Source organism: Natrix helvetica, assembly GCF_964273705.1.
Source record: "Natrix helvetica genome assembly, chromosome: W".
In the NCBI taxonomy this organism is placed as follows: Eukaryota; Metazoa; Chordata; class Lepidosauria; order Squamata; family Natricidae; genus Natrix; species Natrix helvetica.
The window spans coordinates 82251270-82352507 of NC_138555.1; the positions used below are offsets into that span (position 1 = coordinate 82251270).

Here is a 101238-nt window from a genome sequence, read left to right on the forward strand (position 1 = left end):
GTTTTTCCTTTCTTCCTTCTTTTTTTTTCTCTTTCTGACGGTTTATTTCATTTTCCTTTCTTTTTTCCTTTTTTTTTCCCTTCTGGGAAAAAGGTTTTCATTTTTGCTCTTTTCTTCTTTGGTTTTTCTTTTCTTCCTTCTTCCTTTTTCCCCATTCTTTGTTTTTTCTTCCTTCTTCAACTTTCCTTTTCCTTTCCTCCTTCTCCTTCCTTGCTTCCTCTCCTTCCTTCTTTCCTCTCCTTCCTTCCTTCTTCTCCTTCCCTCCTCTCCTTCCGTTTTCTTCCTTCTTCTTTCCCTTTTCTTTAATCCTTCCCCTTTCCTTTCTTTCTTCTTCTCCTCCCTCTCCTCCACTTCCTTCCTTCCTCTCCTTCCATTTTCTTCCTTCTTTCCTTTTCCTCCCTTCTTCCAATTTACTTTCTTCTTCCTTCCTTCCCTCCCTGTTTCCTCTCCTTCCATTTTCTTCGATCCTCTCCTTCCGTTTTCTTCTTCAATTGCTTCCTTTTTCCTTTCTTCTTTTTATTTGTTTCCTTTCTTCCTTTTCACTTCTGTCATTTTCCTTTCTTTCTTTTCCTTTTCTTCCTTTCTTCCTTCTTTCCTTTTCCTTTCTATTTTGTCCTTCTTTGGTTTTCCTTTCTTCCTTCTCCTTCAATATTCCTTCCTTCCTCCCCTTCACTTTTTCTTTCTTTCTGTTCCTCCTCCCTCCCTATCCTCTCCTCTCCTTTCCTTCTTTTCTTTCCTTCCATTTTCTTCTTCCCTTTTCCTTTCTTTCTTTTTCTCCTTCCTTCCTTCCTCCCCTCATCCCTGTCCTTCCTTCCTTCCTCTCCTTCCAATTTCCTTCTTTCCTTTTCCTTTCTTCCTTCTCCTTCAATTTTACTTTCTTTCTTCTTATCCTTCCTTCCCTCCTTCTTTACTCTCTTTCCATTTTCTTCCTTCCTCTCCTTTCTTCTTCACTTCCTTCCTTTTCTCCTTTCTCCTTTCCATTCATTTTCTTCCTTCCTTTTTCATTTCATTCATTTTCATTTCTCTCTTTTTCTTTCTTCCTTTTTTCCCTTTCTACCTTTCTTCCTTCTCCTTTCATTTCCCCTTCTTCCTTCTTTCATTTTCCTTCCTCTCCACCATTCTTACCTCTCTGCAATAGCTGATTCTGTTTTTTTTTTAAATTAATCCATCCTTATTGCCACTCCACCTTCCTTTTGTACTCCCACAATTTGACGGTTTTCTAACTCCGCTTCCCATCGTTCCCTCCCATGAGGGCCAAGTGGAGGAGCTCCCAGATAGCTGGGAAATGGGTAGAACTCTTTTCTTCCAAAATTATAGCCCAAATTGGGTATGGCGAGGCACAGAAAAATGATTATGTTGGAAGGGACTATTGGGGGAAAAAAAACCATCCAGAGATCAGTGAAGGGTTTTCCATAGCACCGTACTACAATTCCCATCATGCAAAGTATTGATATCATGCTGGGGGCAGTTTGCAGCAGAAAGCAGCAATTTGGGGGCTTGGGAGGGCGAGGTAGAAAAATCTCTTGATTCAGGTGAAATCTTTGCAAGTTATAAACCAACATTTCTTAATGCTGGTTGCTTGAAGATATCTGGATTTCAATTCCCAGAATCCCCCAGCCAGAACAAAACCAGCTACGTTCAGCTGGGGGAAGCTGCTCCTGTTGAACATCTGGCTGTCCTGGAGCTCTGAAGCATGAGTGACCAACTTCGGCGACTTTAAAAATGTGTGGACTTCAACTCCCAGAATTCCTCAGCCAGCCACGAGACTTCCTCAGTCAGGCAGCCGGGGGAATTCCTGGGGAATTCTGGGAGTTGAAGTCCACCAGTCTTAAGTGATTATGATGCGGCAAAGGTCATAACTGTGAAGAAGGTCACCTTTTTCTGTGCTGTTGCAACGGTCACTAAATGAAGTTACAGACAAATTCTGGGCTGGGGAATTCTGGGAGTTGAAGTCCACATACCTTCAAGCATGGTTAATAAATCTCCTCCTCCTCCTCCTCTTCCTCCTCTCCCCTCCTCCTCCTTTTCTTCTTCTCTTTCTCCTCCTTTTCTTCTTCTCCTTCTTTTCCTCCCCTCCTTCTCCTCTTTTTCTTCTTCCCCTTCTCCTCCTCCTCCTCCTCCTCCTCCTCCTCCTCCTCCTCCTCCTCCTCCTCCTCCTCCTCCTCCTCCTCCTCCTCCTCCTCCTCCTCCTCCTCCTCCTCCAGATAGATAGGTAGATAGATAGATAGATAGATAGATAGATAGATAGATAGTTACATGGATGGATGGATAGATAGATAGATAGATAGATAGATAGATAGATAGATGATAGATAGATAGATAGATAGATAGATAGATAGATAGATAGATAGATAGATAGATGATGTGGGTATATGTATGTCCCAGTATAACTCTGGAGCGCCTCGAGCAATTTCAACCAAACTTAGTACGCTGATGACTTACTCTCTGGAAACAAATACCGTGGGGGTAAGACTTCCCTAGAACCCCTCAGGGTGTGTGTTCTGTTAAGATACAGCCTGTTGTGCCTCAAAATGGCTTCTACTGTACTGCTGTAAAATGCCTTCTACTGTACAGCGGTGGAGTTACCACGGTAATGGCTTCACAGCACTCCACAAGCGTGCTCCCTCTGGTAAGGCGGGAAAATTCAACATTAGAAATTACGTTCGGTCCGGGCATTTCCCCCCCTATAAATAAATCCCCGGGCAACGCCGAGTTATTGGCTAATACTGCTTTAAGTCTTGTGGTGTTTATGGTGGGTTTCCATTGAATCAAAAAATCTGCAAATCCAGACTTGGGGGAGAAATGTCGCCCCATTCACACTTGACGTTCTACCTCCTCCTTTCAGGGTCTTTGTTTCCTCGTTTTCTTACTGCTCACGGCTTCTGTTTCGGCCTACATGGGCGCTGCCCTGCTGGAGATGTTGGTTACCCTGACTTTCCTGGGTTTGCGAGCCACATACTACCACGAACGCCTGACCCGGGTCAACTGGCCCTGCCTGGTGGGTAAACCTGCGGGTTAGGGCCAGCGAAGTCCCCTCTGTGCCTCTTTCCCTGGCAAGTTGCATTAGGGTTAATTGAACCGCATTGAAGGGCATTGAAGAGTGTGATCAGGGGGAAGGATTCAGCCGGTTTAGCCCGGTTTGGGCGAACGGGATGTTAATTTTAATCTGGTTCGCTGAACTGGTAGTTACAAGGAGCGGCTGATCCCTGCCCACCCTGCTTCTCCCTTCCCAGGAGTCTCCACGCCAGGGACGTGCAGTCAGGGGAGGCAGGGGAGGCAGAGCCTCACCTCTCTTCATGAACTAATAGTATATAACAGCGATTTTTTGGCTCACGTGCCACAAGTGGGGGGAGCGCAGGGGGGTCGTGTGCAGGCGTGCCGCACCCATAATGCAACGCGTGACCCCCCAGTGCGCATGCGCGCACAATGTGCCACCCCCCCATTTTTACATGCTTTTTTCACCCTCCCCAGGCTCCAGAGGCTTTATAGGAGCCTGGGGAGGGTGAAAAGAGCCTCCCCCGCCCCCCTGGAGGCCCTCCGGAGGCTTCAGGGACCGTCCGGAGGCTTCCCTGAAGCCTTCGGAACGCTTAAAACCACCCTCCGAGCTCTCGGAGGGTGGTTTTAAGCGCTCCGAAGGCGTCAGGGAAGCCTCCGGACGGTCCCTGAAGCCTTCGGAACGCTTAAAACCACCCTCCGAGCAACCCGGAAGTCACTTCCGGTTTGCTCGGACGGTCGTTTTAAGCATTCCGAAGGCTTCAGGGAAGCCTCCGGACAGTCCCTGAAGCCTCCGGAGGGCCTCTGGGGGGGCAAGGGAGGCTCTTTTCGCCCTCCCCAGGCTCCTATAAAGCCTCTGGAGCTTGGGGAGGGCGAAAAATGGCTTTTAAAAAGGTGAACTCAGCTGGCCAGCGCGGGCATGCGTGCTGGCCAGCTGACAGGGCAGCGCCTCGCGTGCCCTGACAAATGTCTCCGCGTGCCACTTGTGGTACACGTGCCATAGGTTCGCCATCACGGGTATATAATATTATATACTATACATATATATATAATATGCTACGAAAACAAATATTTTCTACGAAAACAAATATTATAATATTATATACATCCGTCCGGCCGCACCCGGGAGCTGTGGAGGCAGAAATGTTGTCGGCGCTGCCGGATGACGAAGGCACGAAAGTGACTGGGGAACAACGAGAACCTTCCTGCCTCTGCTGGATTTCGCGCGCTCCTCACGACTGCAATATGCAGTCGCGAGGAGCGCGCAAAGTCCAGCAGAGGCAGGAAGGTTCTTATCGTTCCCCAGTCACTTTTGAGGACTGTGGAGCGCGTGCCGGCGGAGCACGCTCAGGAAGGCGGGGAATGGGATCACATGTGCTGGAGGCTGAGGCAGCCTGAGCCTCCAGCACACGTGGTCCCATTCCCCGCCTTCCTGATGACGTCACCAGCCTCACCAGCCATAAACCTCACCGCACGTCACTGCTCCACGCGGCCCGTTCATCATGCCAGGTAAGTTCAAGGCCCGCGCGGAGGCTCCGGGAGGGCAAAAACGCCCCTTCCGACTTGGTGCAGGAAGCCGACTAGGCGATGCCCCATGGCCACGCCCACCCAGCAACTGGGCAGAGAACCGTTGGCTAAATTTTTTCAATTCCGCCCCCGAGTGTGATCCCTAATTTCCTGCCTTTTTTTTTTAGCATTTTAAGGGGTTTGGGGGGTCTTGGGAATGGACTTTCGGACCGATTTGTTGGCTTTTTCCATCTGCAGGATTTGCTTCGGTGCGTCAGTGCGGCCATCATCTTCATCGTGGTGGGATTCGCCGTCATTGCCACCAAGCACGAGGGATCGGCCGTGTCGGCCTTTGTGAGTGACAGCCGTTCCTCCCAATTGGCTCCTTGCATCGGGGGTCAGACTCCTAGCCAACCTCTGGGGAATTATGGGAGACTATATTGCAGATCTCTGATTGGCTCGCAGGGAGGGTGGAAAATGTCCATTTGGGCGCTATCCCTGTTGAACCAAAGTTTTACTTTTTAACAACCAAACCTTTTTTACACACATCTTTTATTATTTGATTTTTAATTTAATTTTATTATAGTTTAGTTTTTTCGTTTAGTTTATTGGAGTTCATTTTATTTTTTTTAAATGTACTTTAATTATATTTCTCATTATACTTTTCATTATTTTATTTCAATGTGGTTTGTTGGTTTGTTTTATTTCATTTAGAGTATGTTTTTATTAGGTTGTTTCATTTTATTATGGTTTAGTTACATTTAGTTTATTAGCTTATTTGATGTGCGTTGTTTTCATTCATTAGTTTATCTTATTTTATTATTAGTTTAGTTTAGTTTATTAAATTTATAAACCGCCCCCTCTCCCCGAAGGGACTCGGGGCGGTGTACAGACAATAAATATAATAGACAACAAAGCAAAACACAAAACGCAGACAAACCAACTTAAACACACAGTCTGTATAATAACCAAACTAACTGATAGTTAAAATAGTTCCAATTAAAACCTATTTAAAAACCCCAGAATTTAAAAATTTTAAAATGCCATCCAGGAAGGTCAGGATTAGATTATAGTTACAATTGGGCCAGGCCGGCTAATTTGAACAAGTGGGTCTTGAGTTTCTTACGGAAGGAGCGGAGATCAACAGTAGTTCTAATATCGGGGGGGAGTTCGTTCCAGAGGGTTGGGCCCATCACAGAGAAGGCCCTACTCCTGGGCACCGCCCGCCCGCATTGCTTAGCGGATGGTACCCGGAGGAGTCCCTCTCTGTGAGAGCGGATTGGTCGCAGGGATGTGTGGGGTAGGATGCGATCCCGCAGATAACTAGGTCCTGAGCCATGGAGTGCTTTAAAGATGACAATCAACACCTTGAAACGCACCCGAAAAGCCACAGGCAGCCAGTGCAGCTTGCACAGGAGCGGTGTTACATGGGAGTACCTAGTACTCCCCATTATTGTCCGCGCGGCTGCATTCTGGACCAACTGCAGCCTTCGGATGCATCTCAAGGGGAGCCCCATGTAGAGAGCATTGCAGTAATCAAGGCGGGAAGTCACCAGGGCATGAGTGACTGTGCGAAGGGCATCCCGCTCTAGTAGGGGGCGCAATTGGCGCAATTGGCGCACCAGGCGAACCTGGTGGAACGCCCCCCTAGCCACGGCCGTCACATGGTCATCCAGCGACAGCCGGGAGTCTAGGAGGACGCCCAAATTGCGCGCCCTTATATTTTATTTCAATGTATTTTATTAGTTTATGCTACATTTTTATTTTATTATTTTATTATATTTTATTTTAATTTGGTTTCATTATGTGGTGTTTATTTTATATTTTTATTTTATTTCAATGTATTTTATTAGTTTAATTTATGATGTAATTTTCACTTTATATTATTATTTTATTTCAATTTATTTTATTAGTTTATATTATGTTTTTATTTTATTATTTTATTATATTTTATTTAGTTTCATTATGTGGTGTTTACTTTATATTATTACTTTATTTCAATGTATTTTATTAGTTTAATTTATGATGTAGTTTTCACTTTATATTATTATTTTATTTCAATTTATTTTATTAGTTTATATTACATTTTTATTTTATTATTTTATTATATTTTATTACAATTTAGTTTAATTATGTGGTGTTTACTTTATTTTATATTATTATTTTATTTCAATGTATTTTATTCGTTTATGTTACGTCTTTATTTTGTTATTTTATTATATTTTATTTTAATTTAGTTTTATTATGTGGTATTTACTTTATTTTACATTATTATTTTATTTCAATGTATTTTATTAGTTTATGTTGCATTTTTATTTTATTATATTTTATTTCTATTTAGTTTAATTACATGGTTTTTACTTTATTTTATATTATTACTTTATTTCAATGTATTTTATTAGTTTATATTACGTTTTTATTTTATTATTTTAAATGTATTTTATTAGTTTAATTTATGTTATGTAGTTTTCACTTTATATTATTATTTTATTTCAATTTATTTTATTAGTTTATGTTGCGTTTTTATTTTATTATATTTTATTTCAATTTAGCTTAATTATGTGGTCTTTATTTTATATGTTATATTGTTATTTTATTTCAATTTATTTTGTTAGTTTAATTTATGGTATGTGGTTTTTACTTTAGTTTATATTTCATTATTTTATTTTATATTATTATTTTATTTCAATTTAATGTCATTTTATCATTTTATTTATTATTTTATTTTATTCTTCATTATTTTTTACAAATAACTCAAGGCAAGTCAATATTCAACACTCCTCATATTTTTCTCACAACAACGGCCCTGTGAGGTAGGCTGGCCTGAGAAAGAGTATTTATATGTCACCCATCTCATTCTCAAGCAAATCTGGGCAGCCTAAACATTGAATAAGCAAATTTATGAATATTTATCTCTCTGTATAAAAGTGAAATGCCATTCATGCGACATCACAAAATCTCCAGAACCGTAAAGCCTACAAACTTGAAATTTGGCACGTATATTCCTCTTTGCTTTTAGGTGCTCGCTAAGAAAGGATTTTTCGAAATGACCATCAGATCATTAGTATTTCTTATATTATTATGAACATGCTCTGATGCTAAGGAGTTAAGACATTCTACTTGCCCTCCCCACCTGAAAAAAACTCTGTTCCAACTGCCACTTGGGCGTGACTCAGCTGGCCTGTGGGCTGGGAATTTGGAGAGGACCAATGGGGGCACCCTGAGGGAGAGAAGGGGATAGGAGAGGAGAGGTTTCTGTGGGGCAAGCCTGAGGAGAGAAGGGGAGAGGAGAGGCCGATGCAACATTAATTTTCAAGCTGTAAGTGTCGGTTTATCAAGCCCGATCACATAGTTTCTTAGTAGAGCAGGAGTATTCAGCTAGTTTATTATATGCAGGACCTAAAGGAGCAGAGCTTGGGTCAAACGGCCACCATCTTGGTTTTTTAACTCCTTCCATTCCAGGATGCAAATCCCTTGTAATTTTTTTTTTCTGAGCCAAATCTGAGAAAATTCTCACGCAATGCAAATTAAGTGCCTGTGAAATGCAAATTTGGACCATAACTCAGAGGGAAAAAATGTGGTCCCCCTCCCCCCGCAAATCTCGCTTTACTTCTTTGTTTCATGGCAGGTTTTCAGTCTTATTCTCATTGGAATTTTCTGCTTGGACGCCTACAAAACCTACCAAGCGGAGATGGGATCAGAAGAAGGTGAGCAGATCAAATGAATTTGTCTCCTTTGTGCTTGTTTTGCTGCGGCCGTGCTTAGCAGGTGGGACAGAGCTGGCATGGAAAAAAAACCCAAAACTCGATTGAACGCCTGGAGGGGAGACCACCAAGCGATGCCCGGAGTGCGTTAGGGGTGAGGAAAGCCACGAGGGACAGGAGAATATATATCCTTGTAATCCCTAAATTTGGAATGAAATCTGATTTTCTTGAAAGCCGGAATAACGGTTTATGAAATCTGATGAAAGCTGGAACAATGGTTTAATCCTGGCTTCAAACGGGGGAAAGAATGAGAGGGAAGTCCTTGGAGACTATGCAGATGTCTTGATCAATATTTAGTAGGCTTAATTATCAATTAAAATGGATGCTCTGTCATCTCCACTGCCGTTACTCGATCTCTGCAACTAAGTTGTGTGGACTTCAATTCCCAAAATTCCCTAGCTGTGAATTCACCCAGGGGAATTCTGGGAATTGAAGTCCATCATTATCTTTTAATGCTCCCATAATCCCCTTGAGGGGTGGAGTCTAGGCCACTGAATGGAGATAGCAGAGTGTTGAATGGCCGGATGCCTTTCCTGTCGCCAGTGCGGAGTTTTGTTCGGCAGATATATTCTCATTGTGCCCAAAAGAGAGAAATATCTGCCTCTACCCAGGATCGAACTCACAGCTTTCTGATTGTGAGGCGAGAGCTCAGCCCCTAGTGTCACCGCACCACTGGGAGTGGAAGTCCATACGTCTTAAAATGGTTGAGGACGAGAAATACTGCTCTAAAGAACTATTGAGGGACATATGCTAGAACGGGGTGCAAAATAATCAAAGTGCTGGCCCCGCCCCTACATCAGAAGCCACGCCCCTTGTTCACCTGCAGAGTTTGGATTTTGACTTTTTTGACCCTCCTGGGGTAGCTCTGAAGGCAAAACCCACCAGCTTCCTTTCCCACCGAGTTGCTTTTCCTCTTCACTTACAGACCCAGAGCGTCGGTGAATTTGGACGCTCACGTGTCCCTCCCTCCAGTGGTGAAAAGCCCACCTCAGGACTCCAGCTTCTCTATCTATGTGTGTTTTCGGAGCTGACTCCCATCTTTCCTGGAGAATCCAGATCCGTGATTTTAGATTATTTCCAGATGTAACTTGCCGGGAAGACGAGATGAAAATGGTTTCGGATGCGATACAATAGGCCTCGCGTTTCCAGCGACTGGAATACACGTGCCAGAAGGAGTGAAAAATAGATGTCTTTTACTACTAAACATATCTATACTACTAAAACTCTCGCGTCTGTTGGTTTGTAACCTTCAATTGGGCAAAACGGTGCATGGTAGGGCAACAATTTTTGAATTGGGTGTGCTTCAAAGGGGCTGCCTTAAAAAGATTGTCTCCAAAATCTGGGTTCAGGACTCTCCGGGGGTTGAATTTTGCAAAGCTGTGGCTGCTTCGGGGCCGCTATGCTGCCATGCTTGTTGCAGTCAGCTATGGTCACATGATTTCCAACAGGCCTCCCAATTTCCCACAAAAACAGTCATTGGGGAAGCCTGCAGGAAAACGAGTCCCTATCACTCCCAATGTTTTGTTTCAGTTTAGGGAAGGAAATCTCTCTGAAACAATGACTCTGGCTGTCTGGTAGAACTAGCAATTTCCTGGTGGCTTCCCACAACCAAAATCACTGGGGAAGCCAGAAGGAACTACCGTATTTTTCGGAGTATAAGACGCACCTTTTTCCCTCAAAAAAGAGGCTGAAAATCTGGGTGTATCTTATACACTGAATACAGCATTTTTTGCCTCCCGAAACTCCGCCCCCTCCACTAATATGGCCATCCATAGCCTTTAGGAGGCTTCCAGAGTGCTCCTGGGGGCTGGGGAGGGCAGAAATGAACAAATAACAGGGTGTTTTTTGCTCACTTTTGCCCCCCCCAGCCCCCAGAAGCACTCTCTAAGTTTCCTAAAGGCTATTCATGCTCTTTTTTTAAAAAAACAAACAAACAACGGGTCCGTTTTTGCAAAAAATGGGCTGTTTTGGGGAGGTCTCCAGAGTGCAAAAACTTTTTTTAAAAAAATTTGACTCTTCAAAATCTTGGTGCATCTTATACTTCGGTGCGTATTATACTCCGAAGTATAGTTTCTGTTTGAACAACTTCAGTGAAGGAAAGCTCACCACTCCACGCGGCTACTTGTTCCCCTAACTCCGGGGTTTCCAATTAAGACTTGTGGACTTCAACTCCCAGAATTCTCCAGCCAGCTATGCTGGCTAAGGAATTCTGGGAGTTGCAATTCACGAGTCTTAAGTTAGCCAAGGCCTTGCCCAAGATGATGGCTCACACCCTTAGGAAAGTCTTCCCGATTATGTTCTGATCTAGGCTTCCTCAAAAAGCACAAAGCAGATTCCTGGTCCCGACAAAACCCCTTTTATTAAAGGAATGTGAATTCCTCTCCTTCACATTCAGCCAAGGCTTGGTAAACTGTCTTTCAAAGGTGAATTTATGACCACAGAACTTATCTAGCTTGGAAAGCTGCCAGGTCAATATTTTCCAAACGCCGTGCAGGGCGAGGAAAGACTTGGCCCAGAGTCTCGGAGATTCACGGACAGATCTTCACACTCCTGAAACGAACGAACGAACGGACGAATTGTTCCCTGCAAAAGCCCACTCCCCCTTCCGCTCCTCTTTTATTTCCTCTGGGAGAGGCCATTCAACATTCAATACAATAGCAGAGTTGGAAGGGACCTTGGAGGTCCTCTAGTCCAACCCCCTGCCTAGGCAGGAAACCCTATACCGTTTAAGACAAATAGCTATCCAACATCTTCTTAAAGACTTCCAGTGTTGGGGCATTCACAACTTCTGGAGGCAACTTCTGTTCCACTGATGAATTGTTCTCACTGTCAGGAAATTTCTCCTCAGTTCTAAGTTGCTTCTCTCCTTGATTAGTTTCTACCCATTGCTTCTTGTTCTACCCTCAGGTGCCTTGGAGAATAGCTGGACTCCCTCTTCTTTGGGGCAACCCCTGAGATATTGGAAGACTGCTATCATGTCTCCCCTAGTCCTTCTTTCTCTTAAGCTAGACCTACCCAGTTCCTGCAACCGTTCTTCATATGTTTTAGTCTCCAGTCCCCTAATCCTCTTTGTTGCTCTTCTCTGCACTCTTTCTAGAGTCTCCGCATCTTTTTTACGTTGTGGTGACCAAAACTGAATGCCGTATTCCAAGTGTGGCCATACCAAGGGATTGTAAAATGGTATTAACCCTTCACGTGATCTTGATTCTATCCCTCTGTTGATGCAGCCTAGAACTGTGTTGGCTTTTTTGGCAGCTGCTGCACACGGCTGGCTCCTATTTAAATAGTTGTCCACTAGGACTCCAAGATCCCTCTCACAGTTACTACTATTGAGCAAGGTACCACCTATACTGTCCCTGTGCATTTCGTTTTTCTTGCCTAAATGTAGAACTTTCCTCTTTTCACCAAGTTATGAAAAGCTAGTCCAGAGAACTAGATTTGATGAGCTGCCCAGCATGGGACCGGGCAGAAAAAGTACAGACTTGGTCCTTGACTTACAATCTCTCGTTTAGTGACCGTTTGAAGTTACGACAACAGTGAAACAAGTGACTTATTTCTCACACTTACACGTGCATGGTCGTTTAATGACCCCATAATCCCTTGCGGGGCGGAGTAGGGGCAACTGAATGGAGCTGAGTATTTACTGGCCGGATGCCCTTCCCTGTTGCCGATACGGAGTTCATAGCAGATATATTTTTATTGTGCTAAGAGAGAGAAATATCTGCCTTTTTTGATTGTGAGGTGAGAGCTCTACCTCTAGGCCACTGCACCGCTCACTCCATATGCATGATCATGTGATCGAAATTCAGATGCTTGGCAACCGGCTCAGATTTATGACGGTTGCAGTGTCCCGGGGTGTGTGTGTGTGTGTCACACGATCCCCTTTTGCGACCTTCTGACAAGCGAAGTCAATGGAGAAGCCAGATTCACTTAGTAAATGACTAACTAAACAGGTGCACTGATTCACTTAACAACGGTGGCCAGACAGGTCGTAAAAGGGGGCAAAGCTCCTTTAACAACTGTCTTGCTTAGCGATGGCTGATCTCGGGCTCAATTGTGGTCGTTAAGTTGAGGACCGGCTGTAAAAAGGGAAACTATACATCTAGTCCTCGAGGTACGGCCTTAATTGAACCCGGCCATTACGGTCTCATAAATTGGGGAAGTCGTAAAATGGGTTACTCTTGCTAAGTGAGTTCGCCCCGTTTTACGACTATTCTCACCCCATTGGTGAAGGGAATCAGCGCAGTTGTTAAATGAGTAACATGGCCATTAAGCGAATCTGGTTTCCCCGTTGACTTGGCTTGTCAGAAGATTGCAAAAGGGGAGGACGTGACCCTGGAAAACGTCATAAGTATGAGTCAGTTGCCGAACGTTTGAATTCGGGTCACCTGACCATGGGGTTAGTCGTAAGTGTGAGAAATGGCCATAAGTCAGGGTTTTTTCAGTGACGTCACTTTGAACGGTCACTAAGTGAAGCGTTGTAAGTCGAGGACTCGCTGTAGTTTATTTATTTATTTTTTCGCATTTTTTGGAACTGCCCGTCTAGCTCAGAAAGAAACTCCACTTTGAATGTCTCATCTAAATTGATAATTATCACCAAATTCGATGGAAGCTTGTTTTCACTGTTAAATTATGTGTGTCCTCTTCTGCTTGATTGGCAGGGAATAATTCCACCTTTGATGCTAATTTTATTCCGGTTCAATTCCTTCCCATTTATAACAACTGACCGCAATACTTCACATCGCCACCAGAGGGAGCCATCCCATAAGGAATAACGCCTAAGTGTGGGATCTAATTTCGCCTGCAGATGCACGTTTGCAACACCAGGTGGCACCATTGACCCGTACAACTTTAGAATTAAGCGCTGGAAAACCAATTTTTAAGTAACTAATAATAGGAAAAATATTCTCTTCTCTCACTAATATTGTACCAGATAACGTAACTCAAAGGTACGCTTGTTTACAAAAGCCGCAATACACCCGTGACCTAAATAGGGGTAGTCCTCAACTTATGAACACAATGGTGCCCAAAATTTCTGTATTGGTAAAGTGAGTTTGGCCCCATTTTATGACTTTTCTTGCCACATTTGTTCAGGGAGTCACTGCTGTTGTTAAATTAGTGACCAATTAGCAACAACACTGCAGTTATTAAATTAGTAACTCATTAGTAAATTGGTTGTTAAGTGAATCCGGCCTCCCCGTTGATTTTGATCGTCGGGAGGTCGTAAAAAGGGGATCAGGTTTATGACGGGGACACTGCGACCGTCATAAATGTGAGTCAGCCGTCAAGCATCCGAATGTAAATCATGGGAATGCTGCAACGGTCGTAAGTGTGAAAAATGGTCGTAAGTCACTTTTTTTCAGGGCCGTTGTAACTTTGAACGGTCACTAAGCGAACTGTCGTATGTCAAGGACCAGCTGCAGGAGTTTTGGAAATTGTTTTTCCCATGAAATGATCCTGATATGGTTTCATTTTAACAGGGTGTGGGAAAATGATTCAATGCCACTTGTTGTGGTCTCCGGAGGTGGGAGCAGATTCGGACAGTGAGAAGGTTGAGGAGGAACCTGGGCCAGTCCTGGAGTCTGGGGAAGGCTCTGATGAGAGCTCTGCGTCGGAGGCAGATAGGGGGCCAGGGCCATCTGACAGTTATCAGCTGCCTTCGGAGTCAGACATCAGTGAGGCAGAGGAACAGCTGGAGCCTGTTCCCAGGGTGCGCACGCTCAAAACTGCCAGAAGGCAAGAACAGTTAGGACAAAAAGGGCAACTTGGGAGTAAGGCTTGGAGATGATTGGCCCCTCCCATAAGACATAAAAGAGGAGCAAACGGACGTGAGCCTTTGCAGGAAGCAATTAGTTCATTGTGGTCGGTTCAAACTCTGAGATCCTCGGTTTGACTCTGTGTTACGTTTGGCCTTGCAAAACTAATTGGCCGTTGGGTCTCTGGCCGCGTTTCAAGGGAGATAAAGGCGGGCGCTTATCAACATTACCCTGAAAGATTGTGGCAACTCGAGCAAGCATCTGTCGGAGTCTTCACAGACTGTTTGTGAATCATTACGGGCTGTGAATGACCATAATTCACAGCCGTTTCTATAAAAGAGGGTTTGGGGGACTAAGATTGTGATTTATGCTTTCTTGGGAAGCCTAGGTCAGAAAATTGCTTGTTGGTTGACTCTTAATACACCAATACAATACAATAGCAGAGTTGGAAGGGACCTTGGAGGTCTTCTAGTCCAACCCCCTGCCTAGGCAGGAAACCCTATACCGTTCCAGACAAATGGCTATCCAACATCTTCTTAAAGACTTCTAGTGTTGGGGCATCAACAACTTCTGAAGGCAACTTCTGTTCCACTGATTGATTGTTCTCACTGTCAGGAAGTTTCTCCTCAGTTCTAAGTGGCTTCTCTCCTTGATTAGTTTCCACCCATTGCTTCTACCCCCAGGTGCCTTGGAGAATAGTTTGACTCCCTCTTCTTTGTGGCAACCCCTGAGATATTGGAAGCCTGCTATCATGTCTCCCCTAGTCCTTCTTTCTCTTAAGCTTAACATACCCAGTTCCTGCAACCATTCTTCATATGTTTTAGTCTCCAATCCCAAGGATTACTCTTGGTTGCTCTTCTCTGCACTCTTTCTATAGTCTAGATTGTGAATGCCCCAACACTGGAAGTTTTTAAGAAGACGTTGGATAGCCATTTGTCTGAAACGGTATAGGGTTTCCTGCCTACACAGGGGGTTGGACTAGAAGACCTCCAAGGTCCCTTCCAACTCTGCTATTGTATTGTATTGAAGAAGTGGGTAGGATAGATTAGTGAAGTTAAGGAAATAAGAAATGATACTAAATTATATTTGGGTTGACGGAAATACCATCCCAAGGAAACATAAACTGAGTTTTGAAATATACACCAACCAGAATAGAAAAAGAAAGGGAGAGAGGAGGAGGGATAGAAAGGAAGACTGGGGGGGGGGGGAAGAAGAAAGAGGTCAGGAGAGGAGGATGGAGGGGGGAGAAAGAGAAGGAGAGAGAGCAGGGAAGAGGAAGACTAGGAGTAGGAGAAAGGTGAGGGAAGAAGGGAGGAGATGGAGAGGGGGAAGGAAGAAAGGAGAGAAGGGAGGGAGGGAGAAAAGAAAGGGAAAAGAAGGAGGTGTTACAAAAGGAGGAAGGGATGGTAAATAAAGCGACCCAAATCGTACATTATAACATGAAATGAAATAAGAAATGTATGATAAATGTAAAGAAGAATAACCATTGTGTGAATGTATACTTAAAATGGTATGTAAGAGAATACAAAACATAAAAACGATTTGGAGAAAAAAACAGAAATGAGCGGGAAACGTGGTTTGCATTGCTTATTCAGATTTTATTTCACTGCACTATATTCACGCTAGGGCCTCTGGAGGCAAAGATTGTCACTAAGTGGCTACTGTCGCTAAGAGGAGTTTTTCCTGGCTTCCTCACTCTTCATCCAGAAGTTTCTGGAAGGGAGAACAGAAAGGAAAAGCAGGAACAAGTAAAGCGAGAAAGCAGAAACCGGTCCCAATTCTTTGCGACTATGAAATGCGCATACATTTTTCTCTATTGTGGGATCCTCCCCCCGGAGTGATGAAGAAACTTGGTTATTATGATTATTATTACTTTTTTTTGCAAGTAGACTAAAAGCTTCTGCACCGGAGACCAATTCCTTGTGTGTCTAATCACACTTGGGCAATAAAGAATATTCTCTTCTGTTCCATTCCATTCCATGTTTTATTCTATTCTATTCCTTGTTCCATTATATTCCATTCTCTTTTCTAGTCTGTCGTCTCTTCTTTTTTTCTTCCCTTCCCTTTGATCCAGTTCCAGTACGTTAAAGAAAAAATAATTTTGGTGAGAAGGGTATATTGCTCATTCCATAGTCAATATCGCCCTTGGTAGCTTCTGTCCCACGATGTGGACCAAGCAGGAAACTAATTTCACCAAAAAGCTAAAAGCTCTCTCTCTCTGTCTCTTTCTTTCCTCTCTATACCTCTCTCTCTCTCTCTTTCTCTCCTCTCTCTGCCTCTCTCTCTCTCTCTCTCTCTCTCTTTCTCTCCTCTCTCTGCCTCTCTCTGCCTCTCTCTCTCTGTCTATCAGTCTCTCTCTCTCTCTCTGCCTCTCTTTCTCTCTCTGCCTCTCTCTCTGTCCCTCTCTCTGTCTCTCTCTCTCTTTCTCTCCTCTCTCTGCCTCTCTCTCTCTCTCTGTCTATCGGTCTCTCTCTCTCTGCCTCTCTTTCTCTCTCTGCCCCTCTCTCTCTCTTTCTCTGTCCCTCTCTCTGTCTCTCTGTCTCTGTCTCTCTCTCTTTGTCTCTCTCTCTCTGTCTGTCAGTCTCTCTCTCTATCTCTCTGTCTGTCGGTCTCTCTCTGTGTCTCTCTCTCTTTCTCTCTCTCTCTTTCTCTGTGTCTCTGTTTCTCTCTTTGTCTCTCTGTCTCTCTCTCTCTCTCTCTCTGCCTCTCTCTGTCCCTCTCTCTCTCTTTCTCTGTGTCTCTGTCTCTCTCTCTGTCTCTCTCTCTATCTCTCTGTCTGTCGGTCTCTCTCTGTGTCTCTCTCTCTTTCTCTCTCTCTTTCTCTGTGTCTCTGTGTCTCTGTTTCTCTCTTTGTCTCTCTGTCTCTCTGTCTCTCTCTCTCTCTCTCTCTCTCTCTCTCTTTCTATGTGTCTCTGTTTCTCTCTTTGTCTCTCTGTCTCTCTCTCTGCGTCACTATCTCTCTCTCTCTGTCTCTCTCTCTGCGTCACTATCTCTCTCTCTCTGTCTCTATATCTGTCTCTCTTTGCCTCTGTCTCTCTGTCTCTCTGTCACTATCTCTGTCTGTCTATCTGTCTCTATCTATCTATCTATCTATCTATCTATCTATCTATCTATCTATCTATCTATCTATCATCTATCTATCTATCTATCTATCTATCTATCTATCTATCTATCTATCTATCTATCATCTATCTCATCCATCCATTCCCCCATCTCTCTGTCTCTCTATTTCTGTCTTTGTCTGTCTGTCTGTCTCTCTATCTATCATCTCTGTCTTTCTGTCATATTTATCATCCATTTGTCCATTCCATATCTCTCTCTCTCTCTCTGTCTCTGTCTCTGTCTCTCTCTGTCTCTCTTTCTCTGTCTCTCTCCCCACCTCCAATCTCTGTCTACCTGATAGGAGAAAGCAGTGAGTGAGTCAAAACACAAAAAGAAGGCTAAGAAGAAGGCCGTTTCCAAGCATTGGCCACTTCTGCCTTTCCCCTTCTGAAGCCCCCACATCAGAGCTCACCTTTCCTCCCACGTCACGAGTTTTGGCCTTCAGCTTGTTGATCTGGGACTCGGCGATGTCCGCCCGTTCCTCGGCTTCGTCCAACTCGTGCTGGGCCTTCCGGAATTTAGCCAGGTTGGTGTTGGCCTGCTCCTCCTGGGAAGGGCATAGAAAAAGGAGCGAAGGGCGTTTGTGGAGCGCAAAACCCTCCCTCGTTCTTCTCGTGTTACTGCTACTCTCCCTCTCTTCGTTTTGGAGTCCATTGTCCAGTTGTGGACACGACACTCCAGAAGGGACCTGTCCGCAGACTCGGACGATGAGGAAGTTGAGGAGGAAGTTGGGCCAGTTCTGGAGTCTGGGGAAAGCTCTGCATCGGACGCAGAGATAGAGCCAAGGCCGTCCGACATTTCCCAGCCACTGGAGAGGCAGCTGCCTTTGGAGGCTGATCTGAGGCGGAAGAACAGTGGGGCCTGTTCCAGATGCATGTATGCGCAGAGCAGTTAGGAGAAGAGAACAGCGGAGGACAAGGAGTTGACTCAGGAAGCAAAGCGCATGTGGACGCTGAATGGGGAATAAATAGAAGGAAAGGGGAGTGGTGGTCGTAGGAGACAACAGTTCGTGTTTCTGAAGATTTTGCTCATTGTGTTTCGTGCCACAAAGACTGCTTTGCCCGAACTTAATTTGCAGCTCTGCGGCTGGGAGCTCACGGCTTGAGATCTGCTACTGCCGTTAACCTTTTGAAGAATTATCGGCCATACTTTTCGGTGCGTGAAGGCCATTAATTCACAGGAGATAAATAAATTGGGGAGGGGGAGTCGGACAAGGAGTCTGTTTCTTGTTTCTGCTAAGGCTGGGCCAAAACAACAGGAGGTCACATTCCAAGAAAGTGAAGGATGTGGAAATCGAAGTCCTGTGAAGGATCGGTTGAAGGATCTCGATATGACGAGAAGAGACAAAAGAGCAGTTGTCAAATAACAGTCAGAAAGTTGGAAGGCACCTTCGAGGTCATCTAGTCCAACCCCTTGCTCTCGCAATGAGACCTATACTATTTCTGATAAACGATTCTCCAATCCCCAACCTCATTTGATGGCCTTTCTTTTCTTAATGTCCCCCCCCCCAATTTTAGAGAATACCTCCTACAAATGAGGTGGAATCATAATTCAGGTCATGCTCAAATTAGAACCACAATTGAGCAAGATTTTTTTTTACCGCAAAGCAGGGCAGTTGTTAAGTGAATCCCCGCCCCCCATTTTTACGACCTTCCTTGCCACAATTGTTAAGTGAGTCGCTGAAGTTGTTAAGTTAGTAACTCTTCTGACCGAGGCTTCCGGAAAGCCTGAAGCAAAGTCCTCGTCCCGACAAAAAAATCCGTTTGATTAATTTCCTGTGAATTCTGCTCATTCCCATCCAGCAAAGTCTTTCCAAGGGAGGATTTACGGTCACAGACCTTCTCTGGCTTGGAGAGCTGCCAGGCCGAGATCTGCAAAACTTGGCAAGGAGCCTCGTAGAGTCACGAACCAATGAAGGGAACTTCATTGGCCTCCTGCAAACTCCCCTCCCCTGGCGCTCCCTCTTTTATTTCCTCTGGGAGCGGCCATTCATGGTCCACCTGTGGCCTTACTCCCAAGTCGAACCTTGTTCTTTAACTGTTCCCTTTCTCTGGCTACTCTGCGCATGCGCACACTGGGAACAGGCTCCAGCTGTTCTTCTGCCTCAATGATGTCGGACTCCGAAGGCAGCTGATAACTGTCGGACGGCCCTGGCCCCCTCTCTGCCTCCGACGCAGAGCCCTCGTCCGAGCTTTCCCCAAACTCCAGGACTGGCCCAGGTTCCTCCCCAACCCTCCTCACTGTCCAAATCGGGTGCCAGCTCTGCTTCACTTGTTGTTAAGTGAATCTGGCTTGCCCGTGGGCTTTGCTCGTCAGAACGTCGTAAAAGCGGAATCGCACGACCCTGGGACACTGCAACCGTCGTAAAGACGAGTCCGTGGCCAAGCGTCTGAATTTAGATCCCGGGACCCTGGGTATAATGCAACAGTCGTTAAGTGTGAAAAACGGATGTAAGTCCCTGTTTTTCAGCGCCGCTGCGACTTCGAACGGACCTTAAAGAAACGGTCGTAAGTCGAGGACTGCCTGTTAAAAAGAACACTACTTTTCTCATTGATTTTGCCCAGTCCTCCATGCTTTCAATCCAAGGTTATCCGGGGGGCTTAAAGAGATCAGGCCAAGCCGTTTAAAGTCTTTGTGAAAGCTTTAAGATTGACAAAACCTCTCGGCTACCCGCTGACTCCGAAAATCGCCGGTTTGGTGGATCGGGAAAAAAAATCAAATCAAAGCGTCAGGTGAGCTTAAGTGAAGCAGTTTTACTAAGTGGAGAAACTCTTTTGCAAATAGCAAAATCTATCATCTATCATCTGTGTCTGTCTGTCTGTCTGACTCAGTCCTATCCATCATCCATTTGTCCATTCCATTTCTCTTTCTCTCTCCCTTGCTCTACTCTACCTCTCTCTCTCTCTTTCTCTCTCTCTCCCTTTCTCTCCCTCTCTCCTTTTCTTTATCTCTCTCTCTCCCCATCTATCATCCATTTGTCCATTCCATTTCCCTCTCTCTCTCTCTCCTTTCTCTCTCTCCCTTTCTCTACCTCTCTTCCTTTCTTTATCAGTCCCTTTCTCTCTCCCTTTCTCTCTCTCCTTTCTCTCTCTCTCCCTCCCTTTCTTTCTCTCTCTCTCCCCATCTATCATCCATTTGTCCATTCCATTTTTCTCTCTCCCTCTCTCTTTCTCTACCTCTTTTCCTTTCTCTATATTTCTCTCCCTTTCTCTCTCTCTCTCCTTTTTCTATCTCTCTCTATTTCTCTCCCTTTCTTTATATTTCTCTCTCTCTCTCTCTCTCTCCCTTTCTCTCCCTCTCTCTCTCCCTCTCTCCGTTTTTCTATCTCTCTCCCTTTCTCTCTCTCTATATATATTTCTCTCCCTTTCTTTATATTTCTCTCCCTTTCTCTCCCTCTCTCTCTCCCTCTCTCCGTTTTTCTATCTCTCTCCCTTTCTCTCTCTCTCTATATATATTTCTCTCCTTTTCTCTGTATTTCTTTCCCTTTCTCTATATTTCTCTCTCTCTCTCTCTCTCTCCCTTTCTCTCTCTCTATATTTCTCTCCCTTTCTTTATACAGTATTTTTCTCCCTTTCTCTATATTTCTCTCTCTTTCTCTCTCTTTTTTTCTCTCTCTCTCTCCTTTTCTCTACCTCTCCCCGCCACCATCCACACCCCCATCTCTATCTACTTGATAGGAGCAAGCAGGGAATGTCAAGATAAAATAAGTCCAGGAATGAGGCTGTTACCAATCATTTGCTAATTCTGTCTTTCCTCCTCTTACCCTTGACTTACGACCCCAAGAGACCCCGAAACTTATGTTGCTAAGCAAGGCAGTTGCTAAGTGAGGCAGTTGTTAAGCAAGCCTTGTCTCGTTTCACCACCTTTCTTGCCAACCTGGCTAAGTGAGTCTCTGCCGTGGTTAAGTGAGTAACACGATTGTTAAGCACACAGCCGGCTTCCCCGTGGATTTTGCTTGTCGGAAGGGCGCAGCCCAGGGACCCTATGACCGTCGTAAATACAAGTCAGTTACCAAACATCTGAAGTCTGACCCCAGGACCGTGGGGACATGGCAACGGTTGCCAGTGTGGGAAAAAGGGCCCTAAGTCCCTTTTTCTCCCAGCGCCGTTGTAACTTCCAACAGTCGCTAAACGGATCGTCATAAATTGAGGACTGGCTGCCGGGGCCCAGGCCTGGGAAACTCACCGCTTCTTCGGCTTGTCTTTTGTAGGCTTTCACCTTCGTTTGCAATTTGTCCACCAGATCCTGAAGCCTCAGCAAATTTTTCTTGTCCTCTTCAGTCTGCGGATCGAAGAAAAAAAGAAGGAAGGAAGGAAGGGTGAGTGGGTGGAGCTTAGAGCCGTGATGGGAGAACCTATGGCTCCCGTGTCAGAGGCGGCATGCAGAGCCCTTTCTGCGGGAACGCAAGCCTTTGCCCAGGCTCAGGGATCTTGGAGTCCTAGTGGACAACCATTGAAATAGGAGCCAGCCGTGGGCAGCAGCTGCCAAAAAAGCCAACACAGTTCTAGGCTGCATCAACAGAGGGATAGAATCAAGATTACGTGAAGGGTTAATACCACTTTACAATCCCTTGGTAAGGCCACACTTGGAATACGGCATTCAGTTCTGGTCACCACGATGTAAAAAAGATGTGGAGACTCTAGAAAGAGTGCAGAGAAGAGCAACAAAGATGATTAGGGGACTGGAGGCTAAAACATTGGAAGAACGGTTGCAGGAACTGGGTATGTCTAGCTTAAGAGAAAGAAGGACTAGGGGAGACATGATAGCAGTCTTCCAATATCTCAGGGGTTGCCACAAAGAAGAGGGAGTCCAGCTATTCTCCAAGGCACCTGAGGGTAGAACAAGAAGCAATGGGTGGAAACTAATCAAGGAGAGAAGCAACTTAGAACTGAGGAGAAACTTCCTGACAGTGAGAACAATTCACCAGTGGAACAGAAGTTGCCTCCAGAAGTTGTGAATGCCCCAACACTGGAAGTCTTTAAGAAGATGTTGGATAGCCATTTGTCTGAAATGGTATAAGGTTTCCTGCCTAGGCAAGGGGTTGGACTAGAAGACCTCCAAGGTCCCTTCCAACTCTGCTATTGTATTGTATAGCTCCCCCGTGCATACGGGTCTGATTTTTGCATCTCTACCATGCGTGAGGGGAGGGGAGATTGTGGGGGTGGCAGGCACATGCCCGGGGGTGATTGTGGGAAGCCTGGAAGGCAGCGCAGAGGTGGGTTCCTTCCGGTTCAGCCTGGTTCGGCCGAAGAGGTAGTTACTCCGCCTGCCAACCCCTCCCCTCTTCCCCCAATCGGTTCTATTATCATTGGCGCCATCTTGATTTTCGGTTCAGAACAATCATCATTGCCAAAATTTAATTCCTCCACCTTCCTTTTCTCACGTTGTGCGCATGTGCAGACCAGTTGGTGGGTTCCAGATCTCGTAGCAACCGGTACGGTGCGACGGGGCCGGGCGGCCACCTCGGCCACAGCCCGTTTCCCTCAAAAAGCGACAAGGAACGTGGGCGGGCGGGCCCAACGAGCCACTGTTCCGGTATGGTGGCCGTTGCTCCCAGTTGCCAACGGTACGCTCGTACCGGTGGCCGTACTGCCTGGAACACCCAAAGGGTGAAGACCTTTTAAAGTGCAGTACGGCCACCGGTATGAGCGTACCGGTGGCAGCTGGGAGCAACGGCTACCATACCGGAATGGTGGCTCTATGGGCCTGCTTGCCCACGTTCCTTGTCGCTTTTTGAGGGAAAACGGGCCAATTGCGCACACATCTCCGCCGAGCAGCTGGGGCATCGCAGGGCAGTGCACAGCGCAATGTGCCGAACCGGCAGTAATTCCGGCAGCAACCCACCCCTGAGGGAGCGCCCCCTCCCCGCGACTCAATTTTGCTCCCAAGAGGCTGAAGAGAGGCCTACTAGGCCCAAAACGCTGCACGGCGGGTTTGCGTGTGGGGGGGAGCGCTGGCTGGCGGTTGTGGCAGTCGCACGCACATTGCCTAATGGGCACGTGGGTGCTGTTGCGCCCCGTCGCAGGAGCGTTGGGCGCGCGACAACAAAAAATGTTGGTTATTGCTGGGTTAGAACCATCCTTATCCGCGCGCTTCTCTTTGAGGGAATGGTTTTGTGGGAGGTCTGAATCGTATCATCCGCAGGGTGGTTTCCAAAGGGCCATCAAAAGGCCATCTAGCTGGAGCTGGTTTGCAAATAAATAAATAAATAAATAAATAAATAAATAAATAAATAAATAAATAAATAAATAAATAAATAAATACATAAATACATAAATAAATATAATAAATAATAAATAATAAATAATAAATAATAAATAATAAATAAATAATAAATAAATAAATAAATAAATAAATAATAATAATTATAATAATAATAATCAAACAATAAATAAATAAATAAATAATAATACATAATACATAATACATAATACATAATACATAATACATAATACATAATACATAATTAATGAATAATGAATAATGAATAATGAATAATGAATAATGAATAATGAATAATGAATAATGAATAATGAATAATAAATAATAAATAATAAATAATAAATAATAAATAATAAATAATAAATAATAAATAATAAATAATAAATAATAAATAATAAGAAAGAAAGAAAGAAAGAAAGAAAGAAAGAAAGAAAGAAAGAAAGAAAGAAAGAAAGAAAGAAAGAAAGAAAGATGGGCTTGTGGGTTTTCTTTCTTGCAGACATCTCGTGACCCAGCTAGATATCAACATCAGTTCTAGAAGGGAGTCGGGCTTATGGAATGAAGGAGGAGGAGAGGGGAGGGAGAGGACAAATGTGTGCTCCTTGGTGCTCCCTGAGCTTGGTTGTTTCATGGGCAGACGTTTCATGACCCAACTAAGTAATATCACCAGTGCGTGGGGTTGGTGGAGTGGGGAAAAGGAAGTGGGGGAAGGAAGTGGGAAGGAGGAGGAGGAGGAGAACTGTGGGGTCCTTGATGCTTTCTGAGCTGGGTGGTTTCCTTGCAGACATTTCATGACCTAACTAGGTAATATCATCACTGCTAGAAGGGAGTAGGGTTTGTGGAGTAGAGAAGGGGAAGAGGAGGAAGAGCAAAAGGTGGTGGTGGTGGTGGAGGAGGTGGGAAGGAGGAGGAGGAAGAGAGGAGGGGGAGGAGAGAGGACTGTGGGATCCTTGGTGGTCTCTGGGCTTGCTTGTTTTCTTGCAAACGTTTCATGACCCATCTAGGTAACATCATCAGCGCTAGAAGGAAGTGGGCTTTGTGAAGTAGAGGAGGAGGAGGAAGGGAGGGGCAGGAAGTGGAAGAGGTGGACTATCGGGTGCTTGATGAGCTCCTCCTCACCTGGTAGGTGAGCTCCTTGATGCGTCTCTCACACTTGCGCAACCCTTTGACGTTCTCCACGTTGCGTTTCTGCTCCCCCTCCACCTCGTTCTCCAGCTCTCGCACGCGGGCCTCCAGTTTCTGAAGCTGCTTCTTGCCGCCCTTGAGGGCCAGCTGCTCTGCCTCGTCCAGGCGCATCTGGAGGTCCTTGATGGTCTGCTCCATGTTCTTCTTCATCCTCTCCAGGTGGGCGCTGGTGTCCTGCTCCTTCTTCAGCTCCTCCGCCATCATGGCCGCCTGTCCCGTTGAAGAGGACGAGAGAGAAAGATGTCCACCAGCCTTCACTCTTTGCATGAATTGGGAAATTAGTCCTCAACTCAAAGGCTAATGATTCATGTCAACATTACGGGTCCACTTTGGACCAAAGCAAAAGAAGACCAGGAGATGTGTCTCCTTTTAGATCAAGGCTCTCCAAATTTGTGGACTTCAACTCCCAGAATTCCCCAGCCAAGTTCTGGAAGCTGAAGTCCACAAGCCTTAAAAGTTGTCAAGTTTGGACCCCCTCCGCCCCCTGATTTAGGGAGAAAGAATCAAATGATCTTTATGGACCATTCATGGTCAACGTCCGTCAGTGATCTCACTCTCACACACATCCGTGATGGCTTTCTTGGCCTTCTCCTCTGCGTTTCTGCATTCCTGCACAGCTTCTTCCACTTCTGATTGAAGCTGTGTGAGGTCAACCTCCATCTTCTTCTTCTGATTGATGAGGCTGGTGTTCTGGAGAGACGGGACAATCAAGTCAGTGAGTCAAGCCACAACAGGAGAAATGAGAGAAGATCAACCGATAGGTCAAAATGACCGGTTTAGTTCAATGTAATAGCTGTCTTGCACCTGTCTTTCGCAGTACTCTTTTCAAATTTGGATACGGTCGCCTTTGTAAACAAATTACTAGTCTACATAGACAGATGACCGATCTAGAATCTCTAATCTGTGTTCTCCAAGCAGAAATTAGGTGTCCAATTTGGCCATTCCACTCTATGGAAAGGCCATGCTATCAGCCCCCTCTACCGCAAAGATCCTGCAGGAGAAGAGCAGTCTGGACAACCGTGGGATCTGGCAGGGTGAGAGCTGTGAACCATAAACACAAAGCTTTTGCTGTGACCCAACATAACAGATATAGCGCCCTTGCTGACCTTAATGGGGACACTAAAGAGACAGGTCAAGGTAGCTGTGATAATGATGACTCAAAGAAGCAGGGGATCGTGGTCCAAAATGAAGAACTTTCTTCGGAAAGGCGAAATGGGGAACCAGGTATCACACATCAGTCGCACAAGGAGAGCAAGGTATACAAAAAGAGAAGCCACCTTCTGGTTGGTGATTCAATCGTAAGGGATGTAAATTGAGGAAAGGATATGGAGTTTTGAAAGAGGTCAGGTGTCTGCCAGGTGCTACTCCCAGCAGAGACAAGAGGCGTATTCTTAAGTTAGTCAAGAATGCAAGTAAGGACTGTGACATTGATGCTATTGTACATCTTGGCACAAATGATCTGTCCCAAAAGATGTACTTTCTGTGAAGAACAATTTCCAGAGCTCGGGGTATGAACTTAGTATAGGTTGTAGGCTTATCTTTTCAGAGGTTTTACCATCAGAACCTACTTTATTCTCTCAATCTTCATCCAGACCCTTTTATCCTCTCAGAAACTATATTCAGAACCTACTTTATTCCCTCAGAACCTACTTTATTCTCTCAATCTTCATCCAGAACCTATTTTACCTCCTCAGAACCTACATCCAGAACCTACTTTATTCCCTCAGAACCTACTTTATTCTCTCAACCTACATCCAGAACCTATTTTAGTCCCCCAGAACCTACATCCAAAACCTACTTTATCTCTCAATCTTCATCCAGACCCTTTTATCCCCTCAGAACCTACATCCAGAACCTACTTTATTCCCTCAGAATCTACTTTATTCTCTCAATTTCATCCAGAACCTATTTTACCTCCTCAGAACCTATATCCAGAACCTACTTTATTCTCTCAACCTACATCCATTCCAGAACCTATTTTATTCCCTAACCTACACCCAGAATCTACTTTATTCCCTCAGAACCTATGTCCAGAATGTACTTTATTCTCTCAATCTTCATCCAGAACCTATTTTGGAAATTCTGGAAGTTGAAGTCCGTTCATCTTAAAATTGGGAAGGTTGAGAAACACTGCCAGCCTGAGCCTTTTCCTAAAACCTGCACCCTTCAGCCTCTGTAGTTTTCTGAACAGGCTCTGGATAGCTTCTCCAAGTTCCTCTCTGTGGTTCTTAGTGAACCAGATTCAAAGAAAAACGGAGAAGGATCAGCTGGCTTCTCCTCACCTGAGAATGGAGGAGCTGGACCCTCTCACTGGCCTCCGTCAGCTCCTGTTCGGCCAGTTTCCGCCCACGCTCCGTCTGCTCCAATACGCTCCGTAGCTCTTCCAGCTCAGCCTGAAGCAGCGCATTCCGTCTTTCCACGATAGCGATGTTCTCCTTCAGGTCCTCGTTGGCTCGAAGGGCATCGTCCAGTTGAATCTGATTGTCCTGGGCCATCAAAAACACACAGCTTGGAGCAAACCTATTGGCCCTGAAAACTAGGGACGAGCGAGGAAGATCGGAAGGTCTCCATATCTCCTTACCTTGAGGTGGGCATGAGCGATCTTGAGGTGCTTCTGAACTTCGGCAGCCACCCGATTCGCTTGGCTGAGCTGGATCTCCATGTCGTTGAGGTCGCCCTCCATCTTCTTCTTGATCCTCAAGGCCTCATTGCGGCTGCGGGTCTCGGCATCCAGGGAAGCTTGGAGCGAGTCCACTGTCCTCAGATGATTCCGTTTGGCCTGCTCCATCTCCTCATCCTTCTCGGTCAACTTGCGTTCAATTTCGGCCTTGATCTGGCTGAACTCTAGCTGAGCACGGAGGATCTTGCCTTCCTCATGTTCCAGAGAGGCCTGAGGAGTCAAAGAATTATGAGAAACAATCAATCAATCAATCAATCTTTATTATGATCAACAGACCAGCAAAGAACTATGGGTAAAATGGTGAAGGAGGAAGTAGAAGAAGAATAGTATTGAATCCTGGAAGCTTTCTTAGTTCTAGATTGGTTCTCAAAGACAGAACTAAGGGTCTCCTTAGTTAGAACTAAGGAGAAATTTCCTGACAATGAGAACAATTAATCAGTGGAAGGACTTGCCTCCAGAAGTTGTGAATGCTCCAACACTGGAAGTTTTTAAGAAGAGATTGGACTACCATTTGTCTGAAATGGTGTAGGGTTTCTTGCCTGAGCAGGGGGTTGGACTAGAAGACCTCCAAGACCCCTTCCAACTCGGTTATTCTGTTCTGTTAAAATGATCTCAAATAATTTTATATAATAATAAAGAAAGTCGTTCTAATGGACCAAGACTTTATGAGTTAGCAGCGTCCTTCCTTGTCCTTTTCCCCCCAAAATTCCACTTATTTTTTTTATGGAATCTGAGTTATGGTATCAGTGTGATACCCTTGCAATGTTTTTATTTTATTTTTTAAAGATAATCCTGATTTGCAGTCCTGTTTCTTCTTAGAAGACAATAGAAGTAGAAAACCTCAGAGGGAAAGCACAGTGGAAATCCTTAGCTCTCCTGTGCTTTTAATTAAATACTCCCTGTTCCAGATTCTGTTCTGTATAGCTGTTTTGTACCTATAATTAAGTGCTTCCTGTTCCAGATTCTGTTCTGTCTATCTCTTTTGTGCCTTTAACTAAATGCCTCATGTTCCGGATTCTGATCTGTTTTGTATAGCTCTTTTGTGCCTTTAATTAAGTGCTCCCTGTTCCAGATTTTGTTCTGTTTAGCTCTTTTTTGTGCCTTTAATTAAATACTCCCTGTTGAGATTCTGTTCTGTCTATCTCTTTTGTGCCTTTAACTAAATGCCTCATGTTCCAGATTCTGATCTGTTCTGTATAGCTGTTTTTTGCCTTTAATTAAGTGCTTCCTGTTCCAGATTTTGTTCTGTCTAGCTCTTTTGTGCCTTTAATTAAATACTCCCTGTTCCAGATTCTGTTCTGTCTAGCTGTTTTGTGCCTTTAACTAAATACTCCATGTTCCAGATTTTGTTCTGTTCTACCTAGCTCTTTTGTGCCTTTCATTAAATGCCTCCTGCTCCAGATTCTGTTCCGTTTAGTTCTTTTGTGCCTTTAATTAAACGCTTCTTGTTCCAAAATATGGCCTCTCATTGAGGACAGATGAAATCAGTGAGTAAAGCTGCTTGTCTATTTCTCTTCCCAGCTGGGAAGGGACTCTAACTACTGCTTCAGATGCTTTTAAGGGCTTTTATAGTGAAATGGGGGAGACATAAGATAGGGAAAAACCTTGGGAGTTTTAGGGAAGGTAAGCAGGATACCTTACCTCCGCCTCCTCCAGAGCTGCCTGTAAGTCCACCTTCTCAGACTCCAGCTGCTTTCTCACTTTTTCCAGCTCGTGCATACTTTTGGCCCCTTGGCTCAGCTGTTCGGTGAGATCCGAAATCTCCTCTGTGGATAGAGGAGGAAAAGAAAGAGATTCGGGCCATGCTCTTGGGAGGGGGGGGGGGAGGAGGAGAACATGGAAAGGATGTCCCTCAACATCTGGTTCCACCAAGCAAGGAGGCTTTGAGGAGTCACCTCTGCCCTCCTCCCCCCCCCCCTCAGTTCAACCCACCTTGCAAGTTCTTGTTCTCTCTTCTTAAGGTCTCCAGGAGTTCCAGGGACTCCTCGTAGGCGTTCTTCAGCTTGAAGAGCTCTGTGCTGAGGGAACGGGACTCTTTCTGGGACGCCTCCAGCTCTGCCTGAGATTCTTCGTTCTTCTGCTTCCATTCGGAGAGGATCTGAAGGGGCAGAAGGGGAGGGAGGGCCAAGAGTCAGCTCCTCCCCTTTTTCCCTTTGGTCTCTTCCTCCTTCCCTTTTTTTCTCCATCTCCTCCTCCTCCATCTCCTCTTCTTCCTCATTCTCCTTTTCCCTCTTTCATCCTCCTCTTCCCTCCTCTTCCCTTTCCCTTCTCCCACTTCCCATCCTCTTATCCCTCTTTTCCTTCTCCTCCTTTCCCCTCCTCTCCCCTGCCACTTCCCCTCCACTTTTCCTTCCCCTCCTCTTCCTTCTCCTTTCATCCTCCTCCTCTTCCCCTTCTCTTTCCCTCCCCTCCTCCTTCCCCTTTCTCCTCTTCTCCTTCTCCCTTCTCCTTTCATCTCCCTTTTTCTTTTTCCTTTCTTTCCCCCTTTCTTTCCCTCTTCTCCTTCCCTTCGTCTTATCCCTTTTATCCTTCTCCTCCTTTCCCCTTCTCCTCCCCTTCCACTTCATCTTCTCTTTTCATTCTTCTCTTCCTTCTCCTTTCATCCTCCTCCTCTTCCCCTCCTTCTTTCCCTCCCCTCCTCCTTCCCCTCTCCTTTCACCCTCCTTCTTCTCTTCCCTTTCTTCCCCTCCTCCCCTTCCCCTCCTCTTTCTGTTCCTCCTCCTCTTCCTCCCCTTCTCCTTCCATCCTCCTCCTCTTCCTCTTCTCTTTCCCTCTCCTCCTCCTCCTCTCCTCCTCCTTTCCCTTACCCCTCTTCTCCTTCTCCTCCCCTCTCCTTTCATCTTCCTTCTCCTTTTCCCTTTCTTTCCCCTTTTCTTTCCCTCCTCCCCTTCCACTTCCCCTCCTCTTTCTCCTCTTTTCCTTCTTCTCCCCTTTCTCTTTCCTCTTCTCTTTCCCTTCTCCCCTTCCACTTCCCCTCCTCTTATCCCTCTTTTCCTTCTCCTTTTTTCCCTTTCTCCTCCCCTCCCTTCTCCTCCCCTTCCATTATCCTCCCCTTCCACTTCCCCATCTCTTTTCCTTCTTCTCTTCCTTCTCCTTCCATCCTCCTCCTTTTCCCCTCCTCTTTCCCTCCCCCTTCTTCCCCCTTTCTCCTCTTCTCCTCCTTCTCCTCCTCTCCTTCTCCTTCCCCTCTCTTTTCATCCTCCTTCTCCTCTTCCCTTTCTTTCCCTCCTCCCCTTCCACTTCCCCTCCTTTCTCCTATTCTCCTTCCCCTCTCCTTTGATCCTCCTTCTCCCTTTTCTTTCCCTCCTCCCCTTCCCCCCCTATTTCTCTTTCCCTCCTCCTTCTCCTCTTCCCCCTTCTCCTTCCATCCTCCTCCACTTCCACTTCTTTCTCCTATTCTCCTTCTCCTTCTCTTCCTTGTTCTCTTCCTCCTCCCCTTTCCATTCCCTTTCTCTTTTCCCTCCCCTCCCCAATACAGGTAGTCCTCAACATACGACAATAATTTATGTTGATAAACTATATAGTCTAAAGTGTGACCGCATTGCTTAGCCACAGCAATCCCTGGTTGTCATCGTTAACTAAATCCCACCGACACTAGACACGGCAATTTCCTGGTGGCTTCCCAGAACCAAAATCACTGGGGAAGCCAGAAGGAACTACCATATTTTTCAGAGTATAAGACACACCTTTACCCCCCCCAAAAGAGGATGAAAATCTGGGTGCGTCTTATACACTGAATACAGCATTTTTGGCCTCCTGAAACCCCATCCCCTTCGCAAAAATGGCCATGCATAGCCTTTAGGAGGCTTCCTGGGGGCTGGGGAGGGCAAAAAAATGAGTGAAAAACGGGCCATCTTTTGCTCATTTTTGCCCCTCCCCCAGCCCGCACTGGGGGGGAGGGCACTTTATAAGCCTCCTAAATGCTATGCATGCCCTTTTTTTGACAAAAAAAGATGCCCGTTTTTGGGAGGTCTGCAGAATGCAAAAACTTTTTTTTTTTTTACAAAAATTGCCTCTTCAATATCTTGGTGCGTCTTATACTCCAGTGCGTCTTATAGTCTGAAAAATACGGTAACCAGTCCCAGGCCCGGGAGGCAGGGGAATGACTCCAGCTGAACCGGAGCAACATGTCCTCTGGGACCCGAGCGGGATGGTCTCCGCGAACCTCACCTTGTCGAAGTTCCTTTGCTTCTTGTCCAGGGCAGCCGCGGCGGCGTTCGAACGCTCCACATCCACCATCAGATCTTCAATCTCGTTCTGCAGGCGGTGCTTGGTCTTCTCCAGCGAGGAACACTTGGCGTTCACCGCCTCCACCGCTTCCTCGGCCTCCTGCAGCCGCTGGGCCAGCTTCTTCCTGGAGCAAGAGGACAACCGAGAGAAGGTCACCCCTGGAAGAGGCCTTCTCCTTCCCATAGTTGATGGGGAAAGCGGACCAGTCTTCTCTATGTGAAGAACACCATGAGTGGCCAGCCAGTTTCCAACTGATCATCTCGTGCTCTGTGATAGATTTGTAAATAAGGATGGGGTCAAAATTTGGCGTCTGGAGGATACATAGTCAACCCTTGCGTGTATTGACTCTGTAGGTCACAGATCAGCTTCTGGCCCTCAAAACTAGGACATCCCCCAGCAAAACCATCAGTACCCACCTACCTTGGCATTTTTAAGTGGGGAAATATCCTCCAACCAACAAGCTTTTTGCTCGTCTTATACACTGTCAAGTTCAAATATAACCCGAGCCAAAAGCTTCTTCATTAGAGGAAGCAACGGTGAAAAGAGATGCCCAGGGTCTTGAGGGAAAGGTTGGAGAAGACATAGGAAGGGAGGAGGGAGGAGAAACGTAAATATGGAGTCCATGTTTATGAGGGACAAAAGTTATGGAGGTCAGAAGCTCCGAAGAGGTCCCAAACGAAGGTTTCAGGGCTCAAATGTCCTTCCTCAGAAGCTCGATCTCATCCTTGAGATGTCATCAAAATACAGCGTAGTCCAGGTAGAAAATATTGCCATCTATAAGCCCTTCCAAAATCAGTTTTGGCTATAGGTAGGGACATGGTGGCTCAGTGGCTAAGACGCTAAGCGTGTTGATCCGAAAGGTCGGCAGTTCAGCGGTTCGAATCCCTAGCGCCGCGTAACGGAGCGAGCTCCCGCTATTTGTCCCAGCTTCTGCCAACCTAGCCTTTCGAAAGCACGTAGAAAATGCAAGTAGAAAAACAGGAGCCACCTTTGGTGGGAAAGTAACAGCGTTCCGTGCGCCTTCGGCATTGAGTCATGCCGGCCACATGACCACGGAGACGTCTTCGGACAGCGCTGGCTCTTCGGCTTTGAAACGGAGATGAGCACTGCCCTCTAGAGTCGGGAGCGACTAGCACGGATGTGCGAGGGGAACTTTTCCTTTACCTTAATCCTTGACTTACAAACATTTGTTTAATGACCATTCAAAATGATGACTTGGTTGAAAAAAAAAGACGGACAACTGGTCCTCACACTTATAACAATCAGATTCCCCGAGGTCCAGGGATCAAAATTTGGGCGCTCGGCAACTGTATTGTCCTACTGTCCTGAGGTTACATGATCACCCTTTGTGACTTCGGGACAGAAGCAAAGTCAATACAATACAATACAATAGCAGAGTTGGAAGGGACCTTGGAGGTCTTCTAGTCCAACCCCCTGCCTAGGCAGGAAACCTAATTACCATTCCAGACAAATGGCTATCCAACATCTTCTTAAAGACTTCCAGTGTTGGGGCATTCACAACTTCCGGAGGCAACTTCTGTTCCACTGATTAATTGTTCTAACTGTCAGGAAGTTTCTCCTCAGTTCTAAGTTGCTTCTGTCCTTGATTAGTTTCCACCCATTGCATCTTGTTCTACCCTCAGGTGCCTTGGAGAATAGTTGGACTCCCTCTTCTTTGTGGCAACCCCTGAGATATTGGAACACTGCTATCATGTCTCCCCTAGTCCTTCTTTCTCTTAAGCTAGACATACCCAATGTGGGAAGCTGGTTTTGCTTAACATAATTGACCCACAAACGACAGGAAAAAAGGGGCCATAACATTGAGCACCTCACTTAACAACCATCTCAATTAGCAAGAGAGATGGTATCTTCACGCATGAACACCAGGGGTGAAATCCTCCCGGTTCGGTCCTGTTCGGCCAAACCAATAGGGACAATTGTCGTTGGTTCTGCGAACCGGGAATAATAATAAAAAAAAAGCTCCCGAGGATCGCTGTGGGTCAGTGGTGAGCCGCGCAGGGCCGGATTTTCCTATAGGCTAACTAGGCTTCAGCCTAGGGCCTCAAGATCAAGAGGGGCCTACATTCAAATTGTTAGCAAAATTAAAATTAAAATTTCTTATCCGTGCCACATTGTTTATAAAGGTTAGTACCAATTACAACATGTTTCATTTAATATATTGATATATATCACAGTAATGATGTATTTTATTATCTCTCATGTAATTTACAAACTTAAAAATGGGAGGTGAAAGGGCCCCGTAAGTGGAATAGCCTAGGGCAGTGATGGCGAACCTTTTTTGGCTCGCGTGCCACAAGTGGGGGGAGCGCAGGGGGGTCAAGTGCGGGCGTGCCGCACCCTTAATGCAACGCGTGACCCCCCCAGTGCGCATGTACGCACAACGCATGACCCCCCATTTTTACATGTTTTTTTTGCCCTCCACAGGCTCCAGGGGCTTTATAGGAACCTGGGGAGGGCGAAAAGAGCCTCCCCCGACCCCCCAGAGGCTTCAGGGACCGTCCGAGGCTTCCCTGATGCCTTCGGAGCGCTTAAAACCACCCTCCGAGCAACCCGGAAGTCACTTCCGGTTTGCTTGGAGGGTGGTTTTAAGCGTTCTGAAGGCTTCAGGGGGGGTCCCTGAAGCCTCCGGGAGGGGCGGGGGAGGCTCTTTTCGCCCTCCCCAGGCTCCTATAAAGCCTCTGGAGCCTGGGGAAGGCGAAAAATAGTTTTCAAAAAAGGTGAACTCAGCTGGCCAGCGTGCTCATGCGCGCTGGCCAGCTGACAGGGCAGCGCCTCGCGTGCCCTGACAAATGGCTCCGCGTGCCACTTGTGCCATGCGTGCCATAGGTTCGCCATCACGGGCCGAGGGCCTCTTTTCATCTAAATCCAGCCCTGGAGCCGCGAAATCGTCGGAAGCTTTTTCCCTGCTTTTTAAAGCATTTTTTTTCCCTGCCGGTTCGGGCGAATCGGCAGGAAAAAAAATGCGTTCAAAGGTGAAACAAAGTTGGCCACGCCCACCCAGTCACATGACCCCCCCTCCTACCAAGCCAAGCCCACAGAACAGGCGTCCAAAAAAATTACCGTATTTTTCAGAGCATAAGACGCGCCAAGATTTGGAAGAGGCAAATTTTTTAAAAAAAGGGGGTTTGCACTCTGCAGACCTTCTAAAAATGGTCCATTTTTCATGAAAACAGGCCTGTTTCCCCCCCCCCCCAAAAGGGCATGAATAGCCTTTATAAGGCTTGTAGAGTGCTCCGGGGAGCGGGGGGGGGGGAATGAGCAAAAAGCAGCCTGTTTTTCGCAAAAATGGGCCCGTTTTTTGTCAAAAAAAGGGCATGCATAGCCTTTAGGAGGCTTATGGAGTGCTGCTGGGTGAAATTGATTAAAAAGGCCCATTTTTTTGCTCATTTCTGCCCTCCCCAGCCTCCAGGAGCACTCCGGAAGCCCCCTAAAGGCTGTGCACGGCCATTTTGGTGAAGGGCGCGGGGTTTCGGGAGGCCAAAAATGCTGCATTCAGTGTATAAGATGCACCCAGATTTTCACCCTCTTTTTTTGAGGGAAATAGGTGCGTCTTATACTCCGAAAAATACGGTAGATTTCACCATTGTTGAACACCCCCGTCCCAAGTCATGCCTGCTGATGATCCACAGTCGCCATCTACCTGGTCCATCCTGAAGTCCAGGATGTGACCTCTGGAAGTCATCTCCCTCACTTACTTGGCCTCCTCCAGCTCCTCCGTCCTCTGGATGGCGTCCGTTTCATACTTGGTTCTCCACTGGGCCACCTCCGAGTTGGCCTTGGAGAGGACACGCTGGAGCTCAGCTTTGGCTTCCATCTCCTCCTCGTACTGTTCCCTCAGAAGGTCGCAATCATGGCGGGAGGACTGAAGGGCGTGCGCGAGAGCGTTTTTGGCCTACGTTGATGAGGAACACGTGTTAATTTGGAGGGCATCCATCGCACCTCCTACCTTTCATCTCAAAAACCCAGACCCACCAAGTGATCTTTCTTTGTCAGAGATTGTTGCATAAATTGAAATCCAGAATAACTGAGGCAGCAGGATCCCTTAACTTCTTTATCTACATAAGAATAGATGAATAAATATACAATACCAACAGATGGTCCTTCCAAGTAAACACAAGGCAGTAGAGTTACAAACAAACACTAGCCGTTAGCTACATTTCAGCAGACAAGCCCAGACAGACAGCTTAAGTTTACTTCACAGAGCAGCAGACTGCTTCAGTTTCTGTTTTAATTCTCTGCACAGAGTCAGATCTGTTTACGCTCCCATTGGCTGACTTAGCTGCTATGCCTATTTGTTGCCTGACCTTCTTCCCATGTCTCTCCCAGTCATGAATATTTTAACATTCTTCACCTTGGTCTCCTCTTCCAGTTGTCTTTTGAGGTCCTCCATCTGTTGTGTGTAGGATTGTTTCCCGCGAGTCAGCTGGGAAACGAGGGCCTCTTTCTCTTCAAGCTGTCGGGCGAGTTCTCCTGAGGGAGGGAAAGGAGGAAAGGAGAGTTCCAGAAGCTGCATGGGATAGAAGCTTCTTCTGGGTGAATCTCATAAAGAGGTGTAGAAAAACAAGCTTCCTTTGTTTTTCCGTGAAGGCCTTTTGCTTCTCATCCAGGAAGCTTCTTCAGTGCTGACTGAATAGTGGAGAAGGGAAGCATTTATATTCCTTGCAGTCCTCTGGTCGTTAGTACTCTCTCTGAGAGTCATTGAGGCCACTTGGAGCTTTATCTGTGGCCTCAGGGTCCCTTGAGTAGTGCAAATGGATTGCATATTTTGACAACACAGTCCTTTCAGCAGTTCCAAGAAGGCTCCACACCCATTTGCACTACTCAGGGGACCATGAGGGCACAGATAAACCTGTCAACTCACAAAGTATCCCTAGCCTGCTCTCGAGTTGCCATAGGCAAGAGGGATGGGAAAACGGCAAAGCAGCACGGCAGCCAAAAACAAAAGCACATTCCAGACATATCTCTCTCAAGGCTGTCTCCCAGGGTTACCTACAGCGGCCGTAGTGGAGTGATCTCTACAACCTGTGAAATTGTTGGCAAATGTGACTGATGACACACCTGGGGGGCAGGGGGGAAACAGGGTCCAGTCTGGGCTGTAAATTACGTGGGGTCAGAGTTGGCTTCCCTTGGAACCTGCTGCCATGAAGTGCTTAATAAATAACTGGATTTCTTTTGAAGCTTGGCTCGAGGCTCATGATTTAATTAGGGCATCTGTCAGAACCCTGACAAAACATCCAAGTGGCCCCAACGACTCTCAGAGAGTGAAATAATGACCTGATGACTGCAAAGGAATATAAATCCGTCCATCCTCTATCTTTCAGTCAGAACTGAAGGAGCTTTCTGGAGGAGAAGCGACAAGAGAAAACAAAGAAAGTTGTTCCTTCTGGATGAAGGAGAATCGCCGTAGAAAACAAGAGGGAGAGAAATGGTAGCCGGTACCATTTTCGGTGAGCAGTTTTGCTCGCTGGGTGTTTGTGTCGTTGAGGGTCCTCTGTGTCTCCTCAAACTTGGCGCGGTGATCCGTAGATTGGTCCTCGATGGTACGGCACATTTTCTCCAAATTTGCCTGCCAAGAAAGAGAAGAATTAAACCTGAAGTAAGCCTGGCCGAAGCTGGAACATGTTCTCCGACGAAACCACATTGTGGTGAACGTCACTTGAAGGGACCTAAGCATGGAAAGTGCCTTCAACCGCTGGGACAATATGGTTTTTGGGATGCCAGAGGTGAGCTGTAGAGTTTCCATGTGCAGGTTACCAAATCTATGGATTGCGAGGTGGTCCTACTTGAAGGACATCTTACTAATCCTCTAACAGTTGATGGTAGGAGCATCTACATATGTTATTTAAGGTCCTGAAGCCAGTCCAGACGATGTCCAGCTTGTCTTCTAGTAGTTATTTTCTTAACCAATAGAAGAAAATAGTTGTAGCTCACGGATCAACGGTCAGGTCCTTTGCGGTGTAGATGTTTCATGACTAAACTAAGGAACATCATCAGTGCTAGAAGGGAATGGGGTAACTCCGCATTGGCAACAAGAAAGGCATCCGGCCAGGAAACACTCGCACTGATGATGTTCCTGTCAGGCCTGTAGTTATGTTCCTTTTAGGATCTTTGGCCTGCCACACTTTCTTATAATTTCCTATGCTGTTTCATTAGTATAGTAGTTGGTAGGGGGGAGTAGAAAGGAGTAGGATTGTGGAATGTATTGTTGTCATTTTTTATAGAAGCTCAAGGTCATCTTTTGTCTCCGCACCTCGACACCTGACCGGAAGCAGAGGGGTGTAGATGCCAGCGTGAAAGATGATGATTGGAACACGTGATGGATTTGTAGGTGTGGGGATAGATCATGAACTTTCAACTGGGTGGAATTCCAGGAAGAACATTAGAGTTGGAATTCCATAGACGTGCTAACTTGCCTGTATGATTAAAAGGGAACTTTAAGGATGATTCTGCCTTGGTCTCTGATTGATTTCATGCATGGTATTTAGAACGCTGACAGTTCCCTAGTTGGGTCATGAAATATCTGCAGGAAAACAACCCACCTCAGAGAGCACCAGAGACCCCAAATTTTTCTCCCAGCATCTACCTCCGTGATGGTGGCAGACGGAACCATTTATTAGGGCACGCAAGCTGACTTTGGCCTTCATTTTTGGCCATTTTCGGGAACAGACATCCGGTGTACACATTGGGCCATTTTTCTCCCTCCATAGGGTGAAAAAAATGACCCTATGGGCAACCTAGAGGTCCGTTCCCAAAATTCGGGGTTGCCCGTAGGATTGTTTTTTGCCCTCTGGAGGGGGGCGAGGATGCCATTTTCACCCTCCCCAGGCTCCTAGAAAGCCTCTGGAGCCTGGGAAGGACGAAAAGCGGGTCCACTCCACGCCAAAAGTGGGGGGAGGGTGGGAGTCGCCTGCGCATGCGAAGGGGGGTGGTCGCATGCATAGAAATATGGGTGTGGGCACGTCCATGCACGATCTTGTGCTCCCGCCGCTTTCGGCACACGATGGGAAAAAGATTAGCCATCGCTGGTCTATCGGTAGACCCCGTAGCACCGATCTACGTAAGAAGGAGTTTATTTTATCCACGGTCTGCTCGACTGGTTTTGGGACCCTCCCCTCCGCTGACACAATACCTTGGCCTTCAGAATCTGCTCCATGTTGGAGGCCACATCGTCCAGCTCCAGCTTCAGCTCGCTCTTCTCCTTCTCCAGCTTCTGCTTCACCCGCTGCAGGTTGTCGATCTGCTCGCCCAGCTCGGCCACGGAATCGGCGTGCTTCTTACGCAGGGTGGCCGCCGTGGCCTCGTGCTGCAGCGTGGCCTCCTCCAGGTCACGCCGCATCTTCTGGAACTCGGCCTCCCGCTTCTTGTTCAGCTCGATCTGCACTGAGTTGGCCCCTCCGGCCTCCTCCAGGCGCTCGCTGATCTCCTCCAGTTCTCGCGAAAGGTCCGAGCGCTGTTTCTCCACCTTGGCGCGGGCCGCGCGCTCCGCCTCCATCTCCTCTTCCAGCTCCTCAATTCGTGCCTGATCGGTGGGAAAAAGACAAATCGCTAAATCTTTCAACCTTCTGGAGCAGGGATCTCCAACCCCCCCCCCCCCTGAGCTGTGGACAAATGCCGGTCCGCAGCCTGTTAGGCACATACGTTACATGCAGTGATGGGTTCCGGATCCCGTTCCAACCGGTACGGTTGAAACGGGGCCCGGTGGTGTTTACATGGACGGGCGCAGTGCGCTCATGCATTTTAGCACCTCCGCGACGCTCCAGCTGTTCAGTGGAGCATCACACAGATGCTTAACGCACCGTGCTCGTGCGTGGAAGCGCCGAAGACTTGAAGGACTGGTAAGGAGCTCGGGCGGGTGGGTGAGCCCTCCACAAAACCAGAACGGAATGGTATCCAGTGCCCCGGGCAGGCTCCGGTATGCCTGTACCGGGGAGTACTGCCTGCAACCCACCACTGGTTGCATGTGAAACAGCGGTGGGTTCCTGCCAGTTCTCACCTCTTCTATAGAAGAGGTACCAGAAATCTACAGTGCGGTTTAGAACCGGTTCCAGCTCCCTCCCCCGCCCGTACATCATCAAGATGAAGAGCGAGAGGAGGAATTCTGGGAGTTGAAGTCCACAAGTTTTAAAGCTGTCAAGTTTGAACACCCCTGAAGGTTTTTTTTTTCTACAGGGTTAGTGGTGCAAGGGTATTGTAACTTGACAGCTTCAAGACTTGCACACTTCAATGCCAGAGTTTCCGAGCCAACATGACTGGAGGAGGAATTCTGGGAGTTGAAGTCCACAAGTCTGAAGCTGTCAAGTTTGAACACCCCTGGGGTTTTTTTTCTAAAGGGTTAGGGGTGCGAGGGTCTTGTAACTTGACAGCTTTAAGACTTGCACACTTCAATGCCAGAGTTCCTGAGCCAACATGACTGGAGGAGGAATTCTGGGAGTTGAAGTCACAAGTCTTAAAGCTGTCAAGTTTGAACACCCCTGAAGGTTTTTTTTTCTACAGGGTTAGTGGTGCAAGAGTATTGTAACTTGACAGCTTTAAGACTTGCAGACTTCAATGCCAGAGTTTCCGAGCAAACATGACTGCAGGAGGAATTCTGGGAGTTGAAGTCCACAAGTCTTAAAGCTATCAAGTTTGAACATCCCTGGGTTTTTTTCTAAAGGGTTAGGGGTGCGAGGGTCTTGTAACTTGACAGCTTTAAGACTTGCACACTTCAATGCCAGAGTTTCTGAGCCAACATGACTGCAGGAGGAATTCTGGGAGTTGAAGTCCACAAGTCTTAAAGCTGTCAAGTCTGAACACCCCTGGGGTTTTTTTTCTAAAGGGTTAGGGGTACGAGGGTGTTGTAACTTGACAGCTTTAAGACTTGCGTGCTTCAAATGCCAGAGTTCCTGAGCCAACATTTTGGTTGCTAAGCAAGAGCGTTATGAAGTGAGTTTCATCACATTTTACCATGCGCGAATAGGCAGAAATATAAAATTCTAAATCAATAAATAAGCTTCACTACCTGTGACTTAGAAAGGGCCCAAATCAGGCGGACAGTCCAGAATTTGGGGGATTTCTCCCTTACCCTGGCCTGAGCATCAAAGAAGGTTTTTCTACCTGGAGCTCTTTGAGTTTCTTCTGCAGCTGGGAAGCCAGAGCTTGCTCGTCTTCAATCTTGCTATTCTGCTGGTTGATATCAAACTCTTTCCTGCCAAAGAGAATTTTGGGAAGTTAAAAACCTGGTCCGTAAAATACAGATTGTCCTCGACTTAATAACCATTCAAAGTTACTAAGTTACATTGAAAAAAGTGACTTAGGACCAGAGGTGATATTCAGCCCATTCGGACTGGTTTGGGCAAACAGCTAGCGGGAATTTTGAGTGCCGTATTTTTCGGAGTATAAGACACAAATTTCCCCCCCTAAGAGAGCGTGGAAATGTTGGTACGCCTTATACACCGAATACAGCCATTTTTAGCCTCCTGAAGCCCCGCTCCTGCATCCTATTTTGACAAAAAACGGGTGTTTTTTTGCAAAAACTGAGGCGTTTTTGCCTTCCCCCAGTCTCCAGCAGCACTCTGCAGGCTTCAGCAGGACTGGGGGAAGGCAGAAATGCTGCCGTTTCTGCAAAAAATGGACCATAAACGGTCCGTTTTTCGCAAAAAACGAGGCGTTTTTGCTTCCCCCCACCCCTGCTGAAGCCTGTAGAGTAGTGGGGGTTTCGGATCCCGTTGCAACCGGTACAATACAATACAATACAATACAATAGTAGAGTTGGAAGGGACCTTGGAGGTCTTCTAGTCCAACCCCCTGCCTAGGCAGGAAACCCTATACCGTTTCAGACAGATGGCTATCCAACATCTTCTTAAAGACTTCCAGTGTTGGGGCATTCACAACTTCTGGAGGCAACTTCTGTTCCACTGATGAATTGTTCTCACTGTCAGGAAATTTCTCCTCAGTTCTAAGTTGCTTCTCTCCTTGATTAGTTTCCACCCATTGCTTCTTGTTCTACCCTCAGGTGCCTTGGAAAATAGTTTGACTCCCTCTTCTTTGTGGCAACCCCTGAGATATTGGAAGACTGCTATCATGTCTCCCCTGGTCCTTCTTTCTATTAAACTAGACATACCCAGTTCCGGTGCAACGGAGCTGGGCGTCCACCACATATTCGCACGCAGCGTGCGGACATGCATATTTACCGCCCGCGATGCCTCTGCAATGCTTGGCAGAGTGTCGCACAGGCACTGTACGCTCCGTGCATGTGGTTGGAACCCCCGAAAACCTCAAATACCACTAAGGAGTGCAGGCGGGCAGGTGGGCCCTCTGGAGCACCATACTGGTATCGTACCTGGTGCTCCCGGCAGGCACCGGCACGCCCGTATCGGGGCGTACTGCTTGTAACCCACCACTGCTGCAGAGTGCTCCTGGGGGCCACTTTTCTTTCTTACTTACCTCTTCAAAATCTTGATGCATCTTATTTAATTTAATTAGCACTTCTAGACCGCCCCCTCTCCCAAAAGGGACTTATACACCAGTGTGTCTTATAGTCCGAAAAATACGGTAGTTCAGAGAACCGGCAAAAACCACTTCAGGTTGGGGCCTCCCTCCCACTCCTGTCGTTCTATGTTTTTTAGCTCAGCTGATTCGCGCAGCAGAGTTCTGCCACGCCTCAACTGAGCTAAGCAACAGTTCAGCGCACCAGCGTTGACACCAAGGACTGTCTTTGAGTGCTGCGCAGGCGCACAAACACACGTTAGGTGCAAGCGTGCGCGTGAAGCGCTGTCTCATAGAACCGGTAGGAAAAGATTTGGAAGCCCACCACAGCTGAAGAACATTTCTCAAACGTACAACCTTTGCAACATCTCTGCGGCCTCACCTGTGAGCAAAATTCAGTCGCTTGGCCACGGACACATACTTGCGACGGTTGTAGCATGCTGGGGAGGTGTCAGGTGGTCCCCTTTTTGCGACCTTCTGACGCGCAAAGTCCACAGGGAAGCCAAATTCACTTAACAACCGGGTGACTTACTTAAAGCGGCAGGGATTCCCGTAACCAATGTGGCAAGAAAGGTCGTAAAACGGGACAAATAATCCGCTTAAGAAATGTCCCGCATAGCAAGAGGAATTTTGGGCTCAATTGTGATCATAAATTGAGGACTGTCTGTATCAATCTGATCCCCCTGCAACTTCTTAAACCCTGGTCTGTAGCTCAAGCATCACATCCAGCTTCTCAGCCCACCCGACAATCTCTGCTATGCCGGTAATCCTCGACTTACGGCCATTCATTTAGTGACAGTTTCGAGTTATGACAGCACTGAAAATGTGACTTATGACAGGTCTCTCTCTCTTTCCTTCCTTTCTTCCTTCCTTCCTCTCTCTCTCTTTCTTCCTCCCTCTTTCTTTTTTCTTCCTTTCTTCCTTCTTTTCCCCCAGTTTTGTATTATTTTTAAATATTTCTTTCTAGTTTATATTTCGATAAACTAATAAAATGTGTGTGTGTGTGTGTGTGTACTAACCACAACCAAAAGGTTGTAAAATCAGGTACCATCATGGGATGCCTCACTTAAAGATCACATCACTTAATAATGGTCATAAGTCAAGGACTACCTGTATTCTGTATGCCGCCCCCCCCTAAAATGGGTTACAGTGCCCTATAAACTGGGATTTCTGGATTCCAGGAACAATGAGTCACTCTCCAGGTTGGAGAAGGAAGCTAATTCCTTCCCAACCAGTTGTGAATGACACAACACAAAAATGCTGGTGGAGGGATGAGACCAGTTTTATTTTCGTTCAGTGGTGGGATTCAGACGGTTTGAGCCGGTGCAAACGAACCGGTTCTTAAATTGCTGGCTGGCCCTGCCCCTTCCTGCCCCTTCCAGGAGTCTCCACGTTCTCTGTTTTGGCTCCCAGGTAGCAGGGAGGGCTACTCGGCCCAAAATAGGCACAGGGGGGCAGCGGGGCAACCCCCCAGGGCCCATTTTGGCTCTCAGGAGGCTGCAGGAAGGTGTACTAGGCCCAAAATGGGGAACAGGGTGGTAGTGGTCCGTTTTTGCTCCCAGGGGAGTGCAGCAGGCCAAGTGCTGCCTGTCACCACCTGGCCACGCCCATCAAGGCCACACCCACCCAGCAGGTCATTAGGACAGAGAACCAGTTGTTAAATTATTTGAATCCCATCACTGCTTTCGTCCTTATTTTGGAGACAAATATGAAAACTCTTGCGCTTAGCCATTTTTGTGACCCATGGAGACCCCTGACTGGAGAAGCCAAAGGCCCAGGGCTGGCGCTTCCCGTACTTTTTAATTTTCTCTTCCAGCTGCTGTTTGTCGTTCTCCAAGTCCATGATGTTCTCTTGTGCCAACTTTAGGTCTCCTTCAAGTTTCCTTTTCGACCGTTCAAGATCCATTCGGATCTTCCTCTCTTGTTCCAGAGAACCTTCCAGCTGTTGTAGGGAAGAGGGGAGAAGAGAGGAGGGGGAGAGAGGAAGGAAGAAGCAAAGAAGGGAAGGAAGAAAGGAAGAAAGGAGGGAAGGAAAGAAAGAGAAGGAAGGAGGGAGGGAAGAAGCAAAGAAAGGAAGGAAGAAAGGAGGGAGGGAGGTAAGGAAGGAAGTTAAGCAAAGAAGAAAAGAAGGAAAGAAAGAAAGAAAGAAAGAAAAAGGGAGGGAGGGGGAAAGTAGCAAAGAAGGGAAGAAAGAAAGGAAGAAGGGAGGGAGGGAAAGAAAGAAGGAGGGAGCAGGAAAGGAGGAAAGAAGCAAAGAAGGGAAGGAAGAAATAAAGGAGGGAGGTAAGGAAGGAAGGAAGGAAGGAAGAAGGAAAGAAATAGGGAAGGAGGAAGGGAAAGAGGGAGGGAGAAAGAAGCAAAGCAGGGAAGGAAGAAAGGAGGGAGATAAAGAAGGACGGAAGGAAGGAGGGGGAAGAAGGCAGGAGATAAAGAAGGAAGGAGGGAAGGAATAAAGGAAAGAAGGAAAGAAGCGAGACAGCAAGGAAGGAAAGGAAGAAAAGTAAAGAAGGGTAAGAGAGGAAGGAAGGAAGGAAGGAAGGAAAGAAGGCAGAGAAGCAAGGAAGAAAAAAGGGAGGGAGGAACGACAGAAGTTGGAAAAAGAATAGAAAAGGGGAAAGGAAAAAAAAGAAAGGAAAGATGAGGGAGGGAAAGAAAGAAAGGAAAGAGGAAGGAAGGAAAGAAGGGAAAGAGAGGAAGGAAGAAAAAAGAGAAGAGAAGATTTTGAATACAAAACTGAATGCCACCAAATGCCCTTTTAAATTATAAGTATGGATGGTGGGCTATACCACAAACCATGCCACCTTCACCCTCTGACTCTCTCTGGATACTCCACGTTTAATACCCCTAGCATCCATCATCAACCAGCACGAACCAATATCAAAACATCCAGTCGATTTTACTTCCTCTCTCTACCTCACTGGCGCCTAAAACGGAGAAGCCACACCTATCCCAAACCTCTAGAAGATGTTCTCTAGATGAGGCCAATTAAGGACGGATGGACATCTCACCCCAGCCGAGGACCACAAGAGTCCTAATCTGTCTACAAGGCTGACTCCCAGGGGTAGGATTCAGCCGGTTCAGATCGGTTTGGGCGAACCGGTTCGCTCCGACGATCACCTGGGGAGCGAACCAGTTCCCTCCAACGATCAGCTGGGCCCGCCCTCTCGCCTTTGTGCTTTGCTTATCTATATCGTCTCAGCTGATTGGCGCAGAGAGCGGATTGCCATGCCCCAGCTGTGTTACTCCCCAAGAAGTAACGTGAAAGGTACGTTTGGGTAAAACTGCAGCGAAACATGCGATCACCAATCCGGTTGTTTAACCGGCTGGATCCCACCACTGCTGCCACTTTTGGTTATCAAAGCTCGGTCTGGGAGGAGCGAGAACCCCCGACAGATGGACGGACACCCCCCTCTCCCCGGCCTCGGTCCACTCACATCGTCCACTTGCTGTTCCAGCTTCATCTTGGCTTTGCTGAGGCTGTTGACTTTGTCTTCTTCAACCTGGAAGTCATCCAAGGCTTGTTGGTGAGCTTCCTGGAGGGATTTCTTCTCCTTGGTCAGCTTGGTGATGATCTCATCCAGACCGGCCATTTCTTCCGTCAGGTTTTTCACCTGAAAAAAAAAAAGAGAAGGGACAATGAATCTTTGGCTTGCAGCCCTGAGTCCTTTTGGAGAAGGCCGGCATATAAATCCAAACAAACAAACAAACAAACAAACAAACAAACAAACAAACAGCCGTTCGTTTTAGGGACGATTTGTAGCGACGACGGGCCTGCCCCAAAGTGTGTTCTGACTTAGGCTTCCTGAGAAAGCATACATCACACTCTTAGTCCCCCAAACCCTCTTTTATTTAAACGGCTGTGAATTATGGTTATTCACAGCCCGTAATGATTCATAAACAGTCTGTGAAGAGCCCGACAGATGTCTGCTCGAATTGCCAAAGTCTTTCAGGGTAATGTTGATAAGCACCAGCCTTTATCTCTCTTGAAACGCCGCCAGAGACCTAATGGCCAATTAGTTTTGCAAGGCCAAACGTAACACAGAGTCAAACAGAGGTTCTCAGAGTTTGAACCGACCAGAATGAACTAATTGCTTCCTGCAAAGGCTCACGTCCGTTTGCTCCTCTTTTATGTCTTATGAGAGGGGCCAATCATCTCCAAGCCCGAGTTGCCCTTTTTTCTTACTGTATTTTTCAGAGTATAAGACGCACCTTTTTCCCTCAAAAAAAGAGGCTGAAAATCTGGGTGCGTCTTATACACCGAATACAGCATTTTTTTTTGCCTCCCTAGCCCCGCCCCTTCACCAAAATGGCCGTGCATACCCTTATGGAGGCTTTCAGAGAGCTCCCGGAGGCCGGGGAGGGCAGAAATGAGGGGAAAATGGGCCCTTTTTTTGCCCCCACCAGTCTCTAGCAGCACTCTATAAGCCTCCAAATGGCTATGCATGCAATTTTTTTGACAAAACACAGGCCTGTTTTCGTGAAAAATGTGCCATTTTTTGCTCACCCCCCCCCCCGGAGCACTCTGCAAGCCCCCACAAGGCTATTCATGCCTTTTTTTGAAAAAAAAGGGCCGTTTTTGTGAAAAGCAGGACGTATTTGGGAGGTTTGCAGAGTGCAAAAACTTTTTCCCCCCTTTTGGAAAGCTCTCCCTCCCTCCCTACCTACACACACTCTCTCTCCCTACCTACCTACTGTATTTCTCTCTCTATATATATTTCTCTCTTTCTATCCATCTCCCTCCCTCCTGACCTACCCCCTCTCTCTTTCTCTCTCTCTATCCCTTTATCTACCTACCTACCTACACACACTCTCTCTCCCTATCTACCTACTGTATTTCTCTCTCTCTCTATTTCTCTCTCTCTATCCCTCTCCCTCCCTTCCTACCTACACACACTCTCTCTCCCTATCTACCTACTGTATTTCTCTATCTATTTCTCTCTCTCTATCCCTTTATCTACCTACCTACCTACACACACTCTCCCTCCCTCCCTCCCTACTGTATTTCTCTCTCTCTCTATTTCTCTCTCTCTATCCATCTCTCTCCCTCCTAACCTACCCCCTCTCTCTTTCTCTCTCTCTATTCCTTTATCTACTATCTACCTACACACACACACTCTCTCTACATACCTACTGTATTTCTCTCTCTATTTTTATCTCTCTATCCATCTCCCTTCCTCCTTACCTACTCTCTCTCTCTCTCTCTCTATCCCTTTACCTACCTACCTACCCTCTCTCTCTCCCTCCCTATCTACAGTATTTCTCTCTCTCTCTCTCCCCCTTTATCTACCTACCTACCTACCTACCTATTCTCTCTCTCTTCCTACCTATCTACTGTATTTCTCTCTCTCTCAATTCTCTTTCTCTCTCTATCCCTCTACCTACCAACCTACCCACTCCCTCTCTCTCCCCCTACCTATCTACTGTATTTCTCTGTTTCTTTCTGTTTCTCTCTCTCTATCCCTCTACCTACCTACCGACACTCTCTCTATATATATATATTTCTCTCTCTCTACCCCTTTATCTACCTACCTACCAAACTACTCACTCACTCTCTCCATACCTACCTACTGTATTTCTCTCTTTCTTTTCCTCCCTCTCCCTCTATCTACCTATCTACTTTTTTTTTAAAAAAATTGCTTCTTCAAAACCTTGGTGCTTCTTATACTCCAAAAAATACAGTAATTGTTCTTGTCTTCCTGCAGCTCTGGGAACAGGCTCCTCCTGTTCTTCTGCCTCGCTTATGTCAGACTCCGGAGACTCCGGAGGCATCGCATAGCTGCTAGATGGCCCTGGCCTCCTCTCTGCCTCCCACGCAGAGCCCTCGTCTGATCCTTCCCCAGAGTCTAGGACAGGACCATGTTCTCCCCCAACCTCCTCACTCACTGACGCTGTGTTTCACGCTTATCACGGTTGCATCATTCTCTCGGGTCGTGTGAGTAAAATTATGACCATTTGGCAACTGGTTCAATTGAGGTTGAGCAGTTTTAGATTCCTAGACTGATTCCTAGAATCACTGAGTTGGAAGGGATCTTAGAGGTCTTCTAGTCCAACCCCCTGCTCAGGCAGGAAACCCTGTATCATTTCAGACCAAGGGTTATCTCATCTCTTCTTTAAAAACTTCCAGGGTTGGAACATTTACAACGTTTGTTGAATGTTTGTTTAAGGACCGATGGCGCTGCTGAAAGCAAAACTGTGGCCGTCTTTCACACTTACGACGGTAGCCGCATCCTCTCGATCAGGCGATTAAACCTATGGCATTTGGCAACTGGTTCGGGTAGGTAGAACTTGACTCCCGACAGCTCGTTTAATGACCGTTCAGAGCCACGACAGCTCCAATAGAAGTGAAATTGTGACCTGTTTCACACTTACGATCGTTGCATCATCCTCTCGGTCACCGGATTAAAACTATGACATGGGGCAACTGGTTCATACCGGTAGACCTTGAATCCCAACGGTTCATTTAACGACCGTCCCAAGTTAAGACGGCACCGATCCAAAGTGAAATTGTGATCGTCTTACGACGGTCAGGTAATCAAAATCCAAACGCTTGGCAACTTGACTCGTATTTACGACGGTTTTGCGGTGTCCCGGGGTCAAGGGATCTCCCTTTTGCGACTAAGGTCAACAAGGAAGCCAGATTCACTTAACAACCGGGTAACTAATTGAACGACGGATTTGTGACCTACTTCCAAAAAAATTGTGACAGGAAACCTTGTAAAACGGGGCCAAACTCAACCGCTCTCTGGCTAAGCGACGGAGAATTTGGGGAGCCCTTGGGGTCGTAAGTCAAGGACCACCCGTGCTTTCGACGTACCTTGTTCTCCGTGGCGTGCTTCTCCTTCTCCACCTTGGCCAAGGTCAACTCCAGGTCATCTATATCTTTCTTGAGTTCCGAACATTCGTCTTCCAGCTTCCGCTTCTTGGCGGTCAGTTCGGCGTTCATCTCCTCTTCGTCTTCGATCCGTTCGGTCATCTCCTTCACCTTGGCCTCCAGCTGGATCTTGTTCTTGATCAGCTGGTCGCAGCGTTCCTCGGCGTCGTTCAGGTTGTCTTGCTCCTGAAGAAGGGAAGGAGAGAAGAAAAAGATGAAGCGATGGAGGAGAATATTTCAGGGTTGAACTGCGGGGTCATTGGTGAGTCTGAGCTTGGTGTAGTTCTCTTGCAAATGGTTCGTGACCCAACTAGGGTACATCGTCAGGGCTTGGAGGAGGAGGAGGAGGAGGAAGAGAAGGAGAAAGAGAAAGAGAAGGAAGACTGAAGGGTCTTTGGTGCTCTCTGAGCTTGGTGGTTTTCTTTCAGATGTTTCATGACCCAACTAGGGAACATCATCCATGGTAGAAGGGAGTTGGAGAAGGAGAAGGAGGAAGAGAAGGAGAAGAAGAGGGAGGAGAGATGTGAGGTCCTGCTCTCTGAGCTTGGTGTAGTTTTCTTGCGGACGTTTCATGACCCAACTAGGGAACATCACCAATGCCAAGAGGTTTGCTCAAACCTCCTTCCCTTCTAGCACTGATGATGTTCCCTAGTTGGGTCATGCAAGGTCTGCGAGCAAGCACCCAACCTCAGAGATCTCCAAGTTCTCCGTGTAAAGGAAGAACTTCAGAACAAGGTGCTAGGCTGCAAACCTCTGTGTTAAAAAAAAAAAGAAGGGAGAATAAAGGAAGCTTAAACATAACTCACAGCTTGGACTTGCAACTGGAGGTCGTTCTTCTCCTGGAGTAAGGAAACCATCTTCTCCTCCAGCTCCTTTCTCCGGGTTTCTGACTTCTCCAGAGCTTCCTTCAGCCTCCCAAATTCCTCCTTCATCGTCTGTGAAGGATACAAAAGAGTCACCTCAATCAATCAATCAATCAATCAATCAATCAATCAATCAATCAATGAGAATAGAGCTGGAAGGGACCTTGGTGGTCTTCTACTCCAACCTCCTGCTCAAGCAGGAGACCTTATACCATTTCAGACGAATGGCTGTTGAGTCTCTTCTTACTCCAGCGATGAAGCCTCCATAACCTCTGATGGCAAGCCGTTCCACTGGCCAATTGTTCTCACTGTTAGGGAGTTACTCCTTAGTTCCAGGTTGATTCTCTCCTTGATGGGTTTCCACCCTTGTCCTTCCTTCAGGTGGGCCCCCTCTTCTTTGGGGCAACCCCTCAAATATTGGAGCGCTGCTATCAAGTCACCCCTAGCCTATCTTTTCCTTAGACTACACCTATCGAGTTCCTGCAATCGTTTTTCATACGGTTTAGTCTGCAGGCCTTTAATTATTCTACAGGCAGTCCTCGGCTTACAACACTTCGTTTAGTGACTGTTCAAAGTTGCAACCTCACTGTAAAAAGAGACCGATGACCGTTTTTCAAAGTTACGACCTTTGCAGCATCCACGTGATCAAACTTCAGAGGCTTGGCAACCGGTTCACATTTATGACGGTTGCAGTGGGCTGGGGTCATGGGATCCCCTTTTGCGACCCGCAAACCAGGTCATAAAAAGGGTCCCACGGTTACCCGCTTAACAACCAGCACGAGTTACGACCGTATTTCCTGTTAGAAATTCTGTTTACATAGAGCAAACAAGGAACACAGTCACCATGTGTTTTACTGCTCATCTATTTTGAACGGTAACAGGAAACAGGACACTCTACTTAGAACGAAAGAGCAGAGTATATACCATAGATCCAAACTTGTAAACCCTGCTATCTACTGGCTGAATACTCCTGTAGTTGTCGCATGGAAATACAATCAATTACGGTTGTAAGTTGAGGACTGCCTGTGTAAATGCAAATATAAGATGTAACACTTTTGTGCTTTTACGGTTTCAATTATGGGAACATTGCTTGCTGCACAGAGTCAATTGTCGACTGAGACAGGCGGTCAATACGTCTGAAGCCATATTGGTGCATCTTCAGGGCTGCCACAGCAAGGTCGGTTGGCTTTTTCACTGGCCGTGCCAATAACAACATGCCTAATAAATTCATCCTTTGAGGAAACTCCAGGTCTCAGAGTTTTGTTGGGTCTAACACAGTAGCTATTAAAGAAATGAATGAATGAATCATCATCTTCTTTTATGGAGCTGAGACCTGGCCAGATGCCTTTCCTGTTGCCAATGAGGAGTTATATTCAAGCAAATATATATTCTCAATATGCCCAGAGATAAATATCTGCCTCTACCTAGGATTGAACTCTAAGCCTCCTCATTGTGAGGCGAGAGCTTCACCTCTAGGCCACCACACCACTCAATGACTGACTGACTGACTGACTGAATGAATCATATTCTTTTAATGACCTCATAATCTCTTGCGGAGTGGAGTCTGGGCAACTGAATGGAGCTGAGTATTTACTGGCCAGATGCCTTTATTATTGCCAATGAGGAGTTATATTCAAGCAGATATATATTCACAATGTGCCCAGAGAGAGAAATCTACCTAGGATCGAACACTACGTCTCCTCATGGTGAGGCGAGAGCTCTACCTCTAGGCCACCGTGCCACTCAATGAATGAATGAATGAACAAATGAACGAATAAAGGCAGCCACCTGCATTTCTTTCTCGGTTTCCGCGCTCTTCAGCAAAGGTTTGATCTTGAAGAAAAGCTTCATCCAAGGCCAGTTTTTCACCCCCATGAAAGCCCGGATGTTGTACTGGATAATGAGCAAGGCGTCCCTGGTGAAAGACATCAAGGAGAACTACACCATAACTTTTCAGAAAACACTTTTCTCCCTTCTCCACCCCCTGTCCCGCAGAATTCATTCCTCAAAATCCCTTGGGATTGCAAAGCATTCGGCTATCATTGCACTTCAAAGCAAGAACGTGCAAAAAAATATGTGCCCTTTTTAAAAGCAGTGGACTCATTTAGTGACCATTCATGATTATGACAGTGATGTTGTGGCCCACCAGACTTAGACGATGAGGAGTTTGGGGAGGAAATTGGGCCAGTTCTGGAGGGTAGCTCTGATGGATGTTCTGCGTCAGACGCAGAGATAAAGCCAGGGCCGTCCGACATTTCTCGTACGTGCAGAGAAGTTAGAAGAGGTGAACAACGGAGGACAAGGAGTCAACTCGAGAAGCAAAGCACACATGGGCACTGTATGGCGCTCCCTGTCTGGGGAATAAATAGGGAAGGGGAGTGGTTGTTGTAGGAGACAACAGTTCATCTTTCTGAAGGTTTTGCTCATTGTGTCTCGTACATCGAAGACCAGTTTGACACAGGGGTGTCAAACTGGATTTCTTCGAGGGCTGGATTGGCATTGTAGTTCTCCTCTGCAGGCTGGCCATGGGGGGGGGGCAGGGAGGGGGGGAGAGATGGGATGGACACCTCCTGCAGTGCTTTGCCGGCAGTGGTGGGTTCCGGATGCAGCGCGCGTACACGCACCTTAGCGCCTCCACGATGCTGCAGCTGCTCAGGGGAGCGTCGTGCAGGCGCTGTATGTAGCTGGGAGCAATTCTACAGAAGACTTAAAAGACCGGTAAGGAGCTCGGGCGGACAGGCGGGCCCTCCGGAGCACCATACCGGAACGGTATCTGGTGCTACGGGCTGGTTCCGGTACGCCCGTACAGAGGCGTACTGCCTTCAACCCACCACTGTTTGCCAGCCAAAAACAGGCTGCAGGTGGGCCGTGCGATACCCCTGGGTAGCCTATTTTCAGACTCCACAGCCTCCTGCAGAACTCTGCTAGCTAAAAACAGGCTGTGGGTGGGCTGCGCGAGCCCCTGTGCAGCCTGTTTTTCACCTCAATGGCCTACTGCAGCACCCTGACGACTGAAAAGAGTCTGTGGGTGGGCTGGCCAAGGGCCCCCCTGTGGCCCGTTTTCAACCTCCACCGCCTCTTGCAGCACTGCTAACCGAAAATGGGTCCCACGTGGCCGTCCGAGGCCCCCGCAATGCCCATTTTTTGGCCTCCATGGCCTCCTGCAGCACTCTGCTGACCGAAAATGGGCCATGCCCCATTTTGGACGGCAGAGGCATCGCAGGTTGGTCCTTTGTTAGTTCCAGGCTGGCCCCATGGGCCGGATCTAAGCACCCTGTGGGCTGGATGCGGCCCGTGGGCCTTGAGTTTGACACCCCCTGCTCTAGACACTAGTTTCGGGATTCTGCGATCTGCAATCCGAATAACGAAAGACGACCGCGTTTAAGAAGAGGGTCTTTTCCCCTCTGCTGACCCTCGTCCTTCTCCTCCGGTTGAGGTCGCCATCCATAACTTCTCCAGGTCTCACCTGCGCTCCATGATCTTCCGGAACTCAATGCGCATAAGTTGGCCTCTTGCCCTGGCTTGAATGCGAGTGATGATGCGGGACAACCGTTCGTCTCGCAACTCTTCGAGTTGACCCAGGAGCCCCGCCTTGAAAAACACCTGCGGGATGGGAAGACGGTTTGGATTTCATTGGATTCGTGAAATTTTTTTTTAAAAAAAAAGCAACGTGAAAGAAACAAGAGGTGGTAACGTCCACTTGTTGAATGGATTTCTGTTTCGGTTGCCGTTTTGTCACGACAGAGACTTTGAAGCAGGCTTTTTCTCCAGCTTTATTTTATTATTGATTTGATTTGATTTGATTTCTAGACCGCCCCCTCTCCCCGAAGGGACTCGGGGCCGTGTACAGGTACCAAATTAAAAACCATACAAATAATAATAAATATAATTAAAATCGGATTAAACTTTAAACCCCTGTACAAGTTTATAAAAATTTAAAACTTAGCCTTAAGACCAACCCGTGAAATTTAAAAATACAGACTGAGGTGGGAGAGCTGGAATTAGGCCAGGCCACTAGATTAAACAGGTGGGTTTTGAACTTCTTGCGGAAGGAGCGGAGGTCCGTGGTTGTTCTAATATCAGGGGGGAGGTCATTCCAGAGGGTCGGGCCCATCACAGAGAAGGCCCTTCCCCTGGGCGTCGCCCGCTGGCACAGCCTAGTGGACGGCACCCTGAGGAGTCCCTCTCTGTGTGAGCGGATCGGCCGAAGGGATGTGTGGGGCAGGATACGATCCCGCAAATAACTAGGTCCTGTGCCATGGAGCGCTTTGAAGATGATAATCAACACCTTGAAACGCACCCGAAAAGCTACAGGTAGCCAGTGCAGCCCGCGCAGGAGAGGTGTTACGTGGGAGTATCTAGCGACTCCCGAAACTGCCCGCGCGGCCGTATTCTGAACCAACTGCAGTCTTCGGGTGCATCTCAAGGGGAGTCCCATGTAGAGAGCGTTACAGTAGTCTAGCCGGGACGTCACGAGGGCATGGGTGACTGTGCGAAGGGCGTTCCGGTCCAATAGGGGACGCAATTGGCACACCAGGCGAACCTGGTGAAACGCCCCCCTTGCCACGGCTGTCACATGGTCGTCCATTGACAGCCGGGCATCTAGGAGGACGCCCAAATTGCGTACCCGATCCACGGGGGCCAGATGTTCGCCCCCAATGGCCAGTGATGGAATCAGCTGGTTGAACCGGGGTGCCGGTAGCCACAGCCACTCCGTCTTGGACGGGTTGAGCTTGAGTCTGTTACTTCCCATCCAGATCCGTACGGCTTCCAGACACCGGGACATCACTTTGACGGCATCGTTGGGGTGGTTTGGGGTGGCCAATTCGAAGAGGGGTGGACTTCGACTCCCAGGATTCTCATGCAGGCTGGGGAATTCTGGGAGTCGAAGTCCACAGAGCTTCAAGCCGTGGTGGGATTCCAATGGTTGAACAACCGGTTCTCCGCCCTAATGATTTCTTTCAACAACCAGTTCACCAAACTGCTCGAAAACGTAACCACCGCTTCTCCTGAAGTGGTGCGAACCGTCTGAATCCCACCACTGGCTTCAAGCTGCCAAGGTGGAGAAACTCTGCTTTAGACCGAAAGGAAACTGTTTTAGGTTAAAGTCCAGGTGGTGATTTTAAAAAGTTAGGTCTCCTTTAAAGTCACTTGCAGATCTCCTCCCTCCCTTCCTTCGTCATCCCATTCTTCCTCTTCTCCTCCCTCCCTTCCCTCCCTCCCTCCCATTCTCTCCCCTCTTCTCCCTGTCTCACCTTCCTTCCTTCATCCCCTTCTTCCCCTTCTCCTCCCTCCCTTCCCTTCCCTTCCCTCTCTCCCTCCCTCCCATTCTCTCCCCTCTTCTCCCTGCCTCTCCTTCCTTATTCATCCCATTCTTCCCCTTCTCCTCCCCCTCCCTTCTCCTCCCTCCCTCCCATTCTCTCCCCTCTTCTCCCTGCTTCGCCTTCCTTCCTTCATCCCCTTCTTCCCCTTCTCCTCCCTCCCATTCTCCCCCCTCTTCTCCCTGCTTCTCGTTTCTTCCTTCTTCATCCCATTCTTCCCCTTCTCCTCCCCCCTCCTCCCTCTCTCCCATTCTCTCCTCTCTTCTCCCTGCCTCACCTTCCTTCCTTCATCCCCTTCTTCCCCTTCTCCTCCTTCCCTTCTCCTCCCTCCCTCCCATTCTCTCCCCTCTTCTTCCTGCCTCGCCTTCCTTTCTTATTCATCCCATTCTTCCCCTTTTCCTCTCCCTCCCTTCTCCTCCCTCCCTCCCATTCTCTCCCCTCTTCTCCCTGCCTCGCCTTCCTTCCTTCATCCCGTTCTTCCCCTTCTCCTCCCTCCCATTCTCTCCCCTCTTCTCCCTGCTTCTCGTTTCTTCCTACTTCATCCCATTCTTCCCCTTCTCCTCCCCCTCCTCCCTCTCTCCCATTCTCTCCTCTCTTCTCCCTGCCTCATCTTCCTTCCTTCATCCCCTTCTTCCCCTTCTCCTCCCTCCCTTCTCCTCCCTCCCTTCTCCTCCCTCCCTCCCTCCCATTCTCTCCCCTCTTCTTCCTGCCTCTCCTTCCTTCCTTATTCATCCCATTCGTCCCCTTTTCCTCTCCCTCCCTTCTCCTCCCTCCCATTCTCTCCCCTCTTCTCCCTGCCTCGCCTTCCTTCCTTCATCCCGTTCTTCCCCTTCTCCTCCCTCCCATTCTCTCCCCTCTTCTCCCTGCTTCTCGTTTCTTCCTTCTTCATCCCATTCTTCCCCTTCTCCTCCCCCCTCCTCCCTCTCTCCCATTCTCTCCTCTCTTCTCCCTGCCTCACCTTCCTTCCTTCATCCCCTTCTTCCCCTTCTCCTCCCTCCCTTCTCCTCCCTCCCTCCCATTCTCTCCCCTCTTCTCCCTGCCTCTTCTTCCTCCCTCCCTCCCTCCCTCCCTTCCTGCTTCATCCCATTCTCCGTCCTCCTTCTCCTCCCTCCCTCCCTGTTGTAACTCGAGGACTATCTGTATTCTAAAATCCCCTTCCCGGCCTCCTTGCCAGAAAAGGGATTTGTTCGCCTCACCTTGGTGTGTCCAAATTTGTACTGGTTGTGATCGATGTCCAAGGTGCCTAAGAGTTTCTCGGCCCCCTTCCGGCTGTCGATGAACTGACCCTCTGGAATGGCCGCCGGGTTTAGGATCCGGTACCTGGCAAGAAAGCAAAAAAAAAATTGGCTGTATTCTTTTGCTAAAGGGTAACTGAGATTTGATCAGGAAAGAGAAGCAGCTAGATCAGATGTGAGATTCAGCCGGTTCGGGCCGGTTCAGGCGAACCAGTAGTAGAGATCTGCGGGTGGGCCTGCCTATCCGCCCCGGTTTTATGCTGTGCCATTTAGCCACGTTTTTGTATCGTGGCGACCACAACTGGATGCAATATTCCAAGTGTGGCCTTACCAAGGCCTTAGAAAGTGGTACTAACGCTTCGCGCGATCTTGATTCTATTTTCTCTATTAGACAGTTTGAACGGATCCCGGATTGCCGGAACAGTGGGTTCACCTTTGCCTGAAATCCCCGTAAAGGATCCGGTTGGGGAATCCTTTCCGACAGATCCGGATCCCCTCCAGAACGCCGTTGCAACGTAACTGGTGCATGACCAAGGGATTGTCCATCACACCTGAGAAAGAAAACGAGAGACAGGGAGTAAATGAAAAGAAAAAAAAGACGTCCTCCCCTTAGAAAGATCAAAAGGGAACATCAGAATTCAACAAAACATATGCATTATTATTATTATTATTATTATTATTATTATTATTATTATTATTCGATTGTATCACAGCGGCCAGTTGTTTCGCCGGATTTGGCATTGATTACTAGTCGGGCCCCACCCAGGGGCCTAGGACGTCGTAACGTATTTTCGTAATATACGTGCAGATCCAAGCAGTGCAGCTTTTTGCATTTGACTGATGGTGATTTTGTCAAGTTTTAAATGGAATTCCAGTGCTTTTGGAATAGCACCCAGTGTGCCGATTACCACTGGAATTACCACTGCTGGTTTGTGCCATAATTGTTGAATTTCGATTTTTAAGTCCTGGTATTTCGCGATTTTTTCATGTTCCTTCTCGGCTACCCTGCTATCACCTGATATTGCAATGTCTATGATTGTAACCTTATTTTTCTCAATCAGTGCGATGTCTGGTGTGTTATGCGCCAGTATTTTATCCGTTTGTATGCGAAAATCCCACAGGATCTTTTACCATCTGATTTTCGGTGACTTTTTCAGGCTTATGTTCCCAACAGTTTTTTGCTGTTTTAATATTATAATTTTGGCACAAATTCCAGTGGATCATTTGTGCTACTGAATTGTGCCGCAATTTATAATCAGTCTGCGCAATTTTTTTTACAGCAGCTGAGTATGTGGTCAACAGTTTCATCAACTTCTTTGCAGAGTCTGCATTTGGCATCATCAGAGGATTTTTCGATTTTGGCCTTAATGGCATTTGTTCGGATAGCTTGTTCTTGCGCAGCCAGGATTAGTGACTCTGTTTCTTTTATTCTATTATTATTATTATTATTATTATTATTATTATTATTATTATTATTATTATTATTATTATTATTATTATTATTATTATGTTAATCTTTGGTGAGATTCACAGCCTTTCGGGCTGGTTGGTAGCTGAACAGCTCAAGTCCTAACCAAGGACCTAGGAACTGTTAAGGTAACGTCGGAGGATATAAGTTGTTCCAAGTAGGGTGGTTATTATTATTATTACTAGAGAAAGAGAGAGAGAGAGAAAGGGAGAGAAAGAGAGAGAGAGAGAGAAAGGGAGAGAAAGAGAGAGAGAGAAAGGGAGAGAAAGAGAGCAACAGAGAGAGAGAGAGAGAGAGAAAGGGAGAGAAAGAGAGCAACAGAGAGAGAGAGAGAAAGGGAGAGAAAGAGAGAGAGAGAAAGGGAGAGAAAGAGAGAGAAAGAGAGAGAGAGAGAGAGAGAGAGAGAGACAGAGAGAGAGAGAGAGACAGAGAGAAATTTGGGCCCATTCCCTGACCTTTGGCCCTCAAACTTCCTGGAAAAAAAGGAGGAAGGACTTCCTTTTTCCGTTTCCTTCCTGGTTTTTCAGCCTGCCGTTAAGCAGGAAACGCAGGAGAGGAGGAGCAGCGTCATTCGCAGCTGACTCCAGCAAGCCGGCTGAAGAAATCTTGTGTGTGAGAGTTCCCCAGACTGAATATCTGGCTGCCCCTCCCCCTCAGCGGATCCCTCTGGTTCCCCCACTGGATTACCGGGGGCCTTTCGCTCGTTGGGGATGAGGCACCGCACGAAATGAGGGTGGGTGGTCTTGAGGTTGGCCATCAACTTGTTGAGGTTCTCCTGCGAAAAGAAAAGGGGAAGGAGAAGAAGAGGAGGAGGAGGAGGAGGAGGGGAGGGGAAGAAGGAAGGGAGGGAGGAAGAGAGGGAGGGAAGGGAGGAAGGAGAGGAGAGACAGAGGGAGGAAGGCAAGGAAGGAAGGAGAAGGGAAGGAGGAGAATGGGATGAAGAAGGAAAGGAGGGAGGGAGGAAGGAAGGAGAGGCAGGGAGGGGAACAAATGGGATGAAGGAAGGAAGGAGAGAGGAGAAAGAGAAGGAACAAAGGGAGGGAGAGGCGATGAGCGAGGGTCAGAAGGAAGGGAGGGAGGAGAGAGGAAGAGAGGAAAGATGGAGGAAGGAAAGAGGAGAGGAGAGATGAAGGGAGGGAGGAGGGAAGGAGGGAGGAGAAGAGGGGAAAGAGAAGGGAGCGAGGGAGAGGAAATGAGAGGAGGGAGGGAAAGAAGGAAGGAAAGAGGAGAGGAGAGATGGAGAAGGAAGGAAGGAGGGAAGGAGAAAGGAGGAGGGAGACAGAAGAGGGAGGGAGGAGGGAAGGAGGGAGGAGAAGAGGAGAAAGAGAAGGGAGAGGAAATGAGAGGAGGGAAGGAAAGAGGAGAGACAGAGAAGAGAGGAAGAAAGGAGGGAAGGAGAAAGGAGGAGAGAGAGATGGAACAGGAGGGAAAAGAGAGGGAAGGGAGGGAGAGGAGAAATGGAAGTAGAGACAAAGAAGCGAGAGAGAGATAAGAAGGTGGGAGGAAGGAAAGAAGGAAGGAGAGATGAGAGAGAGAAGGAACAAAGGGAGGGGAAGATGAGGGAGGGTCAGAAGGAAGGGAGGGAGGAGGAGAAAGAGAAGTGAGAGAGGTAGAGGAAATGAGAGGAGGGTGGGAAAGAAGGAAAGAAGAAAAGAGGAGAGACAGAGAAGAGAGGAAGGAAGGAAGGAGAAAGGAGCAGAGAGTTAGATACAAGAGGGAGGGAAGAGGGAAGGAGGGAGGAGAAGAGGAGAAAGAGAAAGGAGAGATGGAGAGGAAATGAGAGGAGGGAGGGAAACAAGGAAGGAAGGAAAGAAAGAGAGGATAGACAGAGAAGAGAGGAAGGAGGGAAGGAGAAAGGAGGAGAGAGGGAGATACAAGAGGGAGGGAGGAGGGAAGGAGGAAGGAGAAGAGGAGAAAGAGAAGGGAGAGAGGTAGAGGAAATGAGAGGAGGGAGGGAAAGAAGGAAAGAAGAAAAGAGGAGAGACAGAGAAGAGAGGAAGGAGAGAAGGAGAGAGGGAGATACAAGAGGGAGGGAGGAGGGAAGGAGGGAGGAGGAGAAAGAGAAGGGAGAGATGGAGAGGAAATGAGAGGAGGAAGGGAAAGAAGGAAGGAAGGAAAGAAAGAAAGAGGAGAGACGGAGAAAAGAGGAAGGAAGGAGGAGAGAGAGAGGGGACAAAGGAAGAGGAGAGGAGAAATGGAGGGAGGGACGAAGGAGAGAGAAAGAGGAGAGATGGCAGGAGGGATAGGAAGGTGGGAGGAAGGAAGGAAGGAGAGAGAAGGAGGAGAGGGACAGGTGAGGAGAGAAACCTTCATTAGGTTTCTCCTTGCAAACCCTTTGGGAGGTCAAAACCAACATTTGGTCCTTCACTTGTATGGCCCTCAACTCCCAGAATTCCCCAGGCCAAGTTCGGACAACCCTGTTGGAAACAAGGTTCAGAAATTCCAGCGGTGGGTCCTCGTCCTCTCCGAAGCCCGGACCCTCTGCCCCCCGGGAGGTCCTGTGTCCCTCAGAGAGGAGAGGAGGACCTCTGGGAGAGGTCTCCAAGCTTCTGGATTCTCCCCAACGGCCAGGATCGGCCCCGCCATTTCCCCACAGCTCCCCCGCGTAGGCGAGCCGTAACCCATCTTTCTTGTCCTGGGGGTTCCCGCCTCGTACCCGGTGAAGTGCCGAGACCGTCTGGAAGGAGGAGCCCTTCTTCTTGGATCCTTTGCCCTTCCCGCCTTCTCCGCCTGAGGGAACAAGAGACGGTTGAGGCAGGGAGGCCATGATGGGACTCTCGCCCTCCTGTGCACAAGCACAGGGAGTCCTCGACTTACAACGATGTGTTTAGCCACCAAAGTTAGGGTGGCCTTGAAAAAAAATGATTTACAACTAGTCCCTGCCCTTATGGTCTTTCCTCTCCTTTCCTTTTTTCTATCTTCCTTTTTCTCTTCCTTTCCTTTTTCTACAGAGAAAGACTTCTCTGTAGAATGAAACCAACATGCACTGAGTATATCCCTTTCAAATCTTCTTCATGTCCGATTCTGGCCCTACCCAGTGGGAATTGGACATACAGGTAGTCCTCGACTTACGACCGCAATCAAGTCCAAAATTTATGTTGCTAAGCAAGACATTTGTGTGACGTGAGTTTTGCCCCCTTTTATGACTTTTCTTGCCACGGTTATTAAGCGAATCACTGCCATTGTTAGGCTAGCCACATGGCTGTTAGGTGAATCGGGCTTCCCAGGGACAGTACGACCGTCATAAATACGAGTCAGTTATCAAGCAGCCAAATTTTACTGAAGTGGCCAGGGGGATGCTGCATATTTTTCTCTCCTTTTTCTATCTTTTCCTTTTTCTATTTTCCTTTCCTTTCCTTTTTCTATCTTATCTTCCTTTCCTAGCTTCCTTTCCTTTTCTATCTTCCTTTCATTTCCTTATATCTTCCTTTCCATTTTCTATCTTTCTTTCCTTTTTCTATCTTCCTTTCCTTTTTCTATCTTCCTTTCCTTTCCTTTTTATATTTTCCTTCCCTTTTTCTATCTTCTTTCCCTTTCTGGTTTGTGTCTCTCCCAATTGCCTTCTCCAGGACATTTCCAAGCTGTTGAGGGCCCTCAAGAGCAGAAGATAATACAATACAATACAATACAATACAATACAATACAATACAATACAATACAATACAATACAATACAATAGCAGAGTTGGAAGGGACCTTGGAGGTCTTCTAGTCCAACCCCCTGCCTAGGCAGGAAACCCTATACCATTCCAGACAAATGGCTATCCAACATCTTCTTAAAGACTTCCAGTGTTGGGGCATTCACAACTTCTGGAGGTAAGTAGTTCCACTGATTAATTGTTCTGTCAGGAAATTCCTCCGCAGTTCTAAGTTGCTTCTCTCCTTGATTAGTTTCCACCCATTGCTTCTTGTCCTACCCTCAGGTGCCTTGGAGAATACTTTGACTCCTCCTTCTTTGGGGCAACCCCTGAGATATTGGAAGACTGCTATCATGTCTCCCCTAGTCCTTCTTTCTATTAAACTAGACATGCCCAGTTCCTGCAACCGTTCTTCATATGTTTTAGTCTCCAGTCCCCTAATCCTCTTTGTTGCTCTTCTCTGCACTCTTTCTAGAGTCTCCACATCTTTTTTACATAGTGGCGACCAAAACTGAATGCCGTATTCCAAGCGTGGCCTTACCAAGGGATTGTAAAGTGGTATTAACCCTTCACGTGATCTTGATTCTATCCCTCTGTTGATGCAGCCTAGAACCGTGTTGGCTTTTTTGGCAGCTGTTGCACACGGCTGGCTCATATTTAAATGGTTGTCCACTAGGACTCCAAGATCCCTCTCACAGTTACTACTGTTGAGCAAGGTACCACCTGTATTGTCCCTGTGCATTTCGTTTTTCTTGCCTAAATGTAGAACCTTACTCTTTTCACCATTGAATTTCATTTTGTTAGATAGTGCCCAATGTTCAAGTTTGTCAAGATCCTTCTGTATCTTAAGCCTATCTTCTGGAGTGTTGGCTCTTCCTGCCAGCTTGGTGTCACCTGCAAATTTGATGAGTTCCCCATTTATTCCCTCATCCAAATCATGGATGAAGATGATGAAGAAGATAAGATCCACTGGACCTCAAGATTGGAAGCTGGTGAGCAAAGAGCACCCTCATTAACCCCGACTCTTATTTTCCTGAGAGGCATTAATACCGAATCTCTGAGAGGCTGAAAATCTGGGTGTGTCTTCTACAGTGAATACAGCATTTTTATGCCTCCCGAAACCCCGTCCCCTTCACCAAAATGGCCGTGCAGAGCCTTTATGAGGCTTCCAGAGCGCTCCTGGGGGTTGGGGAGGGCAGGAATGAGCAAAACAAATCCTGTTTTTTGCTCAATTTTGCCCCCTCCCCGCCCTCAGGAGCACTCTATAAGCTTCCCGGTCCACTTTTTTTGACAAAAAACGGGCTCGTTTTCGTGAAAAACAGGCCATTTTTTGCTCATTTTTGCCCCCCCCAGAACACTCTACAAACCTCCTAAAGGCTAAGCATGCCCTTTAAAAAAAAAGAGCCCGTTTTCACAAAACACAGGCCGTTTTTGGGGAGGTTTGCAGAGTGCAAAAACTTTTTTAAAAAAAATTTGCCTCTTCAAAACCTCGGTGCGTCTTATACTCTGAAAAATACCGTAATTCTCTCTTTCCTCTTCCCTCCCCAATCTCACCTGCCTCGTTGCCAGCGTAGCTCGAGAAGAGCGTGGCCAGGAGCTTCAGGGCTGACTTCTGGAAGAGGCCCACCACGGTCTCGTTGAGGGGGTCCTTGTTCTTCTCCAACCACCCGTTGATGTTGTAGTCCACGGTGCCGGCGTAGTGGACCAGTGCAAAATGGGCCTCCGGTTTCCCCTTGGCGTTGCGGGCTTTTCCGAAGTTGGCCGACTTGCCCAGGTGGTTGTCGTAAAGTTTGGCCTTGAAGGTCATGTCGCTGGCTTTGGGGAACATGCATTCTTCTTCCAGGATGGACATGATGCCCAGAGGCTGATCGTCCCAAGAGATGGAGAGGAAAGAGACAACAATGAAGACAGAAAGGACAGAAAAATTTAAACCATCCGGGAAGTCTAAACGACCTTTCTACAGGAGGTCCCGAAAGGTGCTTTTTCAAGAGGCAACTGGTTTTTCTTGGAAGACGTTTTGCTTCTTCAGTTCAAAACGAGGGTCCTTTGTCTTTTAAATGTAGGTGGACTGCTGAATCTAGTCCCGATGGGTATCTTGCAGTCAGGTGAGGCAAGTGAGGCACAGCCTCACCGCTCTCTTCATGAAAAGAGAAAAAAAAAAGTAAAAGGAAAAAGCTGAGCTAGTTGCTGCCTCACCGTGGATGACTCTGCTCAACTGTTTTAAAAAAGCCTCTAAAAAAGCGCCCTCTACTATGAGGCAGGAAAACTGCGTGCCTCCTCTAGTCTGACTGTAGGCGTTTTATGATCACCAGAGCAGAATTAAGCAAGGGTTAAAAGCTTAAAAATTCCTGATGTAGGTGAGGCACTCAGTTTTCCTGCCTCATAGTAGAGGGCGCTTTTTAGAGGCTTTTTTAAACAGTTAAGCAGAGTCATCAACAGAAGCCAGGCAAAGAGCCATGCTGTAGCGCACACACTTTCCCCCAGCCTCTTTCTTTTGGAAGGCTCGGATCGGCTCCCCTCCTGCTTCTCTTTCTCTCCTCTCACCCCAGCCTGCCAGGAGGAAGTGAGTGGGTGGGCTTTATTGCGTTCCGGGCATTTCCCACCCAGATCACAGGCTGCATTTGTAATGGTGGAGGTGTTTGGGGAAGGCAGCAGGGGAATGGGGGGGGGGATGGCAGAGGAGCTGCTTTCAAGCCACTGGAAAAGATATCCAATCCAACTTTTGAGTGTGTGTGTGTTTGTTTGAGAGTGAGTGAGTGAGAGAGGGAAGGGGGTAGGAGAGATAGTCCAATCCAACTTCTCTGTGTGTGTGTGTGCGTGTGTTTGAGAGAGGGGGAGGAAGGAGGGGAAGGGAGAAGAAAAAGAAAATGAAAAAAGGAAATTTATTTCGCAAAGGAGAAAAACAAATGCTGTCACTTTAAATCGGAACTGAGCATGCCTGGCTGTGGAATTCTGGGAGTTGAAGTCCACAAGCCTAAAAATATTTGAAACCCACCACTGGGTCAGTGCCTCACCAGCCATAAACCTCACCGCACGTCGCTGGTTTCTTCTGTGTTGTGCCATGCGATTGTGAAGTGTCTGTTTTGTTTCCCCGATGTGTAAATTTGCACGGGGCTCACTGCATCGTACTCAGAGGTGGTATTCAGCAGGTTCTGACCAGTTCTGGAGAACCGGTAGCAGAAATGTCGAGTCGTTCAGAGAACTGGTAAATACCACCTCTGACTGCCCCCGCCCCTATCTATTCTCTGCCTCCCGAGTCCCAGCTGATTGGGAGGAAATGGGGATTTTCCAGTAAGCTTCCCCTGGAGTGGGGAGGGAATGGAGATTTTACAGTATCCTTCCCCTGGTGTGCTGCCCCAGCTGTATATGCTGTAGATATTGTAGGAATTAAGAGCTGTCTCCTTTAAGAAACTACCTCCTTTGGAAATGTAGGCAGAAACTGCCTGATGGGAAATGTAGTTCCGTGACATGTGATCATATCTGTGTTTCTGATTGGCCACTGGAGCGTGGCAGAACACCTGGAGAGGGGTGGGTATGCAGATCTTACAGTATCCTTCAACAAGCCACACCCAGCAAGCCATGCCACGCCCACCAAGCCACGCCCACAGAACCGGTAGCGACATTTTTTTTTGAATCCCACCAATTTTTTGATTGTACTGCATATACCCGGTGGCCTCAATGACTCAAAGGCTGCAAATGACCAGCTGTCTGCAAGGAGTGTAAATCCTTCCATTCCCCACCATCCGGGCAGAGCTGAAGAAGCTTCTTGGGGGAGAAGCGAAACGTCTTCGAAAGGAAAAAATAGAAAGCCCAGTTGCCTCTTGGAAAAAAAGCTCCTTTGGGACTCCAAGTGGCCTCAATGACTCTCTAGAAGGCTGCAAATGACCAGCTGTCTGCAAGGAGTGTAAATCCTTCCATTCCCCACCATCCAGGCAGAGCTGAAGAAGCTTCTTGGGGGAGAAGCGAAACGTCTTCGAAAGGAAAAAATAGAAAGCCCAGTTGCCTCTTGGAAAAAAAGCTCCTTTGGGACTCCAAGTGGCCTCAATGACTCTCTAGAAGGATGCAAATGACCAGCTGTCTGCAAGGAGTGTAAATCCTTCCATTCCCCACCATCCGGGCAGAGCTGAAGAAGCTTCTTGGGGGAGAAGCGAAACGTCTTCGAAAGGAAAAAATAGAAAGCCCAGTTGCCTCTTGGAAAAAAAGCTCCTTTGGGACTCCAAGTGGCCTCAATGACTCTCTAGAAGGATGCAAATGACCAGCTGTCTGCAAGGAGTGTAAATCCTTCCATTCCCCACCATCCGGGCAGAGCTGAAGAAGCTTCTTGGGGGAGAAGCGAAACGTCTTCAAAAGAAAAAAACAGAAAGTCCAGTTGCCTCTTGGAAAAAAGCACCTTTGGGACAAGCAGGACCTGGATGACAGAGAATCTCCCTAGACATCTGGATGGAATTATTCAACATTCCCAGGAGAAATTGTGGAATTAGCCAAGGAGGACCAGCTGGTTGTGTCCCCCTCCAAACGACCCAATTCTTGTTCAGAGAAGCTCATCTGAGATACTTTAATAATAATAATAATAATACTTTAATTTATAGACCGCACCCTTTCCTAAACAGGACTCGGGGTGGTGTACAGTCATATTAAAAACAATGTGGATACAAAAATATAGATATACATAGATAGACGGAGGAGGTAGGATATGCACTGTACAATAATAAATTAAAATTCAAATAAAAATTAAAAATTTAAAAATTACCCTTAAAACTACCCAAAATAAGATGTTTGCCAGGAGGTTGAAAGTGGGACTATAAATCAGTTAAGCCAGCTAATTGGAACAGGTGGGTCTTAAGTTTCTGTCGGAAGGAGCGGAGGTCGGTAGTAGTTCTAATATCGGGGGGGAGGTCATTCCAGAGGGTTGGGCCCATCACAGAGAAGGCTCTACTCCTAGGCGCCGCCCGTTGGCACTGCTTGGCGGACGGCACCCGGAGGAGTCCCTCCCTGTGGGAGTGGATTGGTCGCAGGGATGTATGAGGTGAGATGTGATCCCGCAGATAACTAGGTCCCGTGCCATGGAGCGCTTTGAAGATAGTAACCAACACCTTGAAACGCACCCGAAAAACCACAGGCAGCCAGTGCAGCTCGCGCAGGAGTGGTGTTATATGGGAGTATCTGGTCCTCCCCATGATAGCCCGCGCAGCCGCATTCTGAACTAGCTGTAGTCTTCGGGTGCATCTCAAGGGGAGCCCCATGTAGATACGCTCTGGAGAACCAACGATGGAAGGCTTACCCGATTCCCCCAGCAGCTTACCTTCTCAATCAGGTCAATGCAGGCCTGGAGGTCCATGCCAAAGTCAATGAAGACCCATTCAATGCCCTCCTTCTTGTACTCCTCTTGTTCCAGCACAAACATATGATGGTTGAAGAACTGCTGCAGCTTCTCGTTGGTGAAGTTGATGCAGAGCTGCTCAAAGCTGTTGAACTGGGAGGGAAGGGGAAAAAGAAAGTTATGGACCAGCCAAAGTCAACCCAACAACGTGGGTTGCGCAGGTCTCACCCTGCTCCGTGTAGACCCTATTGTGATGGACTTACGTCGAAGATCTCAAACCCTGCTATGTCCAGCACACCGATGAAATACTGGCGAGGTTGTTTGGTCTCCAGGGAGTTGTTGATTCTGACCACCATCCAGCTGAACATTTTCTCATACACGGACTTGGCCAAGGCCCCGATGGAATAATACACCTGGGTGCACGGGAGAGAACAAGGCATAGTGAAACGTTAGAGTAATACAGTTGGAAGGGGACCTTGGAGGTCTTCTAGTCCAACTGCCTGCTCAAGCAGGCAAACCCTATATCACAGGGCCAATCACTAGAAATCTGTGACTTCTAGTTACTTCTAGTTCTAGTTACTTCTAGTTCCAGCTACGTAACACCACCAGTGTTAATTAGATTTCAATGAGTAATAAAACATCTGCGAACGACAGCCAAGAGAGCACCAACTTCTAATTTCCCACAATGCCCCAGGATTCTGCCCTATGAAAAAAGTCGACCTCCCTCTCGCTTAAAATCCCTTCCCAGTCCTTAAACAGCCCAGGCATTTCAATCCCATTTTTTTTAATCTTCTGAAAGAACGCGAGAGCCCAAATTGGGCTCAAACCAATGTTGGTTTAGTTCCAACCCCGTCGGACAGTCGCCTGCCTAAAGCCAATAATCAGGGCTTAAGACTAGCAAGCTTCCCTTCATCCTGCGAGCATTTCTCCATTGATTGATCTGTCAGGCTAAACCTCTGGAGCGCGAATCCGGCAGAAGAGCAAGCAAATCTATCAGATTTTTTAAAAAGACGGGATATAAATAAACAACATAAATCTCGTCCGGGATCGCCTGCGATCAAAAGGAATTGTGAAATCGAGGCTCCCTTTTTAAAAAAAATAACCCTGCGTCGCTTTGCAAAATTGCTTAACAATAGAGGGGAGTCTTCAAATTACGACCGCAATGGACCTTCGGCCAATCGTCAGAAGTCAGGGACTTGTAGCACCATATTGGGCGTGAGAGCCAGCTGGGTGACATTGGGCAAACCTGGGAGTTCTAGTTCTGTCTTAGACATGAAATCTGGTTGAGTGATCTTTGGGCAACTGCAGACGTCAGGGACTTCTAGCGCCATGTTGGGCGTGAAAGCCCGCTAGGTGACCTTGGGCCAATCTGGGAGTTCTAGTTCCACCTTACACATGAAATCTGGTTGGGTGACCTTCGGCCCATCACCAGAAGTCAGTGACTTCTAGCGCCATGTTGGGTGTGAAAGCCCGCTGGGTGACCTTGGGCCAGTCTGGGAGTTCTAGTTCCACCTTACACATGAAATCTGGCTGGGTGACCTTCGGCCCATCACCAGGTGTCAGTGACTTCTAGCACCATGTTGGGCGTGAAAGCCAGCTAGGTGACCTTGGGCCAATCTGGGAGTTCTAGTTCCACCTTACACATGAAATCTGGCTGGGTGACCTTCGGCCCATCACCAGAAGTCAGTGACTTCTAGCACCATGTTGGGCGTGAAAGCCAGCTAGGTGACCTTGGGCCAATCTGGGAGTTCTAGTTCCCCCTTACACATGAAATCTGGTTGGGTGACCTTCGGCCCATCACCAGAAGTCAGTGACTTCTAGCACCATGTTGGGCATGAAAGCCAGCTAGGTGACCTTGGGCCAATCTGGGAGTTCTAGTTCCACCTTACACATGAAATCTGGTTGGGTGACCTTCGGCCCATCACCAGAAGTCAGTGACTTCTAGCGCCATGTTGGGTGTGAAAGCCCGCTAGGTGACCTTGGGACAATCTGGGAATTCTAGTTCTGCCTTACACATGAAATCTGGTTGACATTTCATGACCCTACCAGGCAACATCATCAGTGCTAGAAGGGAGAGGAGGAGGAGGAGGAGGAGGACTGCGGGGTCCTTAGTATTCTCTCGGGGTAATCTTCGAATTACAACCACAATGGACCCCAACATTTCCGTTGCTAAGCGAGACAGCTGTTAAGTGAGGTTTCGCCCCATCTTAGAATTTTTCTTGCCAGAGCTAGGAAGCGAATCGCTGCCGCTGTTCCGTGACGAACGCACGGCCGTTAAGTGAATCGGTCTTCCCCATTGTCAGAAGGTCGCAAAAGGAGGTCGCGTGACACAACACACACACACCGGATCACTGCAACTGTCATAAATACGAGTCAGCGGCCAAACGGCTGAATTTTGATCGCATGACGGTGGGGAATGCTGCGGCGGTGAAAAACGGTGATAAATCGGCTTTTTTTAGTGCAGTTATAACTTTGAACCGTCACTAAATGAATGGTTGTAAGTTGAGGACTACTTATAAATAGCCCGGGTATCCTTTTTCACCATTTCCCCTCCCCTCAGTTTCCAGTGTTTGAAAGAAGAAATATCTGAGTAAGATGCCCATTTTTCCGTTTCTGGCCAATGCTACCTAGGCTTTAGATCAGGGTTCCCCAATATTTTGGACCTCAGGGATCACTAAATTCATAATTTTAAATCCCACGGACCACTAATATGATCTGCTTAATGACCGGCTGGGTAGGCGGGGCTAGGTGGTCATGTGACTGGGTAGGCGTGGCCAACTCAATGTCACTCACATCGAGGGGCGCATCCCAGTCTCTTCTCGCCCCTCCCCTCCCCGCCACTTCTCCCCTGCCCGCTAAGCTAAGCAGCCACCGCGAGAAAGAGTCGGCAAACAGTTCAAATTGGCTCAGCAGAAGCACCTCACTGAGGACTAGGAGCATGGGCTTTCCAAGCAGAGGGAAGACCTGCAGGAGTGCAAGGCCAGGTGCCGGCGCCTGAAGCCTCAGCGGGCTGAGATGGTCGGCCAGTTCCAAGCCAGGATGCTGTCCCACTGGAACGAGGCCCTCCAGCTCTTTGCCACCGGCGGCTCTTCCTTCCAGCCTTCGCCCAAGACGCCGAAGCAGACCCCAAGTCGGAATTTCTGCCCCCCTCCGACTCGCACAAAAAGACCCCGAAGGGGGACACTCTCTTCAACAACACGAGCATTCATTGCACATATCCATCCCAAGCGCCGTCGTTTGAGGACCCCGGATGTAGTGCAATATATAAAATGCAAATAATTTTTCTGCGGATCCCCCAAATTTTCTCGCAGACCAGCAGTTGGGGACGGCTGCCTTAGAAGGAGACAAAGCTATCAGCCAGGGTTGCGAGCCCTTGTATACTTGTGGCTTGCTTTGTGTTTGGGGTTCCAGCTGTCGCGGACATAACTGAAAGCCATTTCTGGGACAGGTGTTTGCGGAGCCTGGCTCCCCTCCCCCCGAATCCGCAGCCTCAGACCTTCCGCTGAGCCCGTGATGCCAAAGCGAAAGGAAGAAGGATAAGGCCTTGGCAAAGCCACGCTCGGAATGTTGCATCCAGTTTTGGTCACCACGATATAAAAGAAAAAAGAGACTCTGGAAAAAGTGCGGAGAAGAGCGGAGAAGAGGATCAGGGGACTGGAGGCTAAAAGATATGAAGAACGGTTGCAGGAACTGGGTATGTCTAGTCTAGTGAAAAGAAGGATAGATGGATGGATAGATAGATAGATAGATAGATAGATGGATGGATGGATGGATGGATGGATGGATGGACGGATGGATGGAGGTAGGTAGAGAGAGAGAGAGATAGATAGAGAGAGAGAGATAGATAGATGGATGGATGGATAGGTAGATAGGTAGATAGGTAGATAAATAAAGATATAGGTAGGTAGGTAGGTAGGTAGATATAATGAGAGAAACGGTAGATAGATAGACAGATCGATAGATAGATCGATAGATAGATAGATAGATAGATAGATAGATAGATAGGTAGGTGTAGGTAGGTAAGTGGGTATATAGGTAGGTAGGTAGGTAGGTAGATGTAGGTAGGTAGGTAGATGTAGGTAGGTAGGTAGATGTAGATAGGTAGGTAGATGGGTAGTAGATAGGTAGGTAGGTAAGTAGATAGGTAGATAGATAGGTAGGTAGGTAGGTAGGTAAGTAGATAGGTAGATAGATAGGTAGGTAGGTAGATAGGTAGGTGGGTAGATAGGTAGGTAGGTGGGTAGATAGGTAGGTGGGTAGATAGGTAGGTAGATAGGTAGGTAGATAGGTAGGTAGGTAGATAGGTAGGTAGATGTAGGCAGGTAGATAAGTAAGTAGATGAAGGTAGGTATGTAGATGGGTAGTAGATAGGTAGGTAGGTAAGTAGATAGGTAGGTAGATAGGTAGGTAGATAGGTAGGTGGGTAGATAGGTAGGTAGATGTAGGTAGGTAGGTAGATAAGTAGGTAGATGGGTAGTAAGGTAGGTAGGTAGGTAGGTAAGTAGATAGGAAGATAGATAGGTAGGTGGGTAGATAGGTAGGTACGTAGATAAGTAGGTAGAGGGGTAGTAAGGTAGGAAGGTAAGTAGATAGGAAGATAGGTAGGTAGGTAGGTAGATAGGTAGGTAGGTAAGTAGATAGGTAGATGTAGATAGGTAGGTGGGTAGATAGGTATGTAGGTAGGTAGATGTAGGTAGATAGGTAGGTAGATAGATGGATGGATGGATGGATAGATAGGTAGGTAGGTAGGTAGAAAATAAAGATAGATAGATAGATAGATAGATAGATAGATAGATAGATAGATAGATAGATAGGTAGGTAGGTAGGTAGGCAGGCAGGCAGGCAGGCAGGCAGGCAGGCAGGCAGGCAGGCAGGCAGGCAGGGAGTGAAACAGGTTGGTTGGTTGATAGGTAGGTAGGTAAGTAGAGTGGAAGGAAGGAAGAATGGTAGGTAGGTAGGTAGGAAGATAGATAGATGGATGTAGCTAGGTAGGAAGGAAGGAAGAAAGAAAGAAGGAAGGAAGGAAGACAGGCAGAGAGAGAGAGAGAGAAAGAAAGAAAGAAAGAAAGAGAGTGAGAATAACTTTATTGTCACTTTGAATGTACACTAATCGGCATACCTTAAAGTGAAATTCCATTGCATCCCTCTCTCCAAGGGTTGCCACCTCCATTATATACATTACATAAACATGACAGAATAAATAAATTATGTATATACCCACATATCTTAGATGACCCAGAGAAACAACCTAGTCTAGTTCGGATGTATACATGCGTGTACATGGCAAAATGAGAGCAGTCTTCCAATGCAGGTAGTCCTCAACTTACAGCAGTTTGTTTAGTCACCGTTCAAGGTTACAACAGCACTGATAAAGAGGACTTATGACCATGTTTCACACTTACAACCATTGCAGCATCCCTCTGGCCCCATGATCAGAATTCAGTCACGTGGGCAACTGGTTGGTATTTATGATGGTTGCCCCGTCCCCGGGGTCACGTTTTTGCACCCTTCAGACAAGCAAAGTCCACGGGGATGCCAGAACTGTACGACTAACTTAATGACTGCAGTGAATCGCTTAACAACTGGGGCAAGGAAATTTCATTCATACATTCACTTAACCCACGTCTCGCTTAGCAACCTAAATTCTGGGCTCCATTGTGGTCGTATGTCAAGGACCACCTGTCCTGAGGAAATGAGCCCTTCAAGAATTGCAAGTTCAACAGGTGCTGTTTTGTCAATTTGGGCTGCTCTGGGAAAAGCGGGACTTCCAAGGACTTCCCTCTTGGACATCTCTGACCGAGTCTAGGAGAAGGAAGCATCTTTACCTGTTGGACATTTTGCCCTTTGGTGACATATTCGTTGCCAACCTTCACTCGGGGGTGACACAGCCCCTTGACCAAGTCGGCCGAGTTGAGACCCATCAAGTAGGCGGATTTATCCGTGTCTGGAGAATGAAAGAAACGATTCCAGCAAATTTCACGGGAGCATAAATATTCCTCTTCCGATGTTTCTCTTCCTTCCATAGAAGTCTTCTTCTTCTATGACACTCAGGGAGACCTTCTCTATCTGTCTTCCTCCAAAAATGTTTCCCTCTACCCCTGAAATTCCCAACCACCAATGGAATTCTGCAGATATACTGTTTATATATATAATATACATACACAGCAAATAAAGAGAACAGTCACCATGTGCTTTACTGCTTAACTGTAACAGGAAATGGGAAACTCTAGTTAGAACAAAAGGGCATAGAGGATATAGCACAGATCCAAACTTGTAAACACTGCCATCTACTGATTGAATACTGCTGTAATTGCTGCCTAGAAATGTATTCCGACAATGAATTCCAACACTCACCCTCAGTCCCGTCAGGCTCAGCCTGTTCTTCGCGCTGCTTCTGCTTGAACTTCATGTTCCCGTAGTGCATGATGGCGCCCGTCAGCTTGTAGACACCCACTTTTTCTTCAGGGGTGAAGCCCAGGACGTCAAAGGCACTCTGAGTGGAAAAGAGGTGGGTGAGTAGAAAGAGACAACGTCCATGAAACGTGAAGAAGACGTAGGTTGATCCGCTTGCTACCCGTTCCTGAAAAGTTGGTGAACCTCAACCTAAATTCACTTACATCGGTAGCCATTAGCTCTTCAGTGTCATCGATGGAGGCCACCGTTACTTCTCCTTGGGAGACGTAGTGGTAGTCGTAAGGGTTGTTGGTGACCAACAAGAGATCTGTTAGATAAGAATGGGAGGAAAAGTTATGAGATGAGCTTATTCACAATCCCGGCAGTCCTTGACTTACGACCACAACGGAGCCCAAAATTTCTATTGTTAAGTGAGACATTTCTTGCTGCCGTTGTTAAGTGAATCTGGTTTCCCCATTGACTTTGCTTGTCAGAAGGTCCACAAAATGTGATCACATGACTTTGGGACACAGCAACGGTCATAAATATGAGCCAGTTGCCAAACAACTGAATTAGGATCACAGGAAAGGTTGTAAATTACAGGCAAATTCTGGGTTGGGGAATTCGGGGAGTTGAAGTCCACAGGTTGTTAAGTTGCCAAGGTTGGACACCCCTGGCATAGACCCAATCCGAATTGCCAACATTTCCTGCTGGCTGCCCATAAGCCAAGTGAATGGGAAAGCCAGCAGGAAGTCGAATATGATCCTTGCTTTATTTTATGAAGCTTCTCTTAACAATAACAAGTGGAAATTACAACTGGTCCTTGGAGTGCCAACCATTGCAGTGTCTCCACAGTTATGCGATTACAATTGCCAACATTTCCTGCTGGCTGCCCATAAGCCAAGTCAATGGGAAAGCCAGCGGGAAGTCGAATATGGTCCTTGCCTTATTTATGAAGCTTCTCTTAACAATAACAAGTGGAAGTTACAACTGGTCCTTGGAGTGCCAACCATTGCAGTGTCTCCGCAGTTATGCGATTACAATTGCCAACATTTCCTGCTGGCTGCCCACAAGCCAAGTCAATGGGAAAGCCAGCGGGAAGTCGAATATGGTCCTTGCCTTATTTATGAAGCTTCTCTTAACAATAGGAAGTGGGACTGCCAGAACTGCTGTCACTAAGCAGCACAGTCACGTAATACCGCATTTTATGACTGTATTTCCCTAGCGACTTACTCCGGTCTTAATTGCCGTCGCAAACCAAGGACTTCTCTGTAGAATGAAACCAACATGCACTGAGTAAATCCCTTTCAAAACTTCTTCATGTCCGATTCTGGCCCTACCCAGGGGGAATTGGACATAGAGGTAGTCCTCGACTTACGAGTGCAATCAAGTCCAAAATTTATGTTGCTAAGTGAGACATTTGTGTGATGTGAGTTTTGCCCCCTTTTGCGACGTTTCTTGCCATGATTGTTAAGCGAATCACTGCCATTGCTAAGCTAGCCACACGGCTGTTAGGTGAATCGGGCTTCCCCATTGACTTTGCTCGTCAGAAGGGGGATCACGTGATCCCAGGGACAGTACGACCGTCAAAAATACGAGTCAGTTATCAAGCAGCCAAATTTTACTGAAGTGGCCAGGGAGGTGCTGCAACCGTCATAAGTGTGTAAAACTTGAGTCCCTTTATTTAGTGCTGTCGTAACTTTGAAGGGTCACTAAATGGATGTTTGTAAATCTGTATACATCTTCCTTCTACCCCCGCCCCAAAGAAAAACCCATATAAAACTTGCCCAGAAGTTCTGGTTTCTTGTTAGACAAAATCTGATAGAAGATGTGATAATTTCTTTCAGATTTCAGCTGAAAAATCACCCGAGACTTCTCTAAGAGATCTAAAAAAAAAAGGAGAGAGAAAAGAGAAATATAATAGAGGGTATGTAATGTTGTAGCCCAACAGATTCGGACAGTGAGGAGGTTGTGGGGGGACCTGGAGCCAGTCCTGGAGTCTGGGGAAGGCTCTGATGTGGGCTCTGTGTCGGAGGCAGAGAGGGGGCCAGAGCTGTATGCCAGTTATCAGCTGCCTTCGGAGTCAGACATCAGTGAGGCAGAAGAACAGCTGGAGCCTGTTCCCAGTGTGCGCATGCGCAGAGCGGCCAGACAAGAAGGGAAGAGCTATAGAACAGGGGTCGACTTGGGAGTAAGGCCACAGAGGGACGATGAACGGCCCCTCCCAGAGGAAATAAAAGAGGGAGCGAAAGGGGAGTGGAGTTTGCAGGAGACCATTAGTTCCCTTCATTGGTTCGAGACTCTCCGAGACTCCTTGCCAAGTTCTGCAGAGATCGGCCTGGCAGCTCTCTAAGCCAGATAAGGTCTGTGACCGTAAATCCTCCCTTGAAGGACTTTGCTGGATGTGAAGGAGCAGAATTCACAGCCAATTAATCAAAGGGATTTTTTTTGTCGGGACAAGGAATTTGCTTCAGGCTCTTTGGAAGCCTCGGTCAGAACAGACACCAAAAGCCCACCCGAGGTTGGGGGAACGAGTGGTCTCCTTTTCAAGATGGAGGTCTGTGGAGATTCTCAAGTCATCCAGGGGTCATGGTTGTCCCAAAGGGGAAAAAAAGATTCTTTTTCTCAAAAGAAAACTGGAATTTCTGTTTGTTTCTTTTGAAGAACGTTTCGCTTCTCGGCCAAGAAGCTTCTTCAGTTCTCCTTCTTCAGAACCGAAGAAGCTTCTTGGATGAGAAGGGAAACGTCTTCAAGAAAAAAACCAGTTGCCTCTTGAAAAAAAAAAAAAACACCTTTGGGATTTCAAGAGGGATCCTGTTCGGTTTTGGGGGATGGATATAAGAATTTAAAACAACGGAATGACAGAGTCGGAGGGGACCTTGGAGGTCTTCTAGTCCAACCCCCTGCTCAGGCAGGAGACCCTAGAGGTGGAGACAGAGAAGAAAAAAAAAAGACTCCGGAAGAGGTGATACCAGTTCAGTTTGGAGGTTAATGTTTCCGAGACTCCTTGGCGAGTTTTGCAGATCTCGACCTGGCCACTTTCCAAGCCAGATAAGGTCTGTGATCGTAAATCCTCCTTTGAAAGACTTCGCTGGAGGTGAAGGAGCAGAATTCACAGTCAATTAATCAAAGGGTATTTTTATTTTGTTGGGAGAAGGAATTTGCTTCATGCTCTCGGGAAGCTTCGGTCAGAACATGTAAACACGAGGAGGAAAAGAAGGAAAAAATCCCAAAAGAGGAACACAATTGGAATCAGATACAAAGAAGTGGTTCGTTTTTGTTTTTGTTTTAAAAGGAAGCATCTATCAACAGAAGTGCCCAAGCGATGGGTGAAAAATCTGGAGAGGGAAGCTAAAGATTGGATGGAAAGACGGACGGAGGAGCCATTAATTAGGGTTTATTGAGTCCTGCTAGCGGCTGATCCTCATTTTAATCGATTCTGGGAATAATTTATAGTCCTTCCGGTCGCCTCGCTGACCTCATCCATCCATCTTCTCTGCTGTCTCTCCGCTTCTTCTGAGCTTTTCCATTTTCTACACCAATCAGTTTTGCACAGCTAGATCGGGTTTGTCCCAAAGAGTTTTTTTTTTCCAAGAGGCAACTGGACTTTCAGGGGTGTTTTTTGGAAGACGTTTCACTTCTCATCCAAGAAGCTTCTTCAACTCTGACTTGGATGGAGGAGAAGGGAAGGATTTAGGTCAGAGGTTAAAAACAGAACAGAACAGAACAAAATTGGAGTAGAGTGGAGAGGAGAGGAGTGCAGTGGAGTAGAATATAGAGTAGAACAGAATATAGAGTAGAGTAGAGTAGAGTAAAGTAGAGTAGAGTAGAGTAGAATAGAATAGGAGTAGAGTAGAGTAAATAGAGTAGGGTAAATAGAATAGAATAGAGTAGAATAAATAAAATGTAATAGAGTGGAGTAGAGTAGAATCCCTCCCCTGGAGTGGGGTGGGAATAGAGAATTTGCAGTATCCTTCCCCTGGAATGCGTTGGGAATGTAGATTTTGTAGTATCCTTCCCCCAGGAATGGAGCGGGAATGGAAATTTTGCAGTATCCTTCCCCTGGAGAAGGATGGGAATGGAGAATTTGCAGTATCCTTCCCTTGGATTGGGATGGGAATGGAAATTTTACTGTATCCTCCCCCTGGAGAAGAATGGGAATGGAGAATTTGCAGTATCCTCCCCCTGGATTGAGATGGTAATAGAAATTTTGCAGTATCCTTTCCCTGGAGTGGGGTTGGAATGGAAACTTTGCAGTATCCTTCCCCTGGATTGGGATGGGAATGGAAATTTTACTGTATCCTTCCCTTGGAGAAGGATGGGAATGGAGAATTTGCAGTATCCTTCCCCTGGATTGGGATGGGAATAGAAATTTTACTGTATCCTTCCCTTGGAGAAGGATGGGAATGGAGAATTTGCAGTATCCTTCCCCTGGAGTGGAGTAGGAATGGAAATTTTGCAATATCCTTCCCCTGGATTGGGATGGTAATAGAAATTTTGCAGTATCCTTCCCCTGGAGTGGAATGGGAATGGAAATTCTGTGGTATCCTTCCCCTGGAGTGGAGTGGGAATGGAAATTTTACAGTATCCTTCCCCTGGAGAAGAATGGGAATGGAGAATTTGCAGTATCCTTCCCCTGTAGTGAGGTAGGAATGGAAATTTCACAATATCCTTCCCCTGGATTGGGATGGGAATAGAAATTTTGCGGTATCTTTCCCCTGGAGTGGGGTGGGAATGGAAATTTTGCGGTATCCTTCCCCTGGAGTTGGATGGGGATGGAAATTCTGCGGTATCCTTTCCCTGGATTGGGATGGGAATGGAAATTTTGCAGTATCCTTCCCCTGGTGTGGGATGAGAATGGAAATTTTGCAGTATCCTTCCCCTGGATTGGGATGGGAATGGAAATTTTGCGGTATCCTTCCTTTGGAGTGGGATGGGAATGGAGATTTTGCAGTATCCTTCCCCTGACACGCCCACCAAGCCATGCCCCCCCAAGCCACGCCCACAGAATCAGTAGTAAAAAAAATTGAATTTCACCACTTCTCCGAACTACTCAAAATTTCTGCTACCGGTTCTCCAGAACTGGTCAGAACTAGCCGAATACCACCTCTGGATAGGGCCCTTGGTTCAAATCTGCCCAGATCCTTTTGGATCCTGGAGCTTATCTTCTGGGGCATTTGGCTGTTCCTGCTTAGTATGGTGAACAAAATTGGCTGCAGGTGTGGTCATACTAAGGTTTTATGAAGCAGTACTATTACTTTACGTGATTCTTGGATGAGAAGCAAAACGTCGTCAAACAAAAACCAGAAAGCTCAGCTGTCTCTTGGGAAGAGAACTTTTGGGACAAAGGGAAGGAAGGAAAGGAAGACGGACAGATGAACAAATAAAATTTTTATTAAACTTACACGTCTCGATATCTGCGGATGCCAATTTGCCTGTTGCCCCGAAATGAATTCTGATGAATTTACCCTAGGTAGAAACACGAGTGTGAATATGTAAACAAGATCTAGATTTGAATCAAATCAAATCTTCCACTCGGCCGGTGGTCCTCAACCTTCAACCACCTGCTGAGTGGCAGTTCGAAGTTACGACGCTGAAAAAAAGTGACTTACGACGAGTCCTCGCACTTATGACCATTGAAGCATCTCTACGGTGCCATGATCAAAATTTGGACGCTTGCAACTGGCTTGTATTCACGACCGTTGCTGAATCCCGGGGTCACACCGTCATCATTTGTGACCTTTTGACATGGGACAGGCCAGAGATTTGCTTAACGACGGTGTGATTCACTTAACAACCTCAGCGATCTGCTTAACAATGGTGGCAAAATCGGGAGGGACGTGCTTTAACAATCGCCTTGCTGAACAATGGGAATCACGGTATGAATTGAGGTCGTAAGTTGAGGATTACCTGACCACAATTGAGTCTGACATTTCTGTCGCTAAGCGAGACGGTTGCTAAGGGAGCTTTCCCCATTTTGCAGCCTTTCTTCCCGCAGCTGGTAAGTGAATCGCTGCAACCGTTAAGTAAGTAACACCGTCGTTAAGTGAATCTGGCTTCCCCATTGACTCTGCTTGTCAGACGGTCGCAAGAGGGGATCACATGATCCGAGGATGCTGCCACCATCATAATTATGAGTCGGTTGCCAAGCGTCTGAATCATGGGCCCCTGGGGAGGCTGTAGAGATTGTAAGTCTGGAAAATGGCCGTAAGTCACTTTTTTCAGTGCCGTTATAACTTCAAATGGCCACTAAATGAACTGTTGCAAGTCAAAGACATCCTGTATGATAGGATTGACTGATGGCCTCTGTAAGATGGCTGATCTTTTAAGGTCTACCAGAACTTGTAGACAGGGGTGGGATTCAAACATTTTAGCAACCCGTTCTCTGCCTGGTTGCTGGATGGGCGTGGCCATGGTGGGCGTGGCCTACTCAACCTCCCGCATCATGGGGGGGAGTGTTTTTGCCCTCCCCAGGCTCCAGAGGCATTTCTCGAGCCTCCGGGAGGGCAAAAATGGCCTCCCCCAGACTCTGGAGGTCATCCGGAAGCCCATTTCCAGACTTCCGGAACTTCTGGGAGGTCCGTTTTTTGCCCTCCCAGAGCCTCCGCCCGGGCTCTGCACTTACCTGGCATCCAAATTGGAGACTCCTGGGAGGGGGTGGGCAGGGCCAGCCAGTCCTCGCCAGTACCGGTTCGGCGAACCAGATGTAAAGTTAGCATCCAGTTCGCCTGAACTGATCCAAACTGGCTGAATCCCACTCCTGCTTGTAGAGCAGGAAGACACATGAGTCGTCTTCCTTCTTAACCTCCTCCGCTGTGATTCTAGACAGACTTCCGGAGTTCTTTCTTACTCAAATCCAACTTTAGATTCGGAGCACTCACAAAACGGGACGAGTTGTCGTTCCTTAAAGTTTTGGCGTTGCCGAAGGCTTCTAAGGCAGGGTTGGCCTGGATAATTTGATCTTCCAAGGTCCCCTGAAGAGGAAGCAAATAGACAAAAGAAAAGAAAGGAAATCCAGATGAGAAGAAAGGAAATGTGTTTTTTCATCCCATCTCCATAGAAACGGTCCCTCCTAACCCATCATCATGAATGAGACCGTAGAAGAGTGTTTCTCGATCTTGGCAACGTTAAGACAAGAATATTTTCTCAGGAGCATGCTATAAAGGAAGCTTCCCCAGGTTGATGTTCTCCACCTTCCCCAGGTTGACGTTCTCCAGAAAACACCAGGAACATCTCCTCAGGAGCATGCTATAAGAGAAGCTTCTCCAAGTTGATGTTCTCCACCTTCCCCAGGTTGATGCTTTCCAGAAAACACCAGGAACATCTCCTCAGAGCATGCTATAAGAGAAGCTTCTCCAGGTTGATGTTCTCCACCTTTCCCAGGTTGATGCTTTCCAGAAAACGCCAGGAACATCTTCTCAGGAGCATGCTATAAGAGAAGCTTCTCCAAGTTGATGTTCTCCACCTTCCCCAGGTTGATGTTCTCCAGAAAACACCAGGAACGTCTCCTCAGGAGCATGCTATAAGAGAAGCTTCTCCAAGTTGATGTTCTCCACCTTCCCCAGGTTGATGTTCTCCAGAAAATACCAGGAACATCTTCTCAGGAGCATGCTATAAGAGAAGCTTCTCCAAGTCGATATTCTCCACCTTCCCCAGGTTAATGTTTTCCAAAAAACACCAGGAACATCTCCTCAGGAGCATGCTATAAGAGAAGCTTCTCCAAGTTGATGTTCTCCACCTTCCCCAGGTTGATGTTCTCCAGAAAACACCAGGAACATCTCCTCAGGAGCATGCTATAAGAGAAGCTTCTCCAGGTTGATGTTCTCCACCTTCCCCAGGTTGATGTTCTCCAGAAAACACCAGGAACATCTTCTCAGGAGCATGCTATAAGAGAAGCTTCTCCAAGTTGATGTTCTCCACCTTCCCCAGGTTGATGTTCTCCAGAAAATACCAGGAACATCTTCTCAGGAGCATGCTATAAGAGAAGCTTCTGCAAGTTGATGCTCTCCACCTTCCCCAGGTTGATGTTCTCCAGAAAACACCAGGAATATCTCCTCAGGAGCATGCTATAAGAGAAGCTTCTCCAAGTTGATGTTCTCCACCTTCCCCAGGTTGATGTTCTCCAGAAAACACCAGGAACGTCTCCTCAGGAGCATGCTATAAGAGAAGCTTCTCCAAGTTGATGCTCTCCACCTTCCCCAGGTTGATGTTCTCCAGAAGACACCAGGAACGTCTCCTCAGGAGCATGCTATAAGAGAAGCTTCTCCAAGTTGATGTTCTCCACCTTCCCCAGGTTGATGTTCTCCAGAAAATACCAGGAACATCTTCTCAGGAGCATGCTATAAGAGAAGCTTCTCCAAGTCGATATTCTCCACCTTCCCCAGGTTAATGTTTTCAAAAAAACACCAGGAGCATCTCCTCAGGAGCATGCTATAAGAGAAGCTTCTCCAAGTTGATGTTCTCCACCTTCCCCAGGTTGATGTTCTCCAGAAAACACCAGGAACATCTCCTCAGGAGCATGCTATAAGAGAAGCTTCTCCAGGTTGATGTTCTCCACCTTCCCCAGGTTGATGTTCTCCAGAAAACACCAGGAACATCTTCTCAGGAGCATGCTATAAGAGAAGCTTCTCCAAGTTGATGTTCTCCACCTTCCCCAGGTTGATGTTCTCCAGAAAATACCAGGAACATCTCCTCAGGAGCATGCTATAAGAGAAGCTTCTCCAGATTGATGTTCTCCACCTTCCCCAGGTTGATGTTCTCCAGAAAACACCAGGAACATCTCCTCAGGAGCATGCTATAAGAGAAACCTCTCCAAGTTGATGTTCTCCAGATGTTAGCCTACTAGCCCCATCACCTGTAGCTAAACATATCTGGAGGGAAGCAGTTTGAGGAAGATGATTGAATCCCCAAACCAGAAGAAGAACTACCTTGGGGGAGTTGGCTGCATCTTTTTTGCGGTCCCCGATGGCAGCGATGCTGGCAAAGTATTGGATGACCCGTTTCGTGTTGACCGTTTTCCCAGCACCGGATTCTCCACTGAAAAGGAGACAGAATAAGATTGTTGAGGCCCACCAGCAGCCAGTGGAGCTGGCAGCCGAGTGGGACAGTGAGGAGGTTGGGGAGGAAGATCGGCCAGTTCTGGGTGTTGAGGAAAGCTCAGACGAGGGCTCTGCGTCGGAGGCAGAGAGGGAGCCTAGTTAGCAGTGAGACAGAAGAACAGCTGGAGCCTGTTCCCAGTGTGTGCATGCACAGAGCTGCCAGAAGACAAGAACAACTAAGAAAGCAGGGTCGACTTGGGGGTAAAGCCACAGGTGAATGGTGATTGGCACCTCCCAGAGGAAATAAAAAAGAGGAGCGGACGGGGAGGGGGCTTTTGCAGGAAGCAATTCATTCCTTCGGTCGTATCAAGAGTGGAAAGTTCTGTTTGTGACTATAAGAGATTCTGTGCCAAGTGTTGCCTTGCCCTGCATTTGGAAACTAGTTATCTGGCAGCTCTCCAAGCGAGATAAGGTTCGTGTGGATAAATATTCCTCTGAAAGACTGTTTGCCAAGCCTTGCGGACTGTGAATGAAAGCAATCCACAGTTGTGCCAAGTGTTGCCTTGCCCTTTGTGTGGGAACTAGTTATCTGGCAGCTCTCCAAGCGAGATAAGGTTCGTGTGGATAAATATTCCTCTGAAAGACTGTTTGCCTAAGCTTTGTGGACTGTGAATGAAAGGAATTAACCGTTGTCTAAATAAAAGGGGTTTTGCTGGGACCAAGACTCCGCTTCTTGATTTTTAAGGAGGCCTAGGTCAGAGCAAAGATGGGGGAGATGTGTGTGTGTGTGTGTGTGTGTGTGTGTGTGTGTGTGTAAAGTGAGTAACTTTCATCTACTTCGCCTTCTAAGCCATTCCATTTTTTTTTTTAAAAAAGGACCTCCTACAGCTTTTAAGGAGAAGATGGCATTTTGATACTCACGTGATGAGGATAGATTGATTTTCTCGATCTGCAAGAAAATAGCAAAATATCAAGTTGGGCTCAGAATGGAGCCGAATTTAACCCACCCCATCATCTTTGACAACAAATGAGTAGCTGACACCATCCAGAGGCAGTGCGCCACTTACGACCACCAAGAGAATTTCCATTGATCAAACAAGGCGGTCGTTAAGTCAGCCGTGTTCGTTTTTAGGACCGTTTTGGCGACAGTTGCTGGATTAGGCTGTTGTTTACTCCTAGTTGGTTTGTCTGTGTTTCTGGGGGTGTTGTTTACTTCTTGACTGCTGATCTTGGGGTTATCCTTTGCTCATCTGGGTGTTAATTGATGGTGAGGAGGTGTCGGGGTCTTTGCGTTTCCTTTTGGATTTTTCCGATTCTCACTTTTGAATGGTAGGTAGCTGTCGCTTATCCCTCTGTGCCCGTTGATGGCTGATTGGCCTGAGTGCCAGGCTTCAGGGAATTCTCTAGTCTATTTGGACTTGGCTTAGTTTTAGGAGGATCGCTGCTACCCTGTTGAAATTGTGGTTAAGTCGGTCAATGTGTTGGGGAAATTCACAAGAGCGTAAACAAGGAGCCACCAAAAACGCTCCCATTGACACTGGCAGGGCGAGCCACTAGTATACAAAAAGAGAGCAAAACTCACTCTCTTCTAGCACTGATGAGGTTACCTACTTGGGTCATGAAATGTCTGAAAGAAAACAGCCAAACTCAGAGAGCACCAAGGACTTTCTCCCTCCTTTCTAGCCTGAGCTACAAATCTTATCTTCTATTTTTAAAGACGTTTTTTTAATATTGATTCTCTTATATATAGTTACAGGCATACGTTCATACAGTTAGGGTTCTTATTGGTCTTTCTCTCTTTTAACATATTTGTTTTTCCATATAAAAAGTTAAAATATACATTCTGCTTGCTTGGCTTACCATCCCATATGCCTATTTTGTCATTATCATCACCCTATTTTTTTTCTTTTCTTTTCACCTTTCCTCCATTCTCTACTTCCTTCCTTCCTTCCTCCTCTCCTTTCCTTTTCCTACTACTCTTACCTCTCCCCTGCTCCTCTCTTCCTCTTCCCCCTCCTCCCCTCTCTCCTTCTCTTTCTATCCCTTCCCTTCTTCCTCTTCTTTCCTCCTTCTCTTTCCTTTCCTCTCTTCTCCTCCCCTTCCCTCCTCTCTTCCTCTTCCCCCTCCTCCCCTCTCTCCTTCTCTTTCTATCCCTTCCCTTCTTCCTCTTCTTTCCTCCTTCTCTTTCCTTTCCTCTCTTCTCCTCCCCTTCCCTCCTCTCTTCCTCTTCCCCCTCCTCCCCTCTCTCCTTCTCTTTCTATCCCTTCCCTCCTTCCTCTTCTTTCCTCTTTCCTCGTTCTCTCCCCTTTCCTCTCTTCTCCTCCCCTCCTCTCTTCCTCTTCCCCTCCTACTCTCTTCCCCTTCTCTTTCTATCCCTTTCCTCCTTCCTCTCATTTCCTCTTTCCTCCTTCTCTCCCCTTTCCTCTCTTCTCCTCCCCTCCTCTCTTCCTCTTCCCCTCCTACTCTCTTCCCCTTCTCTTTCTATCCCTTCCCTCCTTCCTCTCATTTCCTCTTCCCTCCTTCTCTCCCCTTTCCTCTCTTCTCCTCCCCTCCTCTCTTCCTCTTCCCCTCCTACTCTCTTCCCCTTCTCTTTCTATCCCTTCCCTCCTTCCTCTCATTTCCTCTTCCCTCCTTCTCTCCCCTTTCCTCTCTTCTCCTCACCTCCTCTCTCCCTCTTCCCCCTCCTACTCTCTTCCCCTTCTTTTTCTATCCCTTCCCTCCTTCCTCTCCTTTCCTCTTTCCTCCTTCTCTCCCCTTTCCTCTCTTCCTCTTCCCCCTCCTACTCTCTTCCCCTTCTTTTTCTATCCCTTCCCTCCTTCCTCTCCTTTCCTCTTTCCTCCTTCTCTCCCCTTTCCTCTCTTCTCCTCCCCCTCCTACTCTCTTCCCCTTCTCTTTCTATCCCTTCCCTCCTTCCTCTTCTTTCCTCCTTCTCTTTCCTTTCCTCTCTTCTCCTCCCCTCCTCTCTTCCTCTTCCCCTCCTACTCTCTTCCCCTTCTTTTTCTATCCCTTCCCTCCTTCCTCTCCTTTCCTCTTCCCTCCTTCTCTCCCCTTTCCTCTCTTCTCCTCCCCTCCTCTCTTCCTCTTCCCCTCCTACTCTCTTCCCCTTCTCTTTCTATCCCTTCCCTTCTTCCTCTTCTTTCCTCCTTCTCTTTCCTTTCCTCTCTTCTCCTCCCCTTCCCTCCTCTCTTCCTCTTCCCCCTCCTCCCCTCTCTCCTTCTCTTTCTATCCCTTCCCTTCTTCCTCTTCTTTCCTCCTTCTCTTTCCTTTCCTCTCTTCTCCTCCCCTTCCCTCCTCTCTTCCTCTTCCCCCTCCTCCCCTCTCTCCTTCTCTTTCTATCCCTTCCCTCCTTCCTCTTCTTTCCTCTTTTCTCGTTCTCTCCCCTTTCCTCTCTTCTCCTCCCCTCCTCTCTTCCTCTTCCCCTCCTACTCTCTTTCCCCTTCTCTTTCTATCCCTTCCCCTCCTTCCTCTTCTTTCCTCCTTCTCTTTCCTTTCCTCTCTTCTCCTCCCCTCCTCTCTTCCTCTTCCCCTCCTACTCTCTTCCCCTTCTTTTTCTATCCCTTCCCTCCTTCCTCTCCTTTCCTCTTTCCTCCTTCTCTCCCCTTTCCTCTCTTCTCCTCCCCTCCTCTCTTCCTCTTCCCTCCTACTCTCTTCCCCTTCTCTTCTATACCTTCCTCCTTCCTCTTCTTTCCTCCTTCTCTTTCCTTTCCTCTCTTCTCCTCCCCTTCCCTCCTCTCTTCCTCTTCCCCCTCCTCCCCTCTCTCCTTCTCTTTCTATCCCTTCCCTCCTTCCTCTCCTTTCCTCTTTCCTCCTTCTCTCCCCTTTCCTCTCTTCTCCTCCCCTCCTCTCTTCCTCTTCCCCTCCTACTCTCTTCCCCTTCTCTTTCTATCCCTTCCCTCCTTCCTCTTCTTTCCTCCTTCTCTTTCCTTTCCTCTCTTCTCCTCCCCTTCCTCCTCTCTTCCTCTTCCCCTCCTCCCCTCTCTCCTTCTCTTTCTATCCCTTCCCTCCTTCCTCTTCTTTCCTCTTCCTCGTTCTCTCCCCTTTCCTCTCTTCTCCTCCCCCTCCTACTCTCTTCCCCTTCTCTTTCTATCCCTTCCCTCCTTCCTCTCATTTCCTCTTCCCTCCTTCTCTCCCCTTTCCTCTCTTCTCCTCCCCCTCCTACTCTCTTCCCCTTCTCTTTCTATCCCTTCCCTCCTTCCTCTCATTTCCTCTTCCCTCCTTCTCTCCCCTTTCCTCTCTTCTCCTCACCTCCTCTCTCCCTCTTCCCCCTCCTACTCTCTTCCCCTTCTTTTTCTATCCCTTCCCTCCTTCCTCTCCTTTCCTCTTCCTCCTTCTCTCCCCTTTCCTCTCTTCTCCTCCCCCTCCTACTCTCTTCCCCTTCTCTTTCTATCCCTTCCCTCCTTCCTCTCATTTCCTCTTTCTTCCCTCTCTCCCCTTCCTTCTCTCCTCCTCTCTTCCTTTCCTTTCCTGTTGTTGTGGTTATCTCTTTCCAGCTCTGGACTGGTGTATTTTCGGGATGGTATTCCCGCAAACTCTGTTATAATTTTATACTTATCCTTTCCTATTCCCTCATTCCTTCATTATCATATCCTAACTATTTCCACCACCCCCCATATCACATTCTTGAACATATACATAAATATTAATACTTCCCCCCCCCCCTATTTTCTCTCTTCTTCCTCCGCTTTTCCATTCCATAGTGTCTCGACTGGGTTCTATATCTCTCTCTTGCTTTCTTTTCTAGATTCCTTTCTTCAACCAATCATAAAATCTTCCCCATATTTTTTTATATACAGTTTTTTTTAATTGTTTTCATTTTCATAACAAATAACCCCATGTATACTATTACATAACCAATGTAATATTATATTGTTAAATGTTTACATCGACTTATCATCAACTCCCAAAATCAATTATTGGCTCTTTTGCTCTCTATACACTATATTTATACCCTATCCATCACTTTCTTCGCCCTCTCTCCTCCTCCTCCTCCCTACCTCCTTTCTTCCCTCTGTCGTCCTTCTCTTCTACATTTCTCCTTCCTCTCTTCTTCTCCTCTCTCCCCTTTCCACTCCTCCTTTCTCTCCTCCTCTTCCCCCCTGCCCTCTCTCCTATCCCCCTCTTCTTCCCTTGCCTCTCTCCTCTGCTTCACACTCTCCATCTCATTTGCTTGGTGCATTTCATCCTCTGAGCGAGCTCCATTTTATGTTGATGGTATTTATCATTCCCTTTCAATATACACATTTAATTTTAACATATATCTTCCGTCTCCTTTTTTAAAAGAAAAAAGGTACACATATATAGTAATTATATTTGCAATTATATTTTAAAAACACACACACACACAGAGTCTGTTTTTGATGGAGATGTAGACCTGGTTACAATTCCCAGCTATTCTCGTCATTATATTTATATAGTTATACATCCTTGCACACCCCAAATTTGTAGTTCTATCTTTATAATCTCAATAATTTCAATAATTGTAAGTATATTTCCTGTTCCCTCTCCATTTTTCCATATCTTGACTTAGCGGGCCCTTAATTGTCTTTAAATAACAATCCTTACTGTCCAATACAATACAATACAATAGCAGAGTTGGAAGGGGCCTTGGAGGTCTTCTAGTCCAACCCCCTGCCTAGGCAGGAAACCCTATACCGTTTCAGACAAATGGCTATCCAACATCTTCTTAAAGACTTCCAGTGTTGGGGCATTCACAACTTCTGGAGGCAACTTCTGTTCCACTGATTAATTGTTCTCACTGTCAGGAAATTTCTCCTCAGTTCTAAGTTGCTTCTCTCCTTGATTAGTTTCCACCCATTGCTTCTTGTTCTACCCTCAATAGTTTGACTCTCTCTTCTTTGTGGCAACCCCTGAGATATTGGAAGACTGCTATCATGTCTCCCCTAGTCCTTCTTTCTCTTAAGCTAGACATACCCAGTTCCTGCAACCGTTCTTCATATGTTTTAGCCTCCAGTCCCCTAGTCCTCTTTGTTGCTCTTCTCTGCACTCTTTCTAGAGTCTCCACATCTTTTCTACATCGTGGAGACCAAAACTGAATGCCGTATTCCAAGTGTGGCCTTACCAAGGGATTGTAAAGTCGTATTAACCCTTCACGTGATCTTGATTCTATCCCTCTGTTGATGCAGCCTAGAACTGTGTTGGCTTTTTTGGCAGCTGCTGCACACGGCTGGCTCCTATTTAAATGGTTGTCCACTAGGACTCCAAGATCCCTTTCACAGTTACTACTACTGAGCAAGGTACCACCTATACTGTCCCTGTGCATTTCGTTTTTCTTGCCTAAATGTAGAGCCTTACTCTTTTCACCCTTGAATTTCATTTTATTAGGTAGTGCCCAATATTCAAGTTTGTCGAGATCCTTCTGTCTTAAGCCTGTCTTCTGATACAGAAGGATCTTGACAAATTTGTTCATTACAATTCCATTAATCGACTAAAACTTCCCCGTGTTTTGAAGTACACCCATTCCTCTTTATCCTTTATGCTCAAGATTAACCTGTTCGTCTCTGCATAATCGATTTTTTTTTTGTTATTATCTCTTCTTCTGTCAGTATCTTATTGGATTTCAAATCTTGTCTTCTGCAGAGGCTTAAAAAAAAAACCTGGCAACTTTTGCTCGAAGGCTTCCTACCTGTCAACATGTATTGATACGCGTTGTCGGAGATGGAGAAGATATGGGGAGGGGCTTCGCTCCTTTTCTTCCCCCTGTAGGCAGCCACCACCTCAGCATTGTAGACGGGGAGCCATTTGTATGGATTGACCGTCACGCAGAAAAGACCAGAATACGTCTGGGGAGAGAAAAAGAACCTCAAAAAAACCGCTACAGAAACGTCGCTCAAAATTGCACGATTCGAAGCATCTTCTTCTGGATGGAATCGCTGAACTTCCTCCCAACCTGATGTTCTCCACACATCCAACTTCATCTCCCAGAATTCTCAGCCCTGGCCACGGCCGCTGAGGAATTCCGGGAGTTGTGGAGTCCCAACACCTGGAGAAGTTCGAATCCCTAGGGTCACGTAACGGAGTGAGCTCCCGTGACTTGTCCCAGCTTCTGCCAACCTAGCAGTTCAAAGCACGTTAAGTAGAAAAATAGGGACCACCTTTGGTGTGAAGGTAACAGCGTTCCGTGCGCCTTCGGCGTTTAGTCACATGACCATGTGACCATGGAGACATCTTCGGACAGTGCTGGCTCTTCGGCTTTGAAACGGAGATGAGCACCGCCCCCTAGAGCCAGGAACGACTAGCACAGATGTGTGAGGGGAACCTTTACCTTTACCTTAATCCAGTGCTTCTCAAATAGTGGGGCGGACCCCCCAGGGGGGGCATGAGGCTCCGTAAAGGGGGGCTCAGCTCAAATTATTTTATATATTTTTGTTTTGCAGGTTAAAGTTTTGTTTAATATTGTGTTCCTTTAAATCCTGTGCTCCTTTAAATCTTTTCCACTACAGTTAATAAAGCTATTCTTTGTTGTAAATTGATCCACATTTCTTTCTTTTTTTATTCTCTTATACGTTAATAAGGATACAGTGTTATGCAGAGGTGTACTTATAACAATTTTATAGACAAATGATACTATTTACAGTCACGCGGGGGGCGCGAAATGTTTTCTTCTTCCTAGGGGGGGCATGACAGAAAATAATTGAGAAGCACTGCCTTAATCTATTCATTTCTGCACATTCTAATATTTTCCTAATCACATTCTCATCCGCAAGGGATCTCTACACTCTTCCAAACGACCCCAATTGAGCCCCAAGATTTCGCTCATTCAGTAAGACATTTGTTAAGGGAGTTTTGCCCCATTTTACGACCTTGCCGGCCACACGTTGTTAAGCGACTCATTGCGGTTGCGAAGCGAGTAACCCAATTGTTAAGCGAATCTAGTTTCCCCCCCATTGACTTCGTTCCTTAGACGGTCAGAAAAGGAGAGACAGCCACGGTTATATGACCATATACGCCCTCGACGTAGAACCACGAGTGAGCCCAAAATTTCCCTCGCTCCACGGGACCGTCGTTAAGCGAGCTGCGCCCCGTTTCAGGACTTTTCTTGTCCGGGTTGTTAAGCGAATCCCTGCAGTCGTTAAGTGAAACAGGTGGTTGTTAAGCGAATCCGGCTCCCCCCCCCGCCTGCCTGTTTGCTTGTTGGAAGCCAGCTTGGATGGTCGCAAAAAGAGGATACCAGTTTCTAAGCGACCACATTTTGATCATGTGACTATGGGGATTTAACGTACATACCGTGCATTTGCGAACAGTGCAATGCAATTAAAGTGAGAAGGCTTTGAATGCGTGGTTGTGGCCGCCATCTTGGCTTTTTTTGACCCCTTTTCCATCCGACACCCCTGTAAAGGGACCCAAAGGTGCTTTTTCAAAAGGCAACTGTGCTTTGCTTTTCCTCCAAGAGGTTTTGCTTCTCACCCAAGAAGCTTCTTCAGTTCTAACCGAATGGCGGAGGACGGAAGGATTTATATATTCCTTTGCAGTCCTCTGGTCGTTAGTACTCCCTCTGAGAGCTGTTGGGGCCACCTGGAGGTTTATCTGTGGCCTCGAGGTCCCCTGAATTGTGTAAATGGGTGTGGAACCTTCTTGGAACTGCTGAAGGGACCGTGTTGTAGTATTCCTGGCAGGAATAGCCAACACTCCAGAAGATAGGCTTAAGATACAGAAGGATCTTGACAAACTTGAACATTGGGCACTATCTAACAAATGAAATTCAATGGGGAAAAGTGTCAGGTTCTACATTTAGGCAAGAAAAACGGAATGCACAGGTACAGTATAGGTGGTACCTTGCTCGATAGTAGTAACTGTGAGAGGGATCTTGGGGTCCTAGTGGACAACCATTTAAATAGGAGCCAGCCGTGTGCAGCAGCTGCCAAAAAAGCCAACACAGTTCTAGGCTGCATCAACAGAGGGATAGAATCAAGATCACGTGAAGTGTTAATACCACTTTATAATGCCTTGGTAAGGCCACACTTGGAATACGGCATTCAGTTCTGGTCGACACGATGTAAAAAAGATGTGGAGACTCTAGAAAGAGTGCAGAGAAGAGCAACAAAGATGATGAGGGGACTGGAGACTAAAACCTATGAAGAACGGTTGCAGGAACTGGGTATGTTTAGCTTAAGAGAAAGAAGGACTAGGGGAGACATGATAGCAGTTTTCCAATATCTCAGGGGTTGCCACAAAGAAGAGGGAGTCAAGCTATTCTCCAAGGCACCTGAGGGTAGAACAAGAAGCAATGGGTGGAAACTAATCAAGGAGAGTAGCAACTTAGAACTGAGGAGAAATTTCCTGACAGTCAGAACAATTAATCAGTGGAACAGAAGTTGCCTCCAGAAGTTGTGAATGCCCCAACACTGGAAGTCCTTAAGAAGATGTTGGAGAGCCATTTGTCTGAAACGGTATAGGGTTTCCTGCCTAGGCAGGGGGTTGGACTAGAAGGCCTCCAAGGTCCCTTCCAACTCTACTATTGTATTGTATTGTATTGTATTGTATTTACACCCATTTGCATTATTAAGGGGGACCCTGAGGGCACAGAGAAACCTCCAAAGGGCCTCAAGGATTCTAAGAGAGAGTACTAACGACCAGAGGATGGCAAGGAATATAAATCCTTCTGTCCTCCTACATAAGGGTGGCTCAGGGGCTAAGACGCTGAGCTTGTCATTCAGAAAGGTCGGCAGTTCAGCGGTTCGAATCCCTAGCGCTGCGTAACTATTGCATCCAGTTTTAGTCGCCACATATATAAAAAAAAGATGAGACTCTGGAAAGAGTGTAGAGAAGAGCAACAAAGATGCTTCGGGGACTGGAGGCTAAAACATATGAAGAACGGTGGCAGGAATTGGGGATGTCTAGTCGAGTCCTCTTGGGGAGAGGGGGCGGTCTAGAAGTCTAATAAATAATAATAATAATAATAATAATAATAATAATAATAATAATAATAATAATAATAATAATAGTGAGGGACGTGGGGGCTCAGTGGCTAAGACGCTGAGCTTCTCGATCAGAAAGGTAGGCAGTTTGAATCCCTAGCGCCGCGGAACAGAGTGAGCTCCCGTTACTTGTCCCAGCTTCTGCCAACCTAGCAGATCGAAAGCAGGTAAAAATGCAAGTAGAAAAATAGGGACCACCTTTGGTGGGAAGGGAACAGCGTTCCGTGCGCCTTCGGCGTTGAGTCATGCCGACCACATGACCACGGAGACGTCTTCGGACAGCGTTGGCTGTTCGGCTTTGAAATGGAGATGAGCACCGCCCCCTAGAGTCGGGAACGACTAGCACATATGTGCGAGGGGAACGTTTACCTTTCTCCTCCTCCATTCAGTCAGAACTGAAGAAGCTTCTCGGACGAGGAGCAAAACATCTTCAACTCCAGTTGCCTTTTGAAAAACCATGCCCTGGACAACAATCTCCACAGATCCCATAACACGGAATCAACAGAGATCCCTGGAAGTGGGAGGGGTGCTTTGGGAAGAAAATAAACCGCGATTTCCGATGCGTCTCACAAGGATGGACGTATTTTTACTCACGTAGATCATCCAGGAGGCGTAGCGCTCCTTCAGGTTGTAGAGCACGGCCGGTTCGTGCAGGAAAGTCAACATGGCCATGTCCTCGATCTTGTCGAATTTGGGCGGGTTCTGCTGGTGGACGTCGGCCTCCCTCACCGTCACCGTCTGAAAAGGGTCAGGAAGAAGGAACAGAGGTCGGAACGGGTGTAATCAGACTGCGAGAATGACCTTGGCAGCAGTGGTCAAATCTAATTTTTTCCCCCACCGGTTCTGTGGGGGGTGGCTTGTTGGTGGTGGTAGGGTCATGTGATTGGGTGGGTGTGGCCCAAAATGCTTTAAAAAGCAGGGAAAGCTTCTGACGATCGCGCGGCTCACAGCGCGATCCTCGAAAGCAGTGGTGGGTTACGACCGGTACGCCCTTGTACGGGCATACCGGTGCCTGCTGGGAGAACTGGGTACTGTTCGGGTACAGTGCTCCAGATGGCCCACCTGCCCGTCCGTTCTCCTTACCTGTATTTGACCCAACGGGGGCATTTGCGCGCACACACGGAGCGTACAGTGCCTGAGTGACGCTCCGCCCAGCAGCTGGAGCATCGCGGAGGGTGGGTATGCATGCGCGTGCTGCAGGCATGCACCTGGTGGACACCTGGCCCCATTGCAACGTACAGGTTGCAACGGGATACAGGACCCACCACTGCTCGGAAGCTTTTTCTTTTTTTACTACCGGTTCGCAGAACCAAGGACCGTTGTCCATACCGGTTCAGCCGAACCGGGCCGAACCGGGAGGATTTCACCCCTGCTTGGCAGACAGGATGAAGAGCTGCAGATGAGCCAGTGATCAGATAAGAGACATCTCAGCCCACGGAAAGAAAAGGGGAGTGGGAAGCATCCTTAGTTTTCTGGAAAGTAACACAATAACAGAGTTGGAAGGGACTTTAATCCAAACCCCCTGCTCATTTCAATCAGTTTTTCTCCATTGCCCCTTTCCTTCTGGAACTCGTCGTTTCCATGAATTCTCCCCAGCTGTCGGGCGTGCAGCCATATTCCTTTTGGATCGTTGGCCTGCCACATTTTCTATTATTCTACTATGCCTTTTTCTACTGTGGGAAAACGGGAGGGGGGGGGATTGTACGGAGTTAGATGATAGGTAGCCATAACAACATTCTTTCTAGAAAGCCAAGGTCATCCTTTGTCTCTCTACCTCTGCACTTGACCGGAACTGGTTAGGTGGAAGCTGCCAGCATGGCAATGGAGGATTGGACCATGGGATGGACTTGTGGGTGTGGGGGGCAAGATCTTGAACTTTCAACTGGGTGGGGGAAACCGGGAAGCTTTCAGATTCCGGTTTTCCCAGAGGTGTCAACATGGCTTGCTTAATAAATTCAGAACTTTGAGCAATGCTTTGCCTCGGATTTAATTTGGGATGCTATTTGGAACCCTCACACCAGCCTTCCTTGGTTGCCATCTTGACCATCTCCCCTCTGTGGCCACCTTCCATCTGGGACCCACCTTTGTCCGCCTCCACCCACCTTGCCGCTCTCTGCCTGCACGGTCACCATGCCCCCTTCCCGGCTGGTGACTTTGCCCTTGACAAATTCCTCTTTCTCGTCGGGCACGAAACACTCGTTCCGGCTGTCGAAGGGCCGAGTCTGAGCTTCGAGACGTTCCTTGTCCGACTTGCGCAGGTAAGGAGCCGCTGCCCCGAATTCGGCCATGACGGCATCACCCATTCTGCGCGGCAGGAGGGAAGGAAGGGGTGGCAGGAGGAAGGAGACAAGAGAAGGAGATTTAAGACGAGGGGACGCATATACAGACAAGCTGGCTAAAGCGTGAAGCAACTTTAGGCCAGGGATGGATAATATTTTCGTCATCGCGTGCCGAAAGCGTGCACGCCCGCACCCATAATGCAATGCGTGCACGACAGTCCCTCCCCCGTGTCCCCCGGCTGCACATGCACAGGTGACCCCCTCCCTCTGCCCCCCACACATCTGCACAAGACCTCCATGCTGCCACCCTGCGCATGCATGCGCCACCCCCCCGTGCCCCGCTTTGGGCCTAGTAGGCCTCTCTCTGCAACCTCCTGGGACCAAAAATGAGCTGCGGGGAGGGAGGGGGGCTACTTCAACTCCCAGAATTCCCCAGCCAGCCGTCAGGGAGTTCTGGGAATTGAAGTGAACCCCCATCTTAAAGTGGTAAAGCATGAGAAGTACCGATTTCTTTTTGGGACATATCTATAACAGCGTAATCCAACCCGTCAATCCAATCTCAATTAAAGTCACAAAGGTGATCTCCGTGTTACTATTCATAACCATGCATAGAAGGGGATGGTTGCGGAGGGGGGGGATCTCAGTTTTTCCCCCCCCCCGTGCGGTGTTGCTAAAAATTACACTAAGGGAAGCCGCTTTCTTATTTTTGCTGTATTTTTTCCTGTTAAAAAGCTCTCCATATCATTCGGAGAATAAATCACGGAATTTCCCTAAAATCAATGCTTCAATATCCCTGACTTGTCGGTTGGATACCCGTGTTTTGCTACGGAACTAGGTGACCGGGCTTGATAACTTGACAGTTGAAGGTTGAACATTAATGAGTAGTTACGATTGGACTCTCCTCTCCCCTTCTCTCCCTCAGGTTGGCCCCATTGATCCTCTTCACTCCCCTTCTCTCCCTCAGGCTGGCCCCATTGATCCTCTCCTATCCCCCTCTCTCCCTCAGGCTGGCCCCACTGATCTTCTCCTATTCCCCTTCTCTCCCTCAGGCTGGCCCTATTGATCCTCTTCTCTCCCTCAGGCTGGCCCATTGATCCTCTCCTATCCCCTTCTCTCCCTCAGGCTGGCCCCATTGTTCCTCTCCTATCCCCTTCTCTCCCTCAGGCTGGCCCCATTGATCCTCTCCTATTCCCCTTCTCTCCCTCAGGCTGGCCCCATTGATCCTCTCCTATCCCCTTCTCTCCCTCAGGCTGGTCCCATTGATCTTCTCCTATTCCCCTTCTCTCCCTCAGGCTGGCCCTATTGATCCTCTTCTCTCCCTCAGGCTGGCCCATTGATCCTCTCCTATCCCCTTCTCTCCCTCAGGCTGTTCCCATTGTTCCTCTCCTATCCCCTTCTCTCCCTCAGGCTGGCCCCATTGATCCTCTCCTATTCCCCTTCTCTCCCTCAGGCTGGCCCCATTGATCCTCTCCTATCCCCTTCTCTCCCTCAGGCTTGCCCCATTGATCCTCTCCTATTCCCCTTCTCTCCCTCAGGCTGGCCCCATTGATCCTCTCCTATCCCCTTCTCTCCCTCAGGCTGGCCCCATTGATCCTCTCCTATCCCCTTCTCTCCCTCAGACTGGCCCCATTGATCCTCTCCTATTCCCCTTCTCTCCCTCAGGCTGGCCCCATTGAACCTCTCCTATCCCCTTCTCTCCCTCAGCCTTGCCCCACAGAGTCCTCTCCTATCTTATCCCCTTCTGTCCCTTTCAGGTGGGGAGGGGAAGTAGAATGTCTAACTCCTTAGCATCAGAGTGTCTTTCAGGTGGGGAGGGGGAGTAGAATGTCTAAGCTTCCAGCCCGCAGGCCGGATGAGCCACACGATGGCCATGCCCAAGTGGCAGTTGGAACAGAGTTCTTTTCAGGTGGGGAGGGGGAGTAGAACATCTTAGAATCAGAGTGTATTAATAATAATATAAAAAATACTAATGATCTGATGGTCATTTGAAAAAATACTTTCTTAGCAAGCACGTAGAAGCCACATATGTGCCAAATTTCAAGCTCGTAGGCTTTACAGTTCTGGAAAATGGGGATTGTCCCTATCATCTTTCCCCGCTTAATAAATATGCAATTTATCCCTCGGCGAATTTAATGTTTGAATTTTATCAATAGGTTTTTGAAGGAAAGCAATTGACTGCCCCTTATTCTTTCTCAAATTGTATAGAAATCTCCACCGTTCATGAAAGCTGTTATTAATTTAGCTGCCAAACGATAAAAATCAAAATAATTGGTTCCTTGTCAGGTAACTTAACACGCCACAAAAAAATAACATAAAATCATGCCAATTGGAGAGCCGAATTTAGATCTAGCCCTCGCTTCTTTAAATATTCTCTCCCCAAAAGGCATCGCTTTTTTCATTTTACCCACCATTTCTGTGAGGGGAAAAAATATAATCCTTTCTCTTGACGCCCCTCCAACATTTTCAAAAAATAATCGGGAGATGTTTGCGCTCTCTTATGGGAAGGAAATGCCAACTCTGCACGAGCGCCAGAGAAATGCTTGCATAAAAGCTGCTTAAAGTGCCCCCAGATGTTCAAATATTTGCCCTTTGCCCCTTTCATTTCTCTACGTTTGAAAGGAATGAGCTCGCTGCGCATCCGTGAGCTGGCAAATCATTGGAAAACACAGAATAACAGGGTTCGGGAGGAACCTCGGAGGTCATCTAGCCCAACCCCTGCTCAAGCAGGAGATCCCGCGTAATGCATATATTATACAAGGGGGAAAGTTACTAATTCTGTCGCTGATTCTTCTCCCTCTTGCACACCCCATGTTTGTCCCATGGTTAAGTTTGGGAGACAGACTATAAATTGATTGATTGATTGATTGATTGATGACTAAGATGGGACTAGAACTCTCCGTCTCCTGGTGTTTGGCTCAAAGTCACCCTGGTGGCTTTTATGCCTAAAATGGGACTAGAACTCACAGTCACCTGGTAGTTGTCCCAATGTCACCCAGCTGCCATTCATGACTAAGATGGGACTAGAACTCTCCGTCTCCTGGTGTTTGGCTCAATGTCACCCAGCCATCGTTCATTACTAAGGTGGGACTAGAACTCACCATCACCTGGTGGTTGGCCCAATGTCAGCTAACTGCCATTCATGACTAAGATGGGACTAGAACTCACCGTCTCCTGGTGTTTGACCCAAAGTCACCCTGATAGCTTTTATGCCTAAGATGGGACTAGAACTCACAGTCACCTGGTAGTGGGCCCAATGTCACCCAGCTGCCATTCATGACTAAGATGGGACTAGAACTCTCTGTCTCCTGGTGTTTGGCTCAATGTCACCCAGCCATCGTTCATTACTAAGGTGGGACTAGAACTCACCATCACCTGGTGGTTGGCCCAATGTCAGCTAACTGCCATTCATAACTAAGATGGGACTAGAACTCACCGTCTCCTGGTGTTTGACCCAAAGTCACTGATGGTTTTTATGCCTAAAATGGGACTAGAACTCACCATCTCCTGGTATTTGGCCCAAAGTCACCCTGATAGCTTTTATGCCTAAGATGGGACTAGAACTCACAGTCACCTGGTAGTTGGCCCAGTGTCAGCCCACTGCCATTCATGTCTAAGGCAAGACTAGAACTCACCGTCTCCTGGTGATTGGTTCAAAGTCACCATGATGGCTTTGATGAGCAAGGCAGGATTAGAACTCGCAATCCTCAGGTGGTTGGCCCAATGCCACCCAGCCACCATTCACGACTAAGGTGGAACTAGAACTCACCATCTCCTGGTGTTTGGCCCTAATTTGCTTTTATGTCTAAGGCAAGACTAGAATTCACCGTCTCCTAGTGATTGGTTCAAAGTCACCGACCGGCCAATTCACGCCTAAAGCAGAACTTGAACTCACAGGTCCCTGATCGTTGGCCTCAAATCAATTGGCTGGCTGTCCTTCTTTCTCAACCCAGCCTACCTCACAGGACTGTTGTGGTGGGTGAAATAGTAAGCGCGTTGGAAATGTTCACGGGCCTGGAGTTATTTGTAAAAATAATGAAGGCAGGAGACAAAATTGATAAACAAAATAAGCAAATATTACGATTACCGTATTTTTCGGAGTATAAGTCGCACCGGAGTATAAGATGCACCAAGGTTTTGAACAGGCATTTTTTTTTAAAAAAAAGTTTTTGCACTCTGCACATCGCCCCCAAAAGGCCCGTATTTTGCAAAAACGGGCCTGTTTTTTGTTTTTTTTTGTTTAAAAGGCACAAATAGCCTTTAGGACGCTTGCAGAGTGCTCCTGGGGGAGTGGAAGGCCCCAAAAATGAGGCAAAAATGGCCCGTTTTTTGCAAAAACGGGTCTGTTTTTTGTCCAAAAAAGGGCATGCATAGCCTTTAGGAGGCTTATAGAGTGCTCCTCGGGGCGGGGGAGAGAGGGGGGCAAAATTGAGCAAAAAACTGTCTGTTTTTCGCTCATTTCTGCCCTCCCCAGCCCCCAGAGCTTCCTAAAGGCTCTGCATGGCCATTTTGGGGAAGGGGCCGGGGTTTCGGGAGGCAAAAAATGCTGTATTCAGTGTATAAGAGCCACTCCGATTTTCAGCCTCTTTTTTGAGGGAAAAAGGTGCATCTTATACTCCGAAAATTACGGTATCTTAATATATCTTTCTTTTTTTAAAAAAGGAATTTCATCCATGCAGGTTGCTTAACCGGGACACGTTACCGAAAAACTCAAGCCCATTTTGCATCGCTTCCTAGAAACCTGCTTAGATGCACCAGATATCAAGACTTGGCTCGATCCATCCGAATAGAGCTGGAAGGGACCTTGGAGGTCTTCTAGTCCAGCCCCCTGCTCAAGCAAGAGATCCTCTACCATTTCAGACAAGGGACTGGGCAGCCTCTTCTTCAAAACCTCCAGGGACGAAGCACCCACAACCTCTGGGGGCCAGCTGTTCAGAAGTTGTGGGTGCGAGAACCACGCCCCACAACACACAGTTGTAAATGCGAGAACCAGTCATAAGTCACTTTTTCAGCCCGATTATAACTTCAGTCTTTCAACAAATGCTTGTAAACCGAGGAACCAGTGGCTAAGACGCTGAGCGTGTCGATCAGAAAGGTCGGCAGTTTGGCGGTTCGAATCCCTAGCGCCGCGTAAAGGAGTGAGCTCCCGTGGCTTGTCCCAGCTTCTGCTAACCTAGCCGTTCGAAGCACGTCAAAAATGCAAGTAGAAAAGTAAGAACCACCTTTGGTGGGAAAGTAACAGCGTTCCGTGCGCCTTCGAAGGCGTTGAGTCACGCCGGCCACATGACCACGGAGACGTCTTCGGACAGCGCTGGCTCTTTAGTTTTGAAACGGAGATGAGCCCCCTAGAGTCAGGCTTCCCAATCTCTTCTTAAAACCTTCCAGTAATGGCGCCCCCACAACTTCTACCGGCAAGGCGTTCCACTGGTTAAATTGTCCTCACTGTTAGGAAGTTTCTCCTTAGTCCCAGGTTGCTTCTCTCCTTCGTTAGTTTCTGTCCATTGTTGCCTGTCCTGCCTTCTAGTGGTTTGGGAAATAAGTTGACCCCCTCTTCTTTGTGGGAAGCTCCTCAAATACTGGAAGACTGCTATCATGTCTCCCCTAGTCCTTCTTTTCTCTAGACTGGCTGAACCCAAATCCCGCAACCGTTCTTCATGGCCTTGGATCGTCTTAGATGCTCTTCTCTGCCCTTTTGCCAAAGTCTCAGCAACTTTGTCGTCATGTGGGGACCAAACTGGATGCCAGGATTCCAGGGTGTGTGGCCTTAAACAGAGTTGGCATTCAGTGGGTTCTGACTACTTCTGGAGAACTGGTAGCGGAAATTTTAAGTAGCTCGGAGAACCGTAAATGCTACTTTTGACTGGCCGCGCCCCCATCAATTCTCTGCCTCCCGAGTCCCCATTGATTGGGAGGAAATGGGGGATTTTGCAGTATCCTTCCCCTGCCACGCCCACCAAGCCCCGCCCACAGAACCGGTAGTAAAGAAAACTGAATCCCACCACTGGCCTTAAGGTAAAGGTAAAAGGTTCCCCTCACACATATATGCTAGTCGTTCCCGACTCTAGGGGGCGGTGCTCATCTCCGTTTCAAAGCCGAAGAGCCAGCGCTGTCCGAAGACGCCTCTGTGGTCATGTGGCCAGCATGACTGAATGCCTTTGAAGGCGTACGGAACGCTGTTCCCTTCCCACCAAAGGTGGCTCCTATTTTCTACTCGCATTTTTACGTGCTTTCGAACTGCTAGGTTGGCAGAAGCTTCAGGAAGTAACGGGAGCTCACTCGATTACACAGTGTGTGTGTGTGTGCCTGTCATCTCTCTCTCTGTCTCTCTGTATGCCTCTCTCTCTCTCTGTCACCTCTCTCTCTCTGTAGCTCTCTCTGTCTCACTCTCTGTGTCATCTGTATGTGTGTGTGTGTAGCTTTCTCTCTGTCATCTCTCTCTCTCTCTGTAGCTCTCTCTCTCTCTCTCTGTCATCTCTCTCTCTCTCTGTAGCTCTCTCTCTCTCTCTCTCTGTCATCTCTCTCTCTGTGTCTCTCTGTGTCTCTCTCTCTCTCTGTAGCTCTCTCTGTGTGTCTCTGTGTGTCTCTCTCTGTATGTATGTGTGTGTGTGTGTATGTATATATATATATATATATATATATATATATATATATAATATATATATATATATATATATATATATATATATATATATATATATATATATATATATATATATTATATATATATATATATATATATATATATATATATATATATATTTGTTTTCGTAGATTTTCACGGGTGTAGGTATGCTGGTTTTGTTGTATTCGGGTCTTTTCCCGTGTAAGGTTAAACCTTACCCGGGAAAAGACCCGAATACAACAAAACCAGCATACCTACACCCGTGAAAATCTACGAAAATCTACGAAAACACACACACACACACACACACACAGACACACACACACACACAGACA

General features: G+C 47.2%; 1 protein-coding gene across 1 annotated transcript; it reads right to left on the reverse strand.

Annotated features, from left to right (window-relative positions):
• Positions 1–15596: 15596 nt before the first annotated feature.
• LOC309400397 (myosin-6) lies at positions 15597–94309 on the reverse strand. Its single transcript, XM_081968869.1, has 39 exons — positions 94108–94309; positions 92600–92743; positions 88714–88870; positions 82992–83019; positions 81960–82068; positions 79914–80006; positions 78438–78501; positions 74820–74918; positions 73257–73360; positions 72994–73132; positions 72465–72583; positions 66903–67052; positions 66622–66792; positions 62874–63183; positions 60339–60412; positions 58370–58457; positions 56648–56765; positions 56176–56299; positions 53125–53261; positions 51447–51573; positions 49602–49730; positions 48739–48981; positions 45359–45535; positions 43721–43866; positions 40554–40644; positions 38590–38979; positions 36900–37026; positions 35812–35930; positions 35156–35352; positions 31380–31563; positions 29142–29307; positions 28851–28975; positions 27111–27419; positions 26812–27015; positions 25094–25219; positions 24464–24739; positions 21308–21403; positions 17535–17669; positions 15597–15733 (listed from the first exon to the last, which is right to left on the reverse strand). The coding sequence occupies exons 1-39, from the start codon at positions 94306–94308 to the stop codon at positions 15713–15715; spliced, it is 5817 nt and encodes a 1938-aa protein (XP_081824995.1). The 5' UTR covers position 94309; the 3' UTR covers positions 15597–15712.
• Between the last annotated feature and the right edge of the window lie 6929 nt (positions 94310–101238).

What these genes read in the sequence shown, in the direction of transcription:
- LOC309400397 (XM_081968869.1), bottom strand. Translation starts at nt 94,308, where the DNA reads ATGGGTGATGCCGTCATGGCCGAATTCGGGGCAGCGGCTCCTTACCTG. An exon ending in TGAGCCTGACGGGACTGAGG is followed by an intron (nt 72,584 to 72,993) that starts GTGAGTGTTGGA and finishes TTCATTCTCCAG; the next exon opens with ACACGGATAAATCCGCCTAC. An exon ending in AAAGACAAGCCGAAGAAGCG is followed by an intron (nt 17,670 to 21,307) that starts GTGAGTTTCCCA and finishes TGCCCTTCCCAG; the next exon opens with GAGGAGCAGGCCAACACCAA.